We start from the raw sequence: 144,179 nt of genomic DNA, 5'->3' as shown, positions 1-144,179 counted from the left end.
CACCCCACTTCTGGTCTCACTATATACCTGAGGCTAGCCTTCACCTGTGATGCTCTTGGCTCTGCCTGCAAATGCTTGGATTGCAGGTGTCTGCCACCTTGTCTGACTGAGTCTCCTCACTACACTGGATTCACATGTTCCGTAAGCAGGAGTTCTTGGTTTTTTTTTAGAGTAAATTTCCTCACTCATGACATCTTTCTCCCCTTGGCTTTCAACTAACAGCTTCCTTCTTCTTTGGGCTAGGCGTTTTAAGTTGCTGGCATGTGATGTAATTATGCCCAGTGTTTACAGAATGTGACTAAACAGACAGCTACAGAATATTACAAGCTGGTATGTTCCTAAAGTATGCCGATTTCCTTGACAAATGGCTTCCTATGTCCTTCAAAATCACAGCTCTCCTAAAGATAAGAGCCACTACCAAAATTTGTGGGTTTATTAGAGTTTTTATTTAGCTGGGTGGTAGTGGTCTGGTCTACAGAGTGAGGTCCAGAACAGGCTCTAAAGAGAAACCCTGTCTTAAAAATAAAGGTTTGATTTATTGGCAGATTTACTTATTTTATGTATATGGGTATTTTTGCCTGCATGTATATATGTGCACCACATGTGTGCCTGGTGCCAGCAAAGCCAGCAGAGGGCAACAGGTCCCCTGGGAAGGGAGCCACAGTTAGTTATGAGCTACCGTGTGGGTGCTAAGAATTGAAGCAGGTCCTCTGGAAGATCAGCAAGTGCTCTTAACTGTTGAGGCATTTCTCTGGCTGTCCTCAATTTTTTTTTTTTTTTTTTAAGAATGAAACTTAATTTTAATTCTTAAAAATTTTAATTTACTGGTTAATGGTAAGCTCAAAAGCATGTTCAGGAAACATATTGCATTGAAAATAGTTGCTGACTACTCCTTTCATAGCATCATAGAAAAAAATGTGCCCACTAACCAAGTTACCAAATTAGTACCCGAGGCAACATAACTTTATGATATCCTTTAAATATCAAGTTACTGGTAAAAAAAAAAAAAAAAAAAAATAGTACCTTGGAAAATGTCTTTCTCTAACCAGATTCACTCAAAGTGCAAATTCTTCACAGAAAGGGAGGGAGGGAAGAAGGGTGGGAAGGAGGGAGGGTAGAAGGAAGGGAAGGATCTTGAGGCCTTCTAAATTCTGTCCTCCACAAGAAAATCTTTCCTCTCTTATTTGGAGTTCAGTGGCTCCAAAGTATGGTCCCTAGAACAAAACGCCTGGGAACTTGCTAGGTATGTACAAGGCTTTTTAATGGTTTATTTATTTTTATTTTATGTACATTGGTGTTTTGCCTGCATTTATGTTTATATGGGGGTGTCAAATCACTTTGAGCCAGATAGACAGCTGTGAGCTGCCACGTGGGTGCTGGGAAGTAAACCCTGTTCCTCTGGAAGAGCAACCAGCGCTCTCAACTACTGAGCCATCTCTCCAGCCCCAGGTTTTTTGTTTGTTTGCTTGCTTGCTTGCTTGCTTGCTTAAGTATTATTACTCTCTGTGTGAGATCACTGTGGTGCGTGTGGCACAATGCATTACGGAAGGCAGGGGACAGCGCTGTTAAATCTCTTCTCTCCTACCGCCTTGTCACAGGATCTAGAGATGGTCCCAGGTTTGAACAGCAAGCACCTCTACCTGCTGAGCCATCTCAAGAACCCCTCTTATTTTCTTTAATGTTCATGTGTTCTATGTATGTGTCTCAAGTGTGTGAAGATGCACTCAACTCTGCATCTGCCTGTGGAGGCCAGAGGTCGACACCTGTCACCTGTCTTCCACTCTCACTGAACCCAGAGCTTACCTTCTGTTGTCTGATAGTCTTCCTCCCTCTAACACTGGAGTAAGAGACTCACATCACAAGTCAGAATTTTACACAGGTACTGGGGATCCGAACTCGGGTCCTAATGCTTACACAGCAAGCACTTTGCCCACTGAGCCATCTCCCTGAACCTAGACATGCATATTCTTGAGCCTTATCCCACACATACTGACTCTGCAACCCTGGACCTAGGGGACAGTCACGTGCGTCTTTGCAGGCTTGCAGGTGATTCCAGCACAGAGCATACTGAGTAATGGCTTGGGATTTTTGTGTCCCAAGGAGCTATCATTTCCCTCTAGAAAAGTTTCCTCTTGATCCCTTAACTCCCAGTTTCATCAGATTCTCCACAGATCTCTCAGCTTGTCTGTTACAGTTTCCAGTACCTGCCAATTACCGGTAATCCTATGCCATGTTGCCCACAAAGCCTGGCACAGCAGTTGACACATTATTCCTGAGTCTGACCTTAAACAAGAGCTTCACCTCTTGAGGCCAAGCTCACTCACCTCTGAAGAAAGCCAATTGGAAACAGAGTTAACCCTTTCCACTGCATGTTATCTAAAACTGGCAAGCCAAGACAGAACCATCTCTCAAAATGGATATCGTGATTCCTTCTCTGTGTACATGTAGGTTCTTCCTAGTAAGGGTGGGTGTGCTAACTCCTCTTTGAACTGGATTTCCACTGGCCACACACTTACTGATGCAGTACTGTGGTATCTATGCTCTGTGTGCTCCATAACCGGGTTAGGAGAAGCCCTGCTTCCTCCCCGGGTCTCCTCCTTCGAATGCCCCTTTTTAAAAATACCTGCCTGCCAGGGGCAGGAAGCCAGAAAAGGCACCAACCTTAATGCTGATGCTGTTCTATAGTTCTCACTGCTGTCCCATTAGAGATCCTTCAGCACCTGCCAGGTGCATGAAACCTACTAAAAATATCTTCCCCTAATCTCATGTGTGTGCACATGTGTGTTGAGAGACAGGGTTTCTCTGAGTAGTCTTGGCTGTCCTGAAACTCGCTCTGTAGACCAGGCTGGCCTCGAACTCAAGAGATCTGCCTGCCTCAGCTTCCCAAGTGCTAGGATTACAGATATGAGCACTATTCCTGGTTTCTGGTTTCTTTCTTGCATAGCATCATCAGCTTGCCAGCTCTATCAAGTTCTCTGGCTACAGATGCCACAACCATTATGTAAGATGTAAAAATACAAGGCATGTTAGTTAGAACTTCTACACTATCCCTCAGGTGGGCACATCTTATCCATTTCCTGCCAGCCCAATTTCTGGCTATTTCCCAGGAAGAGGGGATGCCTTCTCCCAAGGACTCCCTCCATAATGTCTTCTGATCTATGAAACCTTCTCTACTTGTTCTGCAAATCTAAATATGAATTTTTGCTCAGCCAGGCTCTCACTGTGTAGCTCTAGCTATTATTGAACTCACAAAGTTCTGCCTGCCTCTGCCTCCCGAATGCTGGGATTAAAGAACATGGGCCACCACACCTAGCCCAATGTGAGTATTTATAAAAACCAAGTTTAGTCCTACATATCTGAAAAGCTCTCAGAAAATTCATAAATGTATATATGTATATAAGTGTAATATAGATCAACTGTAATAACATACATCAAGTACAGCCAATATTTACCCCCGGAGAAAAAGCCCCAGAAAACACACTAAAGGATAAATTTCTACAAACTCAGAAAATGTTTCTATAAATATCTATGTTTGGAGGGGGAAGAAAACTAACTAACCCAAGATCTTTTCATTCTCTAAGTTACTGTGGTATTACTGACTTATCCCTCTTACTTTTTTATTTAGGAAGGGTCTTGCTGTACTGTGGCATAGCTGGCCTCAAACTTGGTATTTTCCTGCCCCAGCTACTTAGATGCTGGAATTGCTGGTATGCACCACCATTCCTGGCTGTTTTCTTAATTAGTTCTCCAAAGGAAACCACAGGCTCTATGAGGCACATCCTCATCCGCCCTATAAACACTACCTTCAACACACATGCACACCTCTTAATTCAAAATACTTTAACATGATCATTCATACTAGTTATGATTGCAAAATCTGGCTTAACCCTGGGTAAATTTACTCCCTTTTCTACTTCACAGTCTCTGACATTTCCAGGACATTTCAAAGTGTCCTTAACTGCTCTTTTTCGGGCTCTCATCTCTGGGTCTGTCAATCATCTGTCACAATGCAATGGGTACTTAATCTAATCTTGCCCCTACAGTCAACTGGCTGCTCTCCTGAGAATTTCTCCCCTGAACATATGTCAGATTAGGGCTCCAGACAGGGGCCACATTGGTTGTTCTCTAAGCACGGAAATTAGAACATTTTCTAACTAGAAACTGTACCTTTCCTCGTGATGCCTAAATGTGAAAACTGCTTTCATTTTCAGATGTGATACATACTGTTCACAGAGGTAAACCGTGGTCAACAACCACCTCTGGGGTATTTCTCTTTTTCTCAAGTCACTAAATCTAAATGCTAATTTAAGCCCTCTTTGTTTAGACTTATTGTTCTAGTGTGTAGCTTTAAAAAATATTGTCCAACACAATAGTTTTAATTTATTGTGATACAATATACAAAACATGATAGTGTTGAGTCAGTAACATTCATACTGTCAGGCAACTGGCACCACTACTCCCAGAACTTTTTCAAATTCTCTAGATAAAACTCTGGTCCATGAAACAATAGCCCCCTTCTGCCCTGTTCTTGGCAACTTGTAACTATTTCCTCTCTAGGGACTTGGTTATTCTAGGCATCTCATATAGGTAGAATCATCTAATGAGGTTGCTGTTTAGGAAAAATCTACTTTAAAAGTAAAATACTGACCAGGATGGGCATTTTGATCTTCTTGGTTAACAGATGTTTTTCTTTCTTTCTTTCTTTTTTTTTTTTTTTTTTTTTTTTTTTTTTTTTAAATATCATATACCAAGCTCCATGGCAGCTCAGGAGGCCCAGGCTAAGGTTATTTAGTAGCTGAAAGTTAAGCTTTTTTTTTTTTTTTTTTTTTTCAAGCTCACTGAAGAAAATTGTTAACTGCATGCAGAAAACTTCCTTTTAAATTACTGGAGCTATCTGGATAGGCAGCTCAACAGCTTGACTGACAGCTGTCAGGTCCACCCCTCATGCTCAGCCATAGGGGCAGCTGCCCAGAGTAGAAACTGAACAACTTCATCACGGTGGGAAGAGAAGAAGCCTGGATTGGGAGACACAGCTGTCACCTCTGGTTCCAGAGTCAGCCAAGACTATGAATGACATTGCTGAAACCCTTAACAGGCTGAGTATGGAAAGGTGACCATGGAGACTTTCACCTGCCGTTTTTTGAAATAGGCGATGGGAGCCGTCAATCAAGTGACCACTTTTTCAATGGGTATCGGGGCAATCAATGGTGTAACAACTCTCACAGATGCCTGCGGGAGGGTCTTTCTTCCCCAGCCATTAATGCCTTCTGAGACTCCAGCCTAGAAGAAACTGGAGCTAAGGAACCACCCAAACTGCCCTGCCACTCCAAGTAGGTACTACATTGGCTTCAGATGATCCTTAAATGATCTTGCCTGCAGCACTTTGGATCATCTCAAGCACAGACTATTCTAGTCTTCCTGGATCAGATGCCCACGTGGTAGGGAGAGGTTCCTCCTCCACCCAGGCTATTTAGGCAGCATTCTCATTGATGATGGCAGGCCAGTTCCTCCCCTGGACACAGCCTTTGTGAAGCAGCAGGGATGCCAGTGAGGCAGCATCCGCATGGTATAATTGTCTACTTATGATGTAGGGTAGGCTAGGCTAAACTGGTTGCATAGAGTGACTGACAAAGTTGACAGCTCCAGGCACACCCAGCAGCTTATATGGGACAGAAAACTTAATGGCTTGAGACAGAACTCAGAGATTAAGACCAGTCTGGTATGAATATTGAGTTCCAGACAGCCAGCCAGGGCTACATAGAAAACCAGTTTAAAGAAAAGGGAGGAGGGGAGCGGATAGGGAGAAGGAAGGCAGGCAAGCAGGCAGACAGGCAGGCCTGACAGCAAAGACTGTGGAGATGAGAGGCTATCAAGCAAGGGCTGTGGAAGTGCCAAGAGGTGAGGGCCAGGGCACAGGGGAGAACACAGAGGATAGACAGAAGATTCGGCAAGGAAAGCTGCTGGGAGAGCTTCACAAAGTCACTTAGTTACTATATCCAGGTGCGGAGGAGCAGGCCGGAGCTAAACACTAAGAGATGGGGTCCTGACACCCTAAGCTCCAAGCTGCAACAGCAGGTACCAGGTAATGGACACTGACTGTACCAGGGTATGCTACACAGGTTCAAGACCCAAAGCCTGGCACACCAGATACAAAGCCTTTATCTAGTCACGCTTTCCATTTGAAATGTTATGTGACAGTGCAACACCACAATCCATTAGCTGTTTTCTTTCCTTACGTATTTCCCTATTGACAGGAAAACAGGATTTTTAAAAAGCCCAGCAAACTCAAAGATGAAAAGGAGAATAATTTGCTGAGGGTATTTCCACGATACAAATCCCTTCTTCCCAGAGGACCAAACACTAGGAAACGTCCTGAGTCCCTTGTTCTTTGCTTACTTTTCCCCTTTGCATAGGAATCCAGATCTTAAGCTAAAACAGAGGAAACACCAAATAGACACTCAGATAGGCCTGCAAAGTTATAGAATACTCATTCTATACCAAACAGTAAACGCTGAGACAAATTCCTAAGTTTAGAAAGGTAGACGTAGCTCTTACGGAAGTTACCTAAAACTTTTCTGTTCTTGGTCTTCCTGTGTCTGTGCAGTATGCATGGGTGTGCGTGTTTACATGTAGGCACACAGTACAGCACATGTGGATGTGAAAGTCATCTCCATGCTCTTTTTCCACTACAGTGATTGCAGTGGAGTCTCTCAATACAACCTAAGAGCTGTTGGTATTCCTAGTCTTGCTCTGGGGATCCCATCCTTCTAAGGCTGGCATTACCTGCTGCACGTCCCCAGGCATATGTGTGGGTCCTGGGGACCCAAACTCAGTCCGCAGGCTCACAAAGCAAGTTCTTTAACCAAGTCTGAGCAATCACTTCAGACCCTGAATATTTTTCTCTAGGGTATCTCAATGGGGTGGGGGTATAGTATTTACATGTGTTGAATATTGTTAAGTACACTGTTAAAATCTTTTTTATCCAGATGTGGTGGCACATGCCTTTAATCCCAGAACTTAGGAGGCAGAGGCAGGTGGATCTCTGTGAGTTTAAGGCCAGCCTAGTCTACTTAGAACATTCCAGGATACTCAGGGCTACACAGTGACACTCTGTCTCCAAAAACGTTTTTAAGATTTTGCTTCCTAACTCCATGAACTATAAAAGACTAGTGAGTGGAATTTATTTCATGGCACTGCTATGGAGACGTTTATAATGTGTGTATGCAGACATGTCCATGTAAGTGTGTGTGCAGGTGTCCACATTCATGCATGCATGCAGAGGCTAGAGGTCAATCTTGGGTGTCTTCTGCAGTTACAGTTCCCCTTATTATTTGAGACATTGTCTTTCACTAGTATGGAACATGCCTTTTGGCTGACTGGGTAGCTAGAGGATCCACTTGGCTCCACCTCCCAGGTATAGGAATAAGTATGCGCTGCCATGTCTATTTTTTGATACAAGGGCTGAGCTCAGGTCTCCATGCTTACTGGACAACAGCTCTCCAACCCCTGGAGATTTTTGCCAATGCCATAAAAAAGAGCCAGTACTTTTCTAATCCTTAAGGTCTATGGAAAACTACCACTCTGGTGAATTCGGCACAACAAAGTCTTCCACTTTCAATAGGACTTCATAACCAACTGCTTTAATGTATTTTTAAAAGACAGAAACTGGGGTAAAGCATTAAACAAACAAAGGGGATCCGCACGGAAATTCTGACCCTTAAGACACACACTGCGATCAATACTTCTAAATAAATTCATGAAGATCCATTAGAAACCACAGTTTCTTCCTTCACTGCAGCAGACTGGTTGAATAATTAGACTCAGGACACTGCAGCAATGCAGAGGTCAGAAGGATGTACAGAATGCTATTTTCAAGTTTACGTGTTTTCGGAAGGAACTGCAGCTAATTATACACAGGTGTGGTTTGGCTGGAGCCATACAGTGAGTCATAAGAAAAAAGAAAACTGAGCATACTGAGTCATGAGAAAAAGAAACAAGACCCGAGCACACCACAGAATCAGTATGGGTAGCCATAGTATGGGGAGGTGCCCTTTAAGAATGCATTAAGGGGCTGGAGAGATGGCTCAGTGGCTAAGAGCACTACTGCTCTTCCAGTAGACCTGGGTTCGATTCCCAGTACCCACAATGTGGATCACAACCCTCTGTAACTATATTTCTGGGGGATCTGATGCTTCATCTGTCCCCCAAGGGCACCAAGTACATACATAGTCACAGACATACATGACACAAAACACTCCAACACATAAAATAAACACGTATTTTTTTTAAAAATGCATTAAAGCATAAATCCACCCACACCCCCACAGGGGGTGTCCTACTTGCCTTGTGGATCAGCATCCTTTATCATGGTGAAAGCTTAATTTAAAAAAGCAGTCACATGCCTACCTCTCTGTACAGATAGAGGCAGAATTCCCAAGATTTAAGTTTTTCTGGTTAAAAACAAAAAAAAAAAAAAAAATCTAGTAAATGTGCTAGAGAGAAGGACAAAAAGAGTGTCCAACTGTTAAATAACTGGGGTTATATTAGAACTGCTTTCATATTTCAAGCAGTAGAAGCTAAACTCAATACCTAGCACTCATACATACAAAAGCTAGGTCTCATGTCACATAACTTAAAATCCCAGCTCTGAGGAGACAAGAAGACAGGTGACCAGCCAGGGAGAGACCCTGTCTCAAAAACCAAGGGGGCCAGGTAGTGATAGCTCAGGCCTTTAATCCCAGCACTTGGGAGGCAGAGGCAGGTGGACCTTTGTGAGTTTGAGGCCAGTCTGGTCTACAGAGTGAATACCAGGACAGCTAGAGGTGTTACACTGAGAAACCCTGTCTCAAAAACAAAACAAAACAAAAAACAGACAGAAAGAAAGAAAGAAAATCCAAGAACAAAACAAAAACCATGAATGTTAGAACCTCTGACTTACACAGGCATATACACACAAACAAACAACATGTATAGATACACACACAAGGGTGATGCAAAACCTAGGTATAGAGGGCTGGAGAGATGGCTCAATGGTTAAGAACGCTTGTTGTTCCTGCAGAGGATCTAGGTTCAATTCCCAGCACCCACACAGTGGCTCACAACTGTCTGTAACTGCTGTTCCAGAGGATTTGACATCTCCCAACTTCCCTGAGCAATATATATATATAAATATATATATATATATATATTTATATATATATATATGTGTGTGTGTGTGTGTATGTATGTATGTATACATATACATTTTGTGTGTGTGTGTGTGTGTGTTCAAAATTCCTGAGTATAACCTGTAATATCTTAAATCAGTATCTTGCTATTCGAACTATTTCTTCACTGGAGAATATATTTAATATAATATAAAGCAGGGGGAAACCTCTTCTACTCCTACTTTTTTATTAATAACAAGATCATTTAAGATCTTTAGACAGTTGCAGATATATGAAGTCAAAGTGGCTTCTAAATAATGATTTTTTGTTTGTTTGCTTGCTTGTTTTTTGTTTTGTTTTGTTTTTCTCAAGGCAGGGTTTCTCTGTGGCTTTGGAGGCTATCCTGGAACTAGCTCTTGTAGACCAGGCTGGTCTCAAACTCACAGAGATCCACCTGCCTCTGCCTCCAGAGTGCTGGGATTAAAGGTGTGTACCACCACCACCTGGCCTTAAATAATGATTCTTATAAATAAGAATTTTGTAGCATTTTACTCCAGAAAAAAAGAATTATTACTTTGTTAGCCTTCTTAGAGTAAAAGAATGAGCTTCAAGTTTACTGCATGGGGGGAAACCCCTTCATATATTCAAAGTAGTGTAAGATTATTTACTAACAGCAGATACTTAGAAACTGCGTTTGCAAAAAACCAGTACTGACTCCTCCCTTGGGTTCACAAGGTAACTAAAAGCACGATGGATGAAAAAAGAAACCTGAGTCTATAAGGTAACTAAAGCACGATGGAAACCTGGCTCCACAAGGAAACTAAAAGCATGATGGGAGACCTGACACCTCCACCTTTCATCCGTCTCCTCAGGCATTTCACAAAGCACCAGGATCCCAAAGACACCTTCAGGTTTCTGTCATTATCCTAAATTTGCCTTGGATTTTTGGTTCAACAGGGCCTTTAAAAGAGGGCACTAAACTACCCCAGAGCAACAGCCTGGTCGAAGACAGACTCCCCACCCACTGAGGGCAGTTGTGGGTGATAGTGAGGCCACCCTGAGCAGCAGAAATTATCTTCAATGAACCAGATCAGTCCCCTCAGCAGTGAGGGTGATTACTTCTCAGGGGACCAGCTTGCAACACCAGATCTGAAACAGTGATCTAAATAAAGGGCCATACCTTGACCAGAACTGCCTACTCATACCTAGCTATGGTCCTGCCCCAAGTCTTCCTTTAGTTAAAGGTCATGTCAGAAATCTGAAGGTGGATTTGGGGCATCCATTCCTCTCCAGGTTGATGACATCTCCTTTCTGTTTCCATTTCTGATCTTTTTCACTGGTATAATTAAATTACCCAATGAGGCTGTGGGAGCTGATATTTCCACCCTAAAACTCCGGCTGCAGTTTGTTCAATTACTGGGTGTTTAATCCCAGTTTTGGGGAAGCTCTAGAGGCTTGAACTCTTTGAGTTCAAGACCAGCCTGTACTACATAGCCAAGTTCCAGGGCAGCCAGGACTACATAGAGATGCCCTGTCTCAACACCCTCCCCCCCCAAAAAAAAATGTTTTTCATTTCATTTTCTCTTACTTTGCTTTGCTATGTATAGACTCACTTTAGATATATTTATTTATATGACATAACAACAGAAGGCATTAAAACAAGATGGCAATGGGTCTTGCTTATCAACTCAATAAATAAGGCAACCACTAATTTCTCTTTTAAAACAATTGCACACATTTGATTTTTTAAAAAGCAGACATAAAAGTCCAAAGGGAAACCAGTATTCATCCCATATAATTAAGCATTCAACTTGCCAATCTATGCACGTCCAGCCTTTACCAAGCTGATGATTTCAAAGGTCAAGACAGAACAGCAGTTCATAATATCTATGCTTACAGATGCATGCATGGGACCTGTTATATTCTTTCCACAGCACACAGAAATCTATCCAAGGCTGTTAAACCATTAATGCATCTAGAAAGACTTTGTTTAGGAATATAAATAGACACACTAAGTCAGGAGGGGTGGCCCATGCCTGTCATTCCTCTACTTGAGAGGTGAAGACAGGAAGATAGGGCAGATGGAAAGATTTGGATGGGGAGAAGGAGGGATAGAAATGAAATTAATACATTATATACTCAAACATGAAATTCTCAAAACACTGTGGATGCCCATAAAGATGGCTGCATTCCATCTTGGCACAAGGACAGAATTCAAGCTGTCAGCAAGTCACAAGACCTAAAGGTCAAAGGTGTGGCTACAGAAGGATGTTTAGGGCGTCTTAGTCTAAATAACAACAGACCTGAATCTGAGGTGTGGCTACTCCTGACTGTCAAGGCTAAGGAAGAAGTTGGATCTGAGGTATGGCTACTCCTGACCTCGAGGTTAGAGAACAAGAAGTTTAGAGCTAAGGTGTGGTTACTGAACCCTTGGAATGAGTGAGGAAGAAAAGTCTGTTTGTTCTATACACATGATACTGTGTTCCCCTTTTTGGTTATGGTATAGAAGAATGTCAAAAAATAAACTTGTGGCATTTCAGTATTGACTGATCTGCCCTCCTAACCTTTATTCTGTCTCTCTCTCTTTCTTTGTCTTCTATAGCTAGCCTTTCACTCATCCACACTCCCCCACTCAGGTATGGACTTGGGGTCACTCAGCTGGCTCCGGTTGCAGCCTTGAAAAGACCGCTCCCGACAAAAAACAAAATACCCTGATCATAACTTCAGCCTCATGGCTACCTATGATGAATTTATCACCACTGTTACAAAAAAGACAAAGAGAAGAACCCATAAGCATTAAGAGAAAATGCATATGACCTCTAAATCACCTTGACAAGACTGGAATGTAATAAACTTTTTTCCTTTTAATACATGCTTGGTGTAACTGGCAGAAGAGGGAAAGTGTGTGTGGGGGGAGGGGGATTAAGATTAGGTTCATCAAGCCTATACTACCTAAGACCCAACCTCAAAGGACCAAACCCAATCTAAACTAAAGCAAATAGATACTAGTAGAAAAACACATGTGAATTGTGAATTTATATATATATATATATTTATATACATATAAATATATATATATATATATATATATATATATATATATATTAAACAAACTAACTTATCTATGTTTGGTTTTTCTAGACAGGATTTCTCTGTGATGCATTGGAGCCTGTCCTAGAACTCGTTATGTAGACCAGGCTGGCCTCGAACTCACAGAGGTGCCTGCCTCTGCCACCCACCGCCCAGCAAGTTAACTTATCATAAAAGCGATCCCTGCATACATTGCAATGTGGCCCCTGTGAACTGAGATTTATAAAATGCTGACCGTGGTGATACATGCCTTTAACCACTACCCCTGGGAGATAGAGGCAGGCTAATCTCTGAGTTTGAGATCTGCAGGGCCTACATAGTGAGTTCCAGGTCAGCAAGAACTACACAGAGAGAACCTGTCTCAAGATAAACAAACAGACTTCTACAGCCTTCAGCATCTCTCTGCAGCCTTGTCTGTTGGGAACTCACCAACACAAGGTAGTAAGCAGCTAGCGCCGTACAATGGTGAATTACAAAAAACTTGTCGCCGATCACTTTCCAATTCAAAAGTATAATCAACAAATCTACAAGAAAAAAAAAAGTGAGATGTCACATTGGGATAAGGCTACTTGGTTTTGAGTGTATTGTCCACTAACTCTTGGCTGTCCACTCTGACACCACAGCGCTTAGTTCGGCCCTCCAAGTCCCTGACTCCACCCACTTTCCCACAAAGTCTCAGCTCCTGTTTACCTGCCCCGCCCTCCCTACTGTGGCTACCCCAGAGCAAGGGCCAAGCTAGGGGTAACTTCATAGCCTCAGAACCCAGTGGCCATACCCAACAGTACTAACAACTGCTAGAAGTATATAAGCAAACGACTTGCTGCCAGAGTTAAACAAGATAAAATTAACGATACACTACCTTACCATGCTCTCAGCAGGAAAAAAAAAGTCAAAAGATACAGATAAATATTAATGAAAACTAGTAAATCCACCAAGAACTATGACTGCCCAAAAACTCTACAAATAAGAGAAAGCATTTCTCATTCAGAGATTCAGTCTATATACCGTGACTTGGAAAATGGTTTAGTTTAACAAAACTGCTCAAAATATTAACACAACTATTTCCTTTAGCAAATGGTTGAACATCAAATGTAGCCAGGGACCACATGGGTTCACACTTGTGGCATCAGAACTCTAGAATGTAGAGATTTGATTTTTAAAAACAAGAGTTACTAGCACAAAACTAGATATAAACATTTTGAAATCTACAAATTTTAAAGAGAAACTAAATACTATAACTAAGAAAAATAATATAAGCATATCACTAGTTACCTGATGCCTTTCTTTTATATATCATTCTTGTTTCCTGTATGTCTTGTTTGCATTTTCCTTGGTCACAAGCTGACACTTCTGTAGTATATTCTATAGAGACCAAGATGACTTTACTTTTGTGTGCTCAATGCTTTATGGATTGCTATTTAGGAGAGTCTTAGTGATAATTTTATTCTGTACAGGATTCTGGACCTGTTGAGGAGGTAGCTCTGAGGAGTGCTTGCCTAGCCTAGCATGCATAGCGGCCTGGGTTTGGTCCCCAGACTATATGAGCTACATAGTGGTGCCTGCTTATAATTTTAAGTTGAGGCATCTTAAGGTCAAGGTTACTCTTGGCTACATAGCAAGTTTGAGGCCAGCCTGAGCTACAGGGAACCCTGTTTCAAAAAAAAAAAAAAAACAAGCTAACCTAAAAAAAGATTGCCTGAAAGTTACTATTCAGCAATGACAGTATCTTTGACCCAAGAATGTGACACAAGATGAATTGTGTGGTAGTGTCAATGACATCACTTTCTGTCAAAAGAGCAAATCCTTCCCAATATGCTGATGGAGTTCCTTTTTTAAAAATGGCTTATCAAATATTCAACAGTCCATCATTTCTCTAAAATTTACTTATTTCAATATAATTATTTTGTCACAATTCACATGTTCTTGGCACATAAATTTTCTGAAATTCATCCCTTGTCTTATCATTGTTATCTACCAACTTTTACTTCCAGTTATTTAGTAAGTTTTAGAATTCTTATATAAATGTCCAAATCGTGGCTGATATCTTTGCTTGATTATCCAAAAGATAATCCAAAACATTTGTAACTGCAAATGCCAACAGAAACCCCAACCAACATGGAAAAAAAAAAAAAGAGGGAGAGCATAGGAGAATGTGGAGTCACAGCCCACACCTTAACTGACCATGTCTAGACAGCTCACGTGTGTAAACTTTACCCAAATAAAAATTTCGTGACTACTGGAACATTTTTCAAGGGCTAGTGAGGGACACAGGCTTAACCATAATTAGCCTAATAGTAATTATTCTAATAGGCTTTCTGGGAAAGAGAAAGGTCATTGTTTTACTTTGTTTTTTCAAGTGTTAAGACCTTAGCTGTTTGAGGCCCCTCTGCAATCTTTCTCAATCTATAAAGACAAAAACTAAGCTCCAGGCTTGCCACCATTGAAGGTTTTATTTTTTCCTCTACAGATCTTTAAAGCTGTTTTTCAAGTAAACGGAAAGCATAAACAATAGATTCTTTGCATCACTCCATGAGTGGTTTGAAAAGTAATGAGCAATGAAAAGGTGTTATCACATACCAGAAATGAGGTAGCCTGAAGCAGTTGCAATATTCAATTTCACATGCGTTGAATCACCCCTATATATATTTAAAACAAGAATCCAACACATTATCTTCTTAAACACATGGACAGTATTCTTTTTCATCTGATTTAAGACAAGGCTTCATTCATCTGGTCCTGACTGACCTTGAACTTGCTAGGGCCAGCCTTGAACTAGAATTCCTGATGTCTTGTTTCCACTTCCCCTGCTAGGACCACGGGATACAGTAGCACACCCAACACAGTACCAACTGTTTTAATCAGAAGATCTGTTGCCCATACTTCCAACATAGTTTACTCAAAGGCTAAGGCAGTCTCCAGAATCTTCCAGAAGAGGACCAATCACTGATTTTTGGCATTTAAACTAGGCTGAAATCCTACGTGTTTTCTGGAGTGCATAGACCTATCGCTGATGCTCCAAATCCTGGGGCTTCACACCCCGTGTGTTTTTGCTTTAAATGCACAGGCAGCATCAATGCACTTCTGGAGGATGCCTAAGGACCTATTGGCCTATGTGAGGAGTGGGTCACTAACAATTCTGCACTGTTCTAAACCTATCTAAGCACACTGTTAGGTTAAGATAATACTTCTGACTGTACACATAGACATAATTTTTACATACACATATATGATTTTTAAGTACAAAAAAATTTACAAGTAAACTTGTAAATGTGCCATCAAATGATTTGTTCACATAAAGACTGAAATAGAATTTTAGATGCTGATTTTTAAGAATCAGGGACTCAAATGCAGAAACCATCTATCCTACCTTTGATTTTGAGGCAATATAGTCCTGTCAATATTATTCTACTGAGGATGGGAGGGATTTGCCTATTAACTGAGAATATGGTCAGAACAGGACAATTTGACCCTGGCATTGTGATAAGGGCCACAGATGCATATCAATATGATGAATTTACTTTAATTTTTTCTATTTGTTTATTATTAGTAGTATATTGTGTTAGTCATGTGTGTATATGACATCTGTGTGAGTATAGGTGTGCAAATGCTACTGAGTTTGCAGCATGTGTGTGTCTGTGTGAGTAGGTCAGAGGACAACACTCAGGAACCTGCTCTTTCATATTACCCCTTTTATATGCACTCCAGGAGTTAAAAGTCAGGTTGCCAGGCCTGGGCAGGACATAACCTGCTGAGCACCTCACTAGCTAGATGGCCCGTATTTGCTCCACTCCATCCTGCATATGATTTGTAACATGTATTACTTTAAAATTAGCACAAAAACTGGTAATATCTGAACAAAAATGAAAATGCAGAAGAAAAATCACATTTCCTTCATTCATTTTGACCTATAAATACAATCCAGGAAAATTAGACCTGGAACACATCATAGAACTAAACTAAAAAACAAAAATTCCCATGAGGTTGAAGTTTACCAAGGCAAAACTTGACCAAGGAGCCACATCTTTTTTTTTTTTTTTTTTTGTAACAAAATGTACTCCTCAAAGGACTTGTTCTGTTTACAATCATTTTAGAAAAATAAATATGGGGGAAATTAAAGCTACAGTTTATTTAGGTTAAGAATAAAAAAATTTGCTCATGGTATAAAATAAGCTAAATTGAGTATTTTGGAAAAAAATATCTTCCTAATGAAAATGAATCAGGTGGTATATAATCCTAAAGAGATAATTTTACACTTATGGCAGGGGTGATATCCTGTAGTCACACAGCAGTGGTCTAAACACTTAGGCAAATTGTCCTGTATTCCACAGAACACACAGTCACCTCACATCTGTCCCACACACCTACTCCCTCACATTAAGCTGACCTAACCCTTCCTAAGTAACTCCAGCAGTCTGCAAAATTTCTGCAATTGCAATCATACTTAATGTTTCCAGGAAGAGCCACCTTCAGGGTCACCTAAGGTTATTACATGTACTAAATCATCATATTTATGTGTTTCTCATGTCATTTTAATCTGTCTCCCATGGCCATCTGTAAGTCTCATTTCAGTTCTTTGGTGACAAACAGTGGGTAACACACAAGTTTAAAGGCAAGGCTTTAGTGATCACTCCAGCTGACCATCCTAGCTCAATGATGATACTGTTTTGCTCACAACAGTTTTTGTAATACCTTGGTTTTGCTCAACTAATCATATTCTCTTTGTCTTAGGTGGCAATTACAATATGAAAGCAAAATGGCCCTCAACATTTATGCTCACATCTAAAATCATTTTAATACAATTGGCTGAAGTAGGACTGACTATAAGCACTTTAATAAGGCATACAAAGATAATCAATATGTTTTAAGTAATGCAAATAAGGCTATTAATAATTAATAGAAAAGCATTCATCAAAATGAATAGCTCGGAAAGAAACAGCTTACCAGAGTGGATCAACTATAGTAGACTCATCAAATAGGAAGAGGTATAAACCAAAAGTCCCAACCAGCAAAGAGTGGCACGTAGATACTACCCTGAAATGAAACAAGGCACACACAGAGTTCAGATTCCTTGCAATAAAGGATTTGTTACTCCCAAGACAGTTTCCATCCTAAAAAAAAAAAAAAAAAAAAAAAAACACCTCATACCTCAAAGCACTAAAAGTTAAACGTGAAAGATTGAAATGTAGGAGTAGAGGCTGAGGATGAGTAAAACTGTGATAGGTTCAATCCCCAGCACCATTAATAATTAATAATTAAGGGCCAGGGTGGTGACATACACCTTTAATCCCAGCATTCGGAAGGCAGAGGCAGATGGACCTCTGTGAGTTTGAGAGCAGCCTGGTCTATGTATCAATTTCTACACCAGCTAGAGTTATATGATAAGACCCTGTCTCAAGAGACATAATACTAATACTAATATTAATAATACTACTAATAATAATGTAGTCATTTAGAAATCATAGATCCACAACTTTATTTTTAAATGAGCAAGTTCTATACTCCTGGGTGAATCACTTCTGTCTGTGTTAAGGTTCTATAGTGGAAACATGCATGATGACACCATTGATAGCATCTTGCCTAAATTGTCAGAGATCATAAGGCCACAACCCTGCATCCTCCAAGTTCCATCCACAGCAGTGTCTGCTATCACCTGGCACCCAAATCCTGTGTTTAACTCACCACATGGAGGGCTTCCTACAGCCATTCAAAACCCTATGAGAGGAAAACATAACCTCTCCGGAAGACCTGAGTAGTGGTTAGTAACCATAAGTCCAAAAAGTTCCCATTTGGCTCACTCCCAGGATGGATCAGCCAGTAAAAAGCACTGGCTGCTAATCCTGAGTCCCAGAGGACCTGAGCTCAGTCCCCAAGACCCATGGGGTAGAGGGAGGGACTGTCTGACACCCACACACATGCAATGGTGCATGTGCCCACAAACATACAAATATACAGAAAGCATAAAAACCTTTAGGTTTCCTTTTGTAAAATCCAAGTTTCAATCCTGACTTCAAGAGTTAGTCTTCCTGAGGTGTGTTATATGGTAATCGAAAGTACAGTAAGTTCTCAGATGATGGAAAATGACATTTAGTCGAAAGCTCTTGCTATACTGAACAGAAATGGGAAGGCAGATACTGTGGACTACCTGAGTCTGTATCAGAACCTTCACTTATACCCCTGAGTGTGCCTACAGCATCGGGGAGGTGGAGGCAGGGAAATCAGACGGCTATTCTGGGTTTCATAGCGAGTTGCAGGCCAGCCTGGGATACATGAGACTCTGTCTCAAAATCACAAAATAACAATAAAAGTCTATACTTGCAGAAGTTGCTGTTGGTAAACAGTTGCGTTTTTTAATCTTTTTCAAACCATATTCCTAGAAAAGCAAAAATGTAGCTCCTGTAGTAGCAAAAAGAATCGCCAAAGGGAAAGATTTCATATGTCACAGCTGGAAGCTGTTAAGACATAAATATGTACTTTAAGTACAGCCCAACTTTCCTTTATACTCTTTATCTCTAAGTTCCAAGTATACAAACTGGAACAGGAAGCAGGAAAGAGAGAGACCAGGAAAACACTATTTGAACAGCTAAATTAATCTTGTATGACACCGGATTCCTTCTTCAAAGCAGAATTTGGTTTCACATGTTATAATTTCCTGTACCACAGAACGGTGATGGCACTGAATAAAACGCAAAACAGTTTCCGATTTCATCCTCATCTCTGCTTCTATCTCTCAGCACCCTGCCTATTTCTTTGGCTTGCAGCTACGCAAGATTCAAAAGCTTCTACATATTCTAAACACATTGAAAGGGAAACAGAATCTATGCCTCTCCCACTACTCATCTTTCCCACCACTCCTTCTATCTTCAAATGTTAGAAAAAGTTTGTTTGTTTGCTTAATGATATAGGGGCTGAAGGGATGGCTCAGTGGTTAAGAGTACTGGCTGCTCTTCCAGTAAGTTCTCTTCCCAGAATCCACATGGGAGGCTCACAACCATCAGTAACTCCACTCCCAGGGGATCCAACACCAATTCTGACCCCCACAGTCACCAGTCAAGCACATGGTGCCCAAACATACATGCAAGCAAAACACCCATGCTACATAAATAAAATAATACAAATGTGTTTGCACAGGATTTCCCTGTGCAGCTTGAGAGCCTGTCCTGGAACTAGCTCTTGTAGACCAGGCTGGTCTCAAACTCACAGAGATCAGCCTGCCTCTGCCTCTGCCTCCTGGGTGCTGGGATTAAAGGCATGAGCCGCCACCACCTGGCTTAAATACTACAAATTTTTAAAAGAACAAATCTAGAAGGCTCTAAATTATAACTGGAAGTTCATGATAAGGTATAGACCATACACTCTGCCCTCTCGTCTGTAGAATTCAATCAAGCTGCATGTGGCTAACCTGAATGGGCTATTCAACAACTCCAGGAAATGTTTCTTTCATTACTACCACAAAAGGATGTGTTTATTGTGTGAATTTTTCAGAGAGGGATGCAAAACAGAACTTCCTATCGCCAGCCAGAGTATACTAAATTTTCCTAAACTTACCTAGAAAATGAAAGAAAATAAAATGTCCCTAGCATTTTTCATTTATATGTATGGATGTTTTTCTGGCATGCATGCTTAGTGCCCATGGAGGCCAGAAGAAGGTATCAGATCCCATGGAATTGGAGTTACAGGAGACTGTGAACTGTGATGTAAGTGCTAGGAACTGAATCCAGAATCTATCAAAGAGCGGCCACTGCTCTTAACCACTGGGCCGCCCTGAGCCCCAACATCTTCTAATGTAAGAATTCTTAAACTTTGCTTGCTTGAGATCTTGTCTGTCTTCTTTTCTTAAGACCAAACCAAAAAAAAAAAAAAAAAAAAAAAAAAAAATGACCTTGAATTTCCCAAGATCCTAAAGGAAGACTTTTCCTTCGTAAAACTTTTTAAGTCAATCGATAACATTTTCATGGCTTTACCTTGAGTTCCATTCGATCTTCTTCTCGATGCTAAGGCTATTGTAACCTGGGGAAACTTTTGCTGAAAACCAGTAACTTACAAAATGAAACAGAGTCTGAAAGATGGCAAAGCTGCTACACACAGTGCCGATGACCAGTTTGGCGTTGGCTTCCATAGCTCTTCACCCTGCCAGGAGAGACAGGGCAGCTCTCAGTCTACAATATTTTAAAAATCTTACTTAATAAGCATACATTTATTTCAGTATTTCTAGTTAAAGTATAGAAATATTACCATTTTCAACCTAAGGAAAGTAAACCAAAAATTGTGAGCCTCCTGTTTCTTCTCATTTCCTATGTATGTGCCAAGGGTCACAATTCACTTACCTAATCTTAGGAGTTTAACATTAAGAGGAAATTTCAATTGCTACATTGAAATTATTCTTTGAACAATACTGTTTTGATTTCACTTTGACTCAATTTCCTCATCTATAAATTGAGAGTTGGCCAGGTAATTTCGAAGAAATATTTAAGCCCCCAAATCTCAGAACATTGCCTACAATAACAAACAAAAGATAGATTACAAAGTTAAAAACCGGTTATGTTATAAGACAGAATAGTTAGCGAGACCATCCGGCCTCAAAGGGTCACATACTCAATGGACAGAGGGTACCACCCCCTCCCCAAGCTTGTGGGTTTTGCCTTTAAAAACACCTGTGCCCGGGGGATGGGGCTTCTCTCTAGCCTGTGTGCTGGAGGAGCCCATTTGCACAAACATTTCATTAAAGGTTCATTAAAGCCTCTTGCGTGTTGCAAAAAAAAAAAAAAAAAAAAAAAAAAGACAGAATAGTAATTGAAGACAAAGTTTAAACTTTAAGGAGAAACAAGTAATTAAACACAGAGGCTGAGAGATGGTACAGTGATTAAGGCCTGGCCACTCATGTACCAGACGAGGGTTTAAGTCTCGGCACCTACATCTGGTGACATCCAACCACCTGTAATTTCAGGTCCACTGTATCTGACCTTTAGGCCTACATGGGCACTGCACTAGCATACACAAACACACATGCATATACACAATTAAATATCAAATCTTTTTTTAAAAAAACACATCATTGTGACTATTAAGTTATTGGTAATGTTAACATTTTTCCTTGGACCAAAAAGCTTCCATAGCTTTTTTTCTCTCTTTTACAAAAACTGTTTTGTTTGACTTTAAAAAAATAATAAAGGAGCTTTAGGTTTTAGGGACAGTTAGTGAAAAGGATAGCAATTTTCTACATTGCTGGGCTGAACTTTCATCTTAAGGCCAGACATAATGGTGCACGTCTTCAATCCGGGCACTCAGAGGAGGCAGAAGCAGGTGGATCTCAATGATTTTGAGGCCAGCCTGGTCTACATAGTGAGTTCCAGGACAATCAGGGACACAGAGCCATATAGTTTCCTGAAACCGTGTCTCACAGTGGGAAGAAATCTTAGGTGCATTCAGCCCAAAAAGTGCTAAAGCATTTGACTCATTTCCAGCAGTACAGTATTTCTATCTTTGATGGGGCTGATGCTCAGATGAGATGGAAATGAATCAATACACATTCTCAAGCTTCTAATTTGAAGAAATAAAGTCACTTACTGAAGCCAATTCGTCAGAGAAAAACGAAGTCATTGCCTGAGCTAGCAATAACCCCACTCCATCCCCTGCCAACCAGGACATCTTAATTTGAATCAGCCTCCCATGGGGCTCCTTATGACAGAATTCATTATCAACCTGCCCCCCTCACTGCTTCTCTATGGGTGTATGCTTGGTAAAATTATTGATATTGCAATTCTTTCATGTAAGACTGCATTAGCTTCATTGCTCATTTAGTTATTTTTTGTATTTCAATGTGTGTATAAGGAGCATTAAAAAACTAAAAATTTGTGGCCTTTTAGCTTAGGCTTGCTACTAACTAAGTAATATATAAAAAGTAAGCTTTGTATACCAAATAAACATGTTATTGCTTGATTATGTGCAGCATAATGAAAGGCACTTTTCCAAAGGTAAAGCAAACACAAACCTGTTGGCCAGGTGGATAGATAATTAAAGAAAATGGAATCAGTGACCAGAAGATAGTAAGAGGCTAAGCCAGTGGTTCTCAGTCTGTGAGTCTCAACCCCTTTGGGGACTGCACATCATATATTTGCATTAAAATTCATAACAGAAGCACAATTACAGTTATGAAGTAAGTGGCAACATGAGGAACTGCATTAAGGGGTGTCATCCTTAGGAAGGCTGACAAGCACTGCTCTAAGCTGAATTGAGAGTGTGATTGGCTTGAAGGCTTGGCCCTGGGGCATGAGCTGCTGGCAGACTTTTGTTAAAATTGGAAGTATACACAAGCATTTCTTGAGTGCTTCCTAAAAGTTGTCATAAAACTTATCAGACATTATTGAGTTTGTGAATAACTAATTAACTAATACACCAAATAAAGCACTCCAACAATTCACCATTAAGAAATGCATCATGGGGCCAGGCAATCAATGCATGCCTTTATTCCCAGAAGTCCAGACTCTAATCCAAGCACTAGGGAGGAGCAGGTAGTCTTCTGGCCAGCCTGGTCTATATAAAAAGACCCATCTCAAAAGAAAAACAGAAGGGAAGAAAGAAAGAGAGAAATGGAATATGGGCTCAAACAGTGACTCAGGTACTTTTCACCACACCGGACACCTGAGTTCCAACCCTGGGACCCACACATTATAAGGAGAGAACCAACTCCCACAAGTTGTCCTCTGACCTCCACATGCATGCCTTGGCACAAATCAAAGTGCGTCCATACACGTACACATGCACAGTCACGCACGCACATGCACATTAAGTAAAAATAATTTTAAAAACTACATTACTCCTCTAAGTCCTAGATTTTATGAATTATTTGTTATATTGAAAGAATGTTATATATTTTTAATAGATTTCGTTATTATTTTATGTAGTGTTTGCCTGCATGTATACATACACACCTAGTGCATGCCTGGTGCCTACAGAGACCAGGAGAGGGCATTGGGTCTTCTAAAAAATTATGAATAGTTTTAAGTCTTCTTGTGAGTGCTGAGATTAGAACCCAGGTCCTCTGCAAGGACAGCAAGTGATTTTACCTGAGAGGTCATCTCTCCAAAACCCAATATTTTCAAGACTTATTTTCTGTTTGCTTGAGTTACATGATAAGAGTATTTCTTCTCCAAAAAAGAAAAAAAGTTTCATTTATTACTAAACAAAGAGCACCATATATTCAAGCTGTGACTTCTATTAAAGGCTCAGCAGACAGAAGCTAATTAAATTGTTCTACTCTCAGCTCTGCTTAATAAGCAGCTGCTTGCTTTATCAGTCATGTCAAACCAAGGACTCATACATAGAGTATTACAAACGCTGCCCGCCCTCCCCCCCCCACACACACACCAAAAACTAAAGGCCTCTTGGTAGAAGCACTTGCCCCTGTTTGTTCGCTTCAGGTGCCTAAACCAGACGATGGAATGGTAAAAATGGACAGAGCAAATGATGCCTGAGATTAGCCGAGATAAAGGGCCTCTGAAGACTTGGCAGTCACTAAGCACAGGCGATCACCAAAAGAGCAGAGAATCATTAAGCCTCATTCATGCACCTCTACATGTGGCCAGCAGCTGGTAGGAAGCTAGGAGGCAGTCCTAGAGGGAGCTGTCCCAGAAAAGAGCCGCTGAAACAGGCAGGAGAAACGAGCAAGACTGTTTAAGAGATGATGAATTCTACCATATAATTAGCTGTCTGGGCTCACAGGAACTGTGGACACTAAAGAAATGTCCACCATCTTGCTGAGTATGACGATGCTTGCTGGTCCTTTCCCCACAAGATGACACAAACTTTCAGGAGCTGACCTTACATCAAGAACAAGCCTAGATCTCTCCCCTCACTATGACAACATTCCTCCTGCATGCAGAAGGACATTCACTTTCATTTCTGAAGGCATGACCCTGGAAGTAGCAAAAGGAGCTGATTACATCTTCACTCCAGAACCAACAACAAATGCATCCTACATTTGCCACTTGTCAGCTGTATACCAGGTTTTCTGCTGGGAGACACAGCTGTAAGGCAAGGATATCTATTAAAAATCTCAGGGTGCTACGGAATGTCCCTTGCTCACTAGGAAATAATAAATATCTAGTAGAGATAGTGCATAGTGAAGAGATTTATCTAATGGTATTTGGTGACTTGAATAAAAGAGAGGATAATAAAGGAAGAAGGTATTCTCTTTGTGTGTATATATGTGTGGGCATGTAGGTTTGCAGAGGCCATTCCTCAGGAGCCATCTACCCTGGTTTTGTGGTTTTGTTTTTGTGGTTTTGTTTTTGCTTTTGAGACATGCTGTTTCACTGGCCTGGAGCTAGCCAAGTAAGCTACACTAGCTAGCCAGTGAGCCTCGAGATCTGCCTGTCTCTTGACAACCAGAACTGACTGTTTTTTCTTTCAACCATAGGTTCTGAGAACCAAACTTAAGTCCTCATGTTTGTCTGGTAAGCACCTTACCAGGCAACAGCCCGTCTCCTGGCCCAATACTTCCCTTTTATTGAAATACCTACTGGATGCTTTGAGGCTGGAACTCAAACAACACAGTTCCATTGAGTGTTTAGAACCAACTCCTCGCCCACAAACACAATTCCGATTCTCATTTCCCCCAGTACAACATTCACTTGTAAGATTTATGAGGGAATATATTTGAATCACCAAAGCTGTTTCCACGCAGGCATGCAAGTAGGACCTGCCGCAGTGATGTTTAGTGGTAAAAACCCTTAAAGGGGTATGGGATAGGGCTGTGTGTTTGTCTTTAAGACCAGCAGGGCAGAAGGAAGCTGAGAACAATGCCTCACTCATGCTTAGCATTCCTTTTCCATCCCTCCCTAGTTCCCTTCCCCGTTTCCCACATTTATTCCAGATACATACGCCAGCAAATCTCCAGCTGTGCCTCTCTTCTAGTAGAGTATTCCTTCCCATTTCACAAGGAGGCCACCTGGCATGAACTCTCTTAACTTGACATGGTTCACTGTCTCGTTCCACCCTGGACCTCCTCTCTGAGCACTAGACTGGGCCTGGTTATGCCATTCCTCACCCCTAACACAGCCCTCCTTATACGCAGCTCCAGTCCTCCCCAAGGGGAAACTTTCTACACCAGTAGGAGCTAGCTCTCAAGTCAATGTCTGCTTCCAGATTTACATCCAGCTTCCAGGTTTGAGCTAGCTCAGGATTTGCCAAGTTTTGCTAGCCAGTCACATCTTTTTTCAATCCCATAAATCCATCCTGAGAAGGAACTTTGCGGGAATCAAGTTGCCTTTCATTTGACATCGTCTAGTCCTTCAGGAGTTGCCATTCTGCAGATGTAGGCTGGGAATTGGGAGAGAAGTGGGGTGTGTGATATTGCCTTTCACTGAGCTGTGAAAGGAAGGGCTGCTTTAGGATTAGTTCATCTTGGGCCACACAGGGGCTTGGAACCTGTGTGATCCCATATGGAGCCACCCAGCTGGTGGCTAGCTCCTACTGGTGTAGAAGGTTTCCCCTTGGGGTCATTTCTTTAAGTACATTTTGACAGACATCTATCTGTTGATGACTTAATCTACATGGAACACATAGCAGTGAAGAGTGTCTACACTGGGTCATACAGAGAACTGGATTTTCTCTCCTAGCTGACCTGATCATTCCCAATCCCAAAGGAAAGAAACAGGGAGGGAGAATGGGAGAGAGAGCGCCTTACTATGGCAAGTGGCACAAATCAATGAGGTAACAGCATAGTAAATAAATCATGCATAACAAAACAAACCTCAGACTCACAATCAGACTGGAGGAATATACCTTTCCATCTCAGTATGTGTGCCCTTTTACTCAGAATTGATTACATAGTAAAGAACTGTTAAAGTTGTGTAAAACACAGTGGTCTTCAGAAATAAGCCACACAGTGAAGTTAATGGGCTTTGGAATGGGATTTCTCAAAAGGGACTGAGAAGAACTGGGAGTGTAGCTCAGAGTTCTCGCCTAGCATGAGTGGAGTCCTGTTTTCTAGACCTAGTGCCACGTAAAACAGGCATGGTGGTTGATGACTGTAACCCTGACACACTTGGTAGATGCTGTGATCACCTTGATCAAACTACCGAACTTGTCTTGATTGAATCTCAATTGCCTCATCTTACACTGGACATAATAGCAAACCTTACATGGCTCTCATGGGGAAAGAATTATGTCCCTTAAGTTGCTAAGAACAATACTGATCAGATGGGCCCCACTCTGAAGTAGCTCCTGCTTCCAACACTGTCCATCAGCCTACAGAAAAGGAAATCCAGGTGCCTAGTGTCACCACAGCCAAGAGAGAGATGAGCCTCTGCCAACCTCATCTGGCCCTGAGCTCATCTGCGGCTTTTTTTTTTTATCAGTCCACACTGAAACTGTCAGCGGCACCCACTGCAAAGTACCTTTACCACGCTCCCACAATCCCTTCCACCCACTGGGTTCCCTGAAACTGCTGTTCCACACCTTGAACACAGTACCACATCCTTGGCATCTCTTCCAAGCTCCCTGAGGACATCCTCTTCTATATCTCTTAGTGTAATCTAGTCTCACTCTTTACTATGAGCCGTGGTCCAAGTCCCTTCTTTGCTCATGGCCTCTCCTTTAGGCCTTATTCCTCCATCCCCTACCCTCTAAGATACCAATATTCCTTTTCATTTTGTCAGTGAATCATGCCACCCATCAAATGTCTTCTCGTTTGTATCAGCATCTAACTCCCTTAATACTTCCTGCTACTCAGAGACACTGGCCCCAGCTCACTGATGCCCTTAAACCTGTCATCATCTTGAGTAACTTCCTGTCCATCTAGATGGCCCAGCATCTTTGAATAGCATTTCTGTGGCAGCTCAACCATGCACGGACTCCAGAGTTCATCATCCTTTACCATCTCCAAAATAGTGTTGAACTATTTTCTTTGTTGACTTCAGCCTCCTGTCCTTCAAGGTTGTTCTAAATTACACTCCCAAATCCTCCGATCTTTCACTTTTTCCTCTACCCTGTCAACCCTTTTACCTTTATTAACTTCAGTCTTTAATCAGCTTTGGGCATGTCCAAACTTTTGATATTCCAACACATTATCATGATGTTGTCATCTACAGAATTTGTAATTGAGAACCACACAACCGAGTTACAAACAAACACACACACACACACACACACACACACACACACACACACCACCTTAGTGTTTTAAATAAGCTTTTGATTTTCCAGTGGGCTGGACAGTGGCCAGTAGACGCACTTGGGAGCCCATCATTTCAGAAATCATTTTACTAACACAATACAGCTCCCTTCTACCAAACTCTGGCTATGGCCAACTATTTACTCAGCAATGAGTCCTGAAGCCATTGTGGTGGTCTGGATAAGAAATGCACCCGTAGTCTCAGGCATTTGAACACTTTATCCTGTTGGTGGCTCTGCTTGATGACATTTGGGAGGTGTGGCCTTGCAGGAGGAAGTGTGTCACTGGGGCTGAGCAGTTCACTCTCTGCTTCCTGCTTGTGAGTCAAACTGGGAGCTCTGGCAATCCTGCTCCAGTTGTCATGCCCAATACCTGCTGCCATGCTGTCCCCACCATTATGCACGTCAACCCTCTGGAACAATAATAATAATGCTATAATACGTCGCCTTAATCATGGTGCTTTACCGCAGGGGTAGAAATTGGTGAGCGTGAAATGATAGAAGGCCCAGATCCCCCACACTGCCCTGCACTATAAACACACTGCCTTGGGCTACCAATCTCATGTTTCACAGTCAAATTTCCAAACCTCTAGCTATCAGCTCCCCCTACAACAGATACCACCACAAAGCTCCTACACAAAAATAAAAACGAGAATGCAAGCTATGAAAATCTTCAGCATCCTGATGCCAACCACACAAACACTTGCGTCATCTGCCCTCCCTGTCTCCCCTCCCTGAAGCCTGCCTCTCTCACTTTGGAGCTGTCCTTTCAGGCTTCTTTGGGAATCTCCTGATCCCCATCATCCTCTCTTTCCTCCTACTGAACTGGCTATCTCAGCTTTTCTTTTTTTTTTTTTTTTTTAATTACATTTTCATTCATTTACTTTGTGTATGCATGTGTAGGGCATGTGTAAGCATATGTGGACACGAGCATATGCCACACGTGAGTAGAGGTCAGAGGACACCCTACAGGGAAATCATTTCTCTCCTTCTACTGTATGGGTCCAGTGACTCAGAGTCTGGGAGGTCCTCAGGTTGGGTGGCAGGTACCTTTATCCAAACTGTCATGTCAGCCCCTGCATTATTGGCTTTTTAAAAAGTTCAAAACTCCAGCAAAAACAAAAAGCCAACAGGGCCATTGCTTCCTCTCGATTCTGTGAGTTAATATGGTCAACTTGACAGGATCTAGAATCACCTTGGAGATAAGCCTCTAAGCATATCTGAGGAAGTTTGTAGACCCAGTTAAGGTGGGAAGAACTGCCTTAAATGGACTACGCCATCTACCAATAAAAGAAAGTGAGCTGAACACTAGCATTCATCTCTTTGCAAATTAGTTCGGGTTTGCACAAGGTAAGAGCCTTCAAAGGGTGGAGCTCTTGCCCTCAGGGCACCGTTCCTACAGTCTGGCTGCAGAGCAGGCACAGTCTCTCTAATCAGGCCAATCTAACACATTATCTTTGCCTGCCCGGTCTGCAACTTTAAACTCCCTCCTCTCTGTACCACAGGGCAACTTCCCTTTTCCCTGCTTCCTGACTATGGGAGCAGTGTAACGAGGTACTTCATGCTTCTGCCACCACGGCTTTCCCATCACCACGAACTACACTCCCAAGTTGTGGGCCGGGGAATACCATGCAGCCATGAGACTGTAACTAATGCAACCGATGCCTTCCCTCAGTCTTCTCTCCTGCTTCTTCTTCCCCGCTGGCACTCTCCGGCCCGACCTCACCCCTTTGCAAAGCTCAAAAGGCTCGTCCCTTCGTTTGCCCACCCTCATCACTCTGAGTGAGGCTAGCCATTGCTAGTGGCTAGGTCAACACAGACTCCCAAAGGGAGTTTTTGAGCCACCTGGTCTCCCAGCAACATTAGACTTCCTCACCCATCAGCCTCTCAACTTTTCTGCGTCTTCCTAGACCCATGCTTTCCTACTCAGCCATCCCTCTGACAACCCCCACAGGTGATTCCTGAGGTACAGAGAGCTAATTACTACTTGCCATCACTACACAGAGTCTTGAAATCATCTCAAACCAGTGTACAACTTGACCTCTAAAAGTCATCTTAGTGCCGCTTGTTTCCAGCACCTTCCACTATGAACCACATCCCATCTACCACAAAGTTCTACAGCTTTTCCTCCTTAAATGGCTTTCAAAAGTATACTTTTTTTTCTCTCTCTCTAGCTACCTCATCACTTTTCTGACATGTGTCCATGCTGGTCTTGCCATGAAGGACTGGAGGGCTCTGGGAATCTTTTGTGAGAGCATCTCCAATTATGCCACCTCTTAGCCTTTTGTCAAAATCCTTTCTTCCCAATGCTCTCCCGAGGAAGGCTTTACTTTCCCAAGGCATTTGGGCTCACTTGCTGCTTCCCCAAGTATGTAACCTTGTTGCTGCTACTAAAGATACAGGGCTCCCTTCATCCCTCCATAAGGCCTGCGTACATCCTATTCCCCAACTCCCAATTATGCTATGCCCCTGTACTTCCCACAACACTGGGGCTCTTCAGTATTCACAACCCTCACTTCCTCATGGAAGGCTTCTCTGAACTTTGTCAACAGTCCCCTTATAGCTGCAACTCAAATGTGTATGCCATAAGGATGAAAAGCTGGCCATGTTTCCCTCACTGCATCTAACGTATGTTCTGCCATAAGTACACAGCATGCGCTCAATGTCTGTTAATAAAACAATGTTCACAGACATTCATATTCTTTTTCCTTTTATTATTTAATTTACTGAAATTTCATGCTCATATACATTTCTCTCATATTCACCTCCTCCCTACCTCCATCTATTCCTAGATCATACATATATACACATGTATATATCTGAATATATACTTGTGTGTATATATGTGTGTGCGTGCTTATGCGGGCACACATGCATCCCACTCCCAACTTCATGTCTTTTTTTTTTTAAATAACCCACAAAGCCCAACTGTGCAACCCTCACACTGACCAATCTACCAACATCCCTTCCAAAACCACACATCCCTAAAGAAAATTAACTCTTCCCTCTCCTGCAGTCACCAACTGTCAATAGCTCCTCATCAAGGGCTGTGGGTTCATAAGCTCCTCTCATCCAAGCTGGAAGACATTCCTATTCTGTAAGTGATTTCTATTCTGCAAGTACTTCATCATTTACCATGTTTCCTAAATTGCAAACCCAACTTCTACAGCATAAATGTTGACTTTGAAAAGATCTCATTTCTAAATGTGTCCAAAAGCAGAGTGCAATATAGATGAACTAATACTGCTACAATATTTTCCATCTTTAATTCCCTCCATCCAACATATGACCTGCATTCATAAATTTCATGTATGCATATAACAGTCTGCACTATATTTTAAAGTCTTATCACTGCCTGAATATTAACATAGAGTTCTTAACCATTCTCATGGGCCCAACATTGTAGGACTTAAATCTGTTATCTTCAGACTGTAAGTCATGTGTAAATGAACATGAGATGAGCTACTTACCAAGCCCAACAAACAAACTAGAAACCTATTAAAAGCTGAGTGGGGGCTCCTGGGCCACTGCAGGATCTTTCTAAATGCTAGTAAAACGTCCATAATTGACAAGTTATCCATAAATGCTGATAAAATAAAAGTATATCTGTCACACCGCTTTCAATGTTTCAGTCATGTAGAAACTGGCAAGCATTTAGGGCAATGCACACAAACTTCTCAGCTAACTGTGGTTACAGGTTTGTTTTTAAATTTTTCACTTTCATGTGGTGTCTGGGATTAAATCTGGGGCTATGTCACTCACAAGGGCAAAGTCTCACTAAGTTGCTCTTGCTGGCTTCAACTCATTCTGAATACTCTGCCCTTGGCCTCCCAAGTAACTAGGATTCCCAATGAGTACCACCAGCCTTAGATTGTTTTATGTTTTCCAGTAGTCTGAGCACTACATGCAAGCCTGGTACCCAAGTTAATCAGAAGAGGATGAGGAATCCCTTGGAACTGGAGTTCAGAACAGTTGTGAGCCAACATGTAGGTGCTAGGAATCAAGCCTGAGTCCTCTGGATGAGCAGCCAGAGCTCTTAACAGCTAAGAGATTTCTCTTAACTCCATGTTTTGTGTAGTGTGTGTAGTGTGTGTGTGTGTGTGTGTGTGTGTGTGTGTGTGTGTTCAGTGTTTGCACTTTATGGTATGCATGTGAGTTCAGAGGACAATCCTATAAATGACCTGCCCAGCAAGAATGAATGAATGTATTCTTAAGAGACAGGGACTCTCTTTGGCTAATCAGACTGTTTAAAGAATAAACCCAAGAAATAAGTACTTCCTTTCCTGCTGACAGGAAATGGAGGACACCCTGGGGACATCCTGAGGAGGAACCTGCTCCCTAGGAGAGTTCTTATTTGTCAGACAACCATCTGGGGAAAAGATGAACTTCCAGGGGAGATTCTACTGAGACAATGGTAGGCAAGAGACCATGCCTTGGGGGACTGCTCTGTTATGCCTACCTCTTGCTATTTAAAACCTTCCCTCATGGACTGGAGAGATGGCTCTGAGTTTGCTGCTCTTCCAGGGGTCCTGAGTTAAAATCCCAGCAACCACATGATGCCTTACAGCCATCTATAATGAGATCTAGTGCCCTCCTCTGGTATGGAGACATACATGCCAGGATACAAGATAAAAAAACATCAGCATAAAACCTGCCCTCACATCAGGACCTCCCGGAGATGGGTTGGAGAGCACACTGGATCTCTCTGCCCCTCTTCCCAGTGTGGTCACAATTGCCTTTCTGATGGATGTCCAAACCTGACATGTTGTAGTGTAGGCTGTGACCCCTAAGTCTGCTAACAATGTTCCAACCTTTCTGTCCCTATGTAACAGCATGTAACAGAATTCAAGTTAAAGACAAACTCAATTCTGCCTGCTACAGATCCTGGCAACTGATACTTAATGGCTGTTTTGATGAAAACAAAGCATAATATATCATACTCTGTGTGTGTGTGTGTGTGTGTGTGTGTGTGTGTGTGTGTGTGTGTGTGTATGCGCGCGCGCGCATGTGCGTGCGTGTGTGCGTGCACGTGTGTGTGTGTGTGTGTGCGTGTGTGTGTGTGTGTGTATGTGTGATATTTATACATTTCTGATTGGCTTTTCTTTTCCTCACAATTCTGTAAAATAATTATAAAGCACGTGAGGCCAGGCAGGAAGGAAGCAAAATCTATTCCCCAACTGAGGCTCTCTGTAGGTTACCCACTGAGAGATCTACACAGCTGTAGGTGGCCAGCCTTGCCACTTCAGAGCAGAGAACTCTTGACAATTCCTATCTCTACTGAAAATCTCTTTAAGCAAAGACTTATCCTTCTCTGACATAATCTTGTCTCTTTGCTACCATTTTTAATGTCCTCTGGGATTCTTTCCCTGCTCTCTGCCCAGTGCACTGTTTGGGTAGTCACTGCTGCTCTTTCATTTACTCTTGCTGGGAAAGAGTGACAGGGACTCTGTAGTTTAGGAGCAACGCAAAGCAAGACTTGAATTCCCTGTAATCCTCCTGCCTCTGTTTCCCAAGAACTAAAATCTCAGAGGTGAGCCACCACACCCATCTTGAGGTCTTCCTCCCTGTAGTTTATTTTAGTTCCTGCCAAAGTTGTCTGACATGTTAAGTGTGGGGGTGTGTTATCCATCTCCTTGGGTTTTCCCTGAGAATCCCTGCTCCCTCTGATCAGGTTTCCTTTCCATTACAGAAGTTATTAATTGGGATTTTGACAATTTGTATTTGTTTTTCACAAAACAAGGTTTCTCCGTAGCATTGGAGCCTGTCTTAGAACTTGCTCTGTAGACCAAGCTGGCCTTGAACTCAGAGATTCACCTGCCTCGGTCTGAGCACTGGGACTAAAGGCATGCCCACCATTGCCAGAATGATTTGTATTCTTATTTTTCTTATTTTGCCTTAAGTTTTATATGCTTTAGTCTGGGGTGTTTTTTTGTTGTAGTTGGGGTTTTGCTGTTTGTTTTGGCTTGTTTTCAGTACTCATGATTGAACCTGGTGCCTTCACATGCTAGGCAAGCACTCTATCATTGCACTCAGCCCCCTTTGTACTTTTTATTTGTGTAAGGCTCTCACTTAAGTTGTCCAGGGTGACCTTGAACTTTCCATCCTCCTTGCCTTCCATGATTCACATTTTAGCTTTCATCTTAAAAATAAATGAAATCTAGTATAGTCATGAATTGCACATCAATTTTTATCTTTTGTAAAATTTTTTTCCTGTTTTTTATTCTTTGCACTTGGTATTTATCCTCAGACTTTGCTTGCAACAATGCCTAACACATAATGTGGTTACTGGAGGCCCCGAAGGCAAAGACTCTTTACCAGTCTCCCTCCACCCTACTACTTCCCATCTGCCACTGAATTCTACCCACTCAAAGTAGGCAAGCAGTTGTGTTTCCAGGGCCCACAGGCTCAGAGTATAGGTGACACGTGTGATTTACGTGATAAATGTCGCTCTCATCCGACCCCACTTAAAACTTCTTATAAAGGTCGTTGGTGACACACACCACTGGGGAGGCAGGCACAAGGGGATCTCTGTGAGTTCAAGGCCAGCCTGCCTGGTCTACTGATCATGTTCTAGGACTGACTCCAAAGCAATACAGAGAAACCCTGTCTTGAAAACTTCTTATAAAGAAGCTTTGTTCTTTATTCTTTAAACTTCTGCATTCCCGATTACAGCTGCTGAATTTTGGATAAACCACACGGTCTGAAGCCAAAAGGCCACAGTAGTTGGGAAATCACACTACGAACTGCGGTCGCTGCCACAAATCAAAAAGATGGGTTTGGAAGCTGGTACCGTGAGAGGCTGTCATTAATGGAATAACATTTCCAAGGCAATGCTAGGCGAGTCTTTGGAGTCACGCTTTCAGAGTCCTGACACTGAGGGACCAGGTGGCAAAGCATCAACTGGAAGGCTCTCTGCCAATTTTTTCTTCCCAGCTTCTGATATGCTTATTTTCAAATCAGTGCCCTTCCCTTCCCGGAGAGAGATCCCGGCAGGAGCTGCTTGGCTTAGAACATCTTCTGGCCCTCTGCCAACACTGTGAAATCAAGGGAAGACTGGACAACACCCCCCACACTGAATAGTTTGTTCTATTTTTAAGATGGGGGGGGCAGAATTGGGACACTTGCCAGGATTCCCAGAAAGTCAGAACCTAACGAGCCAGAGGTTCTTCTCACCTCCAAAATAATGGACCACTGGCCAAAGGGAAGTCCTTGGTGTGCAGGGCAGTGGCTGAGGCAAGTCTCAGCCTCCTAGTTTGTGCTTTCTTTTTCCTTCCTGTTCCCCAGAGGTTATATGGGTTCGGAAGAATTATTCCATTTGGCTGGGGAACTAGAATCACATCCCATCCCCAATTCTTCCTTTAAACACTTGTATCGCACTTGACTGTGTACATGGGTTTTTGTGTGCATGCATTTGTGGCAGCAGGTCCAGTTCCTGTCTTGTCAGTGGCCTTAGTTTAAAAATAGTATAGCCTGGCCAGGCTGGGTGTGGTGGTGCACACCTTTAATCCCAGGTGGATCTCTGTGAGTTCTGAAACAGCCAGAGCTAGCTAAAAGAGAAACTCTGTCAAAAAGAAGGAAGAGGACAACAAGGAAGATGAAGAATAAGAGGAGGAGGAAGAGGAAGAGGAGGAAGAAAAAATAAAGAAGTAGACAAAGAAGTCTTCTCTAACCTACAAATGCTATATAACACCAATAAGAATGCCTACTTTGCCAGGTGATTATATGGTTTAAGTGAGACAATGCCTATAATATACCTATTATATTATACAATACATGCAATACATGTGTAGTAAGCCATTCAGTGGCCATCAATCACTTTGTAATGTGACGCATCACTCCCAACCAAAGCCTTCATCCATCTGGGCTGGCCTTGCCACCTGCTGATACACAGAATACAGCAGAAGGGAGAGCGTGATGATTATAGAGCAGAGATAGCTCCCAGGGCAACTCTGTCTCCCCTGCACGCTCCTCGACTGTTGTGCTAGCCACAAGGCCATGAGGAAGAAACTGAGGCTAGAAATTGCAGTTGGCAGCCAACACTTAAAATTAGTGACTAACCACATTAGCAGGCCATCTGGAATCTTCCGGCCCAGTGACCCTGAAATTAATGCACACATTTCCTGAGTCTGTAGCCTGCAGAGGAACAGTCTAGCCATCCCCCTATAGCTCAAAAATAATAATAATAATAATAAATAAAACATTGTTTTAAGATGCTCAAAAATGGTGATCCCTGTGTGGTGGTGGCACGTGCCTGTAAACCATGTAAGATTGGGGGGTTGGAGGCAGGAGGATCAGGAATGAAAGGTCATCCTTGGCTACACAGGGAGTCCACACTCAACACAGGCTATCGGAGAGCCTCTCTCAAAACAAAACAACAAAGCTTGGATGGGCATAGTGTTGCATGCCTTTAATCTCAGCACTGGGGATGCAGAGGCCAGCCTGGTCTACAGTGTGTTCCAGGACAGTCAAGGATACAGAGTAAGACCTTATCTTAAAAAAAAAAAAAAAAAACAAAATATATCTAAAACAGTGCTTTGTACCAGAAGGTCTTTCCTTAGCAAGAAATGTCACACATACTTCTCCCCAAATCATACAATTTGGCATTCTGTATCTAAATCCCTAAGAACCCAAGTCCTTCTTTTTCTCTGTGGCCTAAAAGCCCTGAAGCTTGTCTACACTGTGATCTATTCTGAGTTTGGTAGCTTAAATAAGACAGCTCACAGCAAAGGAAGCAATAGCACGGAGAAAAGACAGCCTGTAGAGGGAAAGGACATCTAAGCTCACTATACTCTAACAGGGGACTCTAGTGGAATATATAAAGAAAAAAAAATCAAACACCAACAAATCTAATCTACAAACAGCAAGTGAACTGGACAATTCTCAAAAGAAGTACAAATGGCCAGGAAATACATGGAGGGCATGTTTGGTCATCAAGGAAAGGCAAAATCAAAACTCTAATGAAAACAGACAGCAAAAGGCAGTGAGAATATGGGTGGTCTGGGAGTAAGGAGCTCACGCCGCTATGGGAGAGGGATGTCAATCAGTGAGGCCACTAAGAGAATCAGTATGAAGGTGCCTTAAATGCCTAAGAATAGAACTACCACATGCTCCAGCCATGCCAGCTCCTGGGGATATACCGAAAGGAATCTTAATCAGCATACCACAGATAACCTGCACGTCCAGGTTGACTGCAGCGCTAGTCACAACAGCCAGTGTGGAATCAACTGAGGTGCCCAACATCAACACACAAAGGAAGAAAGAACAGTGGAGTTCTAGTCCGCCATAAGGAAGAACAAGGCTACCATTTGCAGGAAGTAGGTGAAGCTACAAACTGCCACGCTTCCTGGCGTGAACTATGCCAGATTCAGAAAGACAAATCTTGCATGTTTTCCCTTCTGTGTGGAACCTAATTTTTTTTTTTTAAACGTATTTGACATAAAAGTAAAAGGGGAGAGGAGAAGACTATTTGGCGAAAAAGAGGGTAATAAGTGGGGGAAATGGAAAATATGATGTTTTATCAAATGTGGAATCTATACTTTGTAAACATAGAAATGGTAGCTCTATTTTAATTAGCATGCAACATAATGGGCCTTACTCCAACATCACAAATGCCCATCCCTGTACTTTGCTCACATTCGCCTCCCAGTATCTTCTCTTTTCCTCTGCTCCACCAGCCTAGTCCTAGAAACAGGACTATTTGAGAAAACAATGGGCTGGGAAGATGGCTCAGTGGTTAAGAGCAGTGGCTACTCTTCCAGAGGTCCCGAGTTCAATTCCCAGCACCCACGCGGCAACTCACAACTGTCTGTAACTCCAGTTCCAAAGGATCTGGCATCCTCACACAGACACACATGCAGGCAAAACATCAATACACATAAGCTAAATAGATGAATACTTTGAAAAAAATAAAACACGACAGCCAAGTCTTGTAGCTTTTAATTCTTGTAGCTTTTAATTCTGCTACCCAAGGGCTACTTAAAACCACCCAAAGTACTGTAGTACAGTTTTTCTAATCTTCCTAGAAGACTGCCTTCACCTAATGCCAGACCTCGCTACACTATTAGCCAATAAAGTTTACCAACCTGATTCAGCATCCAGCGCAGAACCCGACAGTCAAACACGTGTTCTTGTTTTGGTTTTTGCTGTTGTCTGAGACAGGCTCTCTACATAGAGCTGGCAGTCCCGGATCTCACTATGTAGACCAGGCTGACCTTGAATTTACATAGGTCAGCCTGTGAGATTAAAGGTGTGTACCACCACACCCCACTAACTTGTTTGTTTGTTGTTTAACCACTTCATAACCTAGTGAATTAACTTGCAGGTCTGAACAGATGTTTCATTAACATCACACATTTCATTTCACATGGCCTCAAGTTTAACTTCAAATCTTACATTTGAATCCATGAAACACAGTGAATCATGCAAAAGGAACTAAGCATGGCCCACAGCCTCTGTCATAAAGGGCTTGGCTTGATGCAGGTCTGTAATTCCAGCTACCTGAAAGGCTCAGGGGAAGGATCACAGGTAGGCCCTACCTGGGCTACAGAGGTCTCTTCTAGGAAGTTATGGCAGAGATAAGTATTTGACTACAGTTCTGGAAGCTCAGACCCCAGCATTTCTGTAGTCAGCTTCCCAGCCTTATGAGCCAGGGTCAGGCTAATATACTCAAGTCACATACCGTGTGTGTACTGCCTTGTGAAGAAACTGTCCAGGAAGGGTATCACATTGCTGTTTATTTTGGTCATGTGTACCTTTAGGTCCTGTTAAGGCTATTTCTGGGTTAAGCCCATGAACTTACACCTCACCCTACTGACCTTTTACTGAGCACTTTGGCTAGGACCAAAAAAACGATCTGAAATGGCATCAGACAGCCAAGCCATGAGGTTTTACTGTATGAAGCACAGATGGCTGGTATGAACAAAGCCTCTGCAGACACAGCATTGCCTTGATTTAAAAACTCAAAGGAGAAATTTGTCTTGTGTAGGTATTTGGGTGGAGAGGGGGGGACATCACACATGTGTGATGCATGAATGGAAGTTGTCCCAAATGCCTTCTTCTCTTCCCAGTTCCAATGCTGTGACAGAACCCAGAGCTTTGATATATGCTAGGCAAGCTTACACCAGTGAGCTACATCTCAATCCATGTATTTATTTACAATCTATCTACTTACTTATTTATGACAGGGCCTCACATAGCCCATACTGACCTCAAACTCCTTATATAGCAGAGACTGACTGCTCTTGCACCCTGGTTATCCTGCCTCAGCTTTCTGCTATGGTTATGGGTAAGTGTCACCACAGCTGCTTTCCTTTTTGCCCACGTTTATTTTGAGACATAGGTCTGCCTAAGTTGCCAAGGCTGGCTTCAAACGTGCAAGCCTCTTGCCTCAGACTCCTAAGTATCTAACGAGAATGTATCACAGGTGGCTGGGAAAACATTTATACCCTGGGTCATCAGGAGTCATCATCAAGCCCTCCAAATCCACAATGTAAGGGTTTGTTTCTGAGACATGAATCTAGGAGACACTAGAAGGCTGCCTTTGCTTCAGGGTCAAGTCTCCCCTCTTGGCTTCCCACCCCAATCTTTTATCTTGCCCTAGAGCACTTCATTTTCTACAAAACACATAAGAAATCTTTTTGGTAAACATGAAGAGTGGACCTGGAGTGATGGCTCAGCTATGTAGTCATGAGGACCTGAATGAATTAGGATCCCCAGCCTCCCTGTGAGCAGTGGCTCCCACCTGCACACAGGACAATCCAGGGGCTTTCTGGACAGCTAGTCTAGCCAACACTGAGCTCCAGTTTTAATGGGTGATTCTGTCTTTAAAACAAAGGTGGAAAGAGCCAGGTGGACCTGATGGAGCCCATGCCTTCAATCCCGCAATGCAGAGGCAGGTGGATCTCTATGAGTTTGAGGGCACACTGGTCTACATAGTGAGTTCTAGGACAGCCAGGGCTACAGACTGAGACCCTGTCTTAAAAACAAAATGACTAGGAAAGATGGATGTGGACTCCTGGCTTACAAACACACACACACACACACACACACACACACACACACACACACACACACACCAAATAAGACAAAAAATATTGTTCAATCTGAGCAAAACTGTAATCTTTATGAGTCCTTTAATAAACATTAATGGGCAGGAGGGATGGTTCAGTGGTTAAGAGCACTGGCTGCTCTTCCAGAGGACCTGGGTTCAATTCCCAGCACCCTCATGGCAGCTCACAGCTGTCTGTTACTCCAGTCAGGAGATCTGATACCCTTACACTGGTGCACATAAAATACAGATAATTTTTTTTAAGCATTAACAGCTAGGTGGTGGTAGCACACGCCTTTAATCCCAGTATTCAGGAGACAGAGACAGGAGGATCTCTGCGAGTTCAAGGCCAATGTGGTCTACAGAGTGAGTGACAGAATAGGCTCCAAAATTACAGAGAAACCCTGTCTCGAAAAACCAAAGGAAAAAAAAAAAGAAAAAGAAAAAGAAAAAGAAAACATTAACAAATCACAAAATTTTATTAAATCCATGTTTCCTGATATTTTTCACATGTATTAGAGCAAGCATGTTAATCAAGCAAGAGTAGTTTTAAAAACTTTGTCTCTAAAATACAATACTCTCTAGGCTTTTAAGTTTAATTTAAAAAAAAAAAAGCTAAAATTTCATCAATTAAAATTCCTTTTTTGCTGCCATTCCATTAAGTTAACACATACCAAGATATGGAAGACATTTGCAATGCTGTCTAGATATACTTTCCTCTTTTCCTCTGTAGTGCAGGGGACTAAATGCAGAGGCACACTGGCTGTCGCCCCCTACTGTGTTCATTCCCAGACCCCCAATATATCTCTCAGTGGATTCAAGGGAGAAAATGAAGTAGAATGAACTTGATCAAGGCAGTTTCTCCTTATCCCCCAAAAATGAAAGTTAAATGAAAGCCAATATAGACAACTTGTCAGCATATAGTTGTTTCTAGAATCCAGGATCCAAAATTGGGCTCACAAAAGTAGCTGGGCAGATACCCAAAGCTGAGGGATGTGAGAGATAATACTAGTGGAACAAGAATTGAAAACCTTGGGCAAATGCCAGGCAGATGGAAAAAGGTGACGTCAAACACCTAAAAAATATCACCTGCAGTAAGAAAGGCACATAAGGAATCCAGAAGGCTCAAAAGGGGGAGCCAGCTAGGTTGAATGTCAATGACAAAAGCAAGCAGTCACTAAGTAACAGGCTAGGGCGGACTCTGATACCTGTGTGCTTTTTTTTTTTTTTTTTTTTTCCCCTAGGAGGTTTTGTTTTACTGACTGGTAGAGGTGTTGAGGTGTTGAGGTGTTAGGTGTTGCGGGTCAGATGTTAATTATTATGAAAAGAGAAATCAAAAACCGGAAGAATAGTCTCAGCCCTTAGTCAACCCAGGGCACACAAGAGAATTAGCTGCCTGACACTGGTTGAGGCAAAAACCTGAATTTGATCATGGATCATGAAATAGATCTCTGAGGAAGTCTTGATAGCCTAGCTGTGTTATAAAAGAGAATGAGAATACTGTTCCAATTCTTGGTGAGGCGAGCAGCCAACTTCTTACTGAGTTCAATCAGCAAGCGAAGCTTAGAAACAACACAACATACTCCCTGAGCTTTGCTCAGAACTTCTAAAAAGCCAGGAAGTGTAGGCCTCCTACTCATCCTTCTCACATCTAAGCCCCTGCGCTCCCCTATGCGGGCCCCCAGAAATGGACATGACCTAAATCCATCAGCTACTTTGTTCTGGGACATTCCTTTCCTCTCTTACTCTACAGAAAGCTACTGATCCAAAGAAATCTGCTTTGAAATCCAAATGCAACTTCCTTTCCACATTTCTCCCTGCTAGCCCTTCAAAAGCGACTGCTTGGCTTTGCAGTGAAAGGAACAAGGGGGAAGTCCCCTTTTGCATCTGCCCCATCCTTTCATCTATATGAGTCTCATACCCTCCCAGACCACATGAGTTCCCACACTCCCTTCTGTCCCCACTGACAGATCCAGATAACTCTCAATCACCTCCGCCAGCATCTCCCCCCTCACCTCACCCTGACCCCCGATAAACATTGTTTTCCAGTGATAAAACAAATAGAGGACAAGAAACAAAATAAGAATAGAAACTTGTTTCAGATAGTCATATGCTTACTCATGCACTAGGTCTCAAAGTAGAGATGCACTTTCTGATATCCTAGCCCCAAAAGGTTGGAACACTGCTTCAGACAGGACTATGACATTGGTCCCATTGTTCAACAACTCTCTCCCATGTGGTTGAAGCTCTGAGCAGATGTGCAGCTGCTATCTCCCTCGGGGACTATTTTCAAGAATACTGGCCTCTTATGCTGCTTTACAAGCTCCGTGCATAGCCACAGGATTACCTCTTCCTAAATACACCCATGTTTTCTGAACAAAGAAACCCCTTTTCTATTTCTGCTTTATCCTAACTTCTCCCGTCTAGGATCATCCACTGGCTGCACATCCAAGGCCTTCCTTCCAAGGAACAACCAGCCTCAGAACAGCAGGGTTCAGTTTCTCAGTGGGCCACCTTTCAACCTGAAAAGAAAATCCCCGCCAAACTACCTCAGGCTTCCTTACAAAATTACCTTCTTTCCTGACATCATGTGTTCATACAAAGTGTCATGGTCAGTGTCAGGTGAAAATAGCTGTCCCTGCCACCCAGTGCAAGTGTGTTTGCCATCCCAAGGACACATGGTTAATCTACCTCCACACTGCTCTGTTTCCCCTCCCAGGGCAGGTGAACTGTACTCGGTGGGACACCTTCCTTCCTCAAGGACAATGGCACCAACTATCTGACATAACACTCGTAACTTAACCCTCCAGGCTGCCCTCCCTTGTACGTATGCCCACTATTCTAACTAGTCCGTTCTTCCTCAGGAGAATAACTACCGTTTTCTAACCCTTCCAAGCAATACTAAAACTCAAATGAATCTTTAATCTGTAAGACAGAGAACACTAACTTGGAAGCTGGTGGAGGGAGACTTGAGGTCTGAAGGGTTTCCTATGAACTAAACCATGATGTCCTCTAGTAAATGCAGGGCTTTGAGAAGAATGCAGACATGCCAGGTCTCCCTGAGAGCACCAAGGTCTGATGACTATAACACAGCTGCCCTTGATGCTGAGGGGCAATAAATACTCCAAGAGTGACAGATCAACCTCAAGCCTACCACACTCCCTCTTTGTACCCCAACCCCTCTCCTGCTTCCCTTCAGAAACCCAGGTTCCCCTGCTCCATTAGTCTTGTTAGCCCGGGACAGCACCATCCCTGCCCACAGAGGTCCTTCTTCCTTCCCACTCCTGTGCAGGGAGTGCTCCTACCTGACTGAACACTCAATAGGACTTCTGAGAACACATCCTCCCAGGGTTGCTGGTGATAACCCAATGGAATCTCTCCAGTGGAGAATTCAGAAAACAACATAAGGACAGGCCAACTTCTGCATCTTTACTCTATTCAGAAAATCCTTAGCAAACCCGTCTTCTCTGGTGACTGATGGTCCAACCCTCTGACAGCTGTCATCCCTAGTCCCTTCCAAGTGACTACAGGACTTCAGTGGCAAGACCCATAATTCTTTTCCTCAAGTGATGAAGGCTTCTACTGGGAGGAACAGACACACAAAGCTAATAATAATGACTAAGCAACTGGGTCAAAGGCATTCAGCCCAGACAGATAAAACTCAAGCAAGATGACATAGTAAAGAGCCAAACACTGGACAGAGGCGGTGTGTGAAAGAGAAGGGGTTGCAGGGATTGGGGGGCGGGGGTGGGGGTGGAGAGGGTGGAGAAGCACCACCAAAGTAACTTCTCTGGATCACCATGTAGAGAAGAAGCTCTACATGCTAGCCTTTCAAGTTCAACATTATGGATACATATATCCAATTTAGTTTCATCCATACAACTTAAGGAAAATAAAAAAAAAAAAAAGATCTTTACCCTGATAGAGCACTTAAAAATGGCAAGTGGGATTCCTGAATTTATTGGCAGGAGCTACTTATAAAGTAAGGAGTGCTCCCTCCACCAGGCACATTTCACCTCAAAACATCCCCATCCAAGATCCTTTTTTCCAACTTCCTGACTATGTAAAGGTTTTACTAAATACAATGACAGACTTTTGCCTACTTTACACATTAAGTTCCACCTTCCACACAAACTCTTCCACACTGCCTCCAAACCGGCATCTCAATTAATTTAAACGGCAAAGATCGCTTTTTAATATTTTGCAACTTTATATACATGTCCCACTGACTTGCAAACGCAATTAAAAAAAAAAAATAAACCTACAGGCCAGCAAGTGACCCTTAAGTGAACTTGAACAACTCAAAACTACTCTCACACAGGTTTCCCTACCATCTTGGAGAGGTGGGAAAATAAATACTAGCATTAGAGATCCCATTTTCCTGACAGGGTAAAGGAAAACGCTTACTTTAATCAACTCGCCAGGGGATATAGTGGCTGGAAAGAGAAACCAATTCCCCCACTCCACTAGACTTCAGCCCTCAGGCTGGCTAAAATTGGGACCCACTTGAGAGCCACAAGGGTAAATAAAAGCTATTTGTTTCAGAAAGAGGCTGGGGAAGATGAGGGTGCCACTTGATGCGCCCCACTGGGAGCTGGTCTCTTGCAAGAAAGCGTCCCCTGCAGACCCAGAGGTTGCACCCACCCTCTTGGGGCTCAGACCCCTTGGGGCGCCGCTAGCCAAGCTGGAAAGCTGGGACCTGACCGAGCAGCCCGGAGAGAGCCGAGTGGATCTCGGGGCGACGCCGGGGCCGCGGGCCGAGGACACCATCTGCTCCAAGCCAAGGCAAGCGGCGCGGGGCCGGCGGCAGGAAGGATGCTGCGCCGCCGCACACCTGCGGGAGCCTCCCGCGCGCTCCCACCCGCCTCGGGCGCCCGAGCTCGGCCGCGTTAGGCCGGTGCGTCGCGGCGCTGTGAGCCAAAGCTGCGCTGGGCGAGGCCGCCCTCCTCCCGGATCCCGTCCAAACGGCGTCACCTGTGCCGGGTCCCGGGATGAGTCGCGCGGGCGGCGGCTGCGCGGGGCCGGGAGAGCACAGCGGGGCTCACAGGCGCCTGGTCATCCGGCCCGGCCCGAAGGCTGCGCCGGCCGGAGCCACGCGCGAGATGCTCGCGGGAGCCGGGGACGCCTGAAGGAGCAGTCGCCGAGGCTCGCGCCGCCGCTGCCGCCGCGCCCGCCCGGACTGCGGGCTCGGGTTACCGCAGAGCGGCTCCTTAAAGGGGCCGCGGCCGCTCGGACTCGCCTGGCGCTCTCCGCGGCTCCGACCCCAGGCCGGAGTGGGCGGGGCCCGGAGGCCGCGCGTGGGGCCCTCCTCCCCGCGCTGGAACTGCACTGTCGGCGGGGGGCTGCGAGGGGATCCGGAGAGCTCACCCTCGGCCCCGGGGACAGTGAGCGAGTGTGAGGTTCGCGGGCCACCCCAGCCAGTCACAGACCTCACAAGTGGGGAGAAGTATGTGAGTCCGCCCCCGCGGCGGTCAGCGCCTCGGCTCGCCACGGAACCAAAAACCTTTTCCAGTGCTGAATTCTGCTTTATATGCCCAAATGCTGGGCAAATGATCGGCATGGTTTGCTTATCGAGAAGGGGATGAAAGGGCAAATGCTGATTTTTTTTTTTTTTTTTTTTCCCTGCCACGTCTGACATGGCCAAAGTCGAGCCCCGCCCCGTTCTGGTTTGAGGGTGCAGGTGCGTGCCAAGCCGGGTAGGAGGCGTGTGTGTGTGTGTGTGTGTGTGTGTGTGTGTGTGTGTGTGTGTGTGTGTGTGTGTGTGTGTAAGAGGTGTGTTGTCTCTGAGCAGCCTCTTCCCAAACCACTGCAGAACACCCTTGAAGGACCGCAAGCAGTCTGGGAGTGTAGCTGCTGCCTAGCAAGCCCAAGGCCCTGGATTTGATTGCCTTGTAACAAAAAAAAAAAAAAAAAAAAAAAAAACGGATACAGTAGCAATCTACCTACTTCCAGGACCCCTCTGCGATTAGGGTGTTTAATTAAGTAGGACTGAACTTTTTTTTTTTTTTTTTTTTTTTTTACAGACTGAGTATCCCAAGTTGCCAAGTCCATAAACTGTGCTTGCTGTATCAATCAGACAGAAATGCCTGAAAAAAAAAAATCAAAATAATGAAGTACATGTAAGCTGTATTATTTGCCAAAATCGTCACAAGTCCTATTTTTAGAAAGAGGTAAATTCTAAATGAATTGAGTCATTTGGAAAGTCCACCACTAATGGCATAGGACCGTTGTTAGTGAGGAAGACCTACTAATAAAGCTTACATATTTGACCTAATATGTACGCACACAGCGATATGTCTACTGTCGAATTAGGACAGAAAATGCACACATAATCTCACACCACATCTGTATTTATATTCAACAGGAAAGTAATAGGACTGGAATCCTGTTTATTAGAACCTAGAATGCTTTTTAGCAGAGCTGTCTTCAGCCTCACCAAAGCTCGATTTCTTCATCTATATAAATGGAACAGCAACTTAGTTATTTCCGAAAGCCAGGTCTTGGCAGAACCGTAGAGAAAAACTCTATGGGCCACGGGTTCAGAAACGCAACCAGGAAGACCATGCAAGATCCCCCACGTTCTGCCCTAAGCTCTCAGAGCATGCAGGGACAGCAGTGCTGTGACCACACCTGTTTCATCATAGATACTTCACAACCTGCATAGCCCTTGACTGTTTTGCTTTGCTCCATAGCTGCTTCGTGTACTCATGTAGCTATCTCATAACTCCGTGGGCTTGTGATGGTTATATTACGTGCACATATCTGTCGGGTCAGTCCAGATAGGACAAATTTCACAGCGCTATCTGGGGACTCTGTCATCTGCAGGCACTCTCCTAGCTCATCATTGTTGGTTGTCAGTTGCTCTGCTGTCTCCTGATAACCGCACCATCGTTACCTTTGGCATCTATAATTCTCTAACAACAACAGTAATAACCAAGCAAGCCAAGCAAGCCTACAGGCATGCACTGTACTTGATGCCACACTATGGGCTGTCCTCTATGAGTGTATCACCAACTGCAAGAGCATGAGATTACACAGACACGGTGACTATATTGAGGACAAAGAATGAGATCTGCAAAGAGTTCAGAAAATACTATTTGAATCTCAAAACTTGTTTTCTTCCCCTATCCCCTGAGACAGAATCTCAGGTAGCCCAGGCTGGCATCTAATTCAAACAAGAGCCACTGTAATATACACTCAGCTTGAATGTTCAGACTTTTTAATGAATTGTTTAAAAGTCACTTTAGGGGGAAATATCAATTGTAGATCTACTGAAATGTGAAACTTGTATGTAATTTGATTTCTTTAGACAGTTCATTTCCTTTATTCACCTTTAAATTCTAGTTACTCTTTTTTTTTTTTTTTTTTTTTTTTTTTCAAGACAGAGTTTCTCTGTGTAGCTTTGGAGCTAGTCCTGAAACTGTAGACCAGGTTGGCCTTGAACTCACAAAGATCTGCCTCCTGCCTCTGCCTCCTGAGTGCTGGGATTAAAGGCATGGACTACCACCGTCCTGCTAAATTCTAGTTACTCTTAATCAAACTTCCTCAAAAATTCTGGTTTACTATAATATTTAGCACTATTCTTACAGTTTCTTGATTTTCTGTTCTAGACATTGTTGATTGACATCTTGTCACAGTATTTGAGGGTCTAGCTCTTTCCCACAACACCATTGCCACTGCATCCTTCAACATGTGCCCTGCCCTTGTTCCCAAATTAGCCTCATCACAATCAATAAACAGTAATTAAGGTTTACGTCATCCTGACTAGGACAACAGAATGCATTGCCAAGTCAAGTAGCGTGTGTGATAACATTTTTCTTGAAGGTTTCCCCTCTGGAGTTAGTAACTGGCTTTGCCTTTTTTTTTTTTTTTTTTTTTTTTTTTTAATTTTTATGTATCTAACATAAATGCTATCCAGATTTCTTATCATGTCCATCAAACACCCAGCAGTAATGTCTCCCACCACCCAAACATGCCATGTTGACTTGATTCTCACCGACCCAGCACCTCTTCGGATGGGTACTCAGCACACAGTTAGAAAATGCCTTTTTCCTGCTCTCCCATTAGTGCTGAAACAGCAGAAGCCTCCACGGTCCCTAAGCCTCTCTGAATTCTTTTTCTTCCTACACTTTCCCGGTCTTGAAAGTCTGAAATTTATCCTGGTGATGGTAGGGCACACCTTTAATCCAGCACTCCAGAGGCAGAAGCAGGTGGATCTCTGTTAGTTTGAAGCCAGCCTGGTCTACAGAGAAACTCTGCCTCAAAAAACCAAAGAAGAAAAGAAAGTCTGAAACTTCCCAATAGTGTATCTTAGAATGAGTCCTTTTCTTTTTTTCATTGATTACATTGAATGCTAAGGAGGTTTCCATCCTGCCTACCATGTTTTTCTTTCATTTCCTTGAAATTCCCATACACACACCCTTCTTGGTAAAGGGTGCATGTCTATTTTATTCTCCAAATATATTGCCCTTTCATCTGATTCTGAATCCAGCACTCACTTATAAAGCCTAGAGTGCTGGCACACCCGCAGCCTCGGGGCACAGGGGAGGCAGGCAGATCCAGGGGTTCACTGGCCATCTATTTTAGCCAAAATGGCAAGTTCCTGCTTCACGACGAGACCCTGTCTCAAAGCAGCGGGGCAGAGAGCGGTAGAGGAAAGACGCCCAGCTTGACCTGACTTCTGATTCCATATGCATGTACACAGGTGAACACACCTACACACAGATATAATGTGCACATATGCATGCACACACACAAAGTAGTCTACCTGATCCACCTTCAGCTCTTATGTCTCGGTATAAGCTCCTACCGAAATCCGAGAGCCCTTGGGCTTTTCATATCAGTAGTGTATGGATGGCTTCTAGAAACCAAGAATGTCTACACTTTCCTACTTTGATATTTAACTCAGTGTTTTGTAGTTAACCTTTAACTCAGTTCCTTTCCTCCTAATCCAGGTGATGACCTCACCCACTACTGACCTTATCTTCACTGTCTTTCCTATCTCCCCATACTTCCAAAATGTATCTCCACCAATACAGTAGCCATTGAGAACTCTCTTGAGCTCCAGACCTACATTCCTAGTACACTGCTATGTGTTCCCATTTCCAATGTAGTAAAATACAGAATGCATTGTTCCTCTTCTCCATATTCTTCATTCTTCCACCCACACACTAGTCCAATGCTGCTTAACTTCCAGGATCAAAGGAGATGGAGTGCACTTCAGGATGGAAAACCATACTCTTCATTCTCTAGTTTCTCTGCCATGGAATGAATCATCGTGTCTCTAGTCACCCGACTCAGAAACTTCAATTATTGGGGACCAGTGAGAAAGAGAGAGAAGGGGGTGCTGAGTGAGCAAAGGCAGCAGCTGCCAAGCCTGACAACCTAAGTTCCATCCTTGGGACACCCGTGACTCCTACAAGTTGTCCTCTGAACAATGTGTACTAGTCTCAGATTCACTACCTAGTTGAGGGTGACTTTGGAATTCTGGTCCACCTGCTTCCACTAACAAGTGCTGGGATTAAAGGCTTGTGCAGCTATTCCTAGTTGACTCGGTGCTGGGGACTGAACTCGGGGTTGCCTTTCATGACATCCCTCCATTCTTTCTCAGACCTCCCTCTACCACCACACCCTTCAAGTTCTCAACTCAGTCCACCAAAACCCGACTGCAAGTCACCCCAGTAAACCTCTTTTCTCATCCCCACAGCTTCCCCCGCTTCTCTCCTTTAAAAAGCTGAGCAAGTTTACAAATTGTTTTACACACACACACACACACACACACACACACACACACACGTATTTTATTTTTACTAGGAAACTGGTATCATAGAGATAGATGCTCAAAACTACTTTTCAAACCATCTGTTACAAAATAACTAGAATCTTGTGAAAATAAATACATGAAATCACATGAACATGTACCTCGCCCATTCTGGCTGGTAAGATGGCTCAGCAAGTAAGGGTGCTTACAGCTAAGACTGATAACCTGAGTTCAATCCCTGGGTCCCGTGAGGTAGAAGGAAGAAAACTGATTTCTGAAAGTTGTCCTCTGACCTTCACTGGTGACACAATGCCAGTTTTTACACGTCTTTTTAGCAGTGTGACCTTAAGTATGCTATGTCAATCTCAGTTACTTTACCTGAAAAAATGTGATGATATCTTGAATTATTTTAAAAATAGATCTCATAAGACCTAACTTGAATTACTGTGAGAGTTAAATTGAACTCCAACGGTTTTGGAGAAGAAGCCAGGTCTGGTAGTGCAGTCTCCCAGCTGCTTAGGAGACTAAAACAGACTAACTGCAAGTTCCAGGCTGTGCTACAGACCTTGTGGGTAACATTGGGAGATCCAGTCTCAAGATAAAAACTAAAAGGAGAGTTGGGGAGAGTAGACCACTTGCCCAGCATGTGTGAGGCCTTAGGTTCAAGTCCATTACTGTTAAAGAGAAAGAAAGTGTAATGCAAAGTATACTCTGCTGTGGAATAATCTTTTTGTACACTGTGAATATATGTCACTGTGGTTGGTTCAACAAAGAAGCTGACAGGCCAATAGTGGAACAGGATAAAGTTAGGGAGAGAGCCAAACTGAGAATGATGGGAGGAAGAAGGGCAAAGGGCAAAGTCAGGAGACTCAAGCAAGCCATTGAGGAAGCTGAAAGTGTAGAAAATGAGGTAGCAAGCCATGAGCCACATGGCAAAGCATAGGCAAGGAATATGGATGGGTTAATTTATGTGTAAAAGTTAGTTACAAGCCTGAGCTAATGACTGAGCATTTGTAATTCATAATAAGCCTCTGAGTGATTATTTGAGAACAGCTGCAGGACAGGAAAACTCAGCCTACAATACTCAGTAAACATTGCCAAATCACACCTGTGGCATGATAAATAAAAGACCTACAGACTGATACTGGGGTTAAGTCAAGCTGAAGATCAGAAACGCAAAGCAGAAGCCAGGCTGTAGTGGCATCCACCTTTAATCCCAGCACTGGGGAGGGAGAGGCAGGCAGATCTCTGAAAGAAAAAGGAAAAAAAGTCACAAAATAGTTTGTTGAGCCTAAAAGGATGGCTAGAGAGAGCATCACTCTGGAGGAACAGTGTGCTCAAAATGATTGTGCTAGAATAGTTTATGTGACTCTTATTTAATTGCACAGGGGCTGAATGATGAGTGTTTATTCTGAGTACTTATAATGTGTCAGGCACTGAGGCATCATATTACCCTATTTTATAAATAAAAGGTTTTAAAAAGTCGAATGGCATGTAAGCCAAGCATTTCCAGAGATCAAGCAGTGGGCTGGAAAACCTTAGTCCTTTCTGTATAACCATTTCTAGAAACATATAGCCATTTCCCAACAGGAGCATCAAAACACTGAGAGGTTAGATCTCACAGGAGACGCTGGTTGGAACTTGGATTTTTAGCCCAAAACCCAGGCAGATGTGAAGGAAGAGGTCTCCATGAAGAGAGGGGATATGTGAACCCACAGATGCATGGAGGGACTCTCGGAATGTCCTCCAAGAATTCCAAGAACCAGGAATATACACTACACACTCACAGAAACACTGGCAGAAGCCAAGGCCACTAAGACCATGAAAGATTATGAAAAATAAATTACACCACCCTAAATTATGTAGACTCTGCTCAGGCAATAAGACGGTGGAGGATTTTAAGCAGTGTGACCCGTCTATGAGGCAGCCAGGGCTTGTGTGACTGAGACGAAAATCGCTAAAGTCAGACACATTGACATGGCCATGACCCGAGAAAAGTGAACCCTTCAAGCTACAGTTTCCTCATCTGCACACGTCTGCAATGATAAGGCTTTCGATAGGGATTGAAGGACTCAGGTTAGTGTCTTCTGTGCTGTATTTCAGGTCTAGTAGGCACTCAATAAACAATGGGGGTTATACTAACTTGTTTATTGCCATTACTGTTGTGATATAAATATACTAAAACGCAGCTTCGGTCTTTTTGAAGGAAGGACATATTAAATACACTTACAGGTGATGTTTTACTGGGGTTGTTTAAAAAGAAATAAAATAAATAAATTTAAATGAAAAGGGGTTTGTTTGATTTGTTCAGCTATTGTAGGTCAATCTGTGTCGAACAGGGAAGTTTCAGGACCACAAAGCAGGTATCAGGAATGCCGTGGTGTTAAGATTTCAGTTCACCAAATACATCTTCTGTCCTATTGTGTGCTCACACTGTATTAACTGATATACACACCTAGGTGTATACACACACACAAAGAGAGAGAGAGGGAGGGAGGGAGGGAGAGTTAAGATACAAGTCTCCTTTTATAAGGAGTCTACAATTTAATTTGCTTGTTTCTTTCCCAATTCCTGTCGTTTTCCTTCTTTCTTCTTTCTCTTTCTTCCTTTCTTCCTTTCTTTTCTAAATAGGGTCTCACTTTATAGCCTTAGCCTGGAACTCACTGTGTGACCAGCCTGGCCTCAAACTCCCAAGAGGTGAGATTAAAGGCCTGAACCATGATTTTTAGCCCTTAGCCTTCTCTCTTATTTATGACCCATTTATCCTTTAGTTGTTTACATTACAACTATAACTTTGGGTTATTTACCCTCATCTTATAGGAGTGGAGTCCCCAAGGTAAAGCTAAAATCATATGTCTGAATAATTGACAGAATGTTTTTTAATAACTTTACAAGAGTTGTGTGATTAATTCCTCAGACTCCCTTTATAAAATTCCTCCTGTGCCTTTCCCAAAGCTAGCTAGTTCCCCCAAGTTATATTAACAGTATCTAAACTCACCAAATTTTCTTAAAAGAGACAGATAGTAAATTGCTCAGCATTTGTGAGCCAGGTGGTCAGTTACTAAACTGGACACCTAAGACCTAAAAGACAATACAAATTAATGTGTATGGTTGCCAATAAAACTTTATTTACAGTAACAGGTGGCAAGCCTCCAGACCTGCCCTCTGTTCCACATATTGTAGTCAGGGAATGCTGTTTCTAAATATCATGCCTCTGTTTAAATACTAAATGATTTTCCATTGATTGCCCTTGGGATAAAGGTCAAATATCTTAACTGGATAAACAAATTGCCTCCATTAGCTTCCTTCCAGAAGTAAGAACTTCTGCTTTCTAACTCATTTTTATCAATATCTATCTACTTCAAAATCCCCAAATTCCAAGTCTTCTCTTCCTTCTACAATTGTGAATGATGCGTTGGGAGCCTTAGATTTCTTTCTCGTCCGCCACACTCACACCACTCTCCCTCAGCCCCCAGCTCAGCTGATGCACTCATTTATGCTATAGGTCCCACACTACACACGTCTTCCCCCGGGGAGCCTTCAATGACTCTTCTCAAGCTCTTGGTGTGTTGAAATTATCAATTATTAATCAGAGTCTCTATGAGACTACTGTGTACTCATAAGCACTCAAAAAATAATTGGTGAACACATAGAATTTTTTTAACTTAAGAGTAAGGAAGAACTGGTGTTGGTGGCGCATGCCTTTAGTCCTAGCACTCCGGAGGTAGAGGCAGGAGGATCTCTGTGAGTTTGAGGCCAGCCTGGTCTACAGAGAAAGTTCCAGGACAGGACAGCCTCCAAAGCTACAGAGAGAGAGAGAGAGAGAGAGAGAGAGAGAGAGAGAGAGAGAGAGAGAGAGAGAGAGAGTAAGGAAGAAAGAGGGTGCTGTGGTATGCTGAAGATGAAGAGAGGAAGAGTTCTTAGGGTAGATAATAAACGAGAAGCTATGTCTTTCTTGTTAAGGAAAGCCGCTGCTAGAGCAGGGTAGCTTGCCTTCACGGTTTACATGGAGGCTTAGGAAGCATAGATCCCAAGGTTTCTCAATACTGTGACCAACACAAAGCAAATTCGGTCATTTTCCTCTGAGTGACCTTGGCTTGCATTTCTGTCCAACACTCACATTTTAAATATCATATGGTAGGCACATTCTATGCTCCAGGGCGATTTTCATTCAACCCTCCCACTAACGCTACATAGACTCTCTTTGTTATTCTCAACTTTACACCAACAAAGCTGGTGCTGGATAAAGCAACACGCAGAGGAACGGGAGACCTGACTGTGTCCAGGGCTCATTGCTGCCTCTCAGTCCGGTACAGTAGGAAGGGCCTCATCCATTTTCACCTCGAGGGTACAGATGTCTTCTGTGGTTCTGCTGCAACTTTCCTCCTGAACTTTATGGACAGTGTGGTTGGATACAACATAGTCACCACATTTGTTCAACAAAGCATTGGCTGAGTACTGTTCGGATGTCATAACATGAAAGTTTAACAGATCTACATTAAAAAAAAAAAAAGTTATCTCTACTTTGCAGAAAAGGAAATACAAGCCCAAAGAAACAAAGGGATAGTCTCCTAGGGCGCCCACCTAAAACTGCAGCTTTCAAAAAGCTGAGACAGGAGGACCTGTGTACCAAGGCCCTATCTTAAAATCAAAGGAAAACTCGATTAGATGTGATCCAAGTCGCACAATTAGTAATAGTCCATACACCTAAGTACAAAGAGAACATGTGAGACTCGTGGTTAACACTAGCTGGTCTTCCAGAGGTCCTGAGTTCAATTTCCAGCAAGTTCATGATGCCTCACAACCATCTGTAATGAGATCTGGCGCCCTCTTCTGGCCTGCAGGGATATATGCAGACAGAACACTGTTTATTTCATAAATCTTTAAAAAACAAAGAGAACCATGTGACAGTGAGAAGCACCCTTCAGTCCTCATCAGATTGGGAAAGTGTAGTAAAGCTGAATGACTCAGGCTTGATAGGAGATGAGGGAGTATATATTGTTTACTGATGCTTAATAAACCATCATAAACTTAGGGGCTTCAAACAGCATTCATTTATTAGCTGACAGTTCTGTGAGTCAGTATTGGACTGGACCTGGAGATTTTTCCTGTTTTCATATGAACTCAACCGTGTATTGACAGTTAGCTAGGAGCTCGCTGGGGACTTGATGATCCAAGATGACCCTTCCTTTGATCAGGACCAGTTCACATTGACGCTCCCGGCCCTTCTCTGCAGAGCCAATGCTTGCTTTGTGTTTTGCTCTTAGCATCATGAAGTTCTCAATAGTTGTGGCACAAAGAATCCAATGGGCTGGGCAATCTGTGCTGCCAGCCCAGCAGATAGTTGCTGCTGGTATCAGTTGGGCAACTTTCTCCAAGTCATCTCCCAGCCTAGAAAGGCTCATCGGGGTATCTTTCCATGATGACAGGAGAGTGAGAACATTGTCTCTGAAGGCCTAGCCCAGAATTTCCATATCATCACTTTTGCTGTATTACCTACCCAGCTTCCTGGGCAACTTACATATAAGGAAATGGAAACCTGGATTCTACTTTTTGATAGGAATAAAAGCTAGATGAACAACAATGTCCCAAGCCATGTTTGTTTTTCTGGCCTTGTTAATTTTTAAGAAATATAAAATACTAACCTTCTAAAATCACATTCATTTCCAGTGCCCTTTTCCTATGAAGAGAGCATTTAAAGTGTCATGTGTTTCTCTTGGAGGTGGCGGTTGCATGAGGCTTTGGGGCTGCCAGAGATCACACTGCCACCCAAATTCTCTAAGGGCAGCTACCACAGATGCACAAGATAAATAGTTCATTCCATTGACAACCAAGAGGATCCATGGGTCAGCAACAGTAAAACTTACCAAGGTCAGGCAGGCTCAACTGGATTCCTGGCTACCTCAAAATCCTAAGAGAAGACACACTGAGTCTAATTCTGAAAGTTTGTGCAACTATTTTTTTCTCAAGGTGGCAAAGAAAAAACAGAAAATTGGGTAAAGAAGATGGGTGACTCTGGGAGTGGTGGGGGAGGGGAAGCTATGATCAAAACACAGTGTATGAAATTCTCAAAGGAACCGATAAAAAAATGTTGAGGTAGGGTTTTATTTTGTTGGATTTTTGTTGTTGTTGTTGTTGTTCTTATTTTTGTTTTTGTTTGTTGTCGCAAAGAAAACAATAATCTCTTGATTTACAAAAAGTCCCAAATGTCTTTTAAGGGGGAAAAAACTCCTCCAGCAGAGCAAAATACCCAAAGAAAAGAAGGCCAAGGGGAAGGAGGTGACCCCGGCCCCCAGCATCATGAAGAAGCAGGGGGCAAAAAAATGTGGTGAGTCCCCTCTGAGGAAAGACCTAAGACCTTCGGCATTGGACAGGACATCCAGGAGCTCAAAAGAGACCCACACTTGCTTTGTCAAATGGCCAGGCTACTCAGGCTGCAGTGGCAAAGGGCCATCCTCTCCTGCCATTAACCAGTTCCCCCAGGCCCTAGACAGCTGCTTAACCTCGGCCATGGGACAGGCTAGAAACAAAGCAGGAGAAGAAGCAAAGGCTGCTGGCGGAGGGGACATCCCAACTAAGAGACCACCTGTCCTCCAAGCAGGACAATCACCACCTTGGTGGAGAACAAAGGCTCACCTCTTGGTGATTGCCCATGACATAAACGTAACTGAGCTGCTGGTCTTCCTGCTTGCCCTGTGTGTCAAGATGACAGTCCACTATTGCATCATAAGAGGAAGGCCAGGCTGGGGTGACTTGTCCACAGGAAAACATGCATCACTGCAGCCTTTACACAAGCTAACTCAGAAGACAGAGATCTCTCTGGCTAAGCTGGTGGAAGCTATCTGGACTAATAACAATGACAGACACCATGAGACCTGCTGTCATTGGGGAGGCAATGTCCTGGGTTCTAAATCTGAAGCCCAAATTGCCAAGCAGGAAAAAAGCAAAGGCCAAAGGACACACTTCTAAACTGGATTAAATACCCACCATTAAGTTTTCTGTACATAAAGATAAATTTTAAAATTCCTAAAAGAGGAAACTATACGTTGTAGAGATATGTAGATTTTGTTTCTGCAGAGAGCAAAGCTTCGTATTGCAATGTGTGCCTCTGTTATAGTCAGAGCCGGTGTGAATCACCAGCAGAATCATCTTTAACCTCATTCAGAGGTCTTGACTGGATGCTCACTCAGGCAACATCTACAGCATGATGATGTGAAATGTGTAGAAGATGAAACCTTTGGTGGAAAATGGTTGAAGAGAAGAGATGAGTCCAGCAGACTGAAACTTCAGAAAGAAGAAATACAAGCCTTGAGAGAAAGCCTACAGGGAAGGACAGGCAATGTTTGTGAGCCCTTCTTCATCTGGAAGGTTTTTCTCTTGAGTTGTGCTATTAACTCCTTTAGAAAGATCCCTGGGGGTGGGGGTGGGGTGCCTGCTTATACTCTCAGTATTTAGTAGGCTGAGGCAGAAGGATGGTGACATCACCAGTCTGGGATCCACAGTGAGACCCTGTATCAATCAATCAACCAGTCACTAGAGAACTAGCATTCAGGATGACTCCATCTCAACATGTGATGTACAGCTTTGCTCTGTGCTCAGCTTCTATCCCATGACGTAGTCTGACTAAAAATAGACTAGGGAGTAGAGAAACACTATCAGAGGGAGAAAAGCTGTGGGTAAGGACTGCGGTGCCATTTTTAAGTGTTTGGACTGTGTAGGTTACAGAAATGAGGCTGAGGCAGACTGAGGGAGGGCTATTGATTTTTGTCTTTATTTTTTAATGAGAAAGATTTGAGAGTGTTTTACTGGCTAGAGTAAATACACAGTTGACAGTCACTGGGTCAAGATTAGGAAGAGGAGGAGAGGACAGAATTGAAGAAAGTGGCTTTTTCCAAAGCTTTCATTAAAATACAGGTTCCATTATCAGACCAAGCATTGCAAGGTGTTAAACTGCTTTTTTGTTTGTTTTGTTTTGTTTTTTAAAACAGGGTTTCTCTGTGGCTTCAGAGGCTGTCCTGGAACTAGCTCTTGTAGACCAGGCTGGTCTAGAACTCATAGAGATCAGCCTGCCTCTGCCTCCCAAGTGCTGGGACAAAAGGTGTGTGTCACCACTGCCCAGCATTAAACTGCTTCTTAGGCTCATTTCTCTTGTTTGTTTGTTTGAGTTTTCTTGTTGTTGTTTTTTCAAGACTGGGTTTTTATGTATTGTTTTGGAACTAGCACTGTAGACCAAGCTGGCCTCAAACAGAGATCCACCTGCCTCTGCCTCCCGAGTGCTGGGACTAAAGGCATGTACCACCAATGCCCAGCTAGGCTCATATCACTTATGTTCAATTTTTTCAAAGTGAAAGTTCAATTTTTTCAAAGTAATCAGCCAAGAGTCCACCTGAGTACTCGTGTAGAGGAGGAGGTAATCTTCATGCTAGGAAATAGTTAAGTCATCTCAGTTTTATAAGTTTTAAATGTTGGTAAATTAGCAAGCTTGTTTTCATAAAAAAAATGAGAAGGGATTCAAAATGAACAAAGCACCTAATGTTGATAAATGGTGAACAGCATATTAAATACATCATGGTCACACCAAGAAGCAAGCAGAGGGTAAGGGGCTGAAAAGTTAAGACCTGAGTTCAGATCCCAGCACCCACACAATGTGCCAGGCATTGCCTCAAATCCCTGCAACACCAGTGCTGTAGCCCCTGGGACTTGTTTCCTCTCATCCTGGCCAATAACTGCAAGCTCCAGGCTCAGGGAGAGGCATGCCTCCATGAATAAGGCTAAGCACAAAGAGGACATCCAACACTTCTTCCGGCCTCCACATGTTAAATAGGGGAGTACACCTGCACACATATGTACACACAACACACACACACACACACACACACACACACCACACAGAACTAAAAGATAGTAAGATCTAGTCTTGTTAAGTATATGAATTGATTATTCATACAACAGTTCCAAGAGAAAGGAACACTGACTCCTAAGCAGCACCTCTGAAAATTCCATTTTTCTGATCCTTTTCTCTTTTCTGTAAAATATTTTCTGTATTTAGTACTGTATTAGTCAGAGTTCACTAGAGTTTCAGAACTTATGGAATGTGTGTGTGTGTGTGTGTGTGTGTGTGTGTGTGTATGTGTGATTTATTGGGATGATTCACAGACTGCAGTGTAGCTAATCCAACAATTATCCTAAGAATCTGGTAGATGCTCAGTCCCACAAGGATGGATATCTCAGCTGGTCCTCCGTCTATGCTGGAATCCCGAAGAAGTAGGCTCTAATGCCAGTGAAGGAATGGATGTACTAGCAAGGCAAGGGCAAGTACGGAAAAACAAAAAACTTCCTTCTTCTATGTCCTTATATAGACCTCCAGCAGAAGGTATGGCCCACATTGAAGATATATCTTCCCATCTCAAGATGTCTTCTTGCCTCAAGATTTGAATGAAAGGTATGTGTCTTCCTACCCCAAAGATCTGGACTAGAAGTGGATTCACCCACTTGAAACTACGCAAAAATAATCTCTCACCGGTGTTCCCTTCATTTCTGGATTGTAGTTCATTCCAGGTGCAATCAAATTGACAACCAAGAAGACCCATCACAAGTACCTTCCCCAACTATCACTATATTCCAAAGCCACTAGATGACCACAACACAAACACAAGAAATCAAGGTACCAACTGCATTCATTTAGCATGGAGTAATGATATGGTTCACATCCATTAGATGGCTGCAGGAGGTCGTGGAGGTGCCGTGTGGATTACATGTATGCACAAATTTCATAGGGATTTTACTGTGCTTCTTCTTTGCATTAAAGTTAAGGGTTAATAATTAGTCAAATAGCAATAAAGATTGAATTTGTATTTTTATCAATGACAAAAACCCAGAGGTAGCAGAAAGTATTTTCTAAAAGGAAAAAAGGAGATGTTGGTCAGGTAATGGTGGCACACGCCTTTAATCCCAGCACTCAGGAGGGAGAGGCAGGCAGATCGCTGTGAGTTCGAGGTCAGCCTGATCTACGATGGAGTGAGTTCCAGGACAGCCAGGGCTTTTTCACAGAGAAACCCTGTCTCTAAAAACAAAACATACAGTGGGGTAGGGGATTGGCAGCAGTATACACAAGAAAGGGGAAAGGACTCCGTGGAGATGCCTGGAAAGGTTTTGTGAAGAATGGAGGGTTGGGAATTACAAAGACAAGGAGTGTTTAGTGAAGAAAACCTTTCTAAACTTTATTGAACAAAACCTATAAACCTGGTAGTACTGAAAATTAAAGTCAGTCTTGTGGTTATCATTTTTAAATGTGGCTTATTTTTCCATGACAGTCTAGGAATGTACTTGTGTGTTGTTTTTCTGATTTGTTGTCAGTGGTGGTGCTAGTGTTTTAAAGTAGGGTCCAGTGTGGACTTGAACCCCTGATCTTCCTGCTTCCAACTGTGTTGAGATTATAGGTATATGCTACCATACCTCTGTTGTATATGTTTGTTGTTTTGAGATAGTCTCACTCTATAGCACAAGCCATTCTCTGACTCAGGATGATCCTCCTGCCTTAGCCTCCTGAGAGCCAGGATGTATACACTAACGTGCCTGACTGTAGTGGCACACACCTTTAGTTCCAGCACTTGGGAGGCAGAGTTAGGTGGATCTCTGAGAGTTCAAGGCCAACCTGGTCTACAAAGCAATTTCCAGGACAGTCAGAGAGGCACAGTGAAACCCTGTCTCAAAAAACAAAAAAGAAAGAGAAAAGCTAATTCCTTACTGCAGTGTTTGTTGAAAGTATGTTTTGTTTTGTTTTTAAAGTTTTCCCTGGGCTGAGGATGGAGTTTAGTTAATAGAACAGTTACTTAGCATGCACAAGGCCCTGAGCCTCATCCCCATCCCTCAGCTGTAATCCCAACTCTTGGTAGGTGGAGGCAAGAAGACCAGAAATTCAAGGCCATTCTTACTTACATAGTAAGTCTGAGGCCAACCTGGGCTCCATAAAACCCTGCCTAAAAAAAAAAAAAAAACTTTTAAATTTTTGTAAGTGAAAAGTCAGGTATGATAAAACACACACACACACATATGAATACACATATATAATATTTCTATCTTGCTCTGTTTATAGCATAGTAATTTATGTAAGTTACAATAGTTTTAAAAAATCTTTTCTACTTTTTTAAAGATTTGTTTATTATGTGTGCAGTGTTCTGTCTGCAGGCCAGAAAGACACCAAATCTCATTACAGATGGTTGTGAGCCATCATATGGTTGCTGGGAATCGTGAAGACCAGCTAGTGTTCTTAACCACTGAGCCATCTCTCTAGCCTTTATATGTTTTTTGTTTTTCGAGACAAGGTAGCCCTGTGTAGCCCTGGCTGTCCTTTAACTCACTTTCTAGACCAGACTGGCCTTGAACTCAGAGATTCACCTGCCTCTGCTTTCTGAGTTCTGGGATTAAAGGCATGTGCTACCACTGCCCCACTTTATTTTTAATTTTTTTGATACTATGTGCACATTTGTCTGTGTGAGGGTGGCAGATTCCCTGGAACTGGAGTGACAGTCAGTTGTGAGCTGTCATGTAGGTGCTGGGAATCGAACCTGGAACCTCTGGAAGAGCAGCCAGTGTTCTTAACTGCTAAGCCATCTCTCCTACTCCCAAGTTACAACAGTTTTAATGATACTATAAATGATTTTAAAATGTAGGCTATAGAATCAGACTGGTGAAGATTAGATCCTGATTTTGTAGATTCTTGGCTTTGCAACCCAGAGAAAAGGACATGACCTTGGTGTCCTCATTTGTAAAAGGAGGATCCTAATAGTATCTATCTCAGCATTTTTTTATGAGAATTAAATCGGATAATTCATGTGCATCCTGCTTGGCATACACACACAAATGATGATACTTATAATAAAGTATTACTACATAGTTGCCTCTGTCTTCAAGGGTTAACACTCAAGGAGCCCTAGTGGAGTGGCTTTACACAGTAAATGGTTAGGACTCAAACAGATGCTAGCGTATACAACTAGAGAATGTCTTGACTATAGGAGTCCACGGACTGCGCTGGGCCGATTTCTACCACTCACCTTCTGAAGCCCTTTAGTGTAAGATGCACAACCAGCAGTCTTGGTGGTCACATGGCCTCAGTTGTTTCCTTAACCCAGACGGAGGACATCCCTCTTTATCCTACCTTGTCATAGACAGTCAAGATGCTGACCAAGATGGTCGTCTTGGTTCTTACAAGAAAGCTCCAGTTTTCTTGCCCATACTTGTCCGTCTTTACTAGGACTGATGGGTGCTCTAGTGGGAAGGGAGCTAGCTGTCCAGGTCTCTATACGTTTCCACACACTGGCAGTTCATGGGTTGGTAGAGTAGACTCTGCCAAGAGGTTGGTGCTACACATACTCATGCATATTGTTAAGTCACTGCTTTGGGTGTCAGCTGTTACTGCATATCCCTGTATCCCTAGTGTGTAGCCTTATGAACACCAAATAATGGGTGTTGGTAGATTTGGACTAAAAAGTGAGCCTGCTTATATTCCCAACTACTTCAATCCCCAGAAGTTTCCCAGCTCATCCATACCATTGAGTCTTACTTCCACAATTCTTTTAAATTAAATTATTTTAAACCCCTCAGTCTGATTCCATCCCCATTCCTCACCCTCTAAACCCTTTTCCTGCCCTCTCCCCTTTCTTGGTATATAGCTTGTAATTTCTCAACTTAGGACATATTTCCCTCTTTCCCCCTTCACTGATTAAGCCAAGGCCTCGCTCTTCCATGTTCTCTTGGTATGTCTCTCAAATAGTGACTGTGTTTCTCATACCCACATAGGAAGAGGGGAAGACATTTCTCTTGCTCCCTTTTCTCCTCCTTTCAAAAACTTTGGTTCCTTTGTAGGTTTTTTGTTTGTTTGTTTGTTTTTCAAGACAGGGTATCTCTGCATTGCTTTGAATCCTGTCCTGGAACTCGCTCTGTAGACCATGCTGGCCTCCAGCTCACAAAGATCTGTCTGTCTCTGCTTCCCCAGTGCTGGGACTAAAGGTATGCACCACCACTGCACTACCCTTTGAAGTTCTTACTGTATTGTTCTATGATGTATTGAGAATGCATGCCTATTAGATTCATTTAAGCAGGTTTTAAGAAAAAGACCAAAGCCAGGCAGTAGTGGTGCACGCCTGTAAGGAGTACGGTTTTTCTGCAGCTGCCGGTCTTGTCCCGCCGCCGTGCCAGCCCCAAATAGCACACAGAGACTCTGTATTAGATATAATTCTGTTTCTTATTGGCTAGTTTCTTATTGGCTAGCTCTGTGTTAATTATTAACCCATTTCTATGTATTTCCATGTGGTCTTACCAGCGAGAGGTGGCTGGCGATTCTATTCTCTCCAGACTCTCCATGTTGACCCTCCTTACTACTTCCTATTTCCTCCTTGTCTCCTAGTCCCTCCTATCTTCCTTTCCTGTTGGCCAACAGTGCTTTATTCATTAACCAGTATGAGAAATATATACAGAATGGCAGCTCCCATCATCTCCTCTTTTCTGTCTAAATAAAAAGAAGGGTTTTAACCTTATCAAATAAGAATCACAGTTAACAATATTTAGTTCATTAACATTTAGTAAGATTAAAAGTATTCTATCATTTATCCTATATTGTGTGTCTAAAGTAACTTATCTTTAATCCTAACTAAGGAAAACTATAACCATAACTATACGTCTTCAACTCCTTCAAAGACCACAGAAGGATAATATATAAACTCTAAAAATGACAAAGACAACTCATTGCCTGGCACTCAAAGTTCTTCTGTAATCTTCCATCTTCAGCCCATAGGTCATAGTGTGTTAGCAGAGTTATTTAAAAGCTGTGCGGTTGTTTGCCGCTTATGCTGAGTCAGGAAATTTCCCTTAAAGGAGCCGTGCAATCTGCTTGTCTCTGGCAAGTCAGAGTCCAACTAAGAAAGATGCTGCTACCAAGAAACCTTGCTTGTCTCTGTTCTTTTGTTTCTAAAATCCTTTTTAAAGCTTTTGTTAAATTTTAAGTGGAAGTTCTTATTAGCCATGTGGGCGCCATATGTAAGGAGTACGGTTTTTCTGCCGCTGCCGGTCTTGTCCTGCCGCCGCAGCGCCAGCCCCAAATAGCACACAGAGACTCTGTATTAGATATAATTCTGTTGGCCCGTTACTAGTTTCTTATTGGCTAGCTCTGTGTTAATTATTAACCCATTTCTATGTATTTCCACGTGGTCTTACCAGCAAGAGGTGGCTGGCGATTCTAGCTCTCTCCAGACTCTCCATCTTGACTCCTCCTTACTACTTCCTCTTTCCTCCTTGTCTCCTAGTCCCTCCTATCTTCCTTTCCTATTGGCCAACAGTGCTTTATTCATTAACCAGTATGAGAAACATATACAGAATGACATCTCCCAAAACACGCCTTCAATCCCAGTGCTCAGGAGGCAGAAGCAGGCAAGTACCTGAGTTCGAGGCCAGCCTGGTCTACAGAGTAAGTTCCAGGACAGCCTGGGCTACACAGAGAAACCCTGTCTTGAAAAAAGAAAAAAAAAAGGAAGAAAGGAAATGGAGAGAGGGAGGGACGGAGGGACAGAGGGAGGGAGGAAGGGAAGAGTAGGGAAAACACAAGGAACAGTGTGTGGTAACCAAGGGGGAATTACAGCAGTGGACTTGGGTGGAATGGTGTAACAGAGGGAGAGCCGGGACTTAGGAGAACTACACTAGGAAAAAGCTTGGAAAAGAGCAGAGATCTTAAATTCAAGGACATAGTCTTCCCTCCAGCTGCTAGAGTCTAGCAGATAGGCCCCTATTAGCCACACTCAACCAGTACTGAGCAAGGAAGCCTGCTGACTCTAGCCCACAGGTGAGGCAAGAAGAAATCAAGCTTATATACCCAATGCTCTTCTTGGTTGCTGTGGCCTTCAATTCTCTTTTAGGATTTGAGCTCTTAGCTGATTATTTTCCTGTTACTTCTGTAAGGGGGAAGGAGTGCTGGTGACCTTTTTCATTCATGCTCATAGTCATACCTTAAATACTAACACGGTAAATACACAATATTGGCTTCAGGCATTCCACTCTGAATACTACCTGGAGAGTTCACTGTTCAATCTTAATCCTGTCCCTTTTCTTTCTGAAACAAGATCTAAAACATCCTAAACTGGCCTAGTTCTTGCTGGGTAGTGATTTCAGGCACGCACCAAACCCAGTTTTAAGTGGTACCGGGGACTAAACCCAGGGCTTCAGGCATGCATACAACCTGTACAACATGTATGTCATACAGCTCTTGTACAACCAACTGAGCTACAGCCCCAGCCCAACCTTCTAATTTAACCCTAACCCGAATCCACTGCTCTTCCCACACCTTCACCTCCCATCCCCTCCCCCACCTCCAGCCCCCTGCCTTGGATTTCTGATCCACCAGCAGAAAATTCCTCAGTCCTCCCTCCGGTAGGAAGAAACTCCTCTGTGTGTTGTATTCACCAGTCAAAACTAACTCTGCTTAAAGGCAATTATCTGCCTTTTCCTGTGGGAAGAAAAATATGTAAAATATGTTGATTGCTTTCTCCTATGTTTGTTATCACAGGCATTACATGGCATTTCGTTTATTTTGTTTTTGAGGCAAGGTCTCTAACCCCTAACTCTGCTGCTTCCTCCTTCAAGTGCTGTAATCACAGGCATACCCCATCACCCTGGCTTCCACGGCATTTTTAATTACCCTGGTCCCAGTGAAGGTGCCAGTTACTCAAGATTACTACTCTGTACCTTCTTTCTTCAGAGCAAATTTCCTCAATTCCAAATTCTCTATCTCTTACCCAAGAAGCCCACTTCCCATTAAGGAAAAATTGGAAATGTCTAAAAGGAAATCTGATTTTCAGCCAGAGGTAGTGCGTGCCTTTAATGCCAGCACTCAAGAGACAGAAGCAGGGGAGTCTCTGTGAGTTCAAGGCCAGCCTGGTCCACAGAGTGAGTTCCAGGACAGCCAAGGGTGTTACACAGTGAAATCCTGCCTTGAAAAACCAAATTCATACATACACACACATACATCTCTGAAATAAATAAATGAGAGAGAGAGAAATCTGATCTCTCTTTTTGGGGGGATGGTGGGGGTGAGGGTGGGATTCTTCCCTGCTCATTCTCAATGGCTTTCCAGCATCTACTATACTATGGGATTCAGGGTTATTGTCCCAGTGACTGACCTGTTCCAAGTACCTGCCCTACTTACCTGTCAGCACATGCTTTGGGCTGACTGCAGTCTGACCCTTAAAGCATTTTCTTCTCATGGTTTACGTGACCAGTTGCATTTGTCACTTTTCTGTCTCTGCTATAGAACACCATGTCCAAGTCATGAGGGATAAGAGTTCCTCACAGCGAAAAGGAACAGTGACATTGGGCAGGCATGGCCACAAGAGCAGGAGGAAGCCAAGTGCTCACGTCCAGACAGTAAGGGCAAAGCAGAGACAGTAGACTGTAGAGAGGGTTTTTACTCTTGCGGCCCATCCCCAGTGGTGAGACTTCCTCCATAAACGCCATATTGCCTTAGCCTTAGAGTGTCACCACCTGGGGACCAAGTATTCAAATGCCTGAGACTGTGGAGGATAGTCATTCAAAACTACTCTGCCACTCTTTCCTGGGTCTCCTCCTGCTACTATGGCTTTTCCATCTCCCTCTTTTTTTTTTTTTTTTTTTTCTCAGCCTGCCCTGCTCCTCTAAGTGGTAGCAACCCCAGACTCTATGCTATGCTAGCGGATGCAGTATCCACTCGCATGGTGGTGAATATTGGTTGTCAGCTTGACAACAGCATCAAGAATCCTGAAGGAGACAAGCTGCTACGCACAGTTGTGATGTTGGTTAGGTTAGTTGAGGTGGATAGACTCACCTGAACTGTGGGTGCCACTATACCATGGACTTAGTCCCAGACTGGATGAAAAAGGAAGTTAAGAATGAGCAATGGTCTGTCTTTGGTTCTTGGCTGCAAGTGCCATGTGCCCCTAAGAGGCCACCTGCCTCCCACTCCTGTTACCATGTGTTCTTTTCCTACCATGATGGATGATAGCCTCAGACTGTGTGACAGAATAAGACAGAATAAACTCTTCCTTAAGTTGCATTTATCAGGTATTTGTCACAGCCATGGGAGAATTAACACAACTAGCCATAAGTGTCTATTGAAATTTAAAATAACAGAACATAATGAGATGAAATTAAAAATCCAGTTTAGTTGCAATAGCCATATTTCAAGTGCCCATTGGGCACATGTAAACAGTATACAAACACAGACACAGATACTTCTATCATCATGGACAGCAGTACTTGACAGGAATGTCTGAACTCTCTAGTGATCTCACCCAGCTCCATGGTTCATAACTCATCTCTATATGACAGTGAGCTCTAAATTTATACCTCCAATCTGACCCAAACTTCAGATGTGAACATAAAACAGCCTGTTTCATATAAGTACTTGGGTGTCTTAATAGACTATATGAACTAAAATTCAAAATAGAACACTCCGTTCATTTTCTTTTACCTTCTTCCACCCACAATAGTTTTTTTCTCCTCTGTTAAATGATACCATCTCACCAGGGGTTTTTAAATATTGGGTTTTTAAAATTTTATTAAATGCATTTGTTAGCATGCACACTTGTGTGCAGTTACTTGTGGAGGCCAGGAAAAGGCACCAGATACACAGACAATTGTGAGCTGCCTGAAGTGGGTGCCAGGAACAGAACTCTGGTCCTTGCAGGAGCAACTAATGCTGTTAACCACAGAGCCATATCTGAAGCCTCCATCTCACCAATTCTGAAACCAAAAAATCTGTGTTATCCAGATTCCTCTTTTTTATTCATCTTCAGTATCCAATCCATTATTTTTACTGACTTCATACATAAAATATATTTCAAATCTATCCTTAGCTACATCCTCTGTCATCTTCTCTAGTCCAAGATTCTTGCCTGCTTATATGGCATGCCCTGTACCTTCAAGTTTGCAGCCCTTCTCAGATGCACAATAAATATGCTGACTAAATTCACACATGCAATCCCATAGAGTACTGAAAAAAAATCCAACTTCATAAAAACTTCAGAAGTATGCCTGAATGTTAGGAAGTATGCAGTAGGAACTTTAGGAAATAACTTCTTTCTGTAGATTCAAGAAACAATCTCACATAGCCAATTCTTTATCCTCTTCCCCTCCCTATTTCCCAAGGGCTGATGCTGAGAGTGAACTGCCAAGTCTGTGTCAAGAAAGTCCAGTGAACGGACTTAAGAATAACTTCCAGACAAACTTAATGATTGGTGTGAATCACGTATTAGTCACTTTGTCAATCGTTCATGTTTTCTTGTGTTTTCCCAAAGGACCATGAATCAATTTGTCGGACTGACTCACCTCAGGACACTTTTTGTTGCTACTTCTTTCAGCTCAGTCTTAACTTCCCAGTAACCCATTATAGCTCGATGGCCTCTTGACTCTATTCTGCACATTCTATCACAGCCAGGACTCTGCTTATTCAGTAGACTGTTCAGGAATCCTCCACTTGCTCTTGCCTTGGCCTACTTACCTCATCCCTGCAGGCCTTACTTCCCTGATAGGAAAACAGTCCCTCTCAATAACTCAGTCAACAACTCTGTATTAGTTATTCGTCTTGTCGCTAAGACAAGCCACCTGACAGAAACAACCAAAGAAAGGCTTTACTCTAGCCCACAGTACCAGGTAATCTTCTAGCCCATGTCAGGGAAAGTGGTGGGAAGGTGAGGTAGCTTCATTTGCAGTCACACAGATGAATGCTGGCACCCAGATCCTTCCTTCCTTATTCAGTCCAGGACCCCAGCCCATGGAATGGGTTAGCTCGCCATTAAGGAGGGTCTTCCCAGTCTAGATTAGGATAGGCATGCCCAAAGGCTTGTCTGCCAGGTCATTCTAGATCCTGTCATGCTGACACGTAATATAAGCCATCTCACACATTAGACACTGTCTCTATTTTCTTTGATTGTTGGCCTGACTGGTAGCCCCAAATGCTTCACTACCCATGTCTCCCAGCTGTGGTCAAACTGATTTTTAAAACAGTTATAGGAATTGCACAGGAGGATAAGGTAATGGGAAGCGTTATAGTACCCTTCCCATATTAAGTCTTCCTTAATATGGAGCTTGGGACTTGGGCCATGTAATTAGTATGTGCCTGACAACTGCAGCGCATATATTGGTTTACAAACACACATCTGGCGCGGTTAAATAAGGATCAGGATAAACAAATAGGCCGAATAGATGTTTATTCAGGGAGAAATAACTTACAACCTAGACAGATGAACACCAGGGAATTCTGCCTGATGCTCTCCTGTCCGAGTCACGCCAGCAAGAGAGCTTTTCCCAGCTCTCTCTCCGACTTCCTTCCACAGGTCACTTCCGCCCATGGCTCCACCCCCAATGGGCGTGGTCAGTGCCACAGAAGGACTATCTCACTACAATTCCCCTTTTAGTCTAAAGAAAAGATTTAGGCTTAATACAAAACTATATACAAAACAGTGAATAACAAGTGTGCTCTAAGAAAAGGAAATCGAGAACAAAATGACCTACATATCTAGTCCTAGGATGAAGGCAAAATGGAGTTTACAATAGAGTTGTCCTAAGCTGGAAAACGTAAGTCTAGTACCAATTATATCTAACTAGGAAGAGAGAATAATAGTTGTGATAGTTTAATCTTCAACCTCATCAAGACCTGAGAAGGAAAATAACAATACTAGAGTAGACAGGAAGTGTAGATGGACAACTTCCAAAAGGTGCAGCAAGGACAGAAACAGCAAGCCACCTGAACAGTCACCCTAGGTCTCACAGCAACATTGGTACACCCAGTTTTGGTTAAGGCCAAGAGAACTTGACAGACCACAACAACAGCAGGGAGGTAGAATGGCTGTCTTACCCTGACTTGGCAAGGTCAAGCAGTCTTCTATATTTGTCTCCTGTAAGCACATAGGACCACATGTCCAAATCAGTGGTCAAGGTGGGGGCAGTTCTTTGCCAAACAGGCCATTAGCTGAGGCGAGAATGAACTCCAGCAGGAGCAACAACAGTGTCCAACATATTTTCGGGAAAGCTGTCAGGAGCAACAGTGTCTCATGTCAATGGAGTACTAATATTAAAACATTTAAATGCCATGTTCTGCATGTCTATGAAGTGATTGAAGACTAAGCATCTATGTCTGACTAATCTCATAGGTACAGGAAACATGAGTGAAGATAATCTGTAATACTCAGGAACTTAGCTAAAAAACTGATTAAAACTTCCCTGAGTAAAGCAGGAACAAATACTTAAACAATATAACTATTACATATACATACATATAAATCCCTAAAATAGAGGTAGAGTAGAAATGTCAAGACAAGAGGTAGAACTATAAAGGGCAGCATGATAAATATCCCAATTTGTATCAATATACAAATGTCTTGAAAACAAGGAAAGTATACATACATAGAATATGGTAAAAATAATGTGCATAAAACATCGTAAGTGGAACGATTTCACACAATATAACAAAATATAAACTTAATTTTACATAGCTTACCACATAAGAATACACAACAATGTAAGCTGTAAAATACTATCTCATTCTTACTCAAATTCACAAGAAAATAGTCTAATCTACCTATATCCCATCTAAACCATACCTTTCCCAACCATTCCCTATTCCTGTCTAAAAGATAAACCCGAGTGTAAGCATCACCTTCCATACCCAACCCTAAATAACTAAAACCAACCCAAAGACGATGACTATTATCCCAAAATTCCAAGAGTAGGGAAAGGGGGCGTCAGTGCCACAGAAGGACTATCTCACTATACACATCTTCACACCAACCCAAACACCACAATTGCCTATGAAGACAACCCCCTGTCCTTTAGCTTCCAAGCCATACCCACCCTCCACATAATGGCCATAAACTATATCAGAATTTTATGTTACCCTCCATTCCTATCTCCACCAGCTCTGGGATTTACTTCATTTTATGTATAGATGATATAAATATTACTTAAAATAGTAAAATAAACTCTCCCACTAGGGATTCTGAAAAGACATACTTGTTAAGGCTGTGAAAAATTGCCCTGTGTGGAGTGATTTCTGGGTCACTAATATTTCCCACCCCACCTCGTTTTTTTTTTTTTTTTTTTTTTTTTTTTTTTGCTTGCTATTTTGTCTGAAACAAGGATTCTCACTCTGTAGCCCTGGCTGGCCTGGGAATCACCATTTGGAACCAAGCTAGACTCTCAGAGATCTACCCTCCTCTGCCTTCTGAGTGCTGAGGTTGAAGGTATGCACCATCATGCCTGGCCACTAATATCTTCTCTTAAATATGAAGCAAGCCTTAGGTTGAAACCACCTTGGGGAATGGCAGAGAAGATGGTAGGAGAAAATGACATGACCTTTGTAATAGTCTTGAAGCACTCTTTTCTACTGTGTGTGTAATAGTGAGTGCACCTGTGTGCATGTCAGGAGGCCAGGGGTCAGCATTGTCTTCCTCTCTTGCCTTATTCTTACTTTAAGAATTTGTTTTTTATGAGTATGGGTGTTTTGCCTGAATTAGTTCTGGGTACCATTTATGAGCCTGCAGAGGTTGGAAAATGGAGTCTGATCCCCTAAAACCAGAGTGGCAGACAATTGTGAGCCACCAATTGGGTGCTGGGAATTGAACCTGGGTCCTCTGACAAAGCAGCCAGTGCCCTCAAGCTATCATTCTAGCCCCTCTGCCTTATTTTGTTGGGATGGGCGTGGGGAGGGGGACAGCATCTTCCATTGAACCTGGAGTTCATTGATAGACTCAAGCCATGGATCCTCCACTATGCTTGTCTTTTCTACGTGCTAGGGATCAAAACTCGAATCTTCATGCTTTTCCAGCTGGCACGGAGCCTCTCCCCAGCACCTGAGTCATATTGTCATACTCACTAGAAGCCCTGCCTCTGGCTTCCAGTGGTGTATGTCTAAATCTGCAGTATTCTCATTACATCCAAATTTGACAGACTCTGACCTCTAAGTCAACAACTATGGATTTTCATCACTTTTGTGTAATCTATTTCTCCATCTGTAATGCAAAGAATAACATCTACTTAGGACCTGATTGTAAAGAATGAGGTCAAGAGGGATTAATGAAAGAGCCCATAGGCAAAGTGCTGTGAGGTCTACAATCAGATAAAGCTAGTCAGGAAGTCTCCTAAGCCTGACTGCTGACTCAGGAACCAACACATCTGCTTTTGTAAGAGGATCTCAGGTGCTGTCCTGGAACTTATGATCTGGTATCGCTTCCAAAAGTATTCTAGGCTCCAGGTAAATGTGATCACCAATCAAAACTGAGTTTAGCAAAGGAGAATAATGATGTAGCATTCTTAGGCAGCAGGAGTTAGGATTTCTGGATTCTAATTCTAGATGATACTATTACACTTAGGCAAGTAGTAGGACCTTTCTGGACCTGTCTTACTCATCTGCATGCCTGACCTATCTAACCTGCAGCCAGCCCTATTAGGTTCTGAAGGAAAATAACATTTAGTGTCAAGGTTTTATTTTGCTATAACTTAGGCTAAGTAGACAGGAACACATGCACCACTGAAATTGGAGGAAGCATTGGCAATTCATCATTTCAGTGGAACAAGCTTTGTGGTAAAATTAACTATTAACTGTAAGACTATGCCTTCCTCCTCTTGCTATCTGAAGCCAAGAGCTTCCACTCCTCTCAGGAATATGGCATAGTTTGAAGACATCATGATTCTGGTCATAGTTTGAGATCTGTGACATCGTCTAGAAAAGTAAAATCATGAACGTTGGGAAAGGACGGATTTGAATGTTTTCCCCCCCTAAGGGTATGCCTCTGAATGGCAAACATTTTCAGTTCTGTGTGAGTGTGGAACCCACTTGTAAGGAGGGAGGAAGAAAGGAAAGAAGACGTATGTCGTGCCAAAAACTGGCAGGGCTGGGACAGCTACTAAGCCGGGGCTTCGTAGCCTGACCTGGTCACTGAGGGAAATCAAACTTAACCTCCCAATTTCAGACTAGGCCTGAATAACTGCCACAAAGCCTTAACCATTCCAGGCAGCCCGGATTCCGGCTCCTGCATTTAACTCCGCCCATTACAGACAAGCCCCGTCCACGAGACGCGACCTACGCGTCGCTGTGCGTTTTCCAATCAGAGCTGCACTTCTGAACTTTGACCGCCCAACTCATCAAGCCCCGCCCAGCAAAGTCAAGCCCCGCCCACAGAGGAGCGTTTCAATCGGCGTTTCCACTTTACGAGCGTTCTTGGAAACTTTGACCGCTGGAAATAGTACGCATGCGCCATCCTTTGCATGGCGAGCCTTCTGATTCTTGCTGCCTCAGCGGGAGCAGTGGCGATCTTGATAGTCGTGAGACTATGGGTCGTGCTTCGATTCTTTCACGTCGCTTCCCGAGAGTCTCTCAGACTCTTGATAGTTGCTGGATCCGGTAAGTATCCGGGTGGTGGCCGACGTGTTTGTGTCCGGCACTACAAACCCCAGAGTGCATCGCGAGGCTCTTCGGCCGTCTTAGCGCCTTTAGAAGCGCTGCATGCTGAGATTTGTAGTTTTTTGGGTTTTTTTTTTTTTTTTTTTTTTTGCATTCCCGGAACCGGTCAGCCCAGACCAGGAAAAAGGATGCGTAGCCACCCAGCCGCCTTGTCATTAAGACAAGTTATTTATACTTGTCTGTAATTAAGCCTCTCTGCAGTGTACAGCTTCTTAACAAATAATTAGCGTCGGAGTACGCTGAAGTCTCTTGATGCTGACAGACGTTGCCCTCTTTGCTGCCGAGCGTTGTTAACCTAGACCTTTTGTATTTAGGAAATGTGAACATTATGTAGTAAACGAGGCAGAGTTGTCACACATAAATGTGCTAAGTCCTTGAGGATAAAAAGGTGGACATCCCATACAACGATACCCTCAGAGTGAAAATTTTAATTTTTAAAAATTAAATTTTCAATGTGAAATTTTAAAACAATTTAAACTTAAAATTTTAGATGAAAAAGAAAAAAATTAGATGAACAGTTTTAACATGTGTATAGTTAGACACGACTTTACACAACGAAGGTGATATCTGTTCCTCTATATACATCAATGCCATCTGGAATACATATGGTATAATCTGTGGCTCCAGGGGCAGGAAAACAAAACTAAATCAAGCCTAATAGAAAATCATGCAGTTAAGAGACAGTAAATTTGAGGTGTTTAAGGCTGCCTCTGCAATTGGGCTTACATTTTCACAGTAAACTTTTAAAAATAGAATACTCTAATAAAAAAATTACTTAAACCAGTAATGTGGTTGTGTATTATCATTATAAAGTACAAGATACTGAATATTAAGTGTATATTATACTTTTTATGTGATAGGCAGCACAGTGAATTTGTTTATATTGCACTACAAACATAGATTACCTTGGGCTACTATGCTATGATGGTTGTCGTGTCACTTGGCAATAAGGATTGTTCAGTTCCCTTTTAATCTCCTGTAGCCACTGTCACATATACTATCATTGACTAAAACGTCATTATGTGATAAATAACTACACACAAGAAATAATTATCACATAAGCAAATATACCAAACTAACATGCCATTATAATTTCTCATTTACTTAACACATTTTGAGTCATGGGAAAGGCCAGACACTAAACTGAACTCAGGAAAAAACAAAACTGAAAATAGAATAAGTACAATAAAAACAAATAAAAGGATAACACAAGACAAGTATCTCTTGCCACAGAGTGATGTGTATGTGCCAAGCACTAGGAAAAAGACAGAGATAGAGCAATGAATGAAATAGAAAAGCTAACAGAAGATGAAACAAAGTGAGTAGTTACCACACAAAGGACTGAAATCTCAGATTAATATAAGAAGCACAGGTTATTTCCAGTGAGATGCAAAAATGCAAAGCCACTGGGACTTTTGAGCAGAAATAAAATATTTATCAATTTTTTTAAAAAAAAATAGGAACATACTGGATGTAGTGTTGAAAATAGCCTTGAGAAGTAAAGGAAGTGGAAGTGGGGATGTGATCTATAAAAGCTGTATTCATAATTTATATGAGAGTAGCTTAGACATGATAGCGAAGGAGGTGGTGAGAAGTGCTTGGAGGAGCAGGGGAGGTGGCTAAGCAGTTAAGAGGACTTGTTCTTGCAGACGACCAGAGTTTGATTCCCAGCACCCACGTGGAGACTCACAACCATCTGTAACTCCGCTTCTGAGGATCTTGTAGGGATTCAGGGAAGTCCTGAGTGAATGTGTATTGTGGATGTTGTTTGAATGAAAATGGCCCCACAGACTCATGGGGACTGGCACTGTTGGGAGGTGTGGCTTTGTAGGAGTGGGTGTGAGGTTATTGGAGGAAGTACATCACTAGCAGTGCACCTTGAGGTCTCAGGAGCGCAAGCCAGGTCTAGTGGCTCAGTGCTCTCTTCCTGCTGCCTGTGGATCCAGATGTAGAACCCTCAGCTCCTCCAGCACCATGTCTGCCTGCTTCCCACCATGACAATAATAGAATAAAAGCTGTTCGTGAGTTGCTGTGGTCATGGTGTTTCTTCACAGCAATAAAACCCTAACTAATGCATGTATCAAGGGTCCCAATGTCTCAGCCCCATGGTAGTGGCCAGCCCTAGATGAATGACAAAGCCTTTCTCTGGTCCTAGTTGGAATGTTGATAGAATACACAGAAAATATCCACTGCGGCTCCCCCACCCCAATGATTATAGCCTGAAAACTGCTCCCCTATAGATACTGTTCCTATAGAACTAATCTTGCCTCTTTGTTCAGCTGTATATAGCAGCCCTGTCTTCTTGTAATAACCCTTCCTTCCTGTTCAACTGTGTATAGCTAACACTATGAGTTTCTGAACCCCCTCCAGCTTCTTCATCAGAGAGCCCAGCTCACCCACTTCTAGCTTTTCTGTATGTGTATCTGCATGTCTGTCCTTTCCTCATTCCCTCACCAACCATTTAGGTCCATCCCAGGAGCTGTGCAGAGCATGGCAGGACCCTACACTCTCTTCTGACTTCCATAGTCACCAGATAATCAAATGATGCACAGATATACATGGGAACAAAACCTTCATACACACTAAATCTTTAAAAAACTAGAAAATAAAGAAGTGATTAGATGTTAGGTGTGTTTTAAGGTGTAGCCTAATAGTACTTTATCAGTTAACATTATTCTCCAATATATCTCTCTTTTTTAAAGATCTATTTTTATTTATGTGTACACAGTTGCATGTTCATGTGGATACCCATCTACTAAAAGGATTTTATTCCCCCCATTAAAAAATATTGTGTGTGTGTGTGTGTGTGTGTGTGTGTACGTACATGTGTGTGCATGCCTGCAGAGGCCAGAATTGTTTGTCAGATCCTCTGTAGCTGGAGTTGCTTGTTTTGAGTTGTGTAGTGTGGCTGCTGAAAACAAACCTGGATCCTCTGGAAGACCAACAAGTGCTCTTAACCACTGAGCCATCTTCTCGGCCCCCTCTCCTAATACAATAAAAGAGTAAAAAAGGCCGTCAGTAACAGATTCAGTCAATCATTTTAATGACTTTATTCATTAACAGGGTCAGTGATTTTAGTGACTTCTCTTAGTAACCAGGATACATTTTCAATGAGGGTTTCCTTTAAATAGCAGAGGGATGACTATTCCAGTAAGTCTTATGAAGCTCCCATTTCATTGTGGATATTAGGTTTTATCATTAACTGTTCCACTGGGGGTTGGGGAATCCACTTGACAAACCACAACACTTTTTTAAGACCCCAAATGAAAATACTAAAGTGAGTATAAAGCAGGTGTGTCAATCACATGCCCCAGGGAAGAAGACAAGTGGCAAGTTATAAAGTTAACGTGTGATTCTAATTCCTGAAGTGCGTGCTACATCTACGCCTCATTCCTTTCTAATTCATTCTAGAACCTGGGAAAAAAAAAAAAAAAAAAGATCTTTCTCCTATTAGAATACCTGATGAGGGAAAACGTATATTTTGTGTGCTTATATTTCTGTGTGTTCATGTCTTATTTTAAAAAAAAAATCATTTTTAGAACAACAAAGGGACAAAGGGGTGGGGACAAAGGGGCTTTCCAAGAGATACAGCATAACTGAAGGCAAGGAGGATGCAATGCAGTGAGTGTAGCCAATGCTAAAGGGATTGGCCTGGCTCAACCACAGAGCTTGTGAAATAAAACCCAAAGTTTAATTGCATAGCTTAAATAGCTTAATAGATATTCTTCTATGAAATCTTGGTTGTTCTCATGAAAGAAACCATAGGGGACATGCAGCCACTCCTCTCTCCCTATCAGTGGGTTTTGCATCTTCAGATCCAAAATACTTGAAAAAGAATTCATTTATAATGAACATGTACAAACTTTTCACTATCCCTTAAAAAATGTAGTATACTATTTAGCTAGCATTTACATTATATTAATGGAATGGAATGTAAAGGAATGATTTAAAATATATAGACGTGTGTAGGTGATAAGTGAAAATGACACAATTTACTTGTAAAGAACTTGAGCACATGGAGACTTGGGGAGTGCCCCACAGGTCCTGAGGGGATGACTGTAATTGATTTTTGAAAAAAATAAAAGTCTTTTTTATTCACATGTACTCGTGTGTGGAGAGCGGCCTCAGAGGTTAGAAGAGGGTGTCATAGCTCCTGGAGCTGGAGTTCCAGGCAGTTGTGAGTCACTCTGTGGGGTTGCTGGGAGCCGAGCTCCAGTCCTCTGTAAGAGCTGGGAGAACTCTTAACTCTTAACCTCCCCAGCCCCCTCTGTAACTGACTCTTAAAGTTGTGATTTTGTGAATAAACTGTTAGCTTTGTTTAGCATAATGTGAGAAACTGGCCATAGACTCTTGGTGGAACTGCTCACCTGTTGAAGACCTCGGTGTGCTGAGGCCTCTGCCAGGACCTGAGGTTAGAGCTGCCAGCGGTTTCCTGAGGCTTGAGTGGCCAGGGGTGTTCCTCTAGGAAGCTTACACCCTGATGTCAGAGCATTAAGTCACTTCTCCACACAGAAACTCCTTGTCTTCATCCTGCTAACTCCACCTTTCCCCTTATTCCCAGAATTCCCCCTGCCCCATGAAAACAGCTCAGATCTTTCTTCTGACAACCCTGCCTCTGCCCAAAGGCCTCCTGCTCCTGCCCATCTGTTTTTACATTCCAAGTCTTCTTAGCTTTTTTTCCAGGGTTATTCTTGTTTTGAGGGCATTGATTTTTTTTTTTCATAGCCCTTTGCCATCCCATTTTAGTGGCCTTTTTCCTCCCTTACGTTTTCTTTATGTGTATATGTGTGTATCTTGTCCCCCTACCCCCTTTCTTGATTTCAAGAAGTCAACAAAGTATCTTATACTTACCTTTTTAATGATAGTACCAATTTTTGAAATGCATTTATTATCTTCTGTATAAAATCAGTACTTACACAAGGGCATAGATGGCTTTTCTATGTTCCTATTCACATGTCTTTTGGGAAATATGCAATTACATTAGTTCCCCACCCCTGAAAAACATGACAGTGATATAATGCGGCGAAATGTTTCCACGTGTCCATGGTAGGTTACTTTTTTTTTATTATTATTTATTTTATTTTATATAACAAAGTCCAATTAAATGAAAACAAACATTTATACACAATATTTGGGAATTTGGGCGTTGTTCTTTCCAAACTACTTCCTGTTGGTAAGGGGCGCTGTCATGGGGGATTCTAAGAAGATGCAGAAATCCTGGCTGTAGTCTGTAGGGCTGCTTTGTCCAGCTGTTTTGAATGTAGGATCACCTTGTACTCTGTTTCAGGCGGTCTAGCGTGATCAAACCACATTAGTCTGGAAGGAATCCACATCTTTTCATTTTCTGTGGAAACAAAAATAGAAATCCTTTTCCCCAGTAACTTGTCCTTACGTTTTTAAGGTTTTATTTTTAATGATGTGCATGTGTGTGAAGGTGACCACGGAAGCATCAGATTCCCTAAAGCTGGAGTTGCCCAGCATGGGTGCTAAGGACAGAACTTGGGTTCTGTTCAAGAGAAGTGCACTCTCTTAAGCACTGAGCCATCTCTCCAGCCCACGCTGTGTTTCTTCTCCCTCCCCCCCCCCATGATTTATTTTAAGTATGAGTGGCTTGCCTGTGTGCGCGTGTGCCCACGCGCGCCGGAGTCATGCCTGGTGCCAACTGAGAGCACAAGTGGCGTCAGGTCCCCTGGAACTGGAGTGAAGGATAGGCCTGAAAGACGAGCAACAAGTACTCTTGACCACTTAGCGACCTCTCCACAGACCCATCCCTTGGTGTTCCTTAATCTTAAGGTATATATTGCATTTGTTTCTAGGTGGACATACCACTGAGATCCTGAGGCTGGTGGGAAGCTTGTCCAGCGCTTACTCTCCTAGGCATTACATCATTGCTGACTCTGATGAAATTAGTGCCAAAAAAATTGAATCTTCTGAACGTGCTCGAACCCAGAAGGACTCTGCTCCTGAGGTACGTGATCATCTCTTTAAGTTGCAAGTTGTCCATTGAGTTCAATTGTCTGAAAATAATCCCATGGTATTTCAGTCCCATGGTATTTCAGTGCCCTGTGGGACTGAGCTAACTTCTCAGGACCGCCATCACAGTAGTGTGACCCCACAGAGTAGGCAGCTCAAACACATGGGTTCTCTCACAGTTCTGCAGGCCGAAAGTCTGAAGTCAAGCGGTCACGGTGTCACACCTCCTCAGAAGTCTCTAGGAAAGACATTCTCCTTGCCTTTTCCTGGCTTCCAGCCTTTGCTAGCAACCCTCAGCATACCTTAGCTCAGGTGAATACTTTTTGTTTGTTTGTATTTGTTTTTCAAGGCAGGGTTTCTCAGTGGTTTTGGAGGCTGTCCTGGAACTAGCTCTTGTAGACCAGGCTGGTCTCGAACTCACAGAGATCCGCCTGCCTCTGCCTCCCGAGTGCTGGGATTAAAGGCTTGCGCCACCACCGCCCGGCTCCTAGGGGGTATACGGCTATTGCTAGGCTTGTGGCTGTCGCTAGGCGGCACACTGGGCAGAGAATGCCAGCGAGCGATGCATGGCCAGGTTAAGGGGAGCCGCTCCTGCTCTTGGGGCTGAGGGCGCACAGCATGTGAGGGTGCACAAAGCCTGAACCATAGAGGCAGCCTGCAGTGTTTGGGGCTCAGCCGCCTGCAGTTTTTGGGTCTAAGGGTAGGTGGCGGCCCGAGGCTGCTGCAGAAAAAGCCCAAGGACTCACAGAGGGCCTGAGGGAAGAGAAGGGAAGCCAGGCACAGTGGCAGTTACGAGGTGGTGGCTTCACCACCCTGGCATGATCTAATAATGCTCCTGTGTTAGGCACCAGATGAGGTGTTTATCTCAATTCTTCTATTATTAATAAAAACTCAGGAGTCACAAATTGGGACAAAAGCTGATAAATCCAAAGAGCAGCTGAGAAAATGATTGGCTGATACCCACCCCCCTCACGTTTCCCAGGATCAAAACCACCCACCAATTTCCAGATCTCCCCTGTTACTCCCTGTGCATCTTTCTGTCGGTCTCTCCGGGTCCTCCAATGTCTTTGTGGCTAATTCTGGCCAGCTGAACATTGACTCCGCCCTTTGACTTGAGATTTAACTTTGCTGGCAGTCTTGGAGGGCCAGTGAACAAAGCCCCTGCCACAATACTGTTATCTGTGACATGATTACCAAGCCTCTGTTGGTAATTCTATTTTATTAAATTGCATACGTCAGTTTGAGAGGTATTTAACATAGTTGAGTCAGAAGTTCAAGAGAGTGGTCTGGCCTGGAATATAAATTTCGGGGTTGTCTTTGTATAGACTACTGTGGTGAAAATAAGAAAAAACGTGCTTGATAACAGAAGAGAACTAAGAACTGGGCCCAGGCACTGTAAGTGTAGGGGGACTGACTGGAAGTACTGGCTGTCAGTTTATCGTGCCTTTGTGGGCCTTTCTGCTAGGACTGAAGCCTCTGCTCAAGGGACATGGTGTAACAGTGCCTTCTCCCCCAAACCCCAGCATCACAGATCTCTGCCCCCTTTCATCTTCTCCTTTCTTGAGAGCAAGTCTGTGTTTCTCTTTCTCCCTCGGAATATATGCCGTTATATTTGCTGCAGCATTTTCCCAATTTTATCTAGAAATACATTGAACATACTCTATTGCAGTGAAAGTAATTTAAATTGGTCTTGCTTTAGCAGCTTTAATTTCTGCTAAAATTCTCCAAATGCCTCTCGCATCACTCATCTTAATCAGTCACTTTGAAAACATTGTGCACTGAAACAAACAAACAAACAAACAAAAAACGGTGAACGCAGAGTACCAAGGACCTGCCTCCGCTTTTCTGGTCTCCTCACAAGTGTGGAAATGTTTGCTCAGTGCATAGTTCTCGTCTCCGTTTAGATAAATGGCATGCATTATCGGCATGGCTGACACCGGCTTCCTGGCCTGCTGGCCCTGGCCATCACTGTGTTAGTGTCCTCAATGTATCCGGACGCAGACTCAGAAAAGCACTAGCACCTTCCGGGTATGGACTGTATCCATGGGTAGAAGTAACAGGACTAAGTAGGAGAGACGGAGGTGAAGGCAGTGGACGATCGAAGAAGTGCCTGTGGTGTAGACGATGCGGAAACTGGCGACGGGACACAGGGCAGCAGGCAGAGTCCTTCCAGGGTGCTCCCGGTGACCCTCATGACCTCTGCAGCAGTGCTAGGCTCAGAGTTCTTTATCTTTTGCCTCCTTCTCCCCCATCCCATCCCATCCCATCCCATCCCATCCTGTGATATTTGAAACAGTCTAGATTTGTCATTCGGATCGTTTTTATTTAAAGCTACATAACAGTTTGTCCATTTCCACATTAATTTCCATCAAAATTTCTGGAGTTAAAGTTTTCCTGTCTGCAAACATAGGAATGTCAAAACTGACTATGGTAAATGAGATTGACTCGCAGGATGACTGGCCCGGATGGAAAGAGCAGGAGGAGCCAGTGACGAGGAGGATTTGGGGACCCTAGGTTGGTGGCTCCTTTTCCCCACTCTAGGGTTCTTATTTTGATCTCTGTTAGTTTGAGGGATGTGGCGTGGGGGACGTGGGGCCCCAGCGGGTAGGCCACCGGTGTCAGCCTTTTAGTGTGTTTGTAAGAGGAAGACTTATTTTTGCATTGCCATTCTGTCTGAAGCAAATTCAGGGTCAGTTCTAATTGGAATCTGGATTTTGATGTGTGGTCTGTGTGTGCCCTGCCCTGTACTGGTTCATATAAACACCAGCCCCTCCCTGGCAGAATGTTCCTCACTGTTTTCCCTGATAGAACTTTCCCAATGCAATTTCCATGTTATCAACAATACTCCTGTTGCTACCGGCCTTGAACTGTCTTTATAGTTTAAATTGTCAGGCTTTTTGAGTGAGTAGGAAAGTGTGTTCCATTTGAAACATAAACAGTAACTGCACTGTGTAGTCATGCAGTTTTACCCGTATCCCTACAAGCTCACCAAGTGCATCCTTTCACGGTTGATGCTGAAGAGATGGCTCAGCGGTTAAGAGTGCTGCCACTCTTCCAAAGGTCCTCAGTTCAATTCCCAGCAACCACATGGTAGCTCACAGCCATCTGTAATGAGATCTGGTGCCTTCCTCTGGCCTGCAAGCATACATGCAGATAGAATACTGTATACATAATAAATAAATAAACCTTTAAAAAAAAAAAAAAAAAAAAAAAAAAAAAAAAAAAAACCCTGAGCCCCCAGAAACCACTGGTTTCAGTTCCTTAGAATTAACTGTTATGTGGAAATATCCTCTTTGGTTTATAACTTCTTATTCTTGTATAGAATTTTTATGGTTCTGGACATGGAGAGTCACACCTATAATCTCATCACTTGGGAACTGAGGCAGGTGAATTGCTGTGATTACAAGACTAGCCTGGCCTTAACAGGGAGTTCAGGCCAATCTGGACTACAGAGTAAGACCGACTTCAAAAGAAAAAAAAAAAAAAAGAAAGAAAGAAAGAAAGAAAAAGAAGAAGATGAAGAAGCTAAATAAAGATTTAAATAATAAAATTCAGTGAATTTTTAAATGTTTTGCCAGTTTGTAGAAAAGTATCATTATCAACCTATTTATGGTAAATATGCAGCATATTTTGAGTTTTAAAATTTAAGAATATGACTTGATCAGTCAAATGATAGAGGGAACTTTCTTCAGGTTTCTCTTTATTCCTTTTATTTAGATTGTAAGGAATAATTATTTTTTTTTTTTTTTTATTTCTGTGCATGGGCATGAGTGTGCCTTGGGAGTTCAGTGCTGGGCCATCTCTCCAGCCCCTAGATATGTTTTTAATGGCATTAAGTTTTAGATGCTTAGTCCACTGCATTTATAACACGAAAGTAACGAGAAATGAGTCTCCTCAGTGTGTTGTATGGCTGCATTAGTCAACTTCCATCTCTGAGTCACTTCATCACCCGTATGAGAAACCCTCCCCTTGGCTAACAGAGAACTAACTGAGAGGTAGTGGGAAGACCCCCTCACCTCCCGGGTAGGAATATTTGTCTGTGAAGTCACGTGCATGAAAAAAGTGTCCCGCCTGCATAGGCGGTGGTGCATGCCTTTAATCCCAGCACTCGGGGTGCAGAGGCAGGCAGGTCTCTGTGAGTTCGAGGCCAGCCTGCTCTACAGAGCAAGTTCCAGGACAGCTAGAGCTACATACAGAGGAACCAAAAAGAAAAAAAGTCTCCAAACTTCTAAAGAATAAGTAGTCTCCACTGGGATTAGTTCTGAAGTCAAGAGTCACTAGAGAGATGTCACCAACCACAGTGGGTAGTAACCTGCCTGGAGAAGCTGTTCCAAGAGCTAAACTGTGATTCCCACTGGAGCGGTTTCAGCCAGGCTGCTCACAACCCCTAGCCCAACCCTGCACCTGGAGGAAAGGAGCTGTGGGCTTTTATTTGCTTCTGAATGGGAGGGAGCCTCTGTTTTACCGAGTGCCTCCCCTGACTGCCTTGCTCCTGTTAACTTCTGTCAGGTCGTGAGTTGGGCCCTTCAGGTCAGATGACTAAAGGAAAAAGCTCTGTGGCACTGGAACAAAATACTTTTTAAACTACTTTTGTCATTGTGGAATGAAAACTCATACATAAAACAAAGTCCTTGAAAAGGGTTTGAAAGGTTGAAACATGGAGCCAGCCTCATCACTTTGAATCTTCCCGCTGGTCTATCATTAGCCTTCAGGTGTCTTCCCAGGAAAGGGTGGTTGGTTGTCTGTTCGTTCATATTGGAAACCTTGAGTGCTGATTCTCGACAAAAGTACTATGGTAAAGATCGAAGCCATACTTCATTGACTAGATCCTAGAGTCAACGCTGACAGTTTCTCTTTCTTTACTGTCTTCTGTTCTTGGCATATTTCCTTCCTTTTTGTTTGTTTCCTAATTTGAAATGTTTAGACAGTGAAGATTAAAAGGAAATCTGGGCACTGGCTGGAGTGGGGTGCTGCCGGTGCTGGTTTCTTCCTGAACATGCGTTCATATGACCAAGGATTAATGCTTGTACATGGAGTCACACAGACCGCGTTGAGGTCTTTTTAGGAGTAGGTGGGGCTAGTTTATAAAAAAGAAACTGTATATTATCTTATTTTGTTTTTAAATCTAAACCTTGCTTTCTGTGTTGGTACACATCGATCCACCTTTAGGCTGATTGCCTCCTAATCTCCACTTTTTATTTTATTTTGTTTTTTGAGGCAGTCCGGGTTTCTCTGTGTGAAACAGCTCTGACTGTCCTGAAACTCACTTTATAGACCTGGCTGGCCTTGAACTCAGAGATCTGCCTCCTGAGGTGCCTTTAATCCTGGCTGGGATTAAAGGCATGTGCCACGACAGTCTGACTGAGGTAAACATTAACTGATACGTATTCTGCAAGCAATCTTATGCCTGTCCAAATAGTGTGCGCTAATTACAGGTGTTACTGTGATTAGAAGTAGGCTAACTTGAACAGTGTGTTGATAAGACATGGCCTGTCGACCCTTCCTTCCCCGTTGCCTTCGGCCAGATTGTTGAAACACCGTAGGGATTATGCAAGAGTACAAATATGTGGCACAGAGACCAAAGTAGTGGATACCCCAAACTCATGTTGTTTTGTTCTCAGTGAAAAGCAAGCCTCTGTTCATGACTTTTGGTAATCTGCTTAAACCAAGAAACGGGAAACGCTGGGGTGAAAAATCTCACCCTTGCTGCAGTTACTCTGGACTCTGGTCAGCTCTGTATCACGCTCATGTCCGTGCTGTCCATATTTAGCTCCCTGAAGCACTTCACTGCCCAAATCATTCGTTATCCTAATGTTTTCAGTGGTTTCCGTAGTATAAAAAAGTATAATCGGAACCAAAATGTCCATTAGCGCAAAAGCAGGATAAAAATGTCTGCCATTAGTCATACCACTTTTCGTTTTTTCTCTTTTCATCTAAAATGAAATAAGTACTGGGGGGGAAAAATAAAACCTTGTATTATATAAATAATTGTATCTAGCATCAACAATAACAAATAGCTGAAAAGCTCATCACGTAGTTCCGGTTTTAAAAGGTTTTAGGTACAAGCTGGACAATTGGAGAATTGTGAAAAGCGATGCCATATCAGATACTGGGAAGGGACATTTAATAAGAGGAAATAATACAGGCACAATACTGAAAGCTTACCAAGATAAACTAAATATGATATAAATAAATATAGATGTATATTCTCGATGTTTAAAGCTACATTTTTAGCTAGCCCTTCCCAATTTAATATAAAGCAGTCAAAATTCTTGTGGATTTTTTTGTGTGTATGTGATGCTAGCTGGCACTAGTCAAGGTATGAGAGGGGGAAGCAGTTGGACTCCATATAATCTTTTTAGATTTATTTTTTTTAATGTGTCTGAGTGTTTTACCTTATACATATGTGTACCATGTTCATGCTTAGTGCCTGTGGAGGTCAGAAGCAGGCCCTGGATCCCCTGGAACTGGCGTTACCAATGTTGTGATCCACCATGTGGGTTCTGAACAGTGAGCCCAAGTCCACTGTAAGAGCCATCTCTCTAGTACCTGTATAATTTTCCTGGAAGTCTAGTTAAGAGAATTCCTTAGAGGATTTGATAGGAATTTGAGAAGAAAGTGAAGCATGACTTGAGAACTATAAACCTGGGCAGTTGTAAGAATACTGTTGTTGGCCCGGAGAGATAGCTCAGTGGTTAAGAGAACTCGCATTCACATGGAGTCTTACAACTGTTACTCCCAATTCCAGGGGATAGTACCCTCACTTCTGACCCCCATGGAATGGATACTAGGCATGAATACAAAGATGCAGGCTAAACATTGATACACATAAAACAAATAACCTTCAAAAAAAAAACAACAAACCTGTATATACCTCTGTGTGTGTGTGAGCGTGTGTGCATGTGTGCGGGGGCACGTGCTTGCTAGCTTGCTCTCTCCTTATTCCCCTGGCCTCCGCTCAATTCTTTAGTCCCTGTTCTATCCATCATCCCATTCATTCCTTCAGTTTCCCTCCCCAAAAGGCACCTCCCACAGGCTTGGAAACTTCCTGGGAAGTCCCTCCTGTGGATTGGTGAAGAATTTCCATTGTACTTTGCTGACAAACCGGCTGTGTTTGCTGTCATTCCTTCATTCTGCCACCAGGTGGCAGCACACTACAGAACATTGAGCTGTTGACCCTGCACTACCTGGAAACTTACTACAGACTAATCTGGTCATGGTTAAATACGGGAGTCTTCTCCATTTCTTCTTTGGTGAACATCATGCATCTCTGTTAGATATTATTGTCTTTTCTACTTTTTTACATTATCCTTTCTTGAGTTAGAAAACACTTTACATAGCTTGTGTGGTGAAGTGTCTTCACAGGACTGGAAGCAGACACAGTTCAGTGGTGGCATTGCTTGTGTAGGATGCACATGGGCTTGCATTTGGCCCCTGGCATTACAGAAAATTATGCTTTCAACCCAAACCCGTTGCTGTAGTACTGTTACATTTATTTCAGATGCTCTTCTTTGTTTGGGGTAGTAGAACCGCTCACTTGAAGCTTTACCCTCCCCCAACAAAACATTTCTTGTGTGTTTTGGGGGGGGAATATGCATTCATGGGGGGGGGGGTTGTGCAAGTCTGTGAGTGAGCAGACACAAGAGACTCTCGCCTTATTCTTCTGAGAAAAGTTTTCTCCTTGAACCTGGAGTTCCGTTTTGTTTTTTTGTTTTGTTTTTTGTTTTTTCAACCAGGCTTTGAGCCAGCAAGCTCCAGTGATCCTGCTGTCTCCATCAAACACACACACACACACACACACACACACACACTGTCCTCTGATATCTCTCTCTCTCTCACACACACACACACACACACACACACAGTCCTCTGATTACACACACGTCCTTTAATTTTACACACACACACATAATCACATAATCATGGGTGCATTCACACACATACATCCTCTGATCTACATACACACACACACACATACACACATTGTCCTCTGATTTTACATACACACAAATGCACACATACGCATATGTTGTCTGATCTACACGTGTACTCTCTCTCACACACACAGACACACACACACACACACACACACATACACTAATAAGAGCACCACCAAATAGTGTTAGTGAATAAAATGCAGTGTCCATCAGAGTTGTCCCTGAAGCCTGTGCTGCCACACAGCCTGGGTGGGGCCTTGGTCTCGAGCAGCCCGCATGTGAGCTGGTAGAGGACCACAGCCTTAGCTCCTGAGCTGTGACAGGGTTAGCTCATGCTGCCATGGCAAACCAAGGGCAGGATGAAACCCTACCTTGAAACGGGCTTCGGAAGAACAAATACCTTCCCTATCCCCCTAATACTCACGACTCGGGTCTCATTTCTGTATCAGTTCCCAGAATACCGCGTTTTTATCCTTCAGGCAAGGAACTGAAGATTAATTTTGAAGAAACTGGTTTGTCCAACAACAAAACTACAAGCTCTAACACATGGGTCCTGTCTGTCTTTCACCCGTAAATGCTCTGCTCAGCTCAGCCCAGACAGTGGCTACTACCACCTCACTCATTAACATGGGCTAGGCCTTCCCACTGTCTCAGCTGTTGACATTGGGGCCATATAAATCTTTGTTATGGGAGAACATTACATTCTGTGTATTACAGGGTGCTTACCAGCACCCCTGGCCTTTCCACCAGACGCCAGTGAATGACAAACGCCTCCCAGCCCCGGCCGTGCCAGCCCAGTCTGTCTCCACTCCTTGTCCAGTGGTCTGGGCAGGGGTCTTCGGTCTCTTCCACTTGAAAGTCACTGGTCTGAGCTGATGTCCACTGACCATCAGGCATACAAGGAGTGTCTGTCACATAACAACCCAAACCAGCACTCAGCAAAAGCGGTTTGAGGGAAAGGGGGTTGGGAGAGCTTAAAAGAGAGCAGTTATTGTCAGAGAAACAAGAGGACATCATGTCACTGAGAATAAGATCTAAGTTTTTGAAAACTCAGAAACACTCTGGCCAAATAAAATGTCTATTGCAAGGATGAAAACTAACTCTACAAAGCACTGGACAATCACACTGACCATTCTGCCGTAAACTATTAGACAAATTGGAAAACAAGGAGTAAGAGCTAGGTAACGAAATAGAATATTGAAGGATATTCCAGAAAAGGCAAGGAAACAGGGGGAAAGTTCCAAACAAAGGTTCCCAGACTTAGAAGGACATGACCTTCAAAGTAAAAGGCCAGTAACCAGCCCAGTCAAACTGTAGCCACAACAAGGTAAGTCATGTAAGGATTCAGAACTGATGTCCAAGGGGAGAAAGACAAAACCAAACCAAATAGGAAGGGAGTCAGTAGCGGGGTGTGTGTGTGTGTGTGTGTGTGCTGTCTGTGTGTTTGGAAGCACAGAAGTTTGGGTATTCTATTAATGATGACATCCTTTTTGTTGGCTTTTTTTCTCTGCATTGTTTGGTTTGGATGTAACTCAGTAGGAGTCTGATGGCAGCCAGACCCTCAAGCAGCTCCTCTAAAACAGACTTGGCAAGCTTCTATATAAACCCCACCCCCTTCCACAAGGTGGGGTGCTGCCTTCACAGATGACTGGGATTGCCCGGCTTCTTGAGAGTCTGACTTGAAGGCATCTGGTGTATTGTCAGCAGTATCCAAGCAGGTCTAAAAAAGAAGGTTGTAAACAGTGTAAGGGAAATTATGGGGCTTCACTTCAGGAGTAAACATCACATTCTGACATTCTGTTGTTGCTTCTTTTTTTTTGTTTTTGTTTTTGTTTTTTGTTTTTTTTCAAGGCAGAATTTCTCTGTAGTTCTGTTTGTCCTGGAATTAGCTCTGTAGATCAAGCTGGCCTCGAACTTACAGAGATTCGACTGCCTCTGCCTCTTGAGTGTTGGGATTAAAGGTTTGCGCCACCACTGCCAAGCTACACTTCTTTTCTTATAGTGTGTATGTACTTCTCATTCCAATGAGCATTAACTACCTCTAAATCTACATAAAAGTCAAATGCCTCAACTCAGAGTGAAGGTGAAATGAGCAAAATATCTGCGTAAGAAAATATGGAATTTATTACCAAATCTTATTTGCCACCCCTCCCCCAGCCTTACCATTTCTTTGTTGTTTTTGCTAAAAATCAGTTTGCAGCTTACTGGGGGATCCCTGTCTCCTTCCTTTGAAAACTTAGATGCTCTTTCCATAGGCGGTAGGCCCAGGAAACACTTCTGAATCCTGGCAGCCACAGTCACACAAGGGAGTCCATAATTCCCATATCTCCAAGTAGGAAGGAAGTCTGGGTGGTTATTCACTTCAGGTTTAGGCAGGGCGGACTGCGGCGCTGGATAGGTTGGCAGGGAAGGGAACACAGTGTGTTCACGTGTCCTGCGGGTGCCTGGGCATTCACCCCACGGTAGCTGACTGTATGGCTTAGGGTGGAAAGCTTCTCACTCCAGACTGGGTCCTGCTGGTGACACGTTCTCTCTGCTTGGGCAGATCAACCTCTCTAGGCCTCTGTCTTCTTCCACAATGAGGAGGCCTAGCTAAGATCAGGGATGCTCAGTTAGCCACCAAGATCCCACAGCAAGCTCTCGCCAGCTCTAAACGAGGCTGCCACTCCAGGCTGTGCCTCTCCAGGATGTGACAGTGTCTGCCCCGAATCCAAGTTCTGAATCTTGACCTCCGTTCACCTGTCTTAAGGCAAGAAAGGGAGAGTGGGACATGAAGACGCTGTTCTGCTCTGGCTTCAGAGTATGCATGTACACACACACACACACACACACACACACACACACACACACACACGCACATGCACACGCACACATTTAGGAAAGAGGCTAATACTCAATGGTGTGGTCCTTGCCTGGCGTGCATGAAGTTTTCCCTAGTACTACAAAATAAATAAACAAGGAGACCACAGTGAGTACAGGTATCAGCTTGTTTTCTGGCCTGCAATCTCTCCTTGGGGTATGACAATACCATTGCTCCAGCAGGAAGCCTAAGAATAGCCCCAAGCTCCCCTCAGCTAAGTCCCTCCTCCCCAGTGTTTACCGTCTCCGTTCCTCCTCCTTAACTGACAGCATCATTGCCCGGCTAATCTCTCTCCCAGCTTTCCCTTCCCTGGTCCTTCCCACATCTGTTTTTCCTCCTGCTTGTCAGAGTGGTATTTCTTGAATGCAGATCTGATCACAGATTCCCCTTCTAACAATGGCCAGTGTCTTATTCCTTTAGAGTCAAGTATGTACTCTCTAGCCTGGCAGTAAAAGCCTCATCTCTCCAGCCCTGTGTCTCCTGCCTTCTATCTTTGTCACTTCTATGTCAGAATGCAGCTCCCTCCCCACACATTCCCTGTTCTTGAAGACCTCTGATGTGAGTGAGTGTGACCTGCTCTGCCTCAAGACCCTCCCTGCTTCTCCTACACGGCACAGGTTTGGCGTGTGTAGTGATTCAATCATGTATCTCCTGAAGGAAACCCGAGTTAGATCGTTTTTTTTTTTTTCTGCTCTTTTATTATATTAAAAGTTAGATTGGAAGTCTAGCACACATGCTTTAAGCAAAGAAATTATACATTCTGAAAAAAGATATAGGTATGTGTTTGTAACTTTTCTCAAAAATATAACATATATGTATATAGGTATATATATATATGTATATATGTTAGTTGGTTCTTTTTCTTTTTTAAGGGATAGCATGGATCTTGTAATTAGAAGTGCCCAAGAGACAAATGCATATAAAAAAATAGCTTGGTGCAGTATTGACAGGCAACCACTTCCTAGTTTGTTAGCAAATGCATGACTTTCAAATTTACAATTCCAGCAGATTTAAGTCAAGCCCTAGCTACTTGGGTGGCCAATATCAGATACCTTACATTCCCTGTAATGTCAGTTTATAAAACTTGAGATTCATCTTCCGTGTGTATATACTGTACTTTAGTTGAAAGAGGTTATCAGAGGCCCCAAAGCTTGAGTTCAGAGGCGATCTAGGTCCTCTGCAGGAACAGTATGCAACCTTTACTGCTGACCCTGCTCTCCAGGCTCAAAAAAAAGTGGGCACACCTGTTTGGGCTGCCCTCAGAGGCCAGGAAATGTCACTGAAACAGCTGTTCCCAAGTCACTGATGACAGAAAACAGTTCAATATGGTTCCCCTCCCAAATAATTAAGATGTTAAACAAGTCTGAAAGGAGCACTAACACACATTTAACTTAAAGGCAGACTCACACCCAAGGTCTTTTACACAACAGTTCCCCAGTAAATGCTAATTCAGTAAAACTATGGCTGTTGTTTGCAGTGTTTCACAGCTTCATCACTTTAATAAAGCTCTGCAGTATGTTAAGCATCCCCCTCCCAACAGGGTTGATTAGCAGGCAATCTGAAACTGCTTATACAGAAGACCTTTACTTTCATCTGCATTTATTTTACACTGAGTTTATTCCCGTGCCATAAGCTTTTGTTTCTTCAGTTTCTTCTGGGATATCTTCTTCTATGCAACCTCCTCTTCTGGCTTTGGAACAATCTGCTCCTTTTCCATGAGGATCATCTCGATGTGGTAGGGGGAGCTCATGTATGGGTTAATCTGGCCGTGCGCTCTGTAGGTCAGTCGGTACATCTTAGGTGCTTTGTTCACCTGGATGTGTTCAGTGACCAGAGAATCGACATCTAGACCCTTAAGCTCGGCATTACTCTCTGCATTTTTAAGCATGTGCAGCAAAAATTCAGCACTTTTTTTGGCCACCGATCGATCCTGTGTCCAACTCTACCATTTGGCCTGGGCGCACCTGCCTACTCCACCATTGTACTGCCTGAATGACACACATTGCTTCTTCAAAGTGACATCTTTCAGATATTTGGTGGCTTTTCAGATATGCATGCCCTTGATGGCCTGGGCAGTTTTATGGGTGTGCTTCAAGTGAACCCGAAGATTCAATCCTCTTGACTTGCATGATTTCGTGGGGTTTTCTGGGTCGAGGGAGTAGCAAACCATCTCCACAGGTCACCTCAGGCCGCCTACAGGAAGAGTATGTTAGTTGTTTCGTACTGGGTGACTAACATAATTAAGTACTTGTCTGTTGGTTTTCAATTATTTCCATGAATTTCCTTCTGGGGCCTGGATATGTGGAGAGTTCCCTCCAAGTGTCTTATCCACCCTCAATTCTCATCACCTGGTAAGTTCGTATTGTGTATTTAATGAGTGATGAGTGAATAAATCTACATTTGTAACAAGTACAGTTCTGAAGCCCAGGGTCATAAACAGGGAATAAGAGGAATTTGCCAACTTACAAAACAGAATTAAAAAAACAAAAAAAACTGTGACCTTGCCACTGGCAAGACAACAAGCAGCTGGGCTATTGTTAATGATGGCCCTGTCTTCTGCTGTTGTGTTTGGCTCCTGCTGCCCTAAGCCCTGATGTTAAGGGGGCAAACTCTGGGCTTCCTGGTCTGTAATGGTTGAGGAAAGGTTGGGTACAGCTTATGGACAGAGAAAGAAGCCATTGCAAACATCTGCCTTAGGGTGCCCTGCTGGGTTGTGTTCCCATCTATTTTAGCCAATCATAAGAGCCAGGAGTAGCCACTTTTGTGTGTGTGGGGGGGGGGGCGGATTATGGTCATTTTGACTTCGGGATGATTGGTTAAACCATCCAACATACATTAGAAATAACACTCCATGATGCTTAAACTGTTCCAAGCCTATTTGGGGATTTTGTTTGGGGATAAAGGAGATGGGATTAACACCACCAAAACCAGCTGGAAGAGTGCATTATGTGAAGGAAGACTGGATATTGTCAAAAGAAGGCACCAGAAAGACAACAGTTTGCCTTAGAAGGCTTCAGAGTCTTTGGGTCATAATCCAACAGTTATTTCTGGGGGGGGGGATTTCCCCCTAAGCAGGAAGGGGCTTCTCAAGGGAAGGTGGAGCCCTAGCCTCATCTGTCTCTTACTAGTCAGCTAGTCAGCCTGGATAAGCTGGGTGAGGTGCTACCTGAAAACTACAGTGCTTGGGATGAATAGGCAGGGGAATGGCTTCAAGTTCGAGGCTTGCCTTATCTGCACAGGACTGCATATGTAAACAAGTAGTCACCACACCTGAGAACTGAGGTCCTGGAGAGCCCCGGTGAGAGCCGTGCACAGGATGGGAGATTTAGGTCACCACAGGCTGGTTTGCTAGACTGGGTGGCAAAAGACTCAAACTACCACAGCTCTCTGTTCCGTCACTCTGTGACACCTCACCAGTTCCCATGAGAGAAACATCTACCAAACATGTGAAGGACAAGTGTTTAAGAATTGTTTTGTGGTAAATCGTGGTTATCCTAATTTTAAAATGATTGGTTCAGCCATCATAGGTGTGTGTGTGTGTGTGTGTGTGTGTGTGTGTGTGTGTACATGTATATAAAGAAAGTGATGACATTATTTTTAGATGTTATGAAAGAAAACTGAAGGCATGCTTGTTGAATAAAATTTGGCCGTTTTAGTGTTCATCTTGTTTCCAGGATTTTGCAATAGTGTGGCATCCATTTAAATAATAAGTACGTTACACGTTTCAGTGTGTGGTAACAAGAAGAAATGACTTCATAGCCACTTGGTCTGCTCTGCTGTGGTTTATGATGCCATCTGGATTCTCTGGTGGAATTATTTTCCATCTAAATCACTGTAAACTTCTATTTAGTTTCCACAAATCTGAAGCCAGATCTGTTTGTGGTTTTTAGGGGTGATGTAATTCTGGAACATACTGTGACTGTTAAAAGTTGTCATATACCATCCGTATTTAACTGGGTGTTTCACATAATTTCAGGCAAACTAGAAGAAGCCTGAAAATAAAACAATCTACTTCCCTGTTTGAAGCTTTTACACTCCAGTGTTTCCTGTCTGCCCCGACACTCACATTTGATCATGTATTGGTTGAGATGAGTGGCCAGGTTCTGGAGAGTTAGGAGGCTCAAATACAATGTTTCAGTGATGTATGCCCTTTTCCCCCCTGTGTGATAGAGAAAGAGAACAAATCTCATTCCATTGGCTGACAGTGTAAACGGGAGTGGATTATATTTCAAAGCACATCCATATTTGGGATGTACACAGTGAACTGCACGAAGAAATGAGGCGGCTTAGTTCTTCCTTTCTCAGATCCCTTTAGCCCAGCCGACTACCAGGCAAGAGCAATTCCAAAATTTTCAGCAGTTTCTTGAAGGAACCGGGGGCCTGAGAGCTAACAAAGAAGTCTGAAGATTGCAAGGTCCTGTGTTCTTATTCTGCATTTCTCCCCAAAACCTTATCGGTTTGAGGGTGGAGCGTGTCACTGGTGACATGGATAACCTCAGTTCACAGGGCAAAGGTACAGGAGTAGCGTAGTTCTCACAAGAGCGGGAGAGAAAGCGAGATTTGTGGGCTCGTGTCAGTATATAAATAAAAAGTGATCTGAAAACAAAAAAGCCAGTGGTGGTGGCATAAGCCTTTGTTCCCAGTACTTGGGAGGCAGAGGCAAGGGGATCTCCGAGTTCAAGGCCAGCCTGGTCTACACAGTGAGTTCCAGGACAGACAGAGCTATGCAGAGAAACCCTGCATCAAAAAGCCAAAACAGGAGGAGGAGGAAGAAACTGGTCGGGACAGGTACTTGCTGTGTATTGGAACAATAGGAGGCCAAGAGTAACCTCCATATGAAGGTGCTGCAGTTTCTAAGGTACTAGGAAGGTGTTACTGAAGTCCCCTCAGCAAGGCACAGAGATCCAGGAAACACCAACAAAGGACTACTCCACATATATCAGGACACGTGGAAAGCCTGTGCCTGGGCCCTAACATTGTCACCTTGAGAAATGTAGATTGCTCTAATGTATAGTGAGGACTTTGGACTTGTTGGTCTCCTCAGCCCTGAGATGGGAAGAGCCAGGCATCTGCCTCACCTCCTGGTGCATAGACCACAGCCTGAACATCTGGCAACTGTAATGATAGCTTTCTGTATGTGTGGTAGAACGCTGTCCTCTGGTACAGCATGGCCACGTCCCCTTGAACTCTCAGAATTGTCATTATCCACAGGAGAGCTGCACAGGATGGGATCTGCTGTCATCAGGTCCTGGATGGGAGGAAAGGGCTCTCCAGGCAGCACACACAGTTTGAGGCACCCTTGTTCCCTGAGGACGCAGAGGAAGGTGGGGAGAGGATGTGTGGCCCGTGCTGCTGTAGACGGCCTTTCAGAGAGCTCAGTTAAACTGATTAGTTCGCCAAACTAAACGTGGGTGGGATAGTTTCTTCAGCCTGTCATTGGCACTCTTATCTGGGGTAGAAAATGTCTCCCCAGGAAAAGTCCATGCAGTAACATGGCAAATGCTTGCCAAGTACTTAAAATATGGGGGATACCAGACCAGGCCCTGGTATTACAGCAGTTAGAAAAAAGAAAATCCACTCAAGTTGCATTCTGGTGAGAGTGGTAGGAAACCAAATACATAAATCAACAAGTTAAGTTGGGTACTGATAATCTGTGTGAAGGTAGTAAAGCAGGGTATTGGCCGAGGGGGTGCTATCTGTCCTCTGAACAAATAATGCTCAATTGAGAACTAATCTGAAGGACAAGGATAACTGAGTTGGAGCAGAAGAGGTCTTCAGGAGGGAAGCTTGACTCGCCGAGAGGATAGACAGAATGCAGGCCATTAGGCTAGCAAGGGGGAACTAGAGACAGAGCGGAGCCGGATTATACGGGACCCTGGGAGCAGCTGCAAGGAGCTTGGCCTTTATTTATCTGTTTCACTCGCAGGAAAGCCTGTGTTTCACTCACAGGAAAATGAAAGGACCTGCTTTACATTATCAAAAGATGAGTCTTGGTGATTCTGTAGAGAGTAAATTATAGAAAGATAAAGGGAAGAGACAGGTCAAAAGAAAGTTGGTAGCAGCAACCAAGGTGAAAGATGGTGATAACTAGAGCCACGGAGTAGCAGAGACGTTTGAAATCAACCAATGGCCGTGCAAATACAAAAGGAGGTTTCTGGAAATAAACGCAGGGCTGCCCCCTCCCTCTGTGTGTCCCCGCCAATCCCAACATAAATATTCATTTCTATGCAAGAAACTCATGATAGGTCCTACTGCTCATGGTTTTTATTTCTGTCCAGAGAAGGGGTTTGGGCTCTGTGTTGTCACTTGACTTATTATTCATTTTTCAGTCAATAATTCCTAGCATTGAGGCAAGTGCACTTGCTTACTTCTTGGTCCCGTGGATACTGCTCTCTGCGCCTGTACTCTGCCTCCCACGAGGGAGGTCATTATTTAAGAGCCGAGTGCGCTGCTGGGTTCCACACCACTGACCTGCCCTGCCGATGGAGTACATCCACAGTTTAATACCGCAGCTTCACCCCCAGGCCAAAGACAGCTGACGACTTTACATTTTGCTTATGATTTAGAGGGGTGTGTGCATTGGGGGTCAGCGCGCAACTGTGCAGTCTCTACTCTCCTTCCACTTGGCCTGGGTTCTGGGAATGAACTCAGGTCACCAAGGCTTGCATGAGCCACCGTCCACTACCCAACAGTTGTGTCAACGTAGTCACACAGCGAATGTGGTTCTATTTCTCTACCACCTCAACAACATTAGGTGTCTGTGATTACTGTCCAATAAGTACTTGAAAAATTACTGTTTTTCCCTGTGTTTCATTGTTAACTGCCTGTTCATGTCTGCTGGCTTTGTGTCTCTTCTGCTTGAAGTTATCTGTCCATCTTCTTTGGCTATCTTGTATGGGATTGCTTCATCTATTGGTTTATTGGATCTCTTTGTATACATTAACATGTTACACTCTCCCCGTAATATATTTTATGGATAATCTCTCCCAACATATTGCCAAAAGTAACTTTGCTTAAAGTTCATTTTAAATTTTAATTTAAAAAAAATGAATTTAATTTAAAAATTGCATTTAGGGACCTCTTTGTCATAATCCAATGGTACAAGGTTGGATGAAGCATGCAATAGGCTTTGCACCTCTTACTTTTAAAGCAATTAAGATGAGAATTAAAAATGAATAAGAATATGGGTGCTAACTGTATCTCACTTGAGAATTAATTATTCCTTCATTTCGGTCTCTGCTGTCTCCTTCTAGCACACCCTTCACCGAATTCCAAGAAGTCGAGAGGTTCGGCAGTCCTGGCTTTCCTCTGTGTTCACCACCTTGCACTCCATGTGGTTTTCCTTTCCCCTGGTTTGCCAGCTAAAGCCAGATTTGGTATGTAATCCTGTCCCTTAAGACAGAGAAAGTAACTCTCCTGTTGCTTGTCCACTGATAGTAAGATCTGTTGTTTTATTCAGTGAGTCCCGGCTTTTAAGAGATACAGAAAATGGGTATTTTATATGCACTGTACTGAAAGAGGTGAGAAGTTTGCCTTCCTAGCTACAGTGTAACTCAGTTTGTCCTACTCTTTCTTTTACAATGGCAAGTGCCAACAGTGCCTTTAACTAACGCTCAGTGGCTGCTCACTGTGGTTCCTAACCAGCGCCATGTGCGAGTGAGCCACCAAATAGTTGACTCTCTTTCAATAGTCTTTCTGGTATTTGGTACCAAATATGGTATGTGGTAGTTGGAATTTCATATAAATATTCAAGTTTCCGTAGGAAGGGAGGACAGAAGATAGAAGGACGAAAGCTATCTTGTATCACTGCATTCTCTGTGTCTGTAAACGTCTTGCCGTCTTGCGCCCTCGTGCAGTCCGCGGTAAACTTGCAGGATTCATTGCAGATGTGCAGAGGAGAGAGTGCGGATCTGTGGGTGTGTACCGTAGTGCCGCACATGTTAAATTATACTCATTCCTGTGGATGGCAGAATCCATTAGCTGCTGAAGCTTGTAAGGAAACTACTTGATTCCCAGATACAGGAGTCCTGGCCAGTATAGATTATTCTCGTGAATAACTGAGCCAGAGTGTGTTTAGCTACAGTGGTTTAGAAAGGTTCTCTACCAGTTGCCCTTCATCAGCCAGACTGAAGCTCAAACTCTCATTCTGGAGGACAGTATAAAAGCCCTTTATTTTATACATGAATAGTTCTCTGTGAGGTTTTTGTTGTTGTTTTGTTTGTTTTGACATTTTTTTTCAAGACGGGGTTTCTCTGTGTGACTGTGTAGATCAGGCTAGCCTTGAACTCACAGAGATCCACCTGCCCTCTGCCTCTTGAGTGCTGGGATTAAAGGCGAGCCCACCCTGCTCTATGAGTTGTTTTTTTTTTTTTAATAGTATTTATATACCATGCATTTTTTAAAGTTTATTTTTATGTTATGTGCATGGGTGTTTGCCTGCATGTATGTTTGTGTATCCCATGTGTATGTGGTGCCCATGGAGGTCTGAAGATTCACCAGATCCCAGAGGACTCCAGTTACAGAGGGTCATTTGTTTCCATGTGGGTGCTGGGAATTGAACCAGTGCCATTAGCCAATCTCCCCAATCCTCTCACACTTTTGTCAAATTTAGTTGAACTCACAGTCTACAACTACATTGTTTAGCACGTAGTTGTCAACTATCTTAAAGATTATTGTTAGCTTCAAATGCTTAATTTATTTTTAAACAAGAGACAAGTGGAAGGGGGCAGGTCATTTTATTTATTTTATTTTGAGAGGTGTTAAGTAGTCTATATTTGATATTGTGCATTAACCACACTACAGTGCTTTTCAGTGAGTTAAAAGCAGCAGCCTCATCAGATAACAGGGAATTCTAATTAAATTGGCTTAGTCAAGAACAGTGTAGGCACCTGCTTCCTTGTCTTTAATCATGGCCTATAACAGACTAGTGTGTAAAATTGAGATGGGTGAGTCATGCTTTGTTCTGACAGTGAAGAGAATTTTTCCCATTGTGAAAACATATTCATATAACCAATTATGTTTAAAGCCATTCTTTGGAGCTGGAGAGATTGCTCAGTGGTTAGAGCACTAACTGCTTTCCAGAGGACCGGAGGCTGATTCCTGTACCCACGAGGTAGCTCAGAACCATCTGTAACTCCAGGGCATCTGATGCTGTCTTCGGGCTTCTTCGGGCACCAGGCATGCACATAGTGCACAGACATATACATTAAATTTCAAGGCAGCATTCCTCATTTCTGTGAAAAGTTGAGCATTACTAATTAGATCCAATCATTTCTTTATTTTTACAATTTATCTATTTATTTATTTTATGAGTATTTTGTCTGCACACCAGAAGAGCACATCCCATATTCCATGCGACTACAATTACAGCTGGCTGTGAACCACCAAGTGGATGCTAGGACTTAAACTCAAGACCTCTGGAAGAGTAGCTAATGCTGTTACCTACTGGGCCATCTCTCCAGCCCCCCAATCATATCTTTAAAAGGGTTGGAAATAGTAATAACATCTAGTAAATAAACTGCTATTTAAAAAAAAAAAAAAAAGGTCAGCCAGGCATTGGTGGTGCATGCCTTTAGTCCCAGCACTTGGAAGGCAGAGGCAGGCGGATCTCTCTGAGTTTGAGGCCAACCTGATCTTTCGAGCTAGTTTCAGGACGGCTCCAAAGCAATACAGAGAAACCCTGTCTGGAAAAAACAAAACAAAAGATCATATTGGACTGGGTATGGTCATGTACAGCTTTAATCCCAATACTTGGGAAGCAGAGGCAGGAGAATCTATCTCTATTATGAAGTCAAGGCCAGACCGGTCTATATATCAAGTTCCAGGACATCAAGGAATGTAGAGTAAGGCCCTATTTCAAAAACCAAACAAATAAGCAACCAAAAAGATCATATTCAGTTTACTATAATCTAGCTTTATTTTAATCAGAAGTAGCTGTCCAGCAAAAATATTGTTACCTTTCATACTCAGGCTTCTGGTTCATGACTTTAGTCCTGGTACATATCAAAAGCCATGAGACTTTTTTTCTTTTTGGGGGGGGATGGAAGTGGGGGGACATGTTCAGAAATAGGTTTCTCTGTAGCTTTGGAAGGTGTCTGAGAGCTTGCTTAGTAGACCAGGCTGGCCTCGAACTCACAGAGATCCATCTGCCTCTGCCTCCCCAGTGCTAGGATTAAAGGCATGTGCCACCACCACCTGGCTTGAGACATTTGTTTTCTAATAAATAGGGCATGGCTATCACTGGTTAGCAACCCCTTTAATATAAATGGTTAAGTCTACCCTTTCTCCCTTCTTAGTCCTAGCGAAGATTACTTTTGTTCCAGGAGTGTCCTTTTGGGGCTTCTCTAAATATGCCATCAGTGTGTTCTCTCTGAAGGTGATGCCTATATTATCGGCATTTGTGTGAGAATCTTGGTGTGTCTTCCTCACAAACAGCCCATGCAGATCTGGTCCTGCCTCCTGCTTGCCTGCGCTTTCCACAGTGTGGCACTGAGTGCACTTTGGAACAAAAATCTCCACGCCTTTCTCAGTATTAGCCACTTATCGTTCATTCTTCCATTACTCAGCCTGATGGAGTGCAGCAACATCAGAGCTCAGAAGGAAGTGATAAAGTGATGGGTAATGTCTGCTGTGGATCTCAGTGACTCCCTGGCCTGGGTTTTGTTTGGTATTGCAGTGCTGGGGATTGAGGCCAGCTCCTCAGGAATGCTAGGCATGTGTTGTCATGTGTCCGCTCTAAGTTCCCGATCACCCAGTAGTATGCCTTGTGGGTGGTGGGACACTTGGCCCCAGGCCCATTTTGCCTCTTACATTATTGCCTTCAATTCCCTTTGAGGCCTGATTCACCTTAAGATAAAAAGGACTGGGCTAGCTATCTTTTCCATTTCTTTCTTAATTAGTTTCATCAGTGCTGTAAAATTGCTTGTAAAAAGCGTGTATGGGATATTCTCATGTCGGTGAGAAATAAGAGAGGAAGGAGGTGGAATACGTGGAAATACTTCTCCCCTCTTTAAGTAAATGAGTTTTAAGAGTCACATCAAACTTGGATGTTGTTCGGCAGCTACTTTGATCTGGTTGACTTCACCAAATGAGCCTCCACTTCAGAAAATCCCCCTAATGGAACAAAACTAGAGACCCCGCTACCCTGACAGAAAAACAACACAAAATTCTGGCCTCTATCCATCCACCGTCCACTGAATGTATGCGTCTTTCCCCAGTTCAGATGTTGTACCGGCAGGACTGGGTGCTTGGTGTTCCCATGAGACCAAAGTAGAGTTTTATAAAAACATAGCGACTAGAGAGTGGTGGCTGCGAGGGACGGTCACACATTTATAGTAAGGCTAGAACCTGTACTACCATCAGGGACAATTAAAGCCATGTTGAGTGTGCCCCAACAGTCCTCAGAACAAAACCAATGAGGTCAGACTGAGAGAGATCTGCAGTCACACTTTTTTTTACTGTGAGCCTTGCTATGTTCACAGCCGCACCAACGTGCCTGAATTCCCAATTGCACCAGATACCAACGGCTGCAAACGTCCTAGATTACTAAATAAAATAAATTACAGTACACTCTTCATTCTCTGTTATTTAATGCCTGTAGTTAGCAAGTTTTTTTGTATGTAGCGTGTTGCCATACTCTACAGTTAACTGTAATTTTGCTACTGTTATGAATATTAATATAAATATCCGTGTTTTTTTTATGGTCTTGGGTAACCCCTGTTGAGAATTGTTAGCTTAAGGGAAAACTCACTATTAGAAAGGATAGCTGGGCAGTAGTGGTGCACACCTTTAATCCCAGCACTGGGGAGACAGAGGCAGGCGGATCTCGTGAGTTTGAGGCCAGCCTGGTCTACAGAGCGAGTTCCAGGACAGCCAGGGCTACACAGAGAAGCCCTGCCCGCCAGCCCCCCCCCCCAAAAAAGAAGAAAGGATAGCACAAGCCTTTAAATTGCTGGAGTTGCTGAAACAGCTGAGAGCTTTTCTGCTTTCCTGGAACTGTGCACCTGTGCTCATAAGTAGTCCATCTGCTAGCCCATTCGGCTGTCTTCACGTAGTCATCTGCAACCTGTAAATAGACTGCCCAAGTTGGGGCAGAGCAAGTGCAGGATATAGGACACTCTGAGAGCGCTGAAAGGACAGTTCTGCCCGGCGCCATCACTGGCCTGAAGTGACCACTTCCGTGTGCTACACCTGAGCACTTGCGTTGCCGCTCAGGGTGCTGTCGCTGCTAGGCACATTTAGGGGGTGAAGTCCCTTGCCGCAAGTCTGCACCATTCCGAAATAACTGAGCTGGAGCTAGAACCCAGACCTTCAGATTCCGAAGGGCTTATCCACCAGACCGGATGCTACGCCATCAATTCTGGGTCGTACCTTGGAAGATGCATTCACTCAACACAATTAAGAATCAAATGATAAAGAGTGTGTGTGTGTGTGTGAGAGAGAGAGAGAGAGAGTGTGTTTGTGTATGTGTGTGAGAGTGTGTGAGAGAGAATGTGTGTATGTGTGTAAGAGTGTATGTGTGTGTGAGTGTGTGTGTAAGAGAGTGTTTAAGTGTATGTGACAGAGTGTGTGTGTGTGTGTGTGTAAGAGAGTGTTTAAGTGTGTGTGACAGAGTGTGTGTGTAAGAGAGTGTTTAAGTGTATGTGACAGAGTGTGTGTGTGTAAGAGAGTGTTTAAGTGTGTGTGACAGAGTGTGTATGTGAGTGTGTGTGTGTAAGAGAGTGTTTAAGTGTGTGTGAGAGAGAGTGTGTGTGGTTTTTGTGTATGTGTGTGTGTGAGAGGGAGTGTGTGTGTGAGAGTGTGTGTCTGTGTGTCTGTGTATGAGCACATGTAGAGGCCAAAAGACAACCATGGAGATCTACCTTTTCGTGTTGGTTTTTCCTGGAGGCAGTCTTTCCCAGGCCTATAACTCACCAGATAGACTTGTGGCACTGCCAGTGAGCCCCAGAAACCTCTCTGCCTCTCCGGGACTGGAATGACTACTATACCTAGCTTTTAGAAATGGCTTCTGAGACTCAAACTGTGTCCTGCTTGCAGTGCAAGCACTTTGACAACCAAGCTAGCTCCCCTGATCAGCACGTTGCTTTCTGGGTCTCTATAACATAAATAGTAAAAGTGAGCTTTCTCAGGTCATATACCCAGTCAGGTGTCTTCTGGTCTGCTGTCAAGGTTGACTTAACATCGACCCAACAAAGATAATAATTGTTTAGAACTTGAAATCAACTCTCAAATGTATTTTTTTAAATACAAGTTTAAAAATGGATATAAATTGGAAGGTTAAAGAAGCTAGGCTCAGTAGCATGTACCACTGGGTAAGCCTCAGCATCTTAGGAGGCTCAGGTGGGAGGACCATTTGAACCTAGTTCAAGGCTAGCCTCAGCAATATAGTAAAACCATATCAAGAAAAGAAGTTATCGATAAGGGGATGTAGGGAGATGGCTCAGTCAGTAAACTGCCCGCTATACAATCATTAAGACCTCAGTTCAGAACCCTAGCACCGTTGTAAAAGCCAGGCTTGGCAGTGTGTGTCTTTAATCCATCCCACCCCCATCCCCCCCCACCTCCCCACCCCCCATTCCCCACCCCCCCCCGCTGCCATGAGACAGAAATAGGCATATTCCTGGAGCTCATTGGCTAGCGAATTCAGTAAGAGCCCCTGTCTCAAAAGCTAAGGTGTAAGGGCTGGGAACTGCTCAGCTGATAAAGGCCTGATGCACCAGGGTGAGGACCGGAGTCTGGATTCCCAGCATCCACAGAAAAGCCAGGAAGACATGTCTAAAACCCAGCACTGGGCCGGGGACAAGAAGGAGACAGCATCAGGCAGATGGCTTTGACCTCTGACCTCCACATACACACTCAGATGCACTTACATACATGAACATGTGCACACACACACACACACACACACACAAATAAAATTAAGGAAGGATTATTATGAAACTCTACAAATGAGTTATCTTGGAAAATTAAGCAAAGTGAAAATTTCCAGTGTCTAATTATAAAAACAATTCTGTTCCAACTGTGTCCTTTAAAAGTTTCAAGACAGTGTTTCTCTGTGTAGCTATGGAGGCTGTCCTGGAACTCGCTCTGTAGACCAGGCTGCCCTCCAACTCACAGAGGTCTGCCTGCTTCTACCTACCAAGTGCTGGGATTAAAGGTGTGCCACCACTGCCCAGCTGTAAAAGCCATTTTTTTTTTTGTTACATTAAAATACAAGGTAACGGGTTTCATGATTACATTTGCATACACCTATATTGTTCTTCCTTGCTTGTATTCATTCCCTTGCTACTCTCATACATCCTTCCTCAGCCTCATAATCCCCTTTCTGCATCCATATCATATGTGCGTGTGTTTAAATTCTGCATGAAAGGAAACATGATAGTTTCCCCCCCAACACACACACCACCACATTCCCTTGCTCCTCACCCCCTTTGGGTCCTTCCTCCCCTCCCATAGTACCCTTCTGGTTTCATGTCTCATACATATATATGTGTATATATATGTGTGTGTATATATATATATATGTGTGTGTGTATATGTGTGTGTGTGCACATATAGATTTAATATATGTCCCATGTAGTTGCAATATTTGTCTTTCTGTGGTGCTTACTTTGTTTAGCATGATACTGACTAGTTCCACCCATTTCTTGAAGATGACATAATTTCATTTATTTGTTTTATTTATTTATTTATTTTTGCTTCTTCCTAAGATGGGTTCTACGATAGCCCTTGCACAGGCCAGCCTCAAACCTTCTATGTAGTGAAAAATAACCTTGAACTTCTGATCCTTCTGCCTCGGGCTCCTAAATGCTGGAGTTACAGGCATGACCCTCCATACCTAGCTCAATTGGACCCTTCTTTACTACAGAAGAAAACTCCATTGTATCTATGTATATCACAGTTTCTTTATTCATTCATCTGTTGAAGGACACAATTGTCTATCATGTGACTAGTGCAGCCATGAACATGGGTGTGCATGTATGTCTTGGCATCCTGACATACATTCCCTTGCATAGATACCCAGGGCTGATGTTGCTGGATCCTGTAGTAGCTCTGTTCTAATGTTTAAGAACCCTCCATATTGACTTTCATAGTGTCTGTGCCCTTGCACAAAGCCACATGGTTTCTGCCCTGACCTTTCCCTCTGCCGTCTTCCTGATGGCTAGCTCCACTCCATCACGGTCATGGAAATGCCCTGTTTTTTAAATTTATTGAGGTTTTTCTATAGGATCCAAAATATCATCTGCATGGATAATTCATGGATGCTTGAAAAGGATGTGTATCCTGTCCTGCTGTTATATACGATGTTCTTGTTCGCTATGCTGGTTGATGACACCCTTGAGTTTTTCTGATGGGAATGTCCTTCTATATGCTATCAATATATGTTTATCTTACTGGTTGATGAATAAATGCTGATTGGCTAGTAGCCAGGCAGGAAGTACAGGCAGAACTACCAGGCGAGGATAATGCTGGTAAGAAAGAGGAAGGCAGAGAGGATCTGCCAGGGGATGCCATGTAGCCACCAGGAAGGTAGGATACCTGGGAAGTCTCTGGTATGCCAAGATCACATGGAGATACATAGTTTAACAGAAATGGATTGATAATTTAAGAGAGAGCTAGCCTTAGCAGTCGGCCAAACAGTTTATAATTAATATAAGCCTCAGTATGTTTATTTGGGACATAACAGCTGTGGGACAGGACAGGACAGAAATGCTGTCTTTATTTTTCTACTGATTTTCTAATGGTTCTATTTATTGCTGAAAAGGACACATACTTTACCACCCTTCTGAAGAGCCCCACAGATTTCAGCCTTTTATAATCTCTACCCTCTTCGCCCCTAATGTGATAAACATACTGATCCCACATTAAAATCCCTGTGAGTTTGCCATTCTGAAGCTCAAAGCCCAAAGATTTCTTTTGTTGCTGTATCTTCAGTTTTTCCTGAGAGTAGAAATATTTGAACCATATTCTCTGGGAAATATGCTCTTAAAGAGAATTGTTTGTTTGGAGCCCGGGAATGGAAAGTTCAATTTGCAAGGTTGCTGGTAATGAGGGTAAGGGATCATTGCCGTGTTAGAGACAGGGAAAAATCTGTGAAGTCCTCGAGGGTAAAGGGCAAATGTTTCCGAGTTTCCCATGGTCTCCTCTTAGCAAAGTGCTTTCATACTTGTGGAGTGACTTCAGATGAATGAAGGTTGGCTGCTCTGAGTCAGCCCCAATACAAAGACACCCACTGGTGCTGACGCCTCTCATGCCTGCCACAGCTGCTTCGCTCAGTCCCTGGCTTCCCTCCAGGCTGGCCATTGTCAAATGGCGCACTCAAGGAAAGAATTTTACATACAGAAATGGAACCTAAGTTAGCCTTTAATCAAGTAAAGAATATTTTAGATTTTCAGGATATGACAAGTTGGAAAGAAATAGATCGTTCCAGCCTAATACCCCACCCCTTTGCCTGAAGCTTGTCTTAATTTACCATGACAAACTTAGACATATTGATCAATCTAAACTCATGTTTTGAATAAAAGAAGACAATAATTTTACTTAGACATTTTTGCCCCTGTAACAAACCCAGCTTGAGCTTAAAAAGTCTAAGTCTATGCTTATAACAAGTTGCTTACATGCGTTATTGTCCATAAATAGAACGCTATGATTGTTTTGTTTTGTTTTTTAAGTTAGGTGTTTTCTGGGGAGAGTGGCATCAAGATTATCACTGTTTGGATAGTGTGTAAAAACATCATTTTCACATACTAATTAACTAATTAACATGTGTTTAAAACATTCGAGGAATCAATTACCTTTCTGTCAAGATGCCAGAACTTCTCTCCTTGTTGATACGATTCTACTTGTATAACGACCTTCATCTTCCATTATGTGATCAAAAAGCCTTTTAGCATATCCAAGTTCCTTACTAGACCATAAAAAGGTCGGCTACCCAGTGTTAGTAGTGGTCAGGACCTAGACATGGTATCTCCAGGTTCTTGGCTTCTTATTCAAAGGATGGAAAATAAGGCCTTATAGGTTTTCACTGGTAGCAAGGCAAACTTTATTCAAAAGCAAATCAGTAGAACAGATTAGAAAGGAATTCACTATCAAGATTGGCAATGGGCCCCTTGAACAAAGATACTCAAGAGCCCCCGTTACTGTTTGAGGCTTTCTTTTATGGGGATCAAAAGAAGTGGGGGTTTGGTTACCAAGGGTGTAATGAGAGTGGTTCTCTGTTTTGATTGATAGGTAACGTCATATAATCACTTCTCTACTGCACACACCTCTTCCCATAATGCATCGGATTTTAAGCATGTGTACACCCCACTATGTGTAGGCATAAGATGGTAAATAGGGGATTCTTCTTAAAAGTCACTTGAGGTTGCAGCTTTGCCTTACTGTTCATGCACTAAAGCCCGTTTGCACTGGATTAGACTTCCCATTGTTAGCACTGGATGCATTAGAAATCTATTGGAATAGAAACTGACAGCTGTTAGGGGAGGAACTTGTCTCACTGTCCAAAGACGATCATACGGGTAGCATGAAGGAGGTGGCTGTTGTGGGTTGAGAGGTACCTTGTTTGGACAGGAGGAGTATGCATGCACAGTCTGTGCAGGTAAAGGAGCCAGGCTGTCAAATGTATTGTTAGAAGGAGGGGTGTTCATAATCCAAACCAAGGAGAGTCCAAGTTACTCAGCTATTCCCATGCCTGCCTCGCCTGGTTGCCCATCTACAAGTGAAGCTGAGAATAAGATTTTCCAAGCCTAATCCAAACAGAAACAATTAGATCACGCTGTGTATTTCTTTGTGTACAAGATGAATGAGATCATATTTGAGAACTATTTGTTTAGTTTTCTTCAGTTCCTATTCCTCTCCTGCCCAGTCCAGTTTAATGCCTTAAGACAATAACAGTATCTCTCTGTCCCTGCTTGCTCCCCTCATATTCGCAGTGTAAGTTCAGCAGCCTTCCTGTGTGTGTGTGTGTGTGTGTGTGTGTGTGTGTGTGTGTGTGTGTGTGTGTGTGTGCGTGTGTGTTTCTAACAAGTTCCATGGTCAGCTCCATTGAAGGAAGTGACTGGATATGAGATCCTCTCAAATAGCTGCTTCCTTGGGACTAACAGTTTCAGAGTTGAATTGCTGGCTCTGCCGCCGACACTTTTGCTGGGAGATGTGTGTAGCCACTGCTACCCACATGTGAAGTTTTTAAGTGAAACTTTCAGCTTCTGTTTCACATTGGGAGAGGGCTCCAAGCAAATGCTGTGTCAAAGCTAGGCTATTGCCCATTAGCGATTGCTTTGAACTGTTCTTACTTTCTCTATCCAGGGACTCTGAAGTTTGAAAATAATTTTCTTTCTAAGTTGATCCTTTTTCCACTTGGCAGGCATTGCATTTTTCCTCTGCAGAATCCAGCATGGCTGTCTACCATTTTTTGGTCCCTCATTTGGCTGTGCTTGCGTCACTCTGGGCTGTTGCTGTTGTAATCCATCAGGCACCTGTCGGATCTGGGCCAGGTGGTGCCTCTTCCTTTCAAGGGGAAAGCTACTATATCTTAAGTGTAGCGGTATGGTTACTGTAGAAATAAAAATGAAAGTGGAAGAAAACTGAATCTAGGTAAAAGGGATAAGAAAAACGGAAGTGTTGGGCTGGAGAGATGTCCCAGTGGTTAAGAGCACTGTCTGCTCTTCCAGGGGACCTGGCTTGAGTCCCCAGCATTCATACCAGGCAGTTCACAACCACCCTTAACTGCATTTCCATGGGATCTGAAGCCCCCTTCTGACCTCTGCAGGCACTGCACACACACAGTGCACATAAACTCATGCAGGTATTGGTGTGCTGTTTCCTATGCACATACACACATTCGTGGACCGGGAGGTGGGTGCTCATGGCTACTTGAGAACTCAGTGTGGAAAACAGGGAGGACAAGTAATTCTTAGAACCAATTCAGGTTTGTCTTCACCTAAAAGTTCCCTGTGAGCCATAGCTCTATTCACACAGGGTTTAAATTCAGGAAGGTGATTCATTTCCTAGGATTTTAAACATCTTGCTCTTAGTTAAAGAGAAGGGAGGGGCAGGGATGTATAACTGGTGGCAGATGAAGCAGAGCTTCTGGGCGGGGTAAGGAGTTGGGGATCTTGCAGACTGTATCCAGATCTGATATGGCAGTTAAGGGGGTCTTGTACAGGCTGACTACAGACCACCTCCTTAAGAAGGAGTAAAGCAGTACTCATCTTGGTACCTGAGTACCCATTAAACTACTCAGAGCATGTTGGAGTTAGGCAAGTACCAGAGATGCAAAATTGCGTAGAAGGGGGATAGGAAGGAGACATCGCCAGACACCTACTGCAAGTGGGTAGTGCCTGCTTACAGTTGTAAGCAGGGCTGCAAACGTCTGCTCCCTTGGAGTTTGTTGAGAGGTTTTTTTTCCCTGATGTGTTGGCTATTCTAATTGTCAGAACAATAAAAAGAAACCGAATATGGTAGCATTCACCTCTCACTCTGGACACTGAAGCAAGAGGGTCATGAATTCCAGGTCAGCCTAGGCTACATAGTGAAGTTCTCTCTTTAAAAAAAAAAAAAAAAAAAAAAAAAGTTGAAAAATCAGACGGTGTTTTCCAGCAGCCCCTGGACATCAAAGACCCCCTTTTTCTTCAGCCTTTGTAATTTCCTGTCTCACTGGGTAGAAGAATGGTTTTCATCTAAAAGGTCCACATGAATCATTCATATGTGCTTTAAACCAAGACAGGTGGAAGATGAAATTGGTGGGTAAAAGAAACCTTTTTAGATTAGCATTTACCTTAATAGTTTGCTACTCAGTGACGTCTTTCTTTTCTGGACTTTTGAAGAGTGTGGATATAGTGAAGTCTCATGGTGTGTGTGTGTGTGTGTGTGTGTGTGTGTAAAACATGTGAAATTAAATCAGCTGTGAAAATTTACCACTTCTCAGGTTGGATTCACTTTGAGACTCAGCATTTTATTGGAATTGTGAGCCAAGCTGTTTCTTCTTCTTTTTACCATCATTATTTGCTTTTAGATTTACTTTCTGTATGTGAATGCATACTTTGTGAATGCCTGGGAGTTACAGATGGTTGTGAGCCACCATAGGTGCTAGGAGTTGATCTCCCCAGCCCCATCAAACTGTTTCTTTTAAGGTAACTACATACTGTGGTGATATATTGTTTATGATGTATTAAAGCCTGCCTGAGCAGTCAGAAAGCAAAGCTAGCCACAATTCATAGAGCCAGGATTTAGGAGACAGACAGATGGATCTATCTGAGTTCAAGGCCACCCTGACCTACACAGGAGCTCACGCCTTTGATCCCAGCACTAGGGAGGTAGAGGCAGGAGTGAGATGGCTGGGCAGAGAAAGGAATATAAGGAGGAGACAGGAACTCAGAGCTTTTGGCTCTGAGAATTTGTGGAGGTAGTGTTGTCTCTGAGACTGCCCTTTCAGCCTGAGGTGGAGGCAAGAGCTAGTTAGTGGCTGGCTGCTTTGCTTCTCTGAACTTTAGCTTGCAGCTCAAACCCCAATATCTGATTCTGGGTCTTTTATTATTGATGCTGCAACCTACATGACCCAAAGAATAACTTGATTTTTCCCTAAGACACATGGGCAAACAGTTACAGGAACACTCTTCGAAAGGGTCCTGCAGTCAGAACTGAGGAATGAGTGGTTACCATAGCTTTGCGGAGAGGGGGAAATACACATCTGAAACATCATGGCTCATAGAGAAAGATGTGTTAGCCATTATTGGTTATGGTGTGAAAAGGTTTGGTGAGGACCAGGTCAGAGGACTGTGGCTGATGTTGCTGTTTTGAGAACAGGAAAAAGCTCCCAATGGATCAGGCCTCTGAATTACATAAGAATGTGTTTTGGCCGATCACTTTTTAAGAAATGTGCGTACACGATTTATCAGCTTTGTGTGGTGTTTACAGTATCAACATCTCCATATTGTGTCACAAGTAATGCAATCTCACCTTGGAATCCTCTGTAGGATTGCAAAGAACAACAAATTCCACTTGTTAACCGAAGACCAGTTTTGCCTCCTCGGTCTTCCTGAATTCACATTTAAGCCCCTTTGACACAGGCAGTTTTTAAACATGGGTTTAGTGGACAGTTTATGAAAACAGGCTTAGTTTTGCTTTTGTGGGCTAAATAATCACTTTTCTTGAAAGACAGCTGGGTGTGTTGTGCTTGTCAGTTTTGTACACACCCTCGAGTCTCCAGATGCTGTTTTCACAAAAAATGCTTACACTCTGAAGCTCTTGTCAGGGTGGAGGTGCCGGGCTGGGGACCTGGTCTGTGGCTTCCTGGTGTCTAAGCCAGCTTTCCCTCTCAGGTTCTTTGTCACCTTAGGTGGGGGTGTGAGGGGGGGGAGCGACACTGTTCCTCAGCAGTCACTCTGTTGGAGAACACAAGTGGGAAGGGGTGGGTGAGGTTTTGTCCCCCTCTGTGGGGACCAAGGAGACTTATGTGAGACGACTTCCAGACCTGTAATTCCTTCCCATAGTCTTCAGTGATGATCCATCCTTGGGTCTCTTTATAAGTGCCAGTTTTCCTTCCTCTGATTACATTTGTTACACTCCACTGCAGTGGAGGAGGAGAAATGTCATCGTGAGGCTCAAGAGGTTTGTGGGGAATTGGTCTGTTTTCCTCCTTCACACGGGAGCAAGTCACAGAAGGAGCACGCACAGCTGGCAGACGCACCGGCTGTAAAGCCACCCTGCCTCCTGCCGGCGTGACTTAATGCCCCTCACAGCTCTTACGCTTCCACATTTCTTAGACAGTGTGGATAGCAAGAAGGATTTGCTTCAGTGATGGTGAGTCATGCTGGGCATCTTCCTGGTTGGCATAAGGAGCACATTTGGGGACTTGGTTGTCTTCCTGCCTGGCTCCACACATGTTCAGTGGTCCTCTCTGCTGTCTCTTCATATTGGGCTACATTCTCGCCTCATGCGTACCTTCCTGTCTGTATCGTCTCTTCCGGTCCGCGCTTACGCCTTCCACTGGAATGCACATTATAGCACCCAAGCTCATTTTCTCTCATCTTGTTTCTACGAGGCTGGCTCTTTACAGCTATCCCTTTCCATCTTTTCCTTAGGACTTCCAGGAAATCAACCCCTCTCCTTAATTTTAGACAGAGCTTCACTGTGTAGTTCTGGCTGGCTTGGAAGTCATTATTTTAGATCACTGTGGCCTCAAGCTCACAGAGATCCACCTGTCTGTCTCCTCAGTGCTGGGGTTAAAGGTGTGCGCCACTGTGCCCAGGTTAGCTTTCATTTTCACCAGTTCTTCCCCTTCATCCCCTTTCTAGCACTCCAAGTCATCTTGAGTTTTGTTTTTTATTATTTTTCTCCTCCATCAGACTCTCAGTTCCTGAATGGTGCTTGACAGGGTTCTACATGGGAAGCATGTAGATATTGACTTAAAAAGTACTACAATCATTGGAAGAATTAGATATATAAAAGCCTGGTTCAAATATAAGTTAGATGAGGCCTTCTTGGTGCCTTTTTTCCCCCAACATTAGCACTCACCATACCCTGTGGGAGTGGTTTTGAGCATCTCTGGGGGAGGGGAGGGGTCGTCATTTAGCAGGCTTTCTGAGATGCAGCAGAGTTTGGAGGGAGATAGGGAAGGGGAGACTTGGGGTGGAACTTCCAGAACATTCCAGACTCTTTGGGTATATGGATGCCAGGGACTGGGGTGACACATCCACCATAACTATATCCACAGACTTCCTTTTCCACGTTGATGGAACGGGAACCATATTTTTTTTCTAATCTTTTATGATCATAACTACACATTGATGAGAAACTTCCATGGGTCCCCTTCTACTTTTTGGTCTTCATTAGCTAGAAATCAAATAAACGTGTCTAAATTCTTACCAAGGAATGTCTGCACAAGGCCCAGAAGTGATTTTCCTGGCACAGTGAGCCCCTTAGGCATGACAACAAGCAAGAATTACTTGCTTCTCTTCTTTCTTTCTTGGCCTTCTGGTTGTGTTTTCTTCACAGATTCCAACCCTTTCAAATGCCTTGGGTCAGGATTTACCCATGAACCTCTGCTCTCTTCTGCTGGGCAGCCATTCAAGGCTGGCCTACTGCACCTGCTCCTCTCGGGACTCATCAGCCTGTGCCTGACCCCAGACTTTAGCTCCACAGTTCAGGTCCTTGTTTTCTTGAGGCATCTTGTGAACCGTGACTACATCCCAGTCTTTCTGCCTTGTGAGCTCTTGATTTTCCAGCTTAGCAGTTCATTGTTCCCTGATCTCTCTGCCTGATCTCTCTGTGTGCATGCTCATGCTGAGGTGTTCTGACTCTATTCCTGCCCATCCCCACCACCGCCACCACCATGGAGCTTAACGCTGTGCTGGATGCTTAGAAAGTCACTGTTAACATCTTTTTGACTGGGGATGCTTGTCTTCTACCGGAATGGGAACTCTGGGTAGACCAGGAGAAGCTCTACCGCTTCCATTTCCCTGGGTGCTTGGTAGGAGGTTGCAGCAGCAGGCGGGCAGGTGTGGCGCTGTCTGGGGTTACAGTGCTCCCAAGCCTTCGGTATCACAACTGTCAGCTCCATGAGTGTCCAGCTCTGTGGTCCAGAGTTGTTTCAGCCTTCAGTAGCAGCAAGTGTTACAGCTCTTGGCTCCCTGTCTAAGATCCTTGGCCCTGAACCTGTGGCAGATCTCTCTTCCTCTCCCCGAGACTGGGACCTTAGTTTCTCTTCTGTAGCTTCTTAAAGCCTTTGATCTTTCTTCAATGTCCACTCTTCCCTTCTCTTGCTGTCTCTTCACATCCAACACCCATCTTCCTTCGTTGGCCACGCTTGACCTGTTGGGCTGCTTCTTCAGACTGCTGCCTGTTGACAGCCAAACTGCCATCGGCTTCTGCTGCCATTCTACGGCCTCTTCTTTCTCCTGTTACCTGCTCAGCCTATCCAGAAATGACCACTGCCCCTATTATTGGGCCTGACTGTGCAGCACCAGGGCAAGCAGCATAGGAGGGTGTCTGTCTCCCAGATGACTTACTAAGTGAGCTGAGCACCCAAGAAAGAGATGTTTGGTCCGGTCATAGGCATTCATTCAAACCGGTCACTGCCTTGCCTCTTAGCGCCAGTCACAACCGCTGAGGTTTGTCAGAGCGAAAAGTCTGGCACAAACTGTTCCCAACAGCCCTGGCTGAGGCTCTGCCACCAGAAGCTGAGTACTGTAATTGTCATATAGTCTCCTTCAGGGTGTCCTAGAGTGTTGCAGGGAACTGGTGCCGGCATGAGGACAGTCCGGCTACTATGTGATTGGCAGCTCTTTTTCTCAAAGTGACAGGACAGCAAGAGAGTCCAGCAGCTGCCAGCTAAGGAGGCTGCAGTTTTCCAGCCACATCGTATTCCTTTATTGCCTTAGTTGTTTGTTTGTTTTGTTTTGTTTTGTTTTTTCTGTGCTGCGATAAAACACCTTGACAAAAGCAGCTTGAGAAAGGCAGGGTGAATTCTGGCTCCCAGTTGGAGGTACACAGGTGATTCAAGATGGCAGAAGGCAACTCGGGAGCAGACCGTGCTTAGTGCTTAGTTTGCTTCCTCTTTTTTAACTCAGTTCAGGGCCACTCCAGGGAGCCGTGACGTCCAGAGTGGGAGGGGTTTCCCACTTCAGTTAACCTAGTAAAGATCATTCCCCATGGCACCACTCCCAGAGGACTCTAGATCTCGGTTAACAATTAAGGTCACTGGTGAACATCAGAAGAACCCAAAGAACTCCTCAAGACAGTAATGATTTAACACCTGCTTAGTGTCCTGGGGAGAGGTAGGTCCTTCTCAGAAAGCTTAGGACTAGAATACACTTGACTGGTCACCACCCACCCCACTCAGCCAGTCCCTCCTGGATAATGGAGAGGTGAAGTGGGTGGGGGACTGGGAGCGGGGGCTGCTTCCTAGATCACTGCCTCTGTTCTCACTAGGTCATTGGTTCTCAACTTGTGGATGGCAGTCAAACAACGTTTTCAATAGAGGTTGCATACCAGATACCCTGCATATCAGATATTTATGTTACAATTCATAATAGTAGCAAAGTTATAGTTATGAAGTGTAGCAATGAAAGTAATTTTATGGTTAGGGATCACCACAACATGAGGAACTGTATTAAAATATTAAAGGAAGGTTGAGGACCACTGCATTAGATGGTTGTGCACAGCCCTCTCTGTTAGCCAAGAGTGTAGCCTGCAGTGTCTTGGCAAACTTAAAACTATTCGACACTCTGCAGATTGAAAAGGATTAGAAGGTATAACCCACTTAATTTTGAAAATACTATTCATTGAATTATTTTTACTTCTTAAGCATGTCCTGAAACTATCAAATAGAATTACTTTCTAAGCATAAAACCTAGATGTCAGAGCTATCTTAAAGTTATTTATTTCTAAATTATATATAAATTTAAGCACATTACAAAAAAATAAATGATTTTTCAAAGCTTGTTTTTATTTCTTATTGAGTCACTGCTGTGAGCTGAACTGAAACTAGCTACTGTGAAAGATGGGGACAACATATATTTAGATTGGGAAGCATGTGTAATCTAGGATGCAGTCATGAACCCCCACCCAAGTCTAAGGCTCAGAAGAAGTAGTTTGATTGAAAATGGACTCTAGTATCAGCATGATTCTTTGGGGTGCTTTCTGTCTCATCTCTTAGAGGCCAGAGCAGGTTAATGACCCTCCATCCTTCATCACAGCCTGAAGAGGCTGTACTATAAATGATGTGACATGAAACTTTAGGATGTTGGATAGAATAGTCCAGAAGGCTCCTGTGTGGGAGCAGATGCACTTTTGAAGGCTTAGAACAAATAGCCCCTTAGGTCAGTTTAGGTCAGTAACAGCCCAGGCACCAGAAGAGGAAGCCTGTTTCATAGCCAGGCCCTGGAGAGACAGCCTGCCCAGACGCCTGCAGTCTCGGGGGGGGGGGGGGGGGGTTAATTAGAACTTGTCCCATAACCATCACTTTGTATTTCTGAGGATGATCTGACTACAGATCGTTAAAGCTGGTACAGAGTAAACTGGAGATTGCCGCATCAGAATGAAGCTCCGAAAGTTGGTGAGAATCGTACATTTGGAAAATTTGGAGGGGATGTGATTTAAAGGCATTGCTAATAAAATAAAAATAACCCATGACTAAAAATACATGCTGAAACAGTTCATCTCACTGGAGACCCGAGAACAGTAAAATATCCAAGTTGGAGTCTAGTCCTTACCAGGCCAATAAATCAGTTTGGGGACTCTAAAGTAATAATTGACTTCCTTTGTCTTCAGGGCCGGTGCAGATGTTGGATGTTGTTTTAGTTGCTGGCAAAACACTGTAAATAACCAGACTCTGGTCATTGCATTTTTATTATGCAAACCAGGAAGCTTTTTTTTTTTTTTTTTTTTTTAATAGAGGTTTAGGTTAAATAGTGGCTAAACAATAGCTTTTGGTCAGGTTTAAATATGGCTTATTATTTACCCTGTCATGGAAAATTAAGACAATTCTGTTTAGACATATAGAGTAATTCTAATATTTGTAACAATGAGACCGTTCTTGTGGACTTACTTTTTTTTTACTAACAGCAAATACAAGCAAGGCATGGAAATAGCTCATAAGATTAGAACTTCTGCTATTTGACCTTTGGTCTTTAAGGCCCTTACAAGTCTTTGATTCATTAATTGTAAAGTAATATACTAGAAAATTCTACCAGCGGAAGTCTGTTCGGAACAAGCCTCTCCGATCATGGGGCACACATGTTCTCAAGGTGGAGCTCCCAAATATGAAGACAGAGTATGTGACTAACCTGCAATGTTGCCCATTAGGGGCTGCAACAAACCTGCCTTAATGCTGACAACACCTTTGTGACTATCAAAAGTAGCATTTGTATCTCTCAGGTAGAAGGAACTAATTGGTACTTAATGAGCGCTGGAAGTCTTGCCCAGTCCAGTATAATACTGTTGTAATAGCTTGCTCTACTAAAATGAAGTGATGCAACTATAAATGAGTTCTAGAAAGTTCTAATGCTATTTCTAACAGCTGGATGCTATCTGCCATTTCCCTAAGTGGGACTTCAGGTTACTGTGACATTCATCCAAAGATCCAAAGTAAAATCTACGTGGCAATATAATAATTAAATTTAGTTAGGCTAGGTTTGATTGGTTTTTGTTTTGTGGTGTTGGGAACCCAGCCTGGGGCCTCACGAATGCTAGACATGTGCCCCAGTGAATATTAAAGTTCCTACCAACAGATTCAGTTTAGATATAAGGAGTAAGAAGGTGCTTAATCTCATTTTATATGGAAAGGCCCAAGTCTCTTCAGGCTACGCTAGGAGAATACGAGAAACTGACTGTTGACTAACAAAAATGCATTTCTCAATGCTGTCGAGCTAGGAAGCCCAAGGGGATAGCCACGGAGAGTTTGCTGTCTGGTGAGAGGCTACTCAGGAAATTTCAGGGACCTCTTTCCTACAGGCAGGCCTTAGTCTCATTCCTGAGAGTGCTGCCCTGGATGGAATCACACCCCAAAGCCTCTGCCTTGGGGTGTCGTGTCGGCAGGACTCTGTTTGCTGCAGGAAGTGGCAGGTTTCCTTCCTCCGTTTCTCAACTTCCCCCATCTCTCTCTCTTCTTACCAGGGGTCAGCACACTATTATAAAGATGTGGTCAGGACAATTCCTTCTGCCTTCTTTGATGTCTTTGTTTATATAGGGAGCAGCTTTGCTTGTTTATTTCTGCTAGGCACTGTTGGAATTTGTAAAACTTTTTACTAAATATGGAGTGATATGCTGGTACTTTTTGGTCTTTCCAGTCAAGAACTCTCTCTTTTTTTGTAGAATTTAAGAATGGCAAAAAGAACTAAGTCACCCCTGTGGTATTTTCCATAATCACAAGCAGCAATCACACAGCTAATAGAAATACCAGATACAGTAGCTTGTTTCTCTTTTTTGATGTCATGTAGAAAGGATATTTTTAACCATCGTAGATGCCTTGAATTCACTTATAAACAATTTCTACATTCTCTCTCTCTCTCTTTTTTTTTTTTTTTTTTTTTTTTTTTTTTTTGCATTTTTTAACCCAAAATGGAACTTTATCATTATCATCACGCCTCTGTGATTCTCAATAATAAAGGTAACTGAACTTCACCTTTAGACCATGGTAAGTAAATGTTGTAAAGTTCATGCTACAGTGTAGATCAATATTCTGAAAGGTGGTTCAAGTCTGAGCCGAGTTCTATGTCTAATTTGACCAAATGGGTCTGCCTGCAGCTGTCCTGGAACGGGTCCAAGTAGCTGTTCTCCCTGGGATGGATGCTATCTCTGTAACAGGTTGACTTAGCACTTGGTCAGGACAGAGCCTTGAAGAGAAAAAAAAATGCTTCAGCTAGAAACTGATGTAGGATACTGGTAAGTAGATGTTATCAGAAAATAAAAACAAGGAGTGGTAAGATAACCCTGTGGTAACGGCACTTGCCGCTAATTCTAATTAAGCCTAATGATCTGAGTTCAATTCCCAGAACCCACCTGGTAGAAGAGAATCAACCCACATGTTGTTCTCTGACCTCACCCTTTAGGGTCATGGCAAGCATGCACACTCCACACACAAACACACATGGATTAATAAATTAATGTAAAAATTGTTATTTCTGAACTAGACCCATATTTTTTTAATGTCATCCTTTAAACAAAACAGAAACATTCTTTGAGATCAGCAATCTAGTTCTAAGTATTAAGAATGAAAATGGAGGGCCTGAAAAAGAGCTCAGCAGGTTAAGGTATTTGCCACCAAGCCTGACAACCTGACTTCAGTCCCCGGGAAGGAAGGAGCTGAGCCCTGCAAGTCATACACTGTGGTGGATGCTCACTATCCCCCATACACACCATATAAACCCATAAGTAAATAGATGTAATTAAAATTTCAAATTCAGCTGGGCAGTCATGGTTCTCACCTTTAATCCCATCACTCAGGGAGCAGAGGCAGGAGGATCTCTGTGAATTTGAGGCCAATCTGGTCTGTAGAGCAAGTTCTAGGACAGCCAGGGCTACACAGAGAAACCCTGTCTCCAAAAAAAAAAAAAAAAAAAAAAAAAAAAAGAAAGAAAGAAAGAAAGAAAAAAGATAGATAGATAGATAGATAGATAAAATTCAGATGGGATTTGCTTAAATGAAAATTGAATCTTTCAGTACTGAGTATAATGCTCAAATAGTTTGTCCCCTCCTCTTTCCTGCCCTCCTTCATCCTGCTGTCTGCGAAGGAAGAGCATTTTCCTTGTAGGAGCATTAGGAAATACAGTGATATATTTCTGCTCTGGAAACCACATTTGGTTCTGGCACCACACTTTTAAAGGACCATTGACAAATTGGAACTTGTTCAGTAAATGACCCAGATGGCGAAGGGATATGAAACCAAGTTATATGAGAAACAGTTGGAGGAAGTCAGGAGATTCATCCCAGAGGAGAGAAGATGAACCAGATAGCGTCACAGCCACGGTGCTCAGAGCCCTGAAGAGACACCATAGGCAGGGGATGTGTTGTGTTCTGTCCATTGGGGCCTTCCAGAACAGGGGCCTTGGCAGGGGAGATGCAGCAAGGGTATCTAAAAGAACCTGCTACAAGGCAAGGCTATGCCAAGATGAAATGCATGCTAAACTGTGGTCTGGAGTTACCTGACAAAGACTATCAGTCGGCCACTTCGCTGTACTTCCATGGGCCTTCCAAGCTCTCCCATAGCCAGTAACCTTTCTTCCTAGTTAGCCTTCTTAAAGTTCATGGCATTCACTTACATTGATGCAAAAGACATCACAATTTTAGATTGTGGATTTCAGATCATTGTAAATAGGAACAAACATATCTTTACTAAACAGGAGCTATTGTAAGCAACTACCCCATTTTTGCATCCCTGGTTGGCGAGGAACTCACAGTGTAGACCAGGCTGGCCTCAAACTCAGAGGTCACCTGACTCACTCTGTTTTTGCCAGTGAAAAATAAGTTTGTTTCTTCCTGTGCCGTGAAACCCATGTTTTGGCATTTGACGAGGTCTTAGCAAGCATGTTGTATGCTCTACTGGTTATGGGATCATTTTCTTTTCAAAAAGTTCTCAAGATGTTGGAAGAAGTGGTAGTCAGTTGGCAATAGGCCAGGTAAATATGTAGTCCAGGGTCAAGAGGGTGGTTCAGCCGGCAGACGCACTCACCGCACAATCCTGAGAACCTGAGTTCCAGCCCCAGAATCCGTGTCTTGTAATACATAAATACCCCCAGCACGACCCCCACAAGAGATATGGTCAGGGAAGTAAAATCCACATATAGTTCTGACTGACAGCTCACAGGCTGCACAGCTCTGATGCTGGTGACAGGCCTTGTATTAAATAGTGACCTATTTAATACCATATACCTAATAAGGACTAGTAAGGTCCCATACCAAACAAACCATAATCCCTGTTTCTGTGTGGAACTATTCAGTGTATAGAAAACAGGCCAGCTTTGTTTTACTTTCTATATAAAACAGAATTAGGTTTTAGGCTCAGACAGTTTAAGTGGATTGTCACCCACATGGATCTCCAGGGGACATTTGGAAGTCAGTAGGAACATAGGACAGTGCTTTACCATCTTAGTCCCAAGTGTTGCAGAATGTCAGTCATATCTCTGGCAGCACCCATCAGGACCTGTCAACCAGAGATGTTGCTGTATGTTCCATGTCACCCGAGAACCGGACTGAGATCTAGAATAGGACTCGGTTCTGTTCCCCCTCTTAGCATCCTCACTGCTTGGTACCGGAGGTGCTCACTACTGATGGAAGTAGAGAAGGCAGTCAAGGATGCCCAGGTACCAAACTGAACTAAGACAGCATCTTCCTCCTCCTGCCCCACCCCCAGTCTCTTTATCTCTGTAGTTTTTGTTCTTAAACTAAATCATTTAAAACCTTCTTAGCAAGTGTAGTCTGGCCGACCTCACCTACCTCTAACAGGTCACCAGACCAATTCATTTACGGCTTAGAAACCCTCCCCTATCCTGCCTGGCCTCTTCCCCTCCTCCATTGCCCTCCCCTTCCTTTTCACCTTAACGTCCCCGGTCCTGTCCCTTCCTGGTTTCCAGGCTCGTTGTTTCTTACACACAGCAAACTCTGCGTAAACACCCAAAGCTTTGGTATTTATAGTTTCCCTGTGCCCCGATGAACTTCTGACTTTTCACCCCACAGAGGCTCCCCTTTGTCCTCTCTTTGAGTCTGCCTGGTGTATCTGTTGGTGTCCTTGTCCCGGCACTTTTGTTCCTTATGTTTCTTTGTATGCCTGTGATCTCAGTTAGACTTTGAATTTCCTAACTAGAGGTTAATTACTCAGGATCTGGAGTCAGTGGCTGGAGTTTCCATCCCATGTGATTTAACAGCCCTGTGGTCTTAAGTCTTTAATCTCTTCTGAAGCCCCAGTCTTCTTATCTGTAAAATGGGAATAATATAACTACCTCATAAAGATATTGAAGATTAAATACAAAACTTCAAAGGTTTAAGGCAATGGCTTGAAACGGTATCTGGCGTCATTAGCTGTGTATGTGCCCAACACCCCACAGTAAGCAAAACACACAGAGTACTTACTGGCTGGTTAGGACAGGACTGACCGCTGGTACTCTTCAGTTTTGAGATTCTCTCTCTCTCTCTCTCTCTCTCTCTCTCTCACACACACACACACACACACACACACACAAAAAAATGCATGCATGCAGAAAATGGAAGTTATACTTAGAAATTCTAACCAATTTTGTCATAAATAAATACATCTGTAGGAAATTATGCTTAAAGGGGTGGGAGAGGGGTGACCCATTTTCTTCTCTGACTTTTTTTGTACGTTAAGAAGTACTCTTTCTAGCTGGGCAGTGGCGGCTCATGGGCACACCTTTAGTCCCAGCACTCGGGAGGCAGAGGCAGGTGGATCTCTGAGTTCAAGGCCAGCCTGGTCTACAGAGTGAATTCCCAGACAGAGCAACACAGAGAAACCCTGTCTTGAAAAACAAACTAGCCAAAAAACAAACAAACCAAAAAGTACTCATTGTGAAAGAACAATTAAAAAACAAAATCTTTAAAGTCTCCCATTATGGGGAATTCTGTCCCTTGAAGTGTCTGTATTTGGGTTTTCACTGACATGTGGCTGAGTGTGAAGAGGGGGGAGATCCCCGCCCTCTAGATGTGATGATTAAGGACATGGGACCCCACCCAGCCTATGCATCCCTATCTAACCTTTCCCAAGTACTTCCTTGCTTTTAAAGTCTTTCTTTGTACTTTCTGAAGTGCTGTTTACAATAGAAAACTGAATCCTCCAATTTTAAAAAACTTCCATAGTCAATGCTGAGCTAAACATTGAAACCCTGACATTTAATCCCCGTGAACTGGAACACTCTGATTTCACTGTTTTCAGCTAGTAAATGTCACTCCCAACATTGTTGCTTTCACTCACACTTAAGCGCTTTTATCTGGGGTGGGCGCAGTGTGTCGGAGAATTCTTTGTGGGCCACTGGGGTGGGGTGGGGTGGAGGGCAGCTAAGCCCAGCCTTTAAACGGGACAGAAAAACTGCTTGCAAGGCAAAGACGACCCTGTTTTTATATGGTGTTTGCGAATACACAGCCCTGAGTTCTACCAGATACTCTTTTAAAGCAACTGCTTTAGCTCAGTGAGTATGGGTCCTGTTTTCCCTCAGCCCCTTGCGTGCCAGGCGGGGTGGCGGCTGCTAGTGAAGGAGTGACCCACCCATAACTCTCCATCTTCTTTGTGTGATTGTTTAGTTTTAGATTTGCTTTGCTTTGCCTTTGAGACAGGAGCCACCTCTGTAGCCTAGGCTAGCCTAGAATTTAACAATCCCTGTGCTCTGCCTCTTGGGTAGGGAATTAAAACCACACCTGACACTTTGTGGGATTGAGGAGAAGGGACTCATGTCATCATTTTGACACGAAATAGACAATGAGTTTGTGGCTGTTTTCCTTGCAAGCAATGAACTCCTATTCTTGTATCTGGTTCCTCCTTTAATTGTGTGTGTGTGTGTGTGTGTGTGTGCGCGCGCGCGCGCACGCGCGCACGCACCCCTCTAGCCTTTTATCTCTTGGAATTTCCACATTTGTTCTTCCTCCTGTTGCCTCCTCCCCATATCCCAACCCTAGACCCTTCTGGCCTCTGCCTCCTCCTCTCTGAATGCTCAGGTCCCTCACCTCACCCCCTTTGCTCATCCATCTTCATGCTCTGTTGCGTCCCATTCTCCTCCTGTCTGCTTGCACGCTGCTGCTGGGCCACTTGCCTACTTAGTACAGCTCTGGTCCCTCTCGTTTTCCTAAAGAGTCAGTGTTGGCCCACGATGTGGCAGAGAGCAGACATGCTGAACTCATCCATTGCTGCTGACATGAGTATAGAGCCTCAGCAGAGGTCTTAGGCATGCGTGTGTTTTTATGTAGTTACTGCTCATGCCAGCCAGTGTTTCCAATTTCCTGACAGCCTATTTGAAGCCCAGGAATAAAACTTAAAACAAGAAGCACTGAAAATCCTGGACTTTTCCATCACACGTGGATTCAAACCCATACTCTGTTCCTTATTAACCACATGACCTTGGACACATCCATCCATTCATTTAACAAATACTTAGTGAATATGTATATTTGTGCCTTATGTTTAGCTCTCAAGGAGGCTGTTAGCCCTCTGACTTCCCCTCCTGTATTCACAACAAATTCAGAAATAAGATACAAGGGTAGAGATGTTGCTCAGTGGTAGGATGCTTGCCTGACTTATACAGGACCCTGGGTTTGATCACCAGCACTGGGGAAAATAAATAAAGAAAAAAAAAAAAACCCTACAGGAAAACGATGCAGAAATCCAAGTATTAGCTTTATCAGCTGACACAGAAATCCTGCCTGGAGGTGCCAGCTTTCATGTGTAGGCTGCAGGCTGGCTGCTTCTAAATCAGATTGTAGAGCTGTGACTGGTCTCTCTATTCAAGTAAAGGATGGAAGGATGTGTGTTACAGACAGACAGACAGACAGACAAGCTCAGTTTTAAAAGAAAATGCAAACACCCTTGTAGGCTGGCTAAGCTGAGCATCCTCAGTCTGTTGTAGGCTCCCTGACCAGGCAGGCTCCTCCCCCCACCCCTCTCCTGCATCCAGGTGTGAGGAACAGAATGGGAAGCTAAGGAGCAGCTCCATTAATGCTGAGATCTGCGGTGAAGCAGGAGCTGTGATTTATACTTGACCAGTGGTTACCATAGTGAACAACGTGAGAATTGCTCTTCCGTTCCTTTACCTGGAAAATACAGGGACATGGTCCTCCAGCAATCAAAGTGAGGCACTATTTACAAAGAGCCTGAGTGTGAGAGGTGTCCTTCCACCAGCACCATCTGAGCTAGAATTGCCATTGACTAGGTATAGTGTATATCTTTATTCTCTTTCTGAACCCCTAATTTGGTCATTTTTTTCTCCCCTCATATTTTTGTTTTGTTTCTTTAATCTGAGAGTCCTGCTACTAAAGCTTTTGGTTTCCAGCAAATTGGCTTCAATTCATTCATCCTGGCCAAATCGTTGATAATCCAGTCTGTGTGTTTCAAAACTCACTAATTTGGACAAAGAAGGCAGTGGAAACAATGAAGTCTACTTTAGAATTAAGAAACTGGCTGTGCCTGCGTAGTCACCGGGTCACTATCTATATAGTGCATGGCCACGGGCAGGCTGCATTACAGGAGACTATCTCTTTATCCATCACGTTCAGTGTCGGTACGTTACCCGGAACAAGACTTGTGCGCTTTCTCTACTAAGAGAAGGTGGGCCTTGAAACTGCTGTCATGCAGAGCAGTAGGATTCAGGTGGGCCTTGAAACTGCCGGCATTGAGGGGAGCAGGGTACATAATGAATTTTAGGGAAGGGCTTTTCTTCCAGGGTGTTTAGACAGCCAGAAGCCACTGAACATAAATCATGGCATAAGCAGATTCACATGTGAGGGACATGTGCACCAGAGAAATGAAATATGAAGCGGGAGGGAGAGGTGGACAGCTGGTAGCAGGCCTGTTGGAGTCAGGTGACAGGGGAGATGGCCACATCAGGTGGGGACAACAGGAATCTGGAGCAAGGCCAGATGAGGGAAACTTTCAGAGTAGAGTCTGGAGGGCTTGGGTCTAAAGGGGAAAGGGAGAAACAAATTTAGGTGAGATTTCAGACCCAGTGGTGGTGGTGCTCGCCTTTAATCCCAGCACTGGGGAGGCTGAGGCAGGAGGAGCCCTGAGTTCGAAACCAGCCTGGTCTACAGAGTGAGTTCCAGGACAGCCAGAGGCCCTGTTCCTGCAGCATTAGAGTCACTCTGGAGGATCTACTCCAGAAGGGGCCACTGTGGCTGAGGAAGAGGGCCCCGACCATGACCTCAGAGTCCACGCAGGGTGCAGGATGAAGCTGTCTTGTACCCCACACACGCTTGCCGGTGGAGTGGCAGAAGAGGGGGGGGGCATAATGAGAACAAGCCAGTGTACTGGGGAGACTTGGGGGGACACATGCTTTCAAGAATACCAACCAGCATATAACAAACACTCCAGTCTCCTGCATGATTGCATCTAAATATTCAAATAAAAATGCATGAAGTCTTGTTTTACTTTAAAAAAAAAAATCTAACAAAACCACATACCTTGTGGGAGGCAAAGCCAGGCTTTCTTTCTTTCTTTCTTTTTTTTTTTTTTTTTTTTTTTTGAACTTATGTCTATTTTAATGGTTTAATTTTATGTTAACTGCCGTCTTTTTTTTTTTTTTTTTTTTTTTTTTTACTTTAAAAGTTGCCTGTGATGGAGGGAATTCAGTCTCTGGAATACGCTGCCCTGTGGTTTATTTTTAAAGGATGTTATTAGAAGTTTAAGATTTTGAAAGAGCAGCCTAAAAGCAGTGATCAAGGAAAGGATCGTGGGTGCTGTCTCTCATAGGGTGGGAAAGGGAGTTCCCGTTGTGACTTCAGAACGGTCAGTACCGTTCCTCTTTTACTCCTTCCTGTCTGCATGCCTAATCAATCAGTGCTGTCCATTCCTCATAAACTCTTTCCCGTCTAGTGTTTCAAGGGTTTCTGTATTAGACTGACCATTGTGTGCCACACAGGCCTGGCCTGTGGGCATGCTGCACCTAGCTGTTTATGTGGGTCCCAGGTGCACCTGTTTACCTGGGTCCCGGGGTGCACCTAGCTGTTTGCCTGGGTCCCGGGGGTACAAACTCGGTCCACAGGCTTGGGAAGCAAGCACTTCACCAGCCGTGCCATTTCCCCAGCCCCCAATTCACAGCTTTTAAAGAGGAATGGGACACAGACTGTTTAATTAATGGTTTGTTCTAGAAGCTTTCTGTTCACATTTGTGAAGGTGCTTGTGATGTTAAACTGGCCAGCACCTGCAAAGTGAGTGAGCAATCACTCTGCAGGTCCCCTTGAAACTTTGGTGGCCTGTTTTGTGCAAAGAAGTGTGTGCTAGGGGTTGAATCCGTACCACATTTCTAGGGCGAGTTTTCAATGAAGGCTGACTCATCCTAAGCCCTAGTGCCAACCAAGAAAATTGCCGGATACCACTATGATGCTGTACACACTTTAATTCACGTAGTCTTCACAACAATTCTATGAGTTAGTTACCTACCATTCTTACCCCTATTATGTAAATAAGAAAGTTGGGGGCACAGAAAGAAATTTAACTTAGCCCCAAGTTTGGTGGCTAGGTAGCAGAGACAAGATACAAACCCAGGCTGTAGCATACGGATGGTAATCATTCAGCCATGTTGACCTTCTACTCCTGCGTAAATTCTACAACAAAGACATAGAGACAAGACAACCGAAAGCGATGGGCTGGGGGTAGGTAGAGTTACAACATGGAATTTAACACACTGGCTTGTAGTTAACACTGAGTTTAAAGTTTGTGTCTGTTGCCCATGCAAGTGCCTTGCTTCTGTACCCTTTCGTGCCTTCCTGTACCCAGACCCAGCTTTCAAAACCTCACACCATGGTGGGCCAGCAGGGACAGCTGAATGGGTTAGATGTCAGTGGAGTAGGAGTTGTGAACAACAGACAATCGGATCGAAGACTTCCTGGCACTTACTCTCCCTGGAAACGCTCTGTCACACTCAGGAAGTGTGATTTAATCCTGGATAAGATCATTCCATTTTACACCCTAATGGACCATCTAAATCTTTCAAGTCCTACCCTGAGAAATCCTACCAATAAATAGCACGGTGTACTTGTTGGCTTTCTTAGCTGAATCACACAAAAATAGGGGTTCACTTTTAGTATTATTATCTCTACCTCTTTTTTTTTTTTTTTTTTTTTTCCTTGCAATCTGCTTCAAGAGAAACTGAGATTCACTGCCCCAGTGGAAGACGCCTGGACTGTGGCCCAGCAGTGCCCTTGGCTGGCCTGGAGGGAGGAGGGAGGGCTAATTCAATCAAAAGAGGCACTGTAGGGCTGGAAAGAACAGCAGCTGTGCATATGCCACAGGCTTCTCTTCCCTGAGCTCAAAGGCCCATCCTCTGGTAGCTGCAGCGATGAAAAACTGCCAGGCTTTTCCTCACTGAATCTTCACGGTGACCCAGTGGGAGGGGCCCTGCTTGACTCTTCATTCTACATGTGAGAAAACAAGCAGAGGTAAAATACCTGCCCCAAGTCACACAGTCGCCATGCCAGGCTCTAAGCAGTCAGCCCCAAAGTGTTCCCAGCCTTTCTTGTGTAGCTTGTCAGTGCTTCAGATACTCACCGGCAGAAATGTGTTCTTTCCCAAACTGCTTGTTGAATTAGTTTATACGTGCTGCCCATGCCTTTGAAAGTCTGCTCTGACAGGAACCTCTCTCTGTTCCACTGATAGGCGAACCCTGCCTCAGTGAGGCCCTGCCTACCTTGCCATCACATCCCCGAAGTCCAAGGCTGTGATGCTGCCAAGCATGGGCAGCAAACCATCCCCAAATACTCTTAGAAGGGATGGGATAGGACACCTGAAACTAGGGCGAGCTGGGGTAAACTCAAGAACATGTCACCTTGTTAATACCATCTTTACATCCTGTCTGTCCATGTTCTCTGAATGCCACCACCTTCTAAAAAGTATTTTGGCTAATTATGAAGCAAACTTTGAAGCCTTAGGATAACCATCCCCTCTAGGAATACTTGCTTTCTAAGAGGCAGCTGGCTCTAACTGACACGGGAGGGGTTTCTGACTGAACCTCCTCTGCTGTTTTGTTTACCCCCATGGGGGTGTTGAGCAGCAGGAGAGACAGAACGGCTTCTGCTGGCTCTCCAGGACACACCTGTGGTGGTTTGAATGATTGATGTCTGTCTTAGTTAGGGTTGTATTGCCGTGAAGAGACACCATGACCACAGCAGTTCTCATAGAGGAAAACATTTCATTGGGAGTGGCTTACAGTTTTAGAGGTTTAGTCCATTATCACCATGGCAGGACAGGGCAATGTGCAGGCAGACGTGATGCCCGAGAGGTAGCTGAGAGTCCTGCATCTGGATCCACAGGCAGCAGGCAGAGAACTGCCATGAGCTTCTGAGACCTCAAATCCCAACCCTTAGTGACACACTTCCTCCAACAAGGCCACACCCACTCCAACAGGCCACACCTCCTAAGAGTGCCCCTCCCTATGGAGGAAGCACTCAAACACGAGTCTATGGAGGCCACGCCTATTCAGACCACAAAAATGTCCCTCATAGTGTCAGGCATTTGAATGAATGCTTGGTTCCCAGTTAGTGGCACTGTTTGGGGAGGCGTAGGAGGTGTGGCTTTTTAAGAGAAAGGACGTCCTTGGGGCAGGTTTTTGACCTTAGAGACTTGGGTCATTTTGAGTTAGCTCTCCCTGCTTTCCATCTGTGGTTCAAGATGTGAGCTCTCAGCCGTTTCTACTACCATATCTGCCACCTGCTGCCATGGTTCGCTGCCATGATGGGCTCTGTCCCTCTTGGTAAGTTGCCTTGGTCATGGTGTCTTATAGCAGTGACAGAAAAGTGACTAATTCACCACCTTGGCTTCTCTTGCTACTTTCCCTTTAGCACACACAGACCCTCTTGTAAGGTTGAATGTAGGCTTCTGTGCCACACCTGAAGACTTCGAGCCTGCAGTGTCTTCTAGTGGAGGAGAACGTGCTGATGTACACCAAATCACCAGGGAGTGGCTGAGAGTGCATATTCCTGGCCTTAGACTCGGGAATTGCAATTTAGAAGGATGCTACACTGTAAATAAGAATCCCAGGATGGATAGTTTGGAGAGCTCAAAACCATTAGCGTGGAATTGCCCTCCTACTCAGTCGTTTCAGTGAGGTCATCTCTGAGTGGTGCAGAGATCAACCGATGAGTCCTCCGGTCCTGCCAGTGCTCTGCTGTAAGTGTACAGCAGGAAGAAGTCAGTGCAGCCAGGCAACAGCATCATTCCGAGAGCAACTTCAGAGACACTGCTGAGCTACAGGGTATCAGTTGCACCATTGCCAGATGCTGGAAAATATACAGGCAACTTTGAAAAGAAAGCCACTTTTGAGGACTTGAACGCACAGAGTAAAGTACATGCTCTTTACAGGACTGTAGCAGTCCACCCAAGGTGCAAAGTCTAAAATTTGCTCCAGAGTACCGTGTTGTTTAATAGAGAGCACAGCTGTTGGGGGTCAAATTCTGCTTTGTCTGTTTCTTAGTCTCCAAATCTAACTCTCTCTCTCTCTCTCTATCTATCTCTATCTCTTTTCTCTGCCCCCCCCACACACAGTGGGGGCAGTATTGGTGTTTTCTGTATCTTTTTGTCTTAGAATTAGGGAATCAGATATTCTATAAAAGCGCTTACGTTTTCTTTAAAATACAGAATTAATTTGTACAACAATATTTAAGGAAAACTGCAGGCTGATTTTTCAGTCCAGCAAGGTAGAACTTTAATGCACAGGAATTCAAACAAAAATTGAGGAAGTGCCATTGGAAGCTATCACTTACCTGCTTACGAGAAGGCCTCGGCAGGAGCCAGGAGTTGTATAATTACTTTGAATTCAAGCCAGTTCCTCTCATTTAGAAAGGTTATTCCCTTTTCTTTTTTAAAAGTATTAACCCTTTCACTATTTCCTCTGCCGAAAGGCTTTACTACTTGTCATGGTCGATCTTGACTGTCAGCTTGCTTGGACTGGGAAATACCTGGGAGATGGTGTTGTGAGCGTGTTTCCAGACACCATTAAGAATGAGGACGCTGAGCTGGTCAGGCATTGGTGGCCCACACCTTTATTTAATCCCAGTACTCTGGAGGCAGAGGCAGGTAGATTTCTGTGAGTTCGAGGACAGCCTAGTCTACATAGCCTGTTCTAGGACAGCCAGGGCTACACAGAGAAACCCTGTTGTGATCTACCACCTCACCACCACCAAATAGGATGAGGACTCTGATTTAGTGATTGGATTAATACCTCAATAGGTCATAATATGTGTAGCACAAATAATTAAAAAAAAAAAAAACCCAGAGACAGATATTGGGATTAAAGCTGAACATCAGAAAAGCAAAGCAGCCCAGCCACTAGAGAGTTCTTACCTCTGCCAGTGCTCAGACAAAAGGGTTGATCCTGGCCCTTAAGATGACTGCAAACTACACTGCTCTCCACCAAACCTCAGACTGCACTGAGCTCCTGCCTCCTCTTGCCTTATAGTCCTCTCTAGTGCCGGAATTAAAGGCGTGGGATCCCCCGTGCTGAGATCACCTTTGTGTGAGCTCTGTTTCTCTTTTGGACAGATTCAATTTCATGTAGCCCAGGGTGGCCTTGAACTAACAGATCCATCTGCCTGGGATTAAAGGTGTGTACCACCACTGCCTGGCCTCAATGGCTAACTAACATAGCTCTCTGATCTTCAGGCAAGCTCTGTTTGTTAGATCATAAACAAAATATCACCACAGATATGGTGGCTTCATTGGGAATTATTGGAAAGCAGGAGGTAGGGCCATCGTTAAAGGAAGTGAGTCACTGAGGAAGTGATGTTCTAACCCCATCTTCTAATCCCTTTTACCTGCTGGTAGAAGTGCTCCGCTCTGGGGTATCTTACCTGCCATGATGGAGGGGACCCTTTGGAACCTTGAGGAAAAGAAATCCTCCCTCCTTTTGGTTGTTTATATCAGGTTGTGTGTTAGACTGCAGAAGCAGCCAGTCCACTAGTGTGCCTTACTCCAAGAGCAGGTGCCAAGCGACCACTGACTTCTCTGTTCACACTCTAATACGTCCGTAACAATCGCCAGCTTTTCGCCTTCAATTAAACTTTTACTCCTGTAACGTGTATGGTTTTTCTGCCTGCCGCTTGGTCTTGTCCCGCGGCCGCGCCAGCCCCAAATAACACACAGAGACTCTGTATTTGATACTATGCTGTTGGCCTGGTTACTTGTTTCTTATCAGCTAGCTCTGCCTTAATTATTAACCCATTTCTGCTGATCTATGTATTTCTCTTACCGGGGAGCCGGCGGCATACTGCTTTCTCCAGACTCTCCATCTTGACTCCTCCTCCTACTTCCTATTTCCTCCTTGTCTCCTAGTCCCTCCTATCTTCCTTTCCTATTGGCCAACAGTGCTTTATTATTAACCAGTATGAGAAACATATATACATAATGACATCTCCCATTATACTCCCTCGCTGCTCTTGCACTGCTTCTAGCTAATGTGGGATCGGATTGACCGGCCTAAGGTGTGCCCCTGTGAGGGGAGGCAAACCCGGACTTAGCCTCTTGTGTCTTGAGCATGAGTCTCAGTTCACTCACTGATAAGCTGTGTGTTGTGCGCATGCCCATGAATTTCTCAGTCCCTTCATCTCTTTTTATTAATGTATTTTTTATATTCCAATCCCAGTTCCCCCTCCCTCCTCTCCTCCCACTCCCTCCTCCACCTCCTGTCTGCTCCTCAGAGAGGAGGGTGAGGCCTCCCCCTAGGAAGTCTACTAAGTCTGTCCCAACATCTCATTGAATCAGGCTTTAAAGAACTTGTTGAAACCATTTCAGTGGATTGAAAATACAATGAAAACTAAAAAGGCCGAGAAGGCAGGAAGTTGGCCCTTTGGTCCATTTGTGGAGAGAACAGGAAAACTACAAGATTCTGTTTCCTCAACTGATAGCAGAAGCAGTCAGGAGGTCCAGAAGCCGGGCTCATCACCCGTGATCATGCGGCTGGGTTTTTCTGTCTGTTCTAAGTCTTTATTCACTTACGTGGCTTAGCAATTGCAGGAAATGAAAAGCCAACAGTGTGGGCACTGACAGCCTCTCAGTCCCTTTACTTACGTTGTCCTTATATGGAGAAATATCCTTCAACAAGTATGAAATGTTTCAACAGTGCAGTCTTGGGTCTGGTTATCGGGGTTTAATAAGGATCAGGATAAACAATTAGGCTGAACAGATGTTTATTCAGGGAGAAATAACTCACAACATAGAGAGGTGAACACCAACAGGCTCCTGCTTCCAAGAATTCCTCCCGAAGTGCTCCTGTCCCCATGTGGCTTGCAAGAGAGCACTCTCCTGCATGCCTCCTCCAACCTAGTTCCCCAGGTCACTTCCGCCCCTGGCTCCACCCCACAATGGGTGTGGTCAGTGCCACAGAAGGTGACAAAGTGAATATCCCGCAACACCTGGTGGATGTTGTCATCCTGCAGTCCCATATGTGTATCCTTTTATTTCTTGTCTATCTCCTAGAAAGTGACCTTTGTGAAAGCATCCCGAATGCCAGAACAGACCCGCCATGTTGCCTTTGCTTAATAAAACATTTTTGAGTGTGTGAATTTATAAGTGGGGAAGTTGAGACATGACATAGGTAAAGCTATTGTCCCAGGTCACGGTGCCGTTCAGCAGCCAATCCAGGTTACCATGATTGCCAAGCCCTGGCCCATAAACACCTGATTACTTAATGTCTTCTAAAAGCAATTAGACATGTGCTGTTTTCCTCGTTTACATGGTGTAATATTGTAAGCTGATATACAATGTATAATGACCATGTTAATTTTCACGTGCTGGAAAATAATGCATCATATTCTCCTATAGTTGTTTTGAAAGATATAATTGCTATCACCTGCAATTTTCCTTTTGTGCTGTTTTACATCAGAACCACCCCTGCCCCCCCCCACTTCATGTTACCCACCCTAACCCTGCCCCGCCCTGGTCTCGAGTGACCTCAGTTCCATGTGATCAACTTTCTCGGCTTTCACACATGACTGAGAACATGCAGTATTTGTCTTTCTCTACCTGCTTTATTTCATTTAACGTAACACCTTCCAGTTCCACCCATGTTGCCACAAATGAGAGGATTTCCTCCTCTTTTATGGCTGTCATTCAGCCCCTTGATGGACTGTGTGAACACACAGTGAGCAGCATAATCAGTGACAGTTCGTCAGCTTGGGAGCTTAAGAGCTAGACAAGATCCCACAGGCCTGAAGCGTTCGGTTCTTTCCAGTAACTCTGTTAAAATTGTGAACGGTGATTTTTGAATTGCCAACAAATGCAAGCAACTGAGGAGCCAGTACTTTTCTTTTTACATTCTTTATTGGGTTTTTTTGGGAATTTCCCAAGAAGCTCTCCAGTTGCACTGTCTAGTGAAAGGTAGGGCCAGTGGGGGAGGGGGGGAGCTATCTCATCTCAGCCCTCAGATTTCAAAATACATGGTTCCTATTACCCTCTGTGATAACACAGACCATGGACATCATCACAGACCCCAGCTGCAGCAAGAACACGGACCCAGACATGCCCTCAGCAGCAGCTCGGGTCCAGGCATTACCATGGCCCTTGTGGCAGCACAGGTCCTCCCAGATCAGTATGGCCCCAGTGGCAGGAAGGCCCTTTGACACCAACATGGTTTCAGGGGGCTGTTCGGACCCCAGGCATCTGCTCAGCCCCTGGTGGCAGCAGGACACATGAACCTCAACCCAGAACCTGGCTGCTGCTGGCCCACTGACGTAGACATGGCCGCGTGTCAGGCCACCCAGATCAGCATAACCATGGTTGAGCATTGATACAGCAGCTCAGATAGAGCCTGTGACTTGCTTACCTTTTGGTGCGATGTAAAAGAACTGTGGAAGTTATGTCTGGGTAAAAAGGACTGGAGAAGGGACTGACAGGCGGCAGACTTGGATCATGAGGCTTGAGTTGACTTAAAACCACTGGCTCCTTTCTCTTCAGTCTGTTCAATGCCGTTTTTAAAGTCAGCATGGTAGACAGCAGCAGATATGAATTACAGAACAAAAGTAAAAGTAGTTGGATAGACTGCTGGAGCAACAGATGTCAGTGCAGAAACATGTGGGGAGATTAGTTCCACAGGGACACGTAGAGTCCATTGTTCACAGCAACAATGGACAGTCTGTTAGCAGCAGACCTGGGGGAGACCTTGAGGTTCATAAACTGAGTTAAGCATTTGGGATTTACTCAGTTGCTCCACATTGGTCCAGCTATTTAGATGTTTCTGTCTGGGACCACTCAGATGACTAAATGTAAAAGAGAAGAAACGCGATACCCGGTAATGTGAGCCAAGTGCATACATCACCCCATCTGCCTCGCATCCCTTTGCTGCCTGCTGTCCGCACCACTGATAGTGCAGACTCAGCACCACCTTCCCCAGGCTTCACCCCGGCCTTCTGGGCTGCTCTGCTGTCCAGTCCATCTGCCCTGCAGTGGCATCCTTTTTCCTCCCTGACTACCTATCTCAGAGGCATCTGTTTCGGCTTCCTGACATGTCTGTGTGGATGCTTTCGCCCTCCTCATCCTCTGTGTAAGACCTTTGTTTATTTTTCTCTGTGTACCTGGGACACTTGCACATCTCTTCTTACAGCAGAGGCTCATAGGGGTATCTCCACTGACCTTCCTGTGCAGTGGGCCGGTGCTTCCGCCCTGCCCGAGGAAGTTCAGCTTCACGCTATCTTCTGGCACTTTGACTCTGCGTTTGCTGGCCTCTAAGTCCTTGTTCCTCTCAGACCAGTCAGAATTTTCCCTAACAGGCCACCATCCATTCTGACTGACTGTAAAAAAAAAGGATTTAGGGAAATGTTACTGAGAACTCTAAAATTGTCAGGGTCTAACAAAATAGCCACAGAAAACACAGGATGAAGTCAGAGCTGAGCAGGTAGAGCCATACTGGGGCTGGTGCCACTGACACTGGGCGCTGTCCCCTGCCAGTCACACCTTTGCCACTAGAACAGATTCTCCTCCAACTATGCTCCTTTGTTCCCATAGCTCCTGGTCAAGTGGAGGCAACATCTGGCCCATCTCTCAACTGCAAAAGGGGCCAAGAAAGAGTGTCTCCTGTGCTATGAGAAATGGAGGCAGCTTGCTACCAGAATCAGATTTTAGAAACAGGTTAAAACTGTATGTATGTATGCATGTATGTGTGTGCATGTATGTATGAATGCATGCATGTAGGCATATGTGTATGTATGTATTGGGGCAGGGTGTCATTATGTAGCCCTGACTGTCCTGGAATTTGCCATGTAGACCAGGCTGGCCTTGAACTCACAGGTATATGATGTGCTTGCCTCTGCCTCCTAAAAACTGAAATTTAAGGTGTGTACCAGCCATTTTTTGTTTGTCTGTTTGTTATGTTGTGTTTTGTTTCAAGACAGTTTCTGTGTGTAACAGCTCTGGTTACCCTGGTACTCACTTTGTAGATCAGGCTGACCTTGAGCTCACAGAGGTCTGCCTGCCTCTGCCTTCCAAGTGCTGGGACTGAAGGCCTGTGCCACCAATGCCCATACCTTTCAGCTATTTTAACACCCAGTGGCCAGCTCTGTGTCTTTTGAGCTGTAGCCGAGCTATCTTCTGTCTCCTGATTTTGGAATCTACATGAGCGTACCGGGAGTGAGCCTGTCCAACTTTCTGCACAGTGGAATAGAATCTAACGAAACCTCATGGGAGAGCTGACCCCTGCCCTCTGGAGAGCTGGCTCCACCCCCTAGCCTGTTTCTATTTGATTTTTTAAATTTCTTTTGTAGGGGCTCTGCTGGGGTGAGAGGAGGGTAAAGGGGGACCGGGAGGTAAGTGGTGTTAGGGTGCATGGTGTGAAATTCCCAAAGAATAAATAAATAAATTATGGTAAATATATATATAATTTTTTTTTTTTTTTTTTAACGCAGCCTTTGCTTCCCATACCCTGTCCTGGGCTAACCTAAACCCAGTGTCTCTGACCTATAACCAATACCCACACCCTGTCCTGGATCAACCCACACTGGCGTTCCTCTGACCTATAACCAACACCTACGCCCTGTCCCGGGTCAACCTAAACCCAGTGTCTCCGACCCAACCCCCCAAGTGCTTCAACTCCAAGTTCAAGGGTGAGAGGGAATTCCTGCTGAGCTGGGAGATAAGTTCAAACTGATGAAGTTAAGCATGTTTTGTCATGCTTGCAGGCATTATGTTTCAGCCCATGGGACTTGACCTGTGTGACCCAAATGTCCAGAACAGCAAACCTGTTATGACTGTTCTTGTTCCTGGGCTGGTGCATCTCCCCTCCTGACTGGATGTACAGTGGCCCGGCCTCTTGCTGTTTTCTGGATCTATGGCATGCATTGCCTTTAGTGACATCTCTCAGACTTCCTGCTTTCACAATGGTTTATTGATTTGGTAACTCATCCAACAGATACACAGTGAGCTTAGTTAGTCAGACAAAATAAAGGATTGTGTCCATTAGTATGCTTTTTATTGCCAGTGACAGGAATTTTAATTGAAACTTGCTTAAGCAAAGATAGAATGTATCCCCTCACATACCTTGTAAGTCTAGGGAAAGATCTGGTTTCCTTCAGGTACAGCTGGATTCCTGTCTTCGAAAGGAACCTGGCCCTTCTTCATCTCTCAGCTCTGCTTGCCTTTGCAGTGGCTTTATTCTTACGTTCCCCACATGATAGCAAGCTAGATGTCAAGAGTCCCAAGTCCCCCCACATCTGGCTTCCAGGACAGTAGAGAAAGTGCCGCCCCACCTAAGCACACTGGACCTCTCCTACAGTCTCAGTACAGAGCAGGAGGTAACCACAAATTTGAAGCTACCCTAGGCTGTGTAAGTCCCAGGCCCAGCAGTTAGGACTATATAACACCCTGTCTCAAGGAAGAAAGAAGACACATGCATCAGATGTCCATTGCCTTGTGGGTTCTGCCTGTTTTATGTGCTCATCCCCGAACCGGTGGCATTTGGCAGAAGAATCCAGTTCTCTGGTCAGACAGGATTTATACGTCCCTTCCTTGTAGCTGGATATAGAGTCATTCAAACACTTGAGTCAGGAGAGAAGGATATACTTCTTCTGTAAAAAGGGTGACGGATGTTGGCCAACATAAAATGAACTCAATGGTATTTTTGTAGACTTTTTGCTTTGTTTTTGCTTTTCTTTCTTTTGCCTGTTTGTTTTGATGTGTGTGTGTGTGTGTGTGTGTGTGTGTGTGTGTGTGTGTGTGTTACAGAGGGGTGTTTCTTGCTTTTTCATTTTTTGTTTTTTAAGAGAAAGAAAGAACATAAAGTTGGATAGGTAGGTAAGTGACTATCTGGGAGGACTTGGGGGAAGGGAAAACATGTGTGAAAGGAAAAGGAAAACCTGTGGGTGACAGCCAATACATTAGCCAGCCACATTAAGTGTAAATTTATGGTTAGATATGTTGTGCAGTCACCAGAAGGGAACCTTTGATTCCATACAGGCTCAGCCTAGAGTAGTCACTCTCTTTCCTTAGCCTCTTGTTCCTGCCTCCTCTTTTCCATGTAGGCAACTCTGTTTGTTGCAGACTGTAGATTGCCTTTGAAGTAAGTTGTGCTGGTATGCAGCTTGCGGGATGGTGAGGGAGAGAGGGCCAGGGCAGTGATACAGTGTGCACTGAGAATTTGTGTTGTCAGTTGTTACATTAGCGCTGTTTAACCAAGGCTTCTTGGTAGCCTCCTTTTTTCCCAATGCTTGCAGTAAGTCTCTCTGGTATGCTTCTTAGAATAATAAAACCATAATCCACATTTTAAAAAAAAATCTAGGCTGCTGCAAGTCAGAATTAAAATATGTGTTTAATTAAAAGTGTTTCCTTGAGATTAGTTAGCCTTTTTCCCCCACAAACCCCTTTACCTCTCTTACACTGAGTTAGAGGTCAAAGTCAGAACTTTGCACACACTGCGTCAATAACTTTATCCTGGGCCGTATCGTGCTTCCCTCTGACTTGTTGATTTATGATTTTATAGTTTTGCTGTACCTGTGCCTTTTATATAAGGTGCCTTAGAGTGCGGAGATGTGGAATAGCGAGAAACAAACTGAATACCTTTGATTTTCACGTTTACCAGCCAGACCCATGGCAGGCTGTATGGACATCTCTCACTAGTACCCAGTCATTTATGTATTTATCACCTGTATACAGTCAGCTGATGTTGAAATGAACACACGTGGATATGTATGTTTTTTTAAAAAACAACATATTAAAATGTTCTGTGTCACTCAAATTCCAACAAGCTGTAACTTTAGTTTTCTTCTGTGCTGTTGTAAAGAAGATTCGTATAAACAGCCCAAGGATTAGGAGGCATTTTAATAATGGCTGTCAACCTAGAAAGATGTGGCTATGCTTCAAGTCCTTCCTGGTTGTCTTGACTACAGAAGTCTTATGGACAGAGACCAAGGATGCTGCTGGCCATCCTGTGATGCCCAGGGCTGGCTCCTCCTCAGGGAGGGTACACTCTAAAGCCTGGAGAGGATTCTGAGTGAGTTTGTAGGTATCAAACAACAGTAGAGGCCACCTGGAGTTGTGGGGCTGACAAGTCACTTAGCCTGGTTTCCTTGTTTTTAAGCTAGGAGGATAACTGAAGAAGTATGTAGCCTGAAGCCATATAAGCTCTCTAGCTCCTAAACCTGTGATCAAGCAGACTGTCTTCTTACCTACAAGAAAAGATAGTTTAACCTCTCTTGTGTGATTACTGTGAGTAATAATTAAAGCATTTTGTGTGTAAAGTGTTTGGTGTGGTCTGTGGCCATAGTGAGTTGTTAATGGTGCTGGTGAGAGCTATGGCCATTGCCCAGTCTTGGGTCCCTCTGCAGCCTGTGTTTGCACTGTGCTGCTTTGGGGGTCTGTAAATCTAATGGAGATGAAGAGCTGGGTTCTGGCTCCACTTAGTCAATGCTAACCCAAGAGACATCCATGAGAGACAGACACCCAGAAAGACTGATCCTCCCTGAGAACAGGCAGAGAGAGCTCGGTGAATGGTGTCTAGGTGGCCATGGGGGCAGGAAGGATGGAGCTAGGCAAGATGACCCTTGCAACCTTAGCCATGTTCACCTGGAGGCAGGCTGTCCATCCAGGTGAGAGTCCCTATTTCGCAAGGATGTTCAACCCTGAGTCTGAAGACCCATTCCACTGGGTTTAGTGGATTTGTTTTTGGGAGGGTCATGTGACATTGCGCATAATACTAATAGGCATGTGTAGACAGCTACAAGCCTCCTGTTTCCTAGTTGGGAAGTCTAATGATTTATTGGGTCTCACTAATTCAGTCAATATGGGCATATGAGGAAGATATTGTATAAAACATTTTTCCTCTCAAATAGTCATAAATTATCTTACTAATCAGTCTGTGAAATAAGACTCCTCATTTCTTCAAAGACCAATAAAAATTCTTTGCAGTTGCTCTGTGATTGGAATTGTTATTTCATTTGTTAGATTAAATTTGTTTAAAATCGGTGGCTCTCTGTAGATATTAGCAAAATTCCAGAAACACTAGAGCTGTGTTACAAGCACAGATTCAGATTTCTTGAGGGGAAAAAAAAGTTTCATGTGTTAACCCTCTTTTGAATGTCCTGTTTGTGGGGTTGGAGCCAAAAGAGATACCATATCATAGTCATTGAAAGCATTTCCTTCTACATTAAAAACATGTGAGTAGAAAAAAGGAAACTGAATGGATCATAGTAGTCTGTTTTTCTGTTTTCTCTGTGTTGCCCACAATACTAAGACTCCCAGAAGAGTCAAATACTCCATTCAGTGAGTACTGAGTAATTACCAACCACTGTGTTAGAAGATGGAAGTTAAATGGCATATGCTCTGGAGTTGGCTTGGTAGCAAAGCGCCTGCTGTACAGCGGGAACACCTGAGCTTGGATCCCCAGCACCTATATAAAGGCCACAGGAGTCTGTAGCCCTGCATTGGCGAGTGGAGAGAGACAGATGTAGGACTCCAGGGCTAGCTAGCCACTTACCAAAAATGGCAAGATTTAGTGAGAAACCCTGTTTCTCATTGTGGGAAACAATAAAAGAAGACTCCCAGTGTCAACCTCTGTCTTCTGTATGTACATGAGTGAATGAGCATACCACACACACGCACGCACACATGCATGCATGCACGCATGTGCGCACAGGAAGAACATGAGAGAGAGGGAGAGGGAGAGAGAGAGAAGGATGATGATGAAGTTAAGTTGTTTGCCCCAAGTCACACATCTGGGAAGCAGGAAATCCAAGGCATAAAATTCCTCATGACTTCTGAGTACAGTGCCTTCAGTACACACTGTCACATCTGTATGTTCTTAGCAACAAAGACTTAACCGGATTAATAAATCCCCCCCCCACACACACACACATACAAGATTAGGGTGTTAAGTCAAGAATAGTCCACTGAAGACAGTATTCTGTATTCTGACTTGGTCTTTTTTTTTTTTAAGGTGCTGTGTAATGGACCAGGAACGTGTGTTCCCATCTGTGTATCTGCCCTGCTCCTTGGGATACTTGGAATAAAGAAAGTGATCATTGTCTACGTTGAGAGCATCTGCCGAGTGGAAACTTTATCCCTGTCTGGGAAGATTCTCTTTCACCTCTCTGATTACTTCATTGTTCAATGGCCAGCTCTCAAGGAGAAGTACCCCAAATCTGTGTACCTTGGGCGAATTGTTTGACAAATGGCAACTTCAGAGTCTTGAGAATTTCACAATTACCAATAATAGTTATTATAATATTTGTCTTTATTGTAAAGTTTTCCAAAAGCCCAAAGAATTATCAATGGTGAAGAGTTTAAAGTGTGCAAATAACACAGTGAAGAAAGACAAACATTAGCACAGAGTGCCCGTCAAATAGACATGTCTGCACACCAACTTATTTTTCTAAATAAATGTGTATAACACTGCTTGCAAGTTTCCTTTTGACTCTTATAGCCATGTTTTTTTTTGGTTGTTGTTTCACTTTTTTTAGTTTTGTTTTTCTCGACCTAAATATAGAGTTTGTATGTTTAGTAACATTTCCTGTTTTACAGCTGTAAATAAAACAAAAGGATCCTACATTATAAAAAGAAAAGGACAGGAAAAGCTGGTTTGGGGGTAGGTATTGTTCTAGCATGTGATTATATACTCAGGAGATGGAGGGAAATATCATGGATATCCTTGACTACCTACCAAGTTTGAGGCCAGCCTGGACTACATAAGGAGCTGGGCACAGGGAAGAGAGGAGAGGGAGAAGGGAGAGAGAGAACAAGGTGTTCCTTTGGTTCTCTTCAGACATGTCAGCCTTTAATCCTTGGGTGGAAGCAGTGATGTCCCCAGTGAGTTATCACAGCCTAAAGGAAGCAGTTTGTTAGACTGGTCTCATGACAGTTTACACTCCACAGGCTTCCAGATCTCTGGCCATAAACAACTGTCTTTCTTCATTCCTCAGTCTTGCTTTGTGTGCTGTTGGCCAGTATCCAGACAGTATTTCTAAAGTCTGTCTGGTTAAAATAAATTTTCAAATGACCAGGGCTGTAGTTATAAGAACATGTTTCTATTGATCAGAAATCTAAATTCGCAAACATTAAAAAGTATTAAATGTATTTCCAATGCCATGGCTGTAACTGTCTCTTGTAAGGAGTAAGGTTTTTCCTCCACCGCCGGTCTGGTCCCGCCGCTGCGACTGCCCCAAATAATAACCAGAGGCTCTGTATTTGATATAATGCTAGTTTCTTATCGGCTAGCTCTGTCTTAATTATTAACCCATTTCTATGTATATCCACGTTGTCTTACCAGCGAGAGGCAGCTGGCAGTTCTACCTTCTCCAGACTCTCCATCTTGACTCCTCCTTACTACTTCCTCTTTCCTCCTTATCTCCTAGTCCCTCCTATCTTCCTTTCCTATTGGCCAACAGTGCTTTATTCATTAACCAGTATGAGAAACATATATACACAATGGCATCTCCCATCAGTCTCTAGCCTTTTGAGATGCTTAGGTCTGGTAGGAGGTGTATTTACAAACAGTTGTGTAGTGCTTGTTGTATGCATGTTGTATTTTACACACACTGTTCAGGTAATGCCTAATTTCAACCTGGAAGGACTCAATGAGATGCAGACTCTTACTGTCCCTGTCTTATGGATGGCTCATTCAGGATCACGTGACTAGGAAATGACAAAGCCAGTTTCGTGAGTATGTGGCTGATGCAGTCGGAGTGCCAAACTCAGGAGGGTCCCCACACTCTGCTTTCCATCTTTAGTTTTGTTCATGTTGTAGTATTATTATTTGTTGCTGCCATTTCCTGGTGCTAGGGGTTAAACCAAGGATCTCCCACCCTGTAAGATGAGTACTTGGCCTCTCCGCTCCACTCTCAAGCAACTTCCTAAATTTTAACAGGAACTTACACTTTAGACCCCACATAGTATGGAGCTGGTGCCACTCGAGACCATGTCCCTAACAGAACCATGTCTGTGACAGAAGTTCCTTGGTGGCCGGGAGTGTTTGTCTCTTTCCTATAAGCGCTGTTCCCTTAGCAGAGACACAAAAAAATGCAAAGACATTCACATATAGTACTTGAATTTATGGGTTTTTTTTTTATCTTAAATAGTCTGTTTAGCAGTATGATATAAATTTAGTAAAGAAATGGGGAATGGGCTGGCGAGATGGCTGAGCAGGTAAAGGTGCCTGCCATAAAGCCTACAACTTCAGTCCCCAGGACCCACATGGTAAAGGAAGGGAACTGACTTTTGTGGGTTGTCCCCTGACCACCATACAAATGCCGCGCATTTGCAAGCCACATACAAGCAAATCGGTAAATGGAAACTGGTTGATAAAGATATCACATTAGATTTAAAAGAGGCGTGACCATCCAGGATGATGTGAAGCTGATGGTGTAAGGTTGGCCAGACTAGGTGCAAACCTGTAATTGAAGCTGTTTGGAAAGCTAAGCAGGAGGATGAGACATAAATCCAAGGCCTGCCTGGATAACTTAGCAAATTCTTTTCTCAAAGAAGCCAGAGTGCTTCCCTAGCATAGGTGAGTTACTGACCTCAATCCCCAGTACTGAAAAAAATGCAATGCTAAGGCCATTGTGGGCCTTCTTAGTCTTTTAGCAGATGTCTTCCCTGAGTCAAATAGTATAGGCACATCTGTCACCAGTATGCTTTCTTTGGCTTGGGGCTAGAGGCCACCTCAGACATGTCTGGACTTACTATCTACCCCCAGTGGCCTTTGGGCAGGGCAGCCAACCAAAGGCTTGCTTTCAGTTCAGTCCTTGAATGTCAGGCATTAACTGTTTACACTGGCCTCTTGACCTGGAGTATCAGGCAGCAGATTACTGTAGCTTACCCAGGGTCGGGGATGAAGTGAGCTTCTATTTTGCTAGGGAGAAAATAATACTTGTTGGTGGCAGTAGTGTGTACATTTGATCCATATTAGAACCCTTCTCCCTGTGTATTTTGTTCCTAAGTGGCCTTTGGAAAAGGGGCTGGATTCAGTCCTGTGGGCTTCCCTCAGCCCACAGATAATCCTGCTGCAAAAGGTCTCAGGCCACGGAGAAGTATACAAAAGGTATCCTATGTTTTTCCCCCAGAAGTGCATGTCCCAGATGTTTGCAGCACCTGCTTAGTGACTAGCCCGCAGTGTCAGGGAAAGAGTCTGTGTGGTGTATTTCCCCAGGTTTGGTGTGCTGTGCGCACTCAGAGCCAGGGCAAGACTCTGTTATCGTGTCTTCCTGCTTAGCTCGAGATTATTCAGTAAACACATGCATGTCCTGCTGTGTGTTACTTTTACAGATCCAGGTTGCACTGGCAGAGGTGGCTGCTTCGAGGTTACAGTAAGGGACACAGTCTCCTTGCTGTGCCTTTTTATACCATTGAGAAAGAACGTTCTAGTTTCAACTTGAAATGAAGATCAATAGGTAGCTTGTTCTTTTGTGTTTCTCTTGGAACACTCCAGAATGCACCTTTTTAGTAGAAGACACCATTTATGCCAAATGAACTGAACCAGCCTTCAGATGAGAGGCCGGGAAACCACACATCCTGCCCACACCTACTTCCCAGTAGATTTTTATCTACTGTTGAGCTATCCCGAAAGGTCCCAGCAGCCTTCCAGGTCAGAGGGTCTGTTTCATAAAGGATGCCCAGAAATCATGGCAGGAAGCTCATGCCTGGACTGGGGGCACTGTGATCTGTGTCAACAACAAGAACACTGTAGGACTTAAAATTGAATAGCAATGGGTCCTTGCTACAAAAGTCCAAGCTTCCTTTTACAAAAGCAACTACCGTACCTTCTGAAGTAACATGGTGAGTTAAAATTGGGAAGCCTGTCCCCTTTCTGTACTGTGTCTTAGACTGCGTCAGTACATTTCTTTTATATAAAGCCCTGTCTGCTAAAAGGAGGATGGTGGAGGTGGGGGTGGGGGGTACCTGAGGGAACAGGGTATGGGGAAGGTGGGGGGGGGATCCCATTGCAAATAGCTGTGGGTGGAGACCAGACACTGACATTGGGTTTTGTCCTCAGTCCAGTCTCCTCCTTTCTCTTTTGAGATGGGGTCTCTCACTGCACTTGAAGCTCTCCCATTCAGTGAGCCCTTGGCTTCCTGTCACCACTCCCAGCACGGGGAGCCAGGCAC

General features: G+C 43.6%; 2 protein-coding genes and 1 pseudogene across 3 annotated transcripts in view; 1 reads left to right on the top strand and 2 right to left on the bottom strand.

The window, feature by feature from the left end:
* Nucleotides 1-45,055, bottom strand: part of Tlcd4 (TLC domain containing 4) — a 51,277-nt gene extending 6,222 nt beyond the window's left edge. The window contains exons 1-5 of one of the 2 annotated variants that reach the window (XM_051185591.1): nucleotides 44,883-45,055; nucleotides 20,198-20,363; nucleotides 17,178-17,267; nucleotides 14,814-14,872; nucleotides 12,666-12,760 (exon numbers count right to left, since the gene is read on the bottom strand). In XM_051185591.1, the coding sequence (XP_051041548.1) occupies nucleotides 12,666-12,760; nucleotides 14,814-14,872; nucleotides 17,178-17,267; nucleotides 20,198-20,352 (399 nt within the window). In that variant the 5' untranslated portion in view covers nucleotides 20,353-20,363; nucleotides 44,883-45,055. Of the gene's footprint in view, nucleotides 1-12,665; nucleotides 12,761-14,813; nucleotides 14,873-17,177; nucleotides 17,268-20,197; nucleotides 20,364-44,427; nucleotides 44,836-44,882 lie in introns of those variants that run through there. The other variant, XM_051185590.1, reaches the window with a different exon arrangement.
* A 27,426-nt stretch (nucleotides 45,056-72,481) lies between these two features.
* Alg14 (ALG14 UDP-N-acetylglucosaminyltransferase subunit) lies at nucleotides 72,482-140,487 on the top strand. Its single transcript, XM_051185589.1, has 4 exons — nucleotides 72,482-72,632; nucleotides 78,509-78,660; nucleotides 96,716-96,838; nucleotides 140,018-140,487. The coding sequence occupies exons 1-4, from the start codon at nucleotides 72,497-72,499 to the stop codon at nucleotides 140,246-140,248; spliced, it is 642 nt and encodes a 213-aa protein (XP_051041546.1). The 5' UTR covers nucleotides 72,482-72,496; the 3' UTR covers nucleotides 140,249-140,487.
* On the bottom strand, nucleotides 91,132-91,646 carry LOC127223085 (60S ribosomal protein L17-like; annotated as a pseudogene).
* Nucleotides 140,488-144,179: the final 3,692 nt, after the last annotated feature.

This window comes from Phodopus roborovskii, unplaced genomic scaffold, assembly GCF_943737965.1.
Source record: "Phodopus roborovskii unplaced genomic scaffold, PHOROB, whole genome shotgun sequence".
NCBI lineage: Eukaryota > Metazoa > Chordata > Mammalia > Rodentia > Cricetidae > Phodopus > Phodopus roborovskii.
The sequence above is the reverse complement of the archived record's forward strand: the minus strand, read 5'-3'. Positions and strand labels throughout refer to the sequence as shown.

Coding starts and splice junctions, on each gene's coding strand:
- Alg14 (XM_051185589.1), top strand. CDS start 72,497: ATGGCGAGCCTTCTGATTCTTGCTGCCTCAGCGGGAGCAGTGGCGATC. Junction 72,633..78,508: donor CTTGATAGTTGCTGGATCCG/GTAAGTATCCGG, acceptor ATTTGTTTCTAG/GTGGACATACCACTGAGATC. Junction 78,661..96,715: donor AGAAGGACTCTGCTCCTGAG/GTACGTGATCAT, acceptor GTCTCCTTCTAG/CACACCCTTCACCGAATTCC.